The sequence below is a fragment of the Halichoerus grypus genome, chromosome X (genome assembly GCF_964656455.1).
Source record: "Halichoerus grypus chromosome X, mHalGry1.hap1.1, whole genome shotgun sequence".
Classification (NCBI taxonomy): domain Eukaryota; kingdom Metazoa; phylum Chordata; class Mammalia; order Carnivora; family Phocidae; genus Halichoerus; species Halichoerus grypus.
In genome coordinates this window covers 70,279,720-70,423,898 of record NC_135727.1, presented here as the reverse complement: position 1 = coordinate 70,423,898, position 144,179 = coordinate 70,279,720, and the positions used below count along the sequence as shown (strand labels likewise).

The following is a 144,179-nucleotide window of genomic DNA, read 5'->3' as shown; positions in this document are numbered from 1 at the left end:
AGGTCATGATCCCAGGGTCCTGGGATTGAGCTCCACATCGGTCTCCTTGCTCAGCAGGGAGCCTGCTTCTCCCTCTCCCACTCCCCCTGCTTGTGTTCCTGCTCTCGCTATCTCTCTCTGTCAAATAAATAAAATCTTTAAAAAAAAACAAAACAGTGCCTAGATCATAAGGTCATTAGTAGTATTAAATGAGTTAACATAGCTAAAGAGCTTAGTACAGTGTCTGGTATAGGGTAAGCATTATAAAAATGTTAACACTATTAATGCATAATCAGTTTTTTATTTGTACATTATTTCTTTCACTAGAATATAAGTCTGTATTTATGCACTGTTCCCAGAACCTAAAACTGCCTAGCACATATATAATAAATATTTGTTGAATGACGGGCCTGGATTAGAGTGGCAAAGAATAGACAAGAAAGAGACACATAAGATATTATTTAAAAAGAAGAAACAAACCTTGGACTTGGTGATTTTTTTTTTTCTGATATGGGATGGAATGGTATAAGATGACTACTCCAAGGCTTCAAGTTTAAGTAATAGGTAGAAGGCTAGTGCTTTTAACAAAAATAGAAGTGGGAACTAGAGCTAATATTTGAATATTCTGATAATTTTATTTTAGATATGAGTTTGAAATTATGGCAAAATATGAGTAGAAATGCTAGCAGGAAGTTAACTGTAAATACAAAATTAGAATTCATGAGAAAATCCAGCACTGAAAATAGATTTGAGTATCATCTTCATCAATGTGAGACTTAAATATTCAACTTTCATCTTTAAAAAAACAAAAACTGCAAAAGTGAATAAAATGGAAAATAAAATATTTGAACCCTTAAATTTATCCTTCAGAGGAAGTCACTGTTAGTTTGGTGTGTATCCTTTCAAACATTTTCTATGCATTTGCAAACATATTGGCATATAACATGTAGGGACATAGTAAAAGTCCAAGTGGCTATCTATATACATATGGAGAAATTTGTTTTTTCTTTTTGGCCAATTTGAAATCATTCTATAATATTTTTCCATTGCTTGCTTAGTCATTAAATATGTCACTCTATAGTCCTTGAAGATATTTCCATGTCAATATGTATAGATCTCTGACATTCTTTTTTGTGCTGCATAGTACTTGATTGTACATATATGCTATAATTTATCTATCTGTTCCCCTACTGATGGACACTTAGGTTGTTTCCAGTTTTTTGTTATTACAAATTATGCAGCAATGAAAATCATTTTACATGTATCTTTACTATTTGTGCTAATATTTCTTAAAGATAGATTCTTAGAAGTGGAATTGCTGAAAAGAAGACATATTACATTTTTATATATCTTATATATCTAAAGAAGACATATACATTTTTATATATCTAAAATGTTAATAGAGGGGAGCCTGGCTGGCTCAGTCAGAAGAGCACATGACTCTTGATCTCAGGTCATGAGTTCGAGCCCCACATTGGTGTAGAGATTACTTAAAAAATAAATTTAAGGGATGCCTGGGTGGCTAAGTCGGTTAAACGTCTGCCTTCAGCTCAGGTCATGATCCCAGGGTCCTGGGAATGAGTCCCACATTGGGCTCCTTCCCACATCGGGCTCCTTGCTCAGCGGGGAGCCTGCTTCTCCCTCTGCCTGCTGCCCCCCCCCCCCCCCCGCTTGTGTGTGCTCTCTGTCTCTCTCCCTCTCTCTGGCAAATAAATAAAACCTTAAAAATAAATAAATAAATAAATAAATAAATAAATAAATAAATAAATAAATTTTTTAAAATGTTAATAGGGGAGCACCTGGGTGGCTCAGTGGGTTAAGCTTCTGCCTTCAGCTCAGGTCATGATCCCGGGGTCCTGGGATCGAGCCCCACATCAGACTCCTTGCTCAGTGGGGAGCCTGCTTCTCCTGCTCCCTCTCCTGCTCCCTCTGCTGCTCGCCCTGCTTGTGTTCTCTCTCTCTCAAATAAATAAATAAAATCTTTTAAAAAAGTAAAATATGTTAATAGGTACTATTCAATTTCCCTCCACAAAAACTATTCCAATTTACATGGCCATCCAGCAATGTATGAGGTACCAGTTTCCCCAATAACCTCATCAATACTTTGTTATCAATTAAAAAATATTTATCAACCAGATGTGCAAATGATGGTATCTCATTTTTATTTTGCATTTCCTCTGATTACAAGAAAGGGTGAGGGGCAGCTGGGTGGCTCAGTTGGTTAAGCATCCAACTCTTGATTTCGGCTCAGGTCACGATCTCAGGGTCCTGGGATCAAGCCCCAAGTGGAGCTCCGTGCTCAGCAGGGAGTCTACTTGAGATTCTCTCTCCCTCTTCCCATCCCCCACTTGCAATCTCTCTCGAATAAATAAAATCTTTTTTTTTTTTAAAGATTTTATTTATTTATCTGAGAGAGAGAATGGGAGACAGAGAGCATGAGAGGGGGAGGATCAGAGGGAGAAGCAGACTCCCCGCCGAGCAGGGAGCCCGATGTGGGACTCGATCCCGGGACTCCAGGATCATGACCGGAGCTGAAGGCAGTTGCTTAACCAACTGAGCCACCCAGGCGCCCCAGTAAAATCTTTTAAAAAAACAAAGGGTGAGGGGCGCCTAGGTGGCTTAGTCATTAAGCGTCTGCCTTCGGCTCAGGTCATGATCCCAGGGTCCTGGGATTGAGCCCCGCCTGGGGCTCCCTGCTCAGCGGGAAGCCTGCTTCTCCCTCTCCCACTCCCTGCTTGTGTTCCCTCTCTCGCTGTCTCTCTCTGTCAAATAAAATCTTTTAAGAAAATAAAAATAAAAAACAAAGGGTGAGCATTTTTCTTTTTTACTAAATATTCATATACAGACTTTCAATTAAACTTAGTTTTCAGGGGCACCTGGGTGGCTCAGTTGGTTGAGTGTCTGCCTTTGGCTCAGGTCATGATCATGGGGTCCTGGGTTTGAGTCCCGCATTGGGCTCCCTGTTTGGCAGGGAGCCTGCTTCTCTAAAAAATATTAAATAAATAAACAAACAAACTAAACGAATTAACTAACTTAGTTTTCAGCCCCATGTGTCATGCTCATTTTCTTTTCTTGGATCCTGGAGCCTTTCCATAGTTTTAGTGGTAAAATTGCCCCTTCTCATCTGTATCCTTTTTTTTTTCCTCAGTTTTTTTAAGTAAGCTCCATGCCCAGTGTGGAGCCCAACGCAGGGCTTGAACTCACAACCCTGAGATCAAGACCTGAGCTGAGATTGAGAATTGGACACTTAACTTACTGAGCCATCCAGGCACCCCCTGGGTGGCTCTGTATCCTTGGCCTAGAATTTCTTCCTAGCTACTATTTCAGGTACCATTTCTCAAATGGCTTTCCTGCTTCTAGAGAACACCTGGAACTTTTTGTCCTTTGTGTTTGTACATATTTTATATATTAGTATACTTTTAGTGGTGTCTCAGAAGGGTTCTGAAATGCTATATTTGTCATACTAAATTCCCACATAAGGGGCGCCTGGCTGGTTCAGTCAGTGGAGCATGTAACTTGGTCTTGGGGTTGTAAGTTCGAGCCCCAACTTGGGTATAGAGATTACTTTAAAAAATAAATTCCCACATGTAACTGCCTCTCTATTCAGTTCCACTTGTTTGTCTATCCTTTCTTATTTTTTATTTTTTAAAGTACTCTGTACACCCAACATGGGGCTCCAATTCATAACCCCAAGGTCAAGAGTCTCATGCTCTACCAAGTAAGCCAGCCAGGCACCCCTGTTTGTCTATTCTTGAAGCATATCACACCTTTATATAGTAATTTTATATCTGGTAGGCAAGTCTTCCCTTATTTCTTTTTTCTATCTTTTAAAAGTTTCTTGGCTTTTTCTGTATATTCTTTCAGATAAACTTCAGAACCAACTTGTCTGGTATTCACACCCTATCCCCCCCCAATCCCAATGAGATTGTTATGGAAATTTATAGTTATTTGAAATTTTTTTCAATTGTAAAACCTCTTATTGAGGAATATTACATATAGCCTTCAGCAATATTTTATAGTTTTATTCATATAAATGTTTTATACATATCTTTTCTGTGTGATTTCATTTTTAAGTAATCTCTACATCCAACATGGGGCTTGAACTTACAACCCTAAGATAAGAGTCAGATGCTCTACTGACTGAGCCAGACAGGCACTCCTTTTTGTACATTCCTTGTTGGATTTACTTCTGTCATTTTTTTCCATTACTATGAATGGGATCTTTTTCCCCATTATATTTTCTAATTGGATATTTTAATATAAAGAAATTTTTTATAGAGAAGTTATTGATTTCAAACAAACTCTTCCTATTTAATTATTTCTCAGTTGATTTTCTTAGATTATATATCCTATGTAAACAAGGACATTTTATGACTCTTCCTTTACAATATTTATAACTTTTATCTTCTTTTAATGTTTTCACTAGAACCTGTAGAAGAATGTTGAGTAGTGGTATTTGTAAAAACAGGTGAGTATTCTTGATTTGTTCTGACTTCAAGGTGAATGCCACTAATATTTCGCTATGGAGTATGATGGTTGTCATTGTTATCTATACTCTATCAAGTTATAAATTCTCTTGTTCCTAGCCTACTGAGAAAATATTTTTAAGGTACTACAAACACAAGCTAAAAAATTCAAATAGTATAAAAGAGTAGGTGAAGAGATGCCCATCTCTATTCCCCAGTTTCCCAATTCCCTTACTGAGAAGCTATTCCTATTAACAATTTTTATGTGAACTACCAGAAATAAATCAATGCAGATATAAGAATATATGTGAAAAAATATGTATGTGAATATGTTATTTTGTACACAAAGAGTGTTGTACTATAAACACCTTCTAAACCCTGTGGGTTTGTTGTTGTTGTTGTTGTTGATAAATCAGCTGTCAGTCATTTCTTTGTAGGTAATCTATCTTTTCTTTTTAGCTCTTTTTTTTCCTACTTTCATTATGGAAAATTTCAAACATACAAGAGTAAAGAAAACAGTATACTGAATCCCCATGTACCTGTCACCCAGCTTCAGTGATTATTAACTCATGGCCAATCTTGTTTCATCTATATTCCCCTAAGACCTGCTCCCCAACCTGCACACCAAGGTTATTCTGAAGCAAATATCAGACATCGTATTACTTCATTTTATCCATAAACATTTTGGTATGTATCTCTAAAATATAAGGACTTTTATTAAACATTGCAATAAAACCATCACAATTCTTTAACTATCATCAGATGTTATAGTTACTGTTCACATTTTCCTGATTGTCTCAGAAACATTTATGTGTTTATTTTGAGTTTGTTGTCAAGGATTGTCAGGCTCCAAATGAGGACTATACATTGCAATTGGTTGATGTTTCTTAAATCTCTTAATCTATAGGTGCCCCCTCCTTCTCCCCCTCCTTTTATTCTCCCATGGGATTTATTTGTTGAAGAAACTGGGTGGTTCATCCTGTAGTGCTTCCTATAGAATGGATTTTAGTGATTGCATCCCTGTGGTGTTGTTCCCCTGTTCTTTTTATTTCCTGAATATTGATTAGATCTAAGGCTTGATTAGATTTAGATTCTGGTTCTATTTTTTCCTCTTTTGGGGGGCAAGAATATGTCATAGGTAGTGTTGTATACTTTTATAAGTAGGTAACAAGTCTCTTGCTCCTTTTAAGATATTCTCTTTGTTGTTTTTGAAGTTTCACTACAATGTGTCTAGGTGGGGATTTCTTTCTTTGTTTCTTTTTCATGTTTGGGATTCCTAAATCTTGGAGATTGGCATCTTTCACCAATTCTCAGCTATTTTTTTCTTCAAATACTGCTGTTCCACTGTTTTCTCTATTCTTCACCTGAACTCCAGTTGGACATCACCTGTAAGCATGGGGCCTTTTAAACTTAGGCTGTAGGGGGGTGCTTGGGTGGCTCAGTTGGTTAAGCATCTGGCTCTTGGTTTGGGCTCAGGTCATGATCTCGCAGTGGTAGGATCAGGCTGCATCGTGCTCTGTGCTCAGTGCCGGGTGGGGCTGGGGTCGTTCTGCTTCAGATTCTCTCCCTCTCCCTCCCGCTCACTCTCTCTCAAATAAACAAACAAACTTAAGCTGTAGGCCACCAGAGATCAGATGACTTCAGAGCAAAAGTCTGCTCCAGAACTTACCCAGCAGAGTTGTGGTTATTCATTGTTTCCTGTACTTTACTCTCAGTGTACCATATATATGTATATGGATGGAGATATATATATCTGTACACACTTAAAAATATATCTTGAAATTCATTCCATATCACTGTATAATCTACCTCATTCCTTTCTCTTTTTTCCTTTTTTTTAAAGATTTTATTTATTTGACAGAGAGAGACACACTGAGAGAGGGAACACAAGCAGGGGGGTGGTAGAGGGAGAAGCAGGCTTCCCACCGAGCAGGGAGCCCGATGTGGGGCTCGATCCCAGGACCCTGGGATCATGACCCGAGCCCAAGGCAGCTGCTTAACCGACTGAGCCACCCAGGTGCCCCAGTTCATTCCTTTTTTTCATGTATTGAGGTATAACTTACATTTTAGTAAGATGCATGTATCTTAAGTATATATTTTTATATGCGTATACATCTTTGTAACCTCCCCCCAGGTCTAAATATAGAACATTTCCAGCACCACAGAAGGCTGGCTCCTTGTGCTCCCTCTTTTTACCCACTCCCAAGATTAACTACATTCTGACTTCTTTGGTCATAGATTAGTTTTGCCTATATTTGAATTTCATATAAAGGGTATGTACTCTTTTTGCCTCTAACTTCTTTCATTCAGCATTTTCTGTGAGCTTCATCTATGTTGTTGAATATATCAGTAGTTCTTTTTCATTGTTGTGTAGAATTCTACCTTCTTTAAATTAACTTCCATTTTATGGATATATCATAATTTAGTTAACCAATCCTCTACTGATGGACATTTAAGTGTTTTTTTTCAGTCTTTTGTTACTACAAACACTGCATATTTATTCATGTATCTTTGCCAATATGTGTAAGTATATCGGTGGGATAAAATCTTAGATATGTTGGAGTGCTAGGTGAAAGATTATGTGCATTATTAATTTTTTTAAGATTTTATTTATTTATTTATTTATTTGAGAGAGGGGAGAGGAGCAGAGGGAGAGGGGCAAGCAGACTCTGCACTGAACGTGGAGCCTGATGTGGGGCTTGATCCCACAACCCTGAGATCATGACCTGAGCTGAAATCAAGAGTTGGGCCCTTAACTGACTGAGGCACTCAGGTGCCCTGTGCATTATTAGTTTTAATAAATAATGCCAAATTGCCTTCAAAGAGGATGTATTATATTAAATAACAATATATGTGAGGGCCTGTTTCCCAGCATCTTTGCCAACTATTAACAAATATTTTTATCTTTGCTGATCTGACAGGTAACACATAGAAACATGTAGTTAATACATATTTTTTAACTAAAAATACATGCACATGGTAAGAAAATTCAAGCAATATGAAAGGATATACAATGAAAGTTATATATTACCCCTACTCCTAGTCCCTAGTTCCCCTGGTTCCCTTTCCAGACTACCACTATTGTCAGTTTCTCATGAATCTTCCAGATACATTCTGTGCATATCATGCATATGCAAGTATAAATGGGTGCATGTGTGTGCACATGTGTTTGGATATCTCTATCTGGCAGATACTTTGATGAAAACAAGTTTACTTTCCCCCTTCCCCTTAAATATCTATATCTATATATCTATATCCATTTCTTCTCTCTTTTTTTTTCACAAATGGCAGCAGGCTATTCACTCTGCTTTTTTCATTTAACATATCTTTGAGATTGTGTCATAATACATTTACAGCTGCCTTTTCTTTTTTATGGTTATATCATTTATTTAACCAGTTCCAGGCATTTTCATTGTTTTCAATATCCTGTTATTACAATCTCCTTGAACACACTTACTTGTATACATCTGACAGTATATTTATAGGATAAATTCCTAGAAGTATGGTTTGTGGATCAAAGTGGTTAGTGGCTGATGTGATTCCCTGCCCAAAATCCATTCTGCATCTTCCCCATTGTTTAATGGTCATAAAGTTTGAAGGGGTGGAATTGATCTCAGCCCCAGCTTCTGGCTGGGGTGCACCACCCTCCTAACCCAATCAGGGTAAGCCCATCCCCCATGCCTTAGTGATTGGTTCTGACTACCCAGGCCATAGCCAATGAATGCAAACCATTGTCCTGTCAAGGGGATTGCTCAGGAATGAGCCATTGACCCAATTCAAGTTAATGAAATGTTAGAGGATGTTTGTTGAAATATTTGGGAGAAGGTTTTTGGTTTTGGTTTTGTTCTTTGCTCGTCTGAGACAGATAACAGAAGCCAACTTTGTCTCTTCTTTTGGACAGTGTGGTATGGCTGATTTGAAGCCTTCAAATGCTACAGCCCTTTTGCTACCAAGAAGGAAGTCAAATCTATGATGAAGTTCACACTTTGGAAGACAGATCTGACAGAAAGAAATTAGGTCCTTGGTGATATTGTTGATCCATGGAATCAAATCAACTGCAGAGTTCTCTCATCCCCTGGAATTTGCATTTGTATGAACCCATAAATCCTCTTTATTGTTTAAGCCTATTGGAGTTGGGTTTTCTGTTACCAATAAAAAGGCATATGTACTTTAAAAGTTTTTGATAAGTCGCCTTCCCAAAGTTATACCAATTTACAATGCCAACAACAAAATACAAGAGTGTCTATTTCACCCCACCCTTGCCAAAACAATGTATTGTCAAACTTTCTGATATTGCCATTTCTACTGGAAAAGAGTGTTATCTCATTGTATTTTTAACATGATCTTTTTATCATGAGTAAGGTTAAGCTTCTTTCTAATATGTTTCAAAGTCACATGTATTTCCTTTGTGTGTATGTGAATATATGTGTATATTGCTCATGTCCTCTGCCTAGTTTTCTATTTCTCTTTTTCTTATTGCTTCGTAGAAGCTTTTTGTATACTAAGAAAATCAGGCCTTTGTCAAATGGGTTGTAATATTTTTTCTGAGTTTCTCCTTTGGCTTTCGACTTTACTTTTATTTCGTATTTTTTTTTTAAATTTTATTTGCATTTATTCTATGCAGAATTTTACTCCCAGGCTGTAAGTTTTTGTTTCTTCAGTTTCTTCTGTGATACCTGTTTCTTCTGCGTAACTTCCTCTTCTGGTTTAGGAACAGTCTGCTCTTTTTCGGTAAGGATCATCTCAATGTGGCAGCGAGAGCTCCTGTATGGGTTAATCCACCCATGAGCCCTGTACGTTCTACGCCGCAGTTTTTGGGGCTTTGTTCACCTGGATGTGCTCAATGACCAGAGGATCTACATCTGAACCTCTAAGTTCAGCATTACTCTCTCATTTTTAAGCATGTGCAGTAAAAACTCAGCACTCTTCTTGGGCCACCAACCCTATGTCCAGCCCACCATTTGGCCCCAGGTACACCTCCCAACTCCACCATTGTAGTGAGGTTTGGCACACCCTGCTTCTGCAAAGTGATGTCTTTCAGATACTTGGTGGCTTTTCAGATATGCATACCCTTGATGGCCTGGGCAGTTTCACGTGTGTTATTAAAGTGAACACAAAGATTTGAACCTCTTGATTTGGATGATTTCATAGGGTTTTCTGGGTCAAGTGAATAGTGAACCATTTTCAAAGGTCACCTCAGGCCACTATAGGGGAAGAAGAAGAGCGGTGGCTCCTGGGAGAATTCATGAGAACTCAATCTCCTATTTTTGTATTTTTTAATGGCCAAATATGTATAACATGAAATTTACCATTTTATTTTTTTATTTTTTTAAAGGTTTTATTTGTTCATTTGAGAGAGAGAAAGAGAGCACGAGCGGGGATGGGGAATAGAGTGGGGGAGAGGCAGAGGGTAAGGGAGAAGCAGACTCCCTGCTGAACAGGGAACCCCATGGAGGGCTCAATCCCAGGACTCTGGGATCATGACCTGAACCGAAGGCAGACGCTTAACCGACTGAGCCACTCAGGCACCCCATGATTGTGTGATTTTTATTTTTTATTATGTTAATGTGGTGTATCACATTGATTGATTTGCATATGTTGAACCATCCTTGCATCCCAGGGATAAATCCCACTTGGACATGGTATATGATCCTTTTAATGTGCTGTCAAAATAAGTTTGCTAGTATTTTGTTGAGGATTTTTACATCCATGTTCATCAGGGATATTGGCCTGTAGTTTTCTTTTCTTGTGGTGTCTTTGTCTGGATTTGGTATCAGAGTGATGCTGGCCTCATAGAGTGAATTAGGAAGTGTTTCCTCCTCTTCAATTTTTTGGAAGAGTCAGAGAAGGACTGGTGTTAATTCTTCTTTAAATATTTGGTTGAATTCACCAGTGAAGCCATCTGGTTCTGAGCCTTTCTTTGTCAGGAAGTCTTACTGTTTCAAGTTCTTACTACTCATAGGTCTTTGCAGATTTTCTATTTTTTCATGGGTTGGTTTTGGTAGAGTGTGTGTGAAAGGGACATATTTGTTTCCTCTACCAATTGAGTACTTCTTTTTTTTTTTTAAGATTTTATTTATTTATTTGACAGAGATAGAGAGCACAAGCAGGCAGAGAGGCAGGCAGAGGGAGAGGGAGAAGCAGGCTCTCTGCTGAGCAGGGAGCCCAACGCGGGGCTTGATCCCAGGACCCCGGGATCATGACCTGAGCTGAAGGCAGCCACTTAACCAACTGAGCCACCCAGGCGCCCCCCAATTGAATACTTCTGTATTCCAAATGTGTGGGTGTTTTTCCCACACCAAGCACTTATCTAGGTCTCTGCAGACACCAAATGGGTGTTCTATAATTTAACTCAATTCTGACACTGTCTCCTGGAGATAGCATCATATCCCACAAGTTAAAGGCTCAGTCCCACAAGTCTGCAGCAAAAGAAAGAACCAATTGCAAGTCCAGATTGTCATTTGTGCTCCTGACTGACTAGCTACATATTAGGCGTCCCCATAACCCCCTCCTTATATTTGATAATTTGCTGGAACAGCTCACAAAACTCAGGAAAACAGTTCACTTTCTAGATTACCAGTTTATTATAAAAGGATGAAACTCAGGAACAGCCAGATGGAAAAGATACAGAAATGTATAAAGGAAGGAGTGTGGAGCTTACATGCTTTCTTTGGGTATGCCCCACATACCCAAAGCACCTCCACATGTTCACCAGCCTGGGAGCTCTCTGAACCTCTTCAGTTTGGATTTTTATGGAGGCTTCATTACATAGATATGATTGATTACATCACTGGCCATTGGTAAGTCTCCAGCCTCTCTCCCTTCCCTATTCTCTATACACACGGTTGTTCTCCTAGCTACCATCCCCCATCCTGAGGCTATCCAGAAGCCCCCAGCTACTGGTCTTCTGGTTTATGGTCTCATTCAAGTTTTCTGTTTCTGCAATGATCAGTCTAGTTGTACTATCCATTATTGAAAATGGAGTATTAAAGTCTCCAACTTATTATAGAACTGTCTATTTCTCCTTCAGCTTTGTTAATAGTTGCTTTATATATTTTAGGCCTCTGTTCTTATGTTTACAATTATTATATATTCTTGCTGAATCAAACATATTGTCAATATATAATGTCATTTTTTATCTCTTGTAACCTTTTTATATTTAAAACCTAGCCCCTGTGCTATTTTCGTTACTATTTTCATGGAACATATTTTTCAATTCTTTTAGTTTCAACCTCTGTGTTCTTATATTTAAAGTGAGTTTCTTATAGACAGCATATAGAATCTGATCCTCTTTTTTAAATCCAATCTGCCAAGCTCTGCTTTTTGCCAGGAGAGTTTAAACCATCTACATTTAATGTGAGTACTGATAATGAGAAATTTACTTCTGCCATTTATCTATTTGTTTTCTTTTATTTCCCACCCCCCACCTCCCCTGTGGTAACTGTAAGTTTGTTCTCTATAGTTAAGAGTTTGTTTCTTGATTTGTCTCTCTCCTTTTTTTTTTCCTTTGCTAGTTTGGTTTGTTTCTTAAATTCCACGTATGAGTGAGATCATATGGTATTTGTCTTTCTCTGACTTATTTCGCTTAGCATTATATTCTCTAGCTCCATCCATGTTGTTGCAAATGTCAAGATTTCATTCTTTTTTTATGGCTGAGTAATATTCCACTGTATATAAAAGGAGGGAAGCTGGCAGAAGAATAGGGGATCTGCGTTTCATCTGGTCCCTTGAATTCAGTTAGTTATCTATCAAATCATTCTGAACACCTGTGAATTCAACCTGAGATCTAAAAAAAAAAGAATTGCTGCCTTTCTATAAATAGAAAAGTGACCACTTTTTGCAAGAGCAGTGAGAGGAGCCTTCAGGGAGCCAAGGCCACATAGAGCAACCCGAAACAGCTTACACTGAACCTGGCCCCTGGTAAGGAGTGGTGCAACTCCACCCAGGCAAAGACAGCTGAGAATCAGTGCAACAGGCCCCTCCCTCAGAAGACCAGCAGGATCCTCAGGCGAATACCAAGTTTATGGATCACTCAGAACTGAAAAACTCCTGTGCTAGGGGAAAATAGTATATAGAATTTGAGGTTTTTTTCTCATGAGTCCTTAGTCTTTCAGTTTAAAATTTTCTTTTCTTTTTCCTTCCTTTTCAACTAGTTTCTCGTTTTATCAACTCTTTGTTTTTAAGTCTTTTTTAATTTTCATTTTTACATTTACATTTTATAGATATATGCTTCATTTTTTACTTCCTTTAAATATATACATATCGTTTTTCTTTACAATTTTGGGATTTAGTGTCTTCTAACAAACAGACCAAAATACACCCAGGACCCAGTGGATCACCCTGTTTTGTCCACCTGTGAGATTATATTCTCTCCTTTCCCCTTTTTTTTCTTTTCTTTTTTGGTTTCTTACCTCTTCAAATTTGTCTACTGTGTATTTCAGTGAGGTTGTGGGTTGATATTTTTGATTTTGTTCTTTCATCCATCTATTCTTCTCTGGACAAAGTGACTAGAAGGAGAAATTCACAGCAAAAGAAAGAACCAGAGGTAATATTCTCTGCCATAGATCTAATCGATATGGAAATAAGTGAAATGTCAGAAATTGAATTCAGAATAACGATTATAAAGTTGCTAGCTGGGCTTGAAAAAAAGCATAAAAGACTAGAGAATCTCTTAGTGAAGAAATAAAATCTAATCAGGCCAAAATTAAAAATGCCTTAACTGAGATGCAGTCTAAAATGGATGTTCTAACAGCTAGGGTAAGTGAGGCAGAAGAGAGTCAGTGACATAGAAGACAAAATGATGGAAAGGAAGGAAGCTGAGAAAGAAAAACAACTAATGGACCATGAGGGGAGGGTTTGAGAAATCATCGATACCATAAAGCAAAACAATATTAGAATTATTGGGGTCCCAGGGGCGCCTGGGTGGTTCAGTCGGTTGGGCGTCTGCCTTCGGCTCAGGTTGTGGTCCTGGGATCCTGGGATTGGGCCCCGTGTCCAGCTCCCTGCTCAGTGGGGAGTCTGCTTCTCCCTCTCTCTCTCCCCACTCATGCTCTCTCTCTCACTTTCTCTCTCAAATAAATAAATAAAATCCTTTAAAAATTTAAAGAAAAGAAAGAATTGTTGGGGTCCCAGAGGAAGAAGAAAGAGAGAGAGGGACAGAAGGTATATTTGAGGAAATCATAGCTGAGAACTTCCCTAATCTGGGGAAGAAAACAGGCATTCAGGTCCAGGAGGTACAGAGAACCCCCCTCAAAATCAATAAAATAGGTCAGCATGCCAACATATAATAGTGAAGCTTGCAAATTTCAGAGATAAAGAGAAAATCCTGAAAGGAGTTCGAGACAAGAAGTCCTTAACATATAAGGGTAGGAACATTAGACTGGCAGCAGACCTATCCACAGAGACCTGGCAGGCCAGAAATGGCTGGCATGATACATTCAGGGTACTAAATGAGAAAAGCATTGCAGCTAAGAATACTTTATCCAGCAAGGCTCTCATTCAGAATGGAAGGAGAGATAAAGAGCTTCCAGGACAAACAGAAACTAAAAGAATTTGTGATCACTAAACCAGCCCTACAAGAAATATTAAAGGGGATCCTATAAATAAAGAGAGATCCCAAAAGTAACATAGACCAGAAAGAAGCAGAGACAATCTACAGAAACAGGGACTTTACAGGTAATACAATGGCACTAAATTCATATCTTTCAATAGTTACTCTGAATGTAAATAGGTGAAATGCTCCAATCAAAAGACACAGGGTATCAGATTGGATAAAAAAGCAAGACCCATCCATATGCTGTCTACAAGAGACTCATTTTAGACCTAAAGACACCTCCAGATTGAAAGTGAGGGGGTGGAGGACAATTTATCATGCTAATGGGCATCAAAAGAAAGCTGGGGTGGCAATCCTTATATCGGATAAATTATATTTTAAACAAAAGACTGTAGTAAGGGATGAAGAGGGACACTATACCATACTTAAAGGGACCATCCAACAAGAAGATCTAACAATTATAAATATTTATGCTCCTAACTTGGGAGCAGCCAATCATATAAACAAATTAATAACAAAATTAAAGAAACACATTGATAATAATATAATAATAGCAGGGGACTTCAACACCCCACTCACAACAATGGACAGATCATCTAAGCAGAAGATCAACAAGGAAACAAGGGCTTTGAATGACACACTGGACTAGATAGACTTCACAGATATATACAGAGCATTCCATCCTAAAGCAACAGAATACACATTGTTCTCGAGTGCACATGGAACATTCTCCAGAATACGTCACATACTGGATCACAAATCACGTCTCAACTATTACCAAAAGATTGGGATCATTCCCTGCATATTTTCAGACCATAGTGCTTTGAAACTTGAACTCAATCACAAGAGGAAATTTGGAAGGAAATCAAATACTTGGAGGTTAAAGAGCATCCTACTAAAGAATGAATGGGTCAACCAGGAAATTAAAGAAGAATTTTAAAATATCATAGAAACAAATGAAAATGAAAACACAACAGTTCAAAACCTCAGGGATGAAGCAAAGGTGGCCCTAAGAGGGAAGTACATAGCAGCACAAGCCTTTCTCAAAAAATTAGAAAAGTCTTGGGCGCCTGGGTGGCTCAGTCGTTTAGCATCTGCCTTCGGCTCAGGTCATGATCCCAGGGTCCTGGGATCGAGCCCCGCATCGGGCTCCCTGCTTGGCGGGAAGCCTGCTTCTCCCTCTCCCACTCCCCCTGCTTGTGTTCCCTCTCTCACTGTGTCTCTCTCTGTCAAATAAATAAATAAAATTAAAAAAAAATTAGAAAAGTCTCAAATACACAACCTAACCTTACACCTAAAGGAGCTGGAGATAGAAGAGCAAATAAAGCCTAAAGCAAGCAGGAGAAGAGAAATAATAAAGATCAGAGCAGAAATCAATGAAATAGAAACCAAAAGAACAGTAGAACAGATCAAGGAAACTAGAATCTGGTTCTTTGAAAGAATTAATAAGATCAATAACCCCCTAGCCAGACTTACCAAAAAGAAAAGAGGAAGGACCCAAATTAATAAAATCATGAATGAAAAAGGAGAGATCACGACCAACACCAAGGAAATACAATTTTAAGAACATATTATAAGCAACTATATGCCAACATTAGGCAATCTGGAAGAAATGGATGCATTCCTAGAAACTTAAAAACTACCAAAACTGAAACAAGAAGAGATAGAAAATGTGAACATTGAGGTTTTGATTTGGATTTCCCTGATGCCGAGTGATGTTGAGCACTTTTTCATGTGTCTGTTGGCCGTTTGGATGTCTTCTTTGGAAAAATGTCTGTTCATGTCTTCTGCCCATTTCTTGATTGGATCATTTGTTCTTTGGGTGTTGAGTTTAAGAAGTTCTGTATAGATTTTGGATACTAGCCCTTTATCTGATATGTCATTTGCAAATATCTTCTCCCATTCTGTCGGTTGTCTTTTGGTTTTGTTGACTGTTTCTTTTGCTGTGCAAAAGCTTTTTATCTTGATGAGGTCCCAATAGTTCATTTTTGCCCTTGCTTCCCTTGCCTTTGGTGATGTTTCTAGGAAGAAGTTGCTGCGGCTGAGGTCGAAGAGGTTGCTGCCTGTATTCTCCTTTAGGATGTTGATGGACTCCTGTCTCACATTAAGGTCTTTCACCTCACACCAGTCAGAATGGCTAAAACTAACAAGTCAGGAAATGACAGATGTTGGCGGGGATGCGGAGAAAGGGGAACCCTCCTACACTGTTGGTGGGAATGCAAGCTGGTGCAGCCACTCTGGAAAACAGTATGGAGGTTCTTCAAAAAGTTGAAAATAGAGCTACCATACGATCCAGCAATTGCACTACTGGGTATTTACCCAAAAGATACAAATGTAGGGATCTGAAGGGGTATGTGTGCCCCGATATTTATAGCAGCAATGTCCACAATAGCCAAACTGTGGAAAGAGCCAAGATGTCCATCGACAGATGAATGGATAAAGAAGGTGTGTATATATACAATGGAATATTATGCAGCCATCAAAAGAAATGAAATCTTGCCATTTGCAATGACGTGGATGGAACTGGCATTATGCTGAGCGAAATAAGTCAATCAGAGAAAGACATGTATCATATGACCTCACTGATATGAGGAATTCTTAATCTCAGGAAACAAACTGAGGGTTGCTGGAGTGGTGGGGGGTGGGAGGGATGGGGTGGCTGGGTGATAGACATTGGGGAGGGTATGTGCTATGGTGAGTGCTGCGAAGTGTGCAAGACTGTTGAATCACAGATCTGTACCTCTGAAGCAAATAATACATTATATGTTAAAAAAAAAAAGAAGAAGATAGGAGGGGAAGAATGAAGGGGGGGAAATCGGAGGGGGAGACAAACCATGAGAGACTATGGACTCTGAGAAACAAACTGAGGGTTCTAGAGGGGAGGGGGCGTGGGAGGATTGGTTAGCCTGGTGATGGGTATTAAAGAGGGCACGTTCTGCATGGAGCACTGGGTGTTATATGCAAACAATGAACCATGGAACACTACATCAAAAACTAATTATGTAATGTATGGTGATTAACATAACATTAAAAAAGAAATAAATAAATAAAATAAATAAATAAATAAAAGAAAACGTGAACAGACCCATAAGCAGCAAGGAAATTGAAGCAGTAATCAAAAATTTCCCAACAAACAGCATCTAGGGCCAGATGGCTTCCCAGGGGAATTCTACCAAACAATTAAAGAAGAACGAATACCTATTCTTCTGAAGCTGTTTCAAAAAATACAAATGGAAGGGAAATTTCCAAACTGGTTCTATGAAGCCAGCATTATCTTGATACCAAAACCAGACAAAGATCCCACCAAAAAGTAGAATTACAGACCAATATCCCTGATAAACATGGATGCAAAAATTCTCACCAAGATATTGGCCAATAGGATCCAACAGTACGTTAAAAAGATTATTCACCACAACAAAGTGGGATTTATTCCTGGGCTGCAAGTGTGGTTCAACAGTCACAAATCAATCAATGTGATATATCACATTAATAAAAGAAAGGACAAGAACCATATGATCCTTTCAGTTGATGCAGAAAGAAAATTTGACAAAATACGTCACCATTTCTTGATTAAAACTCTCTACAGTGTAGGGATAGAGGGAACATACCTCATTATCATAAAACCCATCTACAAAAAGCCCACAGCGAATATCATTCTCAATGGGGAAAACTGAGAGCTTTTCCCCTAAGGTCAGGAATACAACAGGGATGCCCACTCTCACCATTGTTGTTCAACATAGTACTAGAAGTCCTAGCCTCAGCAATCAGATAACAAAAAGAAATAAAAGGCATTCAAATTGGCAAAGAAGTCAAACTCTCACTCTTCACAGAGGACATGATACTTTGTGTGGAAAAGCCAAAAGACTCCACCCCCAAAATTGCTAGAACTCATACAGGAATTGAGCAACGTGACAGGTAATAAAATCAATGCACAGACATCAGTTGCGTTTCTATACACCAACAATGAGACAGAAGAAAGAGATATTGAGGAATCAGTCCCATTTACAATAGCACAAAAAACCCTAAGTTACCTAGGAATAAACCTAACCAAAGAGGTAAAGGATCTGTACCTAGAAACTACAGAACATTTATGAAAGTAATTGAGGAAGACACACAGAGATGGAAAAACATTCCATGCTCATGGATTGGAAGAATAAATATTGTTAAAATGTCTATGCTGCCCAGAGCAATCTACACATTCAATGCAATCCCTAGCAAAATGCCACCAATATTTTTCACAGAGCTGGAACAAATAATCCTCAAATTTGTATGGAACCAGAAAAGACCCCAAATAGCCAGAGGAATGTTGAAAACGAAAACCAAAGCTGGTGGCATCACAATTCCGGACTTCAAGCTCTATTACAAAGCTGTAATCATCAAGACAGTATGGTCCTGGTACAGAAACAGACACATAGATCAATGGAACAGAAAAGAGAACCCAGAAATGGACACTCACCTCTATGGTCAACTAATCTTCAACAAAGCAGGAAAGAATGTCCAATGGAAAAAGGACAGTCTCTTCAACAAATGGTGTTGGGAAAATTGGACAGCTACATGTGGAAGAATAAAAATGGACCATTTCTTACACCATACACAAAGATAAACTCAAAATGGATGAAAGACCTAAATGTGAGACAGGAATCCATCAAAATCCTAGAGGAGAACACAGGCAGCAGTCTCTGTGACCTCAGCCACAGCAACTTATTGCTAGACACGTCTCCAAAGGCAAGGGAAACAAGAGCAAAAATGAACTATTGGGACTTCATCAAGATAAAAAGCTTCTGCACAGCAAAGGAAACAGTCAACAAAACTAAAAGGCAACATACAGAATGGGAGAAGATATTTGCAAATGACATATAAGATAAAGGGCTAGTATCCAAGATCTATAAAGAACTTGCCAGACTCAACACCCCAAAAAACCAATAATCCAGTCAAGAAATGGGCAGAAGACATGAACAGACATTTCTCCAAAGAAGACATATAAATGGCCAACAAACACATGAAAAAATGCTTAATCAACATCACTTGCATCAGGGAAATACAAATCAAAACCACAATGAGATACCACCTTATACCAGTCAGAATGGTTAAAATTAACAAGTCAGGAAACAAAAAATGTTGGCGAGGATGCAGAGAAAGGGGAACCCTCTTACATTGTTGGTGGGAACGCAAGATGATACAGCCACTCTGGAAATCAGTATGGAGGTTCCTCAAGAAGCTAAAAATAGAGCTACCGTTTGACCCAGCAATTGCACTACTAGGTATTTACCCAAAAGATACAAACATTGTGATTCAAAGGGGTACCACCCTTTGCATCCTGGGAGCAAATCCCACTTGATAGTGGTGAATAACTTAAAAAAAAATTTGTTTTAGTAGTGTCTACACCCAACATGGGGCTCAAACTCATGACCCCAAGATTAAAAGTCTCATACTCTTCTGACTGAGCCAGCAGGTGCCCCGTGAATGAGCTTTTAATGTATTGTTGGATTCAGTTGGCTAATACTATGTGAGGATTTTTGCATCTATGTTCATCAGAGATATTGGCCTGTAGTTCTTTTTTTTTTTTTTTTTTTTTGTAGTGTTTTTATTTGGTTTTGGTGTCTGAGTTATGTATGCCTTGTAGAATGAATTTGGAAGTTTTCCTTTGTCTTCTGTTTTTTGGAGTCTATTTTCTTTATGCCTTATCTGCCCTATGTTGCCTTTGTTGGTAGTGTGCCATTGTGATTTCCTTCTTTCCTTTTTGGAGTATTTTAAAGTTATTTTCTTACTAGTTACCTTGGGGATTACAGTCAACATCTTAAATTTATAACAACCTAGTTTGAATAATAGCAGCTTAGCATCTTTTTTTAAAGTTTATTTATTTAAGTAATCTCTACACCCAAATGTGGGGCTCAAACTTACAACCCCAAGATCAAGAGTCGCATGCTCCACTGACTGAGCCAGCCAGGCGCCCCAATACCAGTTTAGTTTCAATAGTACACAAATACTCCGTTGCCATCCCCATCTCTCCCCCTTCATTATTGTTACTTTCACAAATTACATCTTTATACACTGTAGACCCATTAACATAGATTTCCAATTATGTTTTAGGCGTTTGCCTATGAGAACATATGGGAAAAATAAGTGATAAACCATACCAAAAGTACAATAGTACTGTCTTTTGTATTTACTTATATAATTGCCTTTTGTCTTGATATTGAACTTTGAATTTGTCCTGTGTGGCATTCATTGAGCTGCTTAGACATATATATTCATGCATTTACTCAATTTGGGACAAATTTGGCTATTGTTTTTTTTAATATTTTTTTTTTTTATGCTTTCTGTCTCTATTTTCCTTCTGGGACTCCTATGTGTACTGTGGTACATTTGATGATGTCCCACAGGTCCCTCAGGCTCTGTTCATTTTTCATCATTCTTTTTTCCTTTTCCTTAGGATGGATGATTTCAGTGGTCTCATCTAATTTTTTAAAATTTTATTTATTTATTTGACAGAGAGAGAGAGCACAAGCACAGGGAGTGGCAGGCAGAGGGAGAGGGAGAAGCAGGCTCCCGGCTGAGCAGGGAGCCCAACGTGGGACTCGATCCCAGGATCCTGGGATCATGACCTGAGCCGAAGGCAGCTGCTTAACTGACTGAGCCACCCAGGCACCCCAGTGGTCTCATATTAAAATTTGTTGATCTCTTCTGCCTTTTCACAACTGCTGTTGACCCCTGGTGAGATTTTTCATGTCAGTTATTGCACTTTTCAATTCCAGAATTTCAGTTTGGTTCCTTTTTGTAATTTCTATCTTTTATTGATACCCTCTTTTTTTTTCATATATTGTTTACCTGATTTCATTTAATTCTTTTTTTTTTAAGATTTTATTTATTTATTTGACAGAGAGACAGACAGCGAGATAGGGAACACAAGCAGGGGGAGTGGGAGAGGGAGACTCAGGCTTCCCGCCAAGCAGGGAGCCCGATGCGGGGCTCGATCCCAGGACGCTGGGATCATGACCTGAGCCGAAGGCAGACGCTTAACGACTGAGCCACCCAGGTGCCCCTGATTTCATTTAATTCTTATCCATGGTTTCTTTGAGCTTTTGGACATATTTAAGACAGTTTATTTAATATATTTGACTAGTAATTCCAATGTCTGGGCTTCCTCTTTCAAATCTTCTTTTCCCTGTGACTGGGCCATACTTCCATGTTTATTTGTATATTTTGTAAATTTTTTGAGAACTGGACATTTTGAGTATTCCTATTGCGGTAACTCTGGACATCTAATTCTCCCACTCCCCTGGGATTGATGAATCTTGCTTGCTGAGGGTTAGAGCCATCTGTTTGTGACTTTTGCGAATTATTTTTGTAAAGCGTGTATTATTTGTTGTACATGGGCACTGATGTTTCTTTTCTGTTATCTCTGTGGTCAGCCAGTAACCTGACAAAGATTTCTTTAAATGTCTCCATCCCTAAAGGGGTAAAGAAGCAAAAACCCCCCAAAAACCCAAGTACCATTTCTTTAAATCCCCTGTAAGCTGTTTCAGCCCATGGGGATCGAAACAATGGTCAGCCTCTGTGCCAACCTCTCAGCCCTCAAAAACAGCAATCAGCAATCAAACCACATAATCCTGATATTTGGAGGACAATGTCTTTGTTGCCCACTCAAGCTTCAGGAAGCTGCGCCAGGAACTGTCCCCTTATGTACCTGCCTCAGTGCTGGGGGATGGCAAATACTGGGTAAAAGACCAACATTTCAAGAAATTTACCAAAACTTATAAGCCTCTTTATCAAGCTCTCCCCTGGACTCTGCAAGTATTTACCTAGAGTCCATAGTTCCAAAATTGTTACTTCAGATGGTTCCTGCCAATTCAATAATTGTTTAGGAGGATGGATGGATTCCTAGAGCTTACTGCTCTACCATCTCCCATGACATCTGGCTTGTATTATTTTACTCCTTGGAATTTGTTACTATTTTTCTTGTAGCCTAGTACATGATCAATTTTGTAAGAGTTTTACAGCCTTTGAAAGAATGTGTAGTCTATTTTGGGGTGCAAATTTTAACACAAATCTTTTAAATCGAACAAGTTATTTGTAGTATTCAGATCTTCTATATCCTTACCTAGTTTGGCTCTTTGTATCTGTCAGTCTGAGTAATGTCTGCCTCCGGCCGTGATCTTGTCTTTATCATTGTCTTGTATTTCTAAATAGTTTTTGCTTTATGTTTCACTACTATCTTGTCCTGTATGAAAAGTTCAATGACAGCTATATCTTCCTTGTTGGTCAATTGTGCCCTTTTGCCAGTTTAAACAAATGGTACCTTTCTTGTACCGCTTAACCCCCTTTGTCTTGAATTCTACTTTATCCGATATTAATATTGCCATATCTGCTTTTTTTTAAGTTTATTTATTTTATTTATTAATCTCTACACCCAACATGGGGTTTGAACTCAGGACCCTGAGATTAAGAGTCGACTGAGTCAAGCACCCCTCCATCTCTGCTTTTTTAAAAATCATATTTGCCTGATGAGTTTTTATCCCTTTCTTTTCTTTTTTTTTTTAAGATTTTATTTATTTATTTGACAGAGAGAGAGACAGCTAGAAGGGAACACGAGCAGGGGAGTGGGAGAGGGAGAAGCAGGCTCCTGGCTGAGCAGGGAGCCCGATGCGGGGCTCGATCCCAGGACCCTGGGATCATGACCTAAGCTGAAGGCAGATGTTTAAATGACTGAGTCACCCAGGCACCCCTTATCCCTTTATTTTCAACATTTCTGTGTCATTTTGTTTTAGGTCTGCCTCCTATAAATAATATATAATTGGATTTTTTATTTTTCTTTTTTTTTTTTAAAGATTCTATTATTTGAGAGGAAGAGAGCGTGAGCATGAGCCAGGGGGAGGGGGGGAAGGGCAGAGGGAGAGGGAGAGGGAGAAGCAGGCTCCCTGCCAAGCAGGGAGCCTGACACAGGGCTGGATCCCAGGACCCTGGGATCACAACCCGTGCTGAAGGCAGATGCCCAACTAACTGAGCCACCCAAGTGCCCCTGGATTTTTTTTAAGTAGGCTTCATGCCCAGTGTGGGCTTGAACTCACAAACCGGAGATCAAGAGTTGCATGCTCTACTTACTGAGCCAGCCAGGCGCCCCATAATTGGATTTCTTTTTTTAAACTCAGTTTTCAGGGGCCCCTTGGTGGCTCAGTTGGTTAAGCAGCTGACTCTTTTTTTTATAATTTAAATTCACTTAATTAACATATAGTGTATTACTGGTTTCAGGAGTGGAGTTCAGTGATTCATCAATCTTATATAATACCCAGTGCTCATTACATCACATACACTCCTTAATGTCCATCACCCAGATACCCCATCCCCCCACCCCCCTCCCCTCCTGCAACCCTCAGTTTGTTTCCTATAGTTAAGTCTTTTATGGTTTGTCTCCCTCTCTGATTTCATCTTGCTTTATTTTTCCCTCCCTTCCCTGTGATCCTGTTTTGTTTCTTAAATTCCACATATGAGTGAGATCATATGATAATTGTCTTTCTCTGATTGACTTATTTCGCTTAGCATAATACCCTCTAGTTCCATCCACGTCATTGCAAATGGCAAGATTTCATTTGATTTTGATAAATGAGTGGTATTCCTTTGTGTATATATATGTATATATATATATGTATACATATATATACCACATCTTCTTTACCCATTCATCTGTCGATGGACATCTGGGCTCTTTCCATAGTTTGGCTATTGTAGACGTTGCTGCTATAAACATTGGGGTGCAGGTGCCCTTTCGGATCCCTACATTTGTATCTATGGGGTAAATACCTAGTAGTGCAATTGCTGGGTCATAGGGTAGCTCTATTTTTAACTTCTTGAGGAACCTCCACACTGTTTTCCAGAGTGGCTGCACCAGTTTGCATTCCCACCAACCGTGTAGGAGGGTTCCCCTTTCTCCACATCCTCCCCAACGTCTGTTGTTTCCTGTCTTGTTAATTTTAGCCATTCTGACAGGTGTGTGGTGGTATCTCATTGTGGTTTTGATTTGTATTTCCCTGATGCCGAGTGATGTTGAGCATTTTTTCATGTGTCCGTTGGCCATTTATATGTCTTCTCTGGAGAAATGTCTGTTCATGTCCTCTGCCCATTTCTTGATTGGATTCTTTGTTCTTTGGGTGTTGCAAAGTTTCAAAAGGTTTAAGAGGATATACAAATTAAATATTTTCCTCTCACTCTTACTACCAAGCCATACAGTTTCTTTTTCTAGGAAACAATTAAGTTATCAGTTTCTTGCATATCTTATCAAAGATATTCTTTGCATACACAAACAAGTATTCCTAGACTTTCTTTTTATTTTTTTTTCTTATTCAAATGATAGCATATCATCCACATGTTCTGAATCTTACTTTTGTCTTAATGTATCCTGGAGGTCATTCCAAACTATGCATTTTTAAGCCTTTTACTGTGGAAATTTTCAAACATATAGAAAGGAAAAAGAATAGTATAATGAATCCCCATGTACCCATCACCCAGTTCAATAATAATTAACACCCTGTTATTATTGTTCTATATAGCCCTCTCTCTTATTAATATTTTGCTGGAGTATTTTATTTTATTTTAATTAATTATTTTTTTGCTGGAGTATTTTAAAGCATATTCTAGGCATCATATCATTTCACTTTTAAGTATTTGGGTTCATTTTGGGCTCAAAAGATAAAGACTTAAAAAAATACAATCATAATACCATTGTCACACTCAGTAAAATATATAATTTCTCAACATCATCAAATACTTAGTCTGTGTTTAGTTTTCTGTTAGTATCCAGAAAATGTTTAATTTCATGGTTGCCAGTCTAAAGATATTTTTATTGAAATTTCAGAAGACCCGCCACATCCACTCCTTGTTTCCCTTAAGTTCTTTTTCCTATTTGACACTATTCCTTATAACTTTTAAAGCTATTATAGATATTGTTCTGTTCTAAATCCTTCTTTTCTGTTTTTTCTTGGCTCCTCTACTTCCTCCTACCTTCATCCTTGAGGCCCAGTGTTGAACTCTTTTCTCTTTTTCTTTAAATTCTTTTCTTTATTTTATTTTATTTTATTTTAAGATTTTATTTATTTATTTGACAGAGAGAGACATAGCGAGAGTAGGAACACAAGCAGGGGGAGTGGGAGAGGGAGAAGCAGGCTTCCCGCAGAGCAGGGAGCCCCATGTGGGACTCTATCCCAGGACCCTGGGATCATGACCTGAGCCGAAGGCAGATGCTTAATCAAACTGAGCCACCCAGGTGCCCCTAACTTCTCTTCTTTCAAGTAATAATCCACATTATTATTTCAGTTATCACCTTTGCTGATGACTCTAAAGCCTTTATCTCCAGCCCAAGCCTCTCATCCTAACGCCAGTTCTCTAACTGCCTAGAGGACCTCTGAATAAAAGCTCCATTGTAAACTCAAAATGAAAATATCTAAAATGAAGCTTATCTTTTTCCCCAGATAACTTTCTTTATTGGTTCATTTCTTTTTTTAAATTTTATTTATTTATTTATTTATTTATTTCTGACAGAGAGAGAGACAGCAAGAGAGGGAACACAAGCAGGCGGAGTGGGAGAGGGAGAAGCAGGCTTCCCGCAGAGCAGGGAGCCCGACGCGGGACTCAATCCCAGGACCCTGGGATCATGACCTGAGCTGAAGGCAGACGCTTAACGACTGAGCCACCCAGGTGCCCCCCATTGGTTCATTTCTGATAATGGCAACTTCATTCTCCCTGTTCCTAATCTTAACATCCAAGTTACATCTAAACTGTAATTCTCTTTCATCCCCCTTATTCAGTTAGTTACCAAGTTCTATTGATTCTTCCTTTGTAGTGTTTCTAGCTTCTCTCCAGTCTCACTGTTATTCCCTAAAACCTAATCACAGACTTTCATAGGTAAAGTAGCTACCATTCAGCATTATGTTAGAAGTCCTGATCAATGCAGTGAAATGAGAAATCAAAATAAGAGATATAAATATTGGCAACAAGAGCTATAGAATACATAAAAGTATAAGCAATGATCTCTTACACAGGAGAAGACCAAAAAAAGCACTAAGCATAAAAGAAAAACTTGAACATATCAAAATTAACAACTTCTGCTATTTCAGAAAATTATACACAAGCCACAGAGAGGAAGAAAATATCACAAGTCATATGTCTGACAAAGGATTTTTTTAAAGATCTATTTATTTATCTTAGAGAAAGAGAGAGAGCATGAGCAGGGGGTAGAGGTAGAAGGAGAGGGAGAAGCAGACTCTCCACTGAGCAGGGATCCTGATGTGGGACTTGATCCCAGAACCCTGGGATCATGACCTGAGCCAAAGGCAGATGCTTAACCAACTGAGCCACCCAGGTGCCCCAAAATTGTCAATATACTAAAAATCATTTAGTTGTGCATTTAAAATGGGTGAATTTATGATGTGTAAATTTTTACCCCAATAAAGCTGTTTTAAAAAGATAATTACCCATTTGGGCCAGCAATCACATTCATATTTCCCCAAATGAACTGAAAACTCACGACCACACAAAAACCTGCACTTAGACGTTTATAGTGCTTTATTCATAATTGCCGAATCTTGGAAGCAACCAAGATGTCCTTCAGAAGGTGAATGTATAAATAAACTGTGGTACATCCAGACAATAGAATATTATTCACTAAAAAGAAATGAGCCATCAAGCCATAAAAAGACATGGGAGAACCTCAAATGCACATTACTAAAGTGAAAGAGCCAATCTGAAAATTCTACATATTGTACGATTCCAACTATATGACATTCTGGAAAAGGCAAAACTATGGAGACAGTAAAAAGATCGTGGTTGCCAGGGATTGTGGGGAGAGGGGAATGAATAGGCAGACCACAGACGGTTTTTAGACAGTGAAACTATTCTGTATGCTATAGTAATAGTGGATATATGTCATTGTATATTTGTCAAAACTCATAGGATATAAAACACCAAGAGTGAACTCTAACGTAAACAACAGACTTTGGATTGTAACAATGTGTCAATGTAGGTTCATCTGTTGTAACAAATGTGCTACTCTGGTGGTGTGGGTTGTTGAGATAGTGGGGTAGGCTCTGCCTGTGTGGGGGCAGGAGATATGTGGAAATTCTCTGTAATTCCTGCTCAATTTTGCTGTACCTAAAACTGCTCTAAAAAATAAAGTCTATTGGGGTGCCTGGCTGGCTCAGTTGGTACAGCATGTGACTCTTGATCTTGGAGCTGTGAGTACGAGTCCCATGCTGGGGGTAGAGCTTACTTAAAAGAAATTAAAATAAAATAAAGTCTATTAAAAATTAACTGTTGTGGCACTTGGGTGGCTCATTCAGTTAAGCATCCGCCTTCGGCTCAAGTCATGATCCCAGGGGCCTGGGATCAAGTCCCGCGTCAGGCTCCCTGTTCAGTGGGGAGCCTGCTTCTCCCTCTCCCTCTCCTGCTCCCCCTGCTTATGTCCCCCCCCCCCGTCAAATAAATACATAAAACCTTTAAAAAAAATTCACTGTTTATGGGGCCCTTGGGTGGCTCAGTCGGTTGAGCATCTGACTCTTGGTTTCGGCTCAGGTCATGATTTCCTGGATCACGGGATTGAGCCCCGCACCAGGCTCCATGCTCAGTGGGGAGTCTACTTGAAGATTCTCTCCCTCTGCCCCTACCCCCACTCGTGCACGTGCTCTCTCTCTCTCTTTCTCTAAAGTAAATAAATCTTTAAAAAAATGTAAATGTTTAAACAAAAATAATAACAATGTATTGTGGGGTAAAAGTAAAATGCATAACAACAGTGTAAAGTCCAGGAAGAGAGAAATGGAAGTACATTAATGTAAGTACATAACAACATATAACTCTTTGTGAAGTGGTATAATAACACTTGAAGGTAGACTGATAAGTTATGGCTGTACATAATAAACCTATAAGCAACCACTCGAATAACAAAACAGAGATGTAAAGCTAATAAGCCAATAAGGAGATAAAAATGGAATTAAAATAATATTGATTAATCCAAAAGAATGTAGAAAAAGAGGAAAAAGAGAGCAAAGAAGAGATGGGGCAAATGGAAAACAAATAGCAAAATGACAGACTCAAACTTAAACCATATTAACAATTACATTAAATGTAGATGGTCCAAACACTCCAATTACAGGGTCAAGATGATCAGGTTGGGTAAAAAAAAAAAAAAAAAAAAAAAAAAAGCAAGACCTAACCATTTGCTGCCAAAAAGAAATGCTCTTTAAATACAAAGACACAAATAGGTTAGAAGTAAAAGTCTGTAAACAAAGAGGTGCCATATGATAACACTGGTTAAAAGAAAGGTGGAGGGGCTATATAAATATGGGACAAAGTAGATTTCAGAACAAAGATACCAGGAATAAAGAAGGTAATTTCATAATGATAAAGGGGTCAATAAATGAAGAAGACATAACAATTCTAAATATGTGTATGCCTAATATAAGAGCTTCAAAATACATGAATCAAAAACTGACAAACTGCAAGGAAAACTAGACAAATCCACAGTCCTAGTCAGAGATTTCAATACCCTTCTCTCAGTAATTAATAGAACGAGTAAGCATAAAGTTAGTGAGGATACAGAAGAAGTGAACAACACTATTAACCAAATTGACCCAGTTGACATTTTTAGAACACTCCACCCAATAACAACAAAATACATATTCTTTTCAAGTGCACGTGGAGTATTTACCAGGATAGACCATATTTTAGGCCACAAAAAAAATCTCAATGAATTCAAAAGGGTCAAGTCATACAAAATATATTCTTTAAAAACAATGGAATTAAATTACACACCAACAACCAAAAGATCTCTGGAAAATCCTCAAATATTTGAAAATGGAACAATCCACTTCTAGATATCCCATGGGTCAAAGAAGAAATCAAAAGAGAAATTAGAAAATATTTTGAACTGAATAAGGATGAAACCACATGGCATTCTGCTAATGCAGTATTTAGGGGGTAATTTTTAAAGATTTTATTTATTTATCTGTCAGAGAGAGAGAGACAGAGCACAAGTAGGGGGAGCGGCAGGCAGAGGGAGAAGCAGACTCCCCGCTGAGCAGGGAGCCTGATGTGGGGCTCGATCCCAGGACCCTGGGGTCATGACCTGAGCCGAAGACAGACGCTCAACCGACTGAGCCACCCAGGTGGCCCTAAGGGGGTAATTTTTTAAAAAAATATATTTTATTTATTTATTTTGAGAGAGAAAGAGAAAGAGAGAGAGAGGGAGAGAGAGAGTGCATGCAAGAGCTGGAGGGAGGGGCAGAAGGAGAGGGAGAGAGAGAATCTTAAGCAGGCTCCTCCACACTCAGCGCAGAGCCTGATGCAGGGCTTGATCTCACGACCCTGAGATCATGACCTGAGCCAAAATCAAGAGTCGGTTGCTTAGCGCAGTGAGCCACCCAGGTGCCCCTTAGCGAGTAGTTTTTATGCACTAAAAACCTATCTTAGAACAGAAGAAATGTCTCAAAACAATGACTTCAGCTTTCACTTCAGTCAAAAGAAGAGCAAATAAAACTCAAAGTAAAGGAACAAAAATAATGAAGATCAAAGTGGAAATCAGCGAAATAGAAAACAATAGAGAAAGTCAACAAAACCAGATTCTTCTATTCCAGTGTTCATAGCACCATTATTCACAATAGTCAAACGTTGGAAAAAAACAAAACGTCCATCAGTAAATGAATGGTAGCTAGAAAAGTCAAATTCATGGAGACAGAAAGTTGGTTTCCAGGGGCTGGAGGCAGGGGGGAATGAGGAGTTATTGCTTAATGGTTACAGAGTTTCTGCTTGGGATGACAAAAAAGTTTTGGAAATATCAATGGTGATGGTTTTGCACAACATTGTGAATGTACTTAATGCCATGGAATCGTACACTTGAAAATGCTTAAAAGGGCAAATTTTGTGATGCGTAGTTGCCACGATTTAAAACATTAATAATGTAACATACAAAAAACACACTGAATCGTACAAAAATTTTTAAAGATTATTATTTTTATTTTTAAGCAATCTCTACACCCAAGGTAGGGCTGGAACTTACAACCCCGAGATCAGGAGTCACAGGCTCTACTGACTGAGCCAGCCAGGCACCCCTGAATTGTACAATTTAAATGAGTGAATTTATATCTCAGTAAAGCCGCTAAAAAAGGAGTGCATACTGTATGATTCCACTTACGGAAAAGTCTGGAAAATGCAAATTACTATGGTGATCGAAAGTAACTCTAATTCGCTCACTTTCTCATCTTCTTTTACCGCCTCCATTTTTCCTAGTACTTCAGTTTCCTGCCTGCCTCCTTATGTCAACGTCGGTCTTGAGGAGGAAATCGGGGTCTGGGGAGGAGGGGGCGGCCTCACTGTGCCAAGGGAAAGAGGAGCCTTGGGGAACCTCTGAACCGAGTAGTTTGTCTTGGGGTCCGCACCTGGGGGCCGGGTCGAAGTAATCCTCGATTACCCCAAGGGGCAGTCAGTCTAGAAGCCCGTGACTCGCAGACCGTGGGGCTGGCGTTGGACTCCACTTCCCAGGAGGTGTCGGGGCACCCAGCCGAGACTGCGTCTGACGACGGGGGTGGGACTCGGGAGCTGCCCGGATGTGGCGCCGAGCCCGCCGAGCCCGCCCACCTCGGCGAGAGTCGCGCCGGACGCTGTGCCCGCCGCGGTCAACGGCGCGGGAGGACGACCGCTTTGCCAGGTAATCCTTAGGGAGACTCCCCGCACCCAGCGCTGCCCCCCGCCCGCACCCCAATCCCCCGCGCTTTTCTTGAGTCTCCCCAGCCCGGGACGGCCGCGTTAGTCTGTGAGCCGTTCCTGAGATGGAAGGCGTTGGAGGGTGGGATGAGGTGGATGCATACGGGGGAGACTGAGCCAGCTCCTGCTGCTTGCGACTCGCATGTGGGGCACCTCTCTGTCCCAGGCTCGCGAGTCCCTAGGAAGTCCCGGAACCCAGCAGCCTTGGTGGAGAAGGATGCGAGCGAAGTGCCGAGCGGGCTTGTGGGGCTCTTGCTGGGTCACTACCCCTGCCTCCCTGGTTTAAGTTTCCAGCCGCAGGATAGTCTTCGCCTGGCTCCGGTTTGAGGAGCGTTCACGGGGTTTCCTTCGGCCTCGAGAGTCCCAAAGCCTTCTGCGACTGGACTTGAACCAAAGAAGTCGGTCTTCAGTGTGAAAAAGCTGCCGGGGTTTAGTAGAGGAGCTAAGTTGTGGAGAGTAGTGAATACAGATGGGGGGTCTTCTGCTGAATTGTTTTGGTTTCAGAGAGTTACAGGGTGATTTCAAGTGGATTAGACCCAGACTTAGGGAAAGGGTGAGACTTGGAGGAGAATGTGCTAGAAACGGTAATCCTTTGAGCTGCGTTCTTGTCTTGACTCTTACTGGGTCTTCTACATTGTATCCAACCTAGGAGAAAATTGACTCCTATGCAGACTGTACATGTGAAGGAAGGATACTTTGTCAGACGAGGTTGGAAGATTTGGAAGAAACTGTAATTCCAGTTCACCGTGCATGACTGATTGGGAAGGGCACTTTCTGGGGGTGCTGGTTTCTGCAGCACCAGCCCTCTCCCAATTTCCAATCCTAGAGGCATACCTAAAGATCTCTGAGCTGCCCTGGTATCTACTTCACGGTGCTACTGGGAGGCTTAAATAAGATATGTAAAAGTATTTGGCACAATGCCTATAACAAGCTCTCATTTTTTAGTTTCCCTTTGCTTCCCCATAGCAACTTTCCCCCCCCCTTTGAGCCATGCATTACTTTGTATTCTTGTTTGCCTTTTCATATGAGTCCTGCCTTTACCACAAGATTGTAAGCTTCTAGCAGTCTTTCTTTTTACTCTTTTTTGAGTCCCTTCCAGCAGTGTGGTGCCCATGGGAATACCCGGGAGAATGTAGATAGTGGTGGTGATGAGGAGGGGAAAGCTGTAGGTGATCCATAACAGGACAGCATCGTGCTAGATCCCGAGGCTGAGGTAAACAAGCTTTTCTCATTTGCCTTTCTCTTATAACTCCTAGCCTTCTCTCAGAGCTCCAGACCCTTTAAAAAATATTTTTATTTTTAGTATTTTAAACCATTTTTAAATATACAGTACAGTAGTGTTAACTATATGCATATTGCTGTGCGGTAGATCTCTAGAATTTCTCATCTTGCAAAACTGAAACTTTCTTTTTTAAAGATTTTATTTATTTGAGAGAGAGAGCATGCAAGCGTGCCAGCACGAGTGGGGGGAGGGACAAGCAGACTCCCCACTGAGCGTGGACCCCCCCCCCCAATACGAGGCTCGATCCCAGGATCCTAAGATCATGACCTGAGCAGAAATCAAGAGTCAGACGCTTAACCGACTGAATCACCCAGGCACCCCACAAAATGGTTGAATAATATTCAACCTTAAAAAATACATATATCTCACATTTTCTTTATGTTTTCATCTATGATGGTCTTTAGGTTGCTTCCACCTCTTGGCTCTTTTTTTTAAATATTTTATTCATTTGAGAGAGAGAGATACAGAGAGAGAGAACATGAGCAGGGGAAGAGGGAGTGGGAGAAGCAGGCTCCCCACTGAGCCAAGAGCCCGATGTGGGGCTCAATCCCAGGACCTGGGATCATGACCTGAGCTGAAGGCAGACGCTTAACCATCTGAGCCACCCAGGCGCCCCCACCTCTTGGCTCTTGTGTGTAATGTTGGAATGAACACTGGTGTACAAGTATCTCTTAGAGATCCTGTTTTTAATTGGTTTAGATATATTTTTTAGTATTTTTAAACTTTTTAACTATGGATAATTCCAAACATACACATAAGTAAATAAAACAGTATGATGAACATGTGGGCTGAATAAATGAGTCAATTAATTGTACAAAGTAGCCCCCCAAAATACCTGGGAGTTTTCCTGAACCTCCCTTTCATAGAGAGTTTGCTATGGGTGAGGATGTCCTGGGTTTTGTTTCAGACCTGGGATGTTCTAGCTGCCCTTCATCATCTAGGCCCTCAGCCATCAGTGTGGCTTGAATGCCCATCTGCAGACCATATATACCAGGAGGGTTAGTAGATAGAAACAAGAAGAAATGAGCGTAGATGCCTTTTCCTAGTTACAGAGAGGAGGAGCTGAGCTTGCGGTGCGAAGTGGTCTTTGGGCCTAAGAGTTTGCTCTGGATCAGCAACTCCCTCAGATGCACAGTTGTCCTGAAAGCAGTCACTTGGAACAGAGACGTTGGATACCGGATGATACGGAATAGCAGACTGGGAAGATGAGTTGTTCATGCAGGAATTGCTATAGGAATTCAGAGGAGAAAGAAATGAATCCAGACTGGGAAAATCAAGGAAGGCTATTCTCAAAGAATGTGGTGGTGACTTTACCCTTTTTCCATTGACCTTGTATGTTTGATCCTTATGCCTGTTCCTAGATGGAAAAAGATAGGGCTGATGGTCAGTGAATACTGGAGCTGAATTACACTCCGGACTTTTAGCTGTGGGACCCATGCTAATGAAGGCTTCTAGGTGGAATGCCTTGCTAGTCAGAATTGGCTGTGTGGGATGAGAGCTACCTCTAGTGGGCCTGTGTGAAGCATACTCAGAAGGCCAACTTTTCTTTCTTTTTTTTTTTAAGATTTAATTTATTTATTTGAGAGAGATAGCGCAAAAGCAGGGGGGAGGGGCAGAGGGAGAGGGAGAAGCAGACTCCCCACTGAGCAGGGAGCCTGATGTGGGACTTGATCTCAGGACCCCAGGATCATGACCTGAGCCAAAGGCAGATGCTTAACCCACTGAGCCACCCAGGCACCCTGAAGGCCAACTTTTCTTTACTTTGACTGAAAATAAGGTGTTTTGTTTTGTCTATGATATGGGCCTAATGTAGACCTTAGCTAGTAAGACAACAGGGTGAAGGATGTATCTAGTCCCCCAAATTCTCAAGGTGAGAAACTAATTGATTCTCAATTTTTTAAAAGATTTTATTTATTTATTTGAGAGTGAGAGAGAGCACGAGAGGGGGGAGGGTCAGAGGGAGAAGCAGACTCCCCACTGAGCAGGGACCCTGATGTGGGACTTGATGCTAGGACTCCAGGATCATGACCTGAGCCGAAGGCATTCGCTTAACCAACTGAGCCACCCAGGCACCCTCAATTTTTTTTCTATAATCAAATACATATGACAGTTTATCCCCTTTCCTCCATGTTCTGACACTTGAAGAAGTTAATGCTATCATAGGATCAGGTCTGAAATTAGTGCAGTAGCTAAGAAGCTAAAGGAAATGGAGTGCTTTGTGGGCACTGACAGGGTAGGGCATTGATAGGGTTTTAATATGGGGGTATAAATGTGGGAGCTCATAGTAAACATACTTCTTGGAGGTCATTTGTGCCTTACCATTAACTCTCAAATACTTGGTTCATGAAGAAATGGATGAGAAAGTATGGTGGTGGTATGACCAATGGTTTTGCTCAGATAAGGTGGGAGGGGATGAGGTCCCTGGTTTGTCTAGCATTGTAATGACATTACAGAACTTTTGCCTTCCCCAGAACAGAAGAATTATGAAGTCGTAGTAGTTTCTAATACTTAATGAGTACTTTCTATCTGGCAGGCACTAATAAGTACCACACAAACATTCTTTCATGTAAGCCACGGGTGAAAAGCCTGCCCAAGCTGACAAAGCTTAGAAAAAGAAAGGACTGGTTTTGGACTCCAGGTGGTCTGACGTCAGAGCCTGGACTCTTAACTCCTCCTCTGGATGGCTAAGTCTGACTGGCCTACCTTTCTCCAAGTTTATGACGTCACTGTCAGGAACAGAGGTTTCTTTGCTGAGTCTATAGCCATAGACCCAAAGTAAGAGCTATATTTCTTTTGTTTCAACCTTTAGAACCTCCTTCTACATCAATGTATTTTTTTAAAGATTTATTTATTTGAGAGAGAGAGAGAGAACATGTGCATGTGGGAGGGGCAGAGGGAGAGGGAGAGAGAATCTCAAGCAGACTCGGTGCTGAGCACAGAGCGCAATGCAGGGCTCGATCCCATGACCCTGAGATCACGACCTGAGCCAAAACCGAGAGTCGGACGCCTAACTGACTGTGCCAGCCAGGTGCCCCAACATCAATGGCATTTTAAAAATTAGTTTCCATTTATTGAGCACCCGCTATGTTTTAGCACCTCTGATAGAGTATGCCAGACCTCCTGGCAAAAATGTAACAAATACCTATGTATATGAATGTTTTTTAATCTTTTTGGGCTCACAGCCCTTTTTGACAACCTGTTGACAGTTTTGGATCTTCTTTCCAGAAAAATTCACTTATGTACATGCACATAATATTGCATACTTCAGAGGCGGCTTCTAGGACCTACTGAAGTTTATCCTCTAGCAGTCCATGGACTCCACGGTAAGATCTCTTGCCCTATATAGTCTTTTCCAGCTGACTCTTCTATGGTGTTAAGGGGATGGGCAGTGGTGGTGGTGGTGGGGGTCTCACCTCCTCTCTTTCTCCTCAGAGAGAAATGTCTATAAAGCTTAGGCTACCCCAATGAACCAAGCATCTGCGAACATTCTTCCTTTCTCTCTTGCACTTAGGACTCCAACGGAAGAATGCAGACGATCAAATGCGTGGTTGTAGGAGATGGGGCTGTAGGTAAGACCTGCCTCCTCATCAGTTACACAACGAATGCCTTTCCTGAGGAGTATATCCCCACTGTCTTTGACAACTATAGTGCCCAGACATCTGTGGATGGCCAAATCGTCAGCCTGAACCTGTGGGACACAGCTGGCCAAGAGGAGTATGACCGACTGCGAACGCTGTCCTACCCCCAGACCAATATCTTTGTCATTTGTTTTTCCATTGGCAACCCATCCTCGTATGCCAATGTGAGGCATAAGTGGCACCCCGAGGTCTCCCATCATTGTCCCAATGTGCCCGTCCTGCTGGTAGGTACCAAGAGGGACCTGCGGAATGACACTGAGACAGTGAAGAAGCTCAAGGAACAGAGCCTAGTGCCCACAACTCCTCAGCAAGGCACTTCCCTGGCTAAGCAGGTCGGGGCTGTCAAGTATCTAGAATGTTCAGCCCTGATGCAGGATGGGGTGCACGAGGTATTTTCAGAAGCTGTTCGGGCTGTGCTTTACCCTGCCACAAAGAAGAACACCAAGAAGTGTGTCCTTTTATAGCTTTTGGGGTGCTACTTGGAGACTGCACCTAAGGGGGAATGAGAGGGATTCCTTTGATAGCATTGAACAGACAATGCCAGCATGAGCCATTTGTCTCTTTTCCTAGAAACCCTAGACTCCAGGTTATTGGGCTTTTGGAGGAACAAAGACAGCCTTGTTTGTACATGGCTGCTTTGAAGTTTGGTCTGAACCTTTTGGAGGAAGTTTGGGGAGAGAGAGAGAGTGAGAGAGAGAGAGACTGACTGACTTTTACCTCTAAATTAGCTTTCCTAGCTGTATTTACCATTGAGCAAGTGCCTCACAGAAAGACAAGTTTCTACAGTTTTCAAATCATTGCCTTAAACTTTCCGATATACTAATTTTAGAAAATCATTTTATATGTGATTCCTGGGTGTTCCCAGTGTCAACATGTTCTTCCCATTCTGGAGATGAGACATGCTTGCAAAAATGGTTAAGCAGCATTTTTCAAAGTTCTGGGAGATACTAATAGACGTTCCTTGACAAGGTTCTGTGGTCAAGTAAGTCAGGAACCAGTGGGTTTTTTTTTAAGTGTTTATTTAAATTCCAGTTAGTTAACATACAGTGTAATGTTAGTTTCAGGTGTACAATATAGCGATTCAACACTTCCGTACATCACCTGGTGCTCATCACAAGTGCCCTCCTCCATCCCATCACCTATTTCCCCCAGCCCCCCCCCACCTCCCTCTGGTAACCAGTGATTTAAATAAAGCAGGACTGGTTCCTCTACTGGGGGGATTTATAACTTTTAATAAGTGGGCAACATTTCCCAAATTTATTTCACTGAATCTTTTCTTTTTTCTTTTTTTTTTTGGTTCCACGCAACACCTGTTAACATCTCTGGAAGCACAGTTTGAGAGATGCTGGGTTAAGAGGAACTAGAAAATCCCAAAGAGGCTGTGGTGAAAAAAAAAAGCATAATGTGGTCCTGTTCTTTTTGATGTTTCCCTCTTTATGCCTTTGAGGGGAATGTTTATCAGCCACGGACTTGTTACTGGTTCCTCTTCTGCCCTCAGGAGATGAGTTTGGCACTTCGTCACGGTAGCACGTTGGATGTGGGGTCCGATGGTCAGATCTGCTATCAGATTATGATAGCACTATGGGCCTGGTGTTGTGGAATTAATCCCCCATAAAGCTATGTCCCTGAGGCCTCTGTGAGGCCCTTTTTTTCTGTCAGCTTCTGCTTCAGGGAAAGACCACTGAAGGTTAACCCCACAAACCAACCAACCAACCACCCAACCACCCAACCAAAATGTTCTGCCAGTCATTATCAGGGAGTTGTGTGATTCTTCTCAGTGTCCTACCTTGCTCTCTTCCTATTCCTCCCTCCTCTGTACATTGTGTGTGTGTGTGTGTGTGTGTGTGTGTGTGTGTGTGTGTGTGTGTTTTCAGTCCTGGTTGCCTTTTGAGGTCTTTTAGTTGCTCGAAGAAAGTTGGAGTATGTTGGATCTCCAGACCCTGGGGCTGTCACATTTGTGGGGATTTTGCTGGGGGATTTCAGCCTGCCCTGTGGCAGTAGGAGTCAGATTCCTTACCCCAGTAAGCCTGCTTCTCCTTATTCTCCCTAGTTGTATTTTTGACCTTCTTCATTTGATATGGAAGGAAAACTTACTTCTCCACCTGGCAGATAGTAGTTGACAACTCCACTGTGCACATATTCTCTTACCCTGCCAAAATAAGCATTGGATCTTTGAGAGTTTGGGAAATGGAGTTAAAAGAATCACGTAGCTCCTTCTGTGGTGAATGAAGGGTCTGTGCTTTGCTCTGGGATGGTCTTGCTGTTGCTCTTTGACATTATATGATCAGATTAGTCCTCAGGTTAACTGAGCCTCCTGGATAGGGTTGCCAGATAAAAGAGAGTAGTTTTGTTTTTGGTTTTTTTACAAATAATTTTTTAGTGTAAGTATGTACCATGCAATATTTGGGACATAGAGTCAAAAAATTATTTGCTGTTTATCTGAAATTCGAATTTAATGCGGCATCCTATATTTTTGTTTGCTAAATCTGGCACCCCTATTCTTGGAGAAGCGGAAGCTGGAGGTTGAGCAGATACCAAGTGTTGTTAGAAAGTGAAAGGTTACATAAGCTCACTATTCTTCCTCCTTTCCTTCTGGTTTTCCTTTCCCTCACCATGGACTAAAGTGTTCTGTTTTGCTTTTCCTTTATCCCTGCACTCTCCTCTTCATACAGTAATTCATTGGTGTATATTTCTACACCATTGTCTAAAGCTGTGGAGGATCCAGGATGGATAATATTGTCTAGTAGATGTCTTCTATCTCAGTTTCAATGTGCTGTATCTATTTCTGGCATGTGACCCAGGGCCTCCTGTTTGGAGGGGGGGTTGTAGGGGCTCTGTGTGAACAGGGTGTTAACTGGAAGAGGGTGAGGGTGGCCCTCCTTAACTAAGGCCCAGTAGCACTTTGGAAAGTGGGGGTCTATTATCGTAGTGTGGGGACTGTAGGAGTCAACTGGCCTGTGGGCACATGTGCCAACTGCTCTATGTAGTCACTGAGTTTTTCCCACGGGTGGCCAAATGAAGCACCTGTTGCTCGAGTGTATTCCGGTCTCAGGATGCTTGGATTGATGCTGCCTGAGGTGCTTACAGGACTTCATGGTTGAAAGGGGCTAGAAACACGGCTGTCACCTGTGTCTCTGGGAACTTTCCATTTAGCTACTGAAATCTTTTAAATTGGCTTTTAATTTAATAGCACCTCCTGCTCCTGCTTTGCCTGGGAAAATCTCAGATGTAAGCCTGGGCTTGGTCTGGTCAGACTCGCGTCCTCTAACGAGTGGAGGTGCGATCCCCAAGTCTGAGAGTATGGTTTTGTATTGGACTCATTTGATGGTCCTGAACAGACACTGACATCTTGATTTTTATACTTAAAAGGAATTTGTATGATGACTAACATGCTAATACCACTTTTAAATTGTTCATAATGAATGGCAATAAACTTTTCTGATTTTACTGGGTCTGTTGCTTTCTAAAAATCAAAGCAATTCCTCAACCCTCCTCCTTTGTCTTGAGTGGTTTCTAAATGCCTTTCAACTTGCAAAGGATGAAATAACTATAACTGTATTCCACATCGCACCTATGTGTAACTGTACTTATTTTTCTACCTCAGACGATCAGGGTGGGGAACTGTCTTCCCTGCTAACATTGATTCTCTCGTTCCTGCTGGTTTTCACTAATGACAGACCAGTTAGCTCCCTGTGGGTGATTTTTTAGTACACTACATTCAATAAACAATTATCACGCTCCTATTGTGTTACAGGTATTACAGTACTAGGGACTAGGGTTGTAAATATAGGACATAACATTTAATGTCCTTTGCCTCTTCCAGTTATTTCAGGAAAATATCCTTTCTCTGTGCGTTATAAAAATGAACTGATACTGTTAATTGTATATAGCGCTGGTGCACTATTAAGTGACTGCTAAAGGGGGCGCCTGGGTGGCTCAGTCAGTCAAGCAGCTGCCTTTGGCTCAGGTCGTGATCCCAGGGTCCTGGGATCGAGTCCCACATCGGGCTCCCTGCTCGGCGGGAAGCCTGCTTCTCCCTCTCCCACTCCCCCTGCTTGCGTTCCCTCTCTCACTGTCTCTCTCTGTCAAATAAATAAATAAAATCTTAAAAAAAAAAAGTGACTACTAAGGAAGAGCAAAACCATGTTGTGTTTTGTTTTGCTTTGCAAACAGCTTTATTGAAATATAATTACATACCAAAAAATTCACCCATTTCAGGTATACAGTTTAATGACTTTTAGTAAATTTACTGACTTATACAGCTGTCACCAAAATCCAGTTTTTTTTTAAGATTTTATTTTATTATTTTTTAAAGATTTTATTTATTTATTTGAGAGTGAGCGAGCAAGCATGAGAGAGAGCACAAGGGTGGGGGGGAGAGGGAGAAGCAGGCTCCCCGTCAAGCAGGGAGCCCGATGTGGGACTTGATCCCAGGACCCTGAGATCATGACCTGAGCCGAAGGCAGATGCTTAATTGACTGAGCCACCCAGGTGCCCCAAGATTTTATTTTTAAGTAATCTCTACACCAAAGGTGGGGCTCAAACTACAATCCTGAGATCAAGAGTCGCATGCTCAACTGACTGAGCCAGTCGGGCACCCCAACTAAAATCCAGTTTTAGAACATTTCTCTCACCCCAAAGATATCCCTCATGCAGTTAATCCCTGTTCCTGCCCCCAGCCCTAGGCAACTAGTAATCTACTTTTGTCTTTTCTGAACATTTCATGTACTTGGAATCAAATAATATGTGGTCTTTTTTTTTTTTAATCAAGTAAGATCTACACCCAGTGTGGGGCTTGAACTCATGACCCTGAGATCAAGAGTTGCATGCTCTACCGACTGAGCCAGCCAGGCACACCTAGTATGTGGTCATTTGGAACTCACTTCCTCTATTTATCATAATGTTTTCAAGGTTTATCTATTTTGCAGCACCTATGGGTACTTTATTTCTTTTTGAGGGGGGGATTTTTTTTTTTTTTTTTTTTTTACCAAACTTACTTTTATCTTGCAGAGAAGATCAAGAAAGGCTTTCTCCTCCACCCCACCTCCCTAATTATATTTATTTTTTTAAAGATTTTATTTATTTATTTGACAGAGACAGCGAGAGAGGGAACATAAGCAGGGGGAGTGGGAGAGGGAGAAGCAGGCTTCCCGCCAAGCAGGGAGCCCAATGCGGGGCTTGATCCCAGGACCCTGGGATCATGACCTGAGCCGAAGGCAGATGCTTAATGACTGAGCCACCCAGGCACCCCCCTAATTATATTTATTGCCTCTCCCATTTTTCCCCTCAGTGCATCCTAGTTTGACTATATCTTTAAGTAAGAGAATTGCTCTATTCCCTCAAAGAACTTTGGTCATTTGAAAGTAATCTAAAGTGTTCTTTAAATTCCCATAGTTCTATGTATCTTTTATCTTCTATAGTACATAGTGTCAAAAAGAAAAACCACAGGCCCACTAAGGCGAGGAGCCCCAGATCAGTAAAACCAAGACTTAATACCTAACTTAACTAGAGTTTCAGTTCCACCAGGAATATAACCTTTAACTAGTCAACATGCATTTTCCTGGTCAGCACTAGGAAATTTACTCATAGGCCCCTCTGTTCCCCTTTAGAGGGCGACCTTGCCTAAAACAGTGCTTTACTATTTTGGGGGGGGGGGGATTTTTAAAGTTTATTTATAATCTCTACACCCAACGTGGGGCTTGACTCTTATGACACCTAGATCAAGAGTCACATGCTCCACCAACTGAGCCAGGCAGGTGCCCCTACTTCATTTCTTTTTATTGCTGAATAATATTCCACTGTATGGATATACCATATTTTATCTACTTACAATTGAGGGAAATTTGGATTGTTTCTACCTTTTAGCTATTATGAATAGTGCTGTTGTGAACCTTTGTGTACAACATTTTTTTTTTTTAAGATTTCATTTATTTATCTGACAGAAAAAGAGCACAAGCAGGGGGAGCGGCAGGCAGAGGGAGAGGGAGGAGCAGACTCCCCACTGAGCAGGGAGCCCGATGAAGGACTCGATCCCAGAACCCTGGGATCATGACCTGAGATGAACGCAGTTGCTTAACCAACAGCCACCCAGGTACCCCTGTGTACAAGGTTTTGTGTGGACATGTTTTCCGTTCTCTTGGGTATATACTGGAGTGCTGGAAATTGCTGGGTCATATGGTAAATTTATACAAAACCATGTTTTGAGTCAAGAATAGCATCTTTATTATTTATAGTATGTGAAGTCCCCTTCCCCATTCTTTTTTTTTTAGAATTATTTTTTTTAATATTTTATTTATTTGACAGAGAGCACAAGCAGGGGGAGTGGCAGAGGGAGAAGCAGACTCCCCGGTGAGCCAGGAGCCCAACGAGGGGCTCAATCCCAGGACCCTGGGCAGATGCTTAACCGACTAAGCCACCCAGGCGCTCCCCCCTTCCCCATTCTATAAGCCTCCATCTACCTCCTGCTGAATCTGCTTTTCCTTAAGCACAAGCATCTAAGAAGCACTGTAAAGTACATTTAGGGTGCCTGGATGGCTCAGTCAGTTCAGCATCTGCCTTCGGCTCAGGTCATGATCCCAGGGTCCTGCGATCGAGCCCCGCATTGGGCTCCCTGCTCAGCGGGGAGCCTGCTTCTCCCTCTCCCTCTCCTGTTCCCCCCACTTGTGCTTTCTGGCTCTCTGTCAAATAAGTAAAGTTTTTAAAAAAATAAAGTACATTTAGAAATATATTCCATTTTGCTTTTTTGTTTTAAATATTAGTATAGCAGTTATATTCTCCTATAACTTTTCATTACCGAAGTGCAGCTTCTCAGCTGTGCAGATTTTGGCAGATGTTTGTCATCTGGCCTAGAAATGTAACTACTGTTAACATTCCAAGGAACATCCATACAATGAAGTATTAAGGAGAAATAAAAATGAATGAGGAAGAGTGCACTGTGGTACACTGTGATTTGAGGCTAAATTATTAAGTGAAAAAGAGCAAGGTGAAAGAGTATATATAGTATGCTACCTTTTGTGTAATGAAAAAGAAGTAATATGTATACTCATTTGCTTATTTTTGCAAAAAGAAACATAGGAAGTACAAATATCAAGTCATTATATTGTACACCTGAAACTAATAGAATGTTATATGTCAATTACACCTCAATAAAAAAATAAACACAGGAAAGATAAACCAGAAATTAAGGAATGGTTACTTATAGGGAGTAGCTGGGTACTGGGGTAGAGGGCATAGGCATGGGAGCAAGACTTCTCTGGAAATAGCTTTTTACATACTTTTGACTTTTAACCATGTCAAAACTGACATATTTTAAAAATTAAATTATATAAAAAAGGATATTAAAAGCAAATCGTAAAGTTGAATAAAAACAGAAACAACTCCACAGAGGGAAAAAAAATGGTTCAAGTAATTTTTACACACAGTACACTATATATCCTTAATAGGACATATTCTAAGGACAAAAAACTGCAAAGAACTTCTGAACTTTACTTAGGTTTATTGTTGGTAGTGGTATCCACCTTGTAATTCTGAAAAGAGTCAATATATGGATGTTGGGAACCAGAATTTTAATTGTAAGAGAAGCAAGACAGAAATATGAAATGGGGAAAAGTGAGGGAGAACCCTGTGGTGTTGGACTTGAATTGGAGGTATTAGTATAAACTCATTTATTTATTTCTATTTTTTTAAAATGTAAGCTCTATACCCTATGTGGGGCTTGAACTCACAGGCCCAAGACGAAGAATCGCATGCTCTACTGACTGAGCCAGCCAGGTGCCCTTTAACTCATTTTTTTAGCTCTCTCCACTGAAAGGGCCTATAAGCAATGATGCCCCAGTTTCTAAATACCATTCCTCACTAAAAGGTATCAGGGCTCCTTGGAGAAATGGCTTATATTGGGTCTGGGACAGGAAATGTACAGATAAGCCTAGAACATCTTGTGCCAAAAAGCAAGGAAGTACTCCAAGACTAATAACAGAAGCCAGAGTGAAGTGGGTCCCACTGGACAAATTTGGAACAGTTTGAGCATCAAAAAGGATAATGATGGTGCTAGATTATGACACATTAAAATAAAAACGGGAGAAGGGAGGTAAGACCCAAGTTCTTTACTGAATAAATCCACTTAATAAGGGCTCCTGGGTGGCTCAGTTGGTTAAGCGACTGCCTTCGGCTCAGGTCATGATCCTGGAGTCCCTGGATCGAGTCCCACATCAGGCTCCCTGCTCGGCAGGGAGTCTGCTTCTCCCTCTGACCCTCCCCCCTCTCATGTGCTCTCTCTCATTCTCTCTCTCTCAAATAAATAAATAAAATCTTAAAAATCCACTTAATAAGCGTAGAAGGAATTTAAGAATTAGAAAAATCACCATTCTGCACTCTCCTAACATAATTGATTCAGGCAAGGATCATTAAAGGATGCTAAAACCATTGGGTGAATATTCACAGAATCTCAACCCCATTTACTTAATTACAAAAGGAAAAATGCGCCTTTGCAATGGAGAGATCTGGCGCTCAAATACAGCATCACCAATAGTGTGACAACCTGACGTTTGTGCCTTCTGATGGCCGGTAAAATATTTAACGTAAATCAGTTCGAAGAAACAATCAGACGAATTCAGAATATGGAATACTTTGAAGACAATTTGCCTGGATTCTTCCAAAAAAACTGTAGTTCATGCAACACAAAGAAAAGGCTGGTGTTTCTGGATTAAGACTGAAGGGAGATTACCAAGTGCAGTGCAAGAACCTTCAGCGGATCCTGGATTGAGGTGCAAAATGCTCCAACTAGGACAACTGGGGAAATCTAAATACGAAACACGAACTGTATGTTAAATGATAACGATTTAATGTTAATTTTTAAAGATGCAATAATGATTTTGTGATTATGTAGAAAAATGTCCATTTTTAGGGCTGGAGAATCACATATTTGTAACCTACTTTCAAATGGTTCAGAAATTAAAAAAAAATAAAACCTGTAAAAATGTTAACAATTGTGAACCTAGGTGAAGGATCGGCTGTTCCTTTTACTCATCTTTTTCACACTTCCCGAAAGAAACCGAGGGGGAGGGGACTCCATTTCCATGGGGAAATGTCAATTCAAAACAACTTGGATAGGTACCTCTGGCACAGTGCAATTTACGGCCAGTTTCTCCTTAAGAAGCAACGACGCCGCAGACAGAACGGAGGACTGCTTCTAACCTTTACTTCCGCGTACCGCGGCGTGGTGACCCGCGATTAGTAGAACGTAGGCTACGTGACCCAGGCAGTTCCTTCTGATTGGAGGAACAGCCGTGACTCTAATCCAGTGCACCGGCGATGCTCATGCGCAGATTAGTGGAAGGGGCGGGGCCCAACATTTTCTTTGACCAACCGCTTTCCACATAACCAACCTCCTGATCGCGCACGGTCGAATCAAAAGCCGTTAGTAAAGTAGTGCAACCAATTCTCCTTTTTCGTAGGCCGGCCGGTCTTTCCGGTTATTCCCCCCCCCCCCCCCTTATTCCGCTTCCGGTAGGGCCTGGTGGGGGTCAAGGAGCCCTGTAAGTCACTTCTGGGCGACTAATGTTTTTATTTCCGGTCCATGGGACCAGGCTGGGATCTGCTGCTGTCCGCAGCCTCTGGTGACACCACAACCGCCATCATGTCAGACACGGACAGCGATGAAGATTCCGCTGGAGGCGGCCCATTTTCTTTAGCCGGTTTCCTTTTCGGCAACATCAATGGAGCCGGACAGCTGGAGGGGGAAAGCGTCTTGGATGATGTGAGGGGGCGGGCGTGTGTATAGGGTCGGGGGTGGTGCGGCTGAGTGAGGAGAGTAGAGGGTGCTTAGAATAGAGCCCCTATGAGAGGGCGCGGTTAACGTAAAGAGGAGAGGAAATGAGAAGCGGACACTATTCTAGTAGAGCGTGCATAACGTAGAGTGTGGAGGCTCCGTTCGGGGTGAGGGTGGGAAGAAGAGAGAACTGTAGGCAAGCCCTCGTAGGTCAGGGGCGCTGATGTGGGTGGCGTTGGGGATCATATCCTAACAAGGCAGACGGAAAAATAGCGTAACCTAGGGACATTGCTTTTAAGCCGTTGCTCTGAGGACTTTGGAGATTCTCGAAACTGCCTGTCTGACATCGTTGACTTGAGGTGGCTCTAGAGCAAGAGGACTGGACAGAACCTGTGACAAATCGTGTGGTTCAGGTCTCAGTTCTTAGAACAGTGAATGTTCAGACTATTTGAGGCAGACCCCTTCTGGTCCAGTGCACTTCTTGGGTAGTTTTCCCAGTTTTCACTGACATTCATGAAATTGTTTCCTGTGTCCAAATGGACCTTACCTACTTTCATTTAGGTTCATTTTCTCAAGGAAAAAATACTGATCAGTATTCCTCTTCTGCATCACACACAAACACACAAAAGGTAGCAAAAAAAGTTCTTGTCATCCCTTCCCTAATCCCAGGGACCTCATTTGCCTTAGCCTTTATTCAGAGAACTACTGTTCCATTTGTTTAGTCTTGGTGACGGTTCTTTGACTAATCTTTTCTTAGTAAAGTATGGTGATGAAATTGGACTTAATATGTTGATAAAGATCTGATCAACGCGGAGTTTAGTGGAAGATTTACTTTACAGTTCTGGAATGTGATGCTCCTTTTAGCACATGCAGAGTTATATTTAATATGGATTTACAGCTTTGTGCTGGACCAGGGAAATAAGCCTTGTGGTGTGGGAAGCTTAGGTTTAGTTGTTATTTTCGACTCTGGTGCTGTCCCTTTTTCAGGAGTGTAAGAAGCACTTGGCAGGCTTGGGGGCTTTGGGTCTGGGCAGCCTGATCACTGAACTCACCGCAAATGAAGAATTGACTGGGACCGATGGTGCCCTGGTAAATGATGAAGGTGAAGTGTGGGTCATGGGGAGTAAGGAGGGAGGAGGCTAGCCATTTACTATGTATACACTTTTCAATGGGAATTATTTAAGGGAGTGAGAGTTACTTTTTGTTGAGATATACCTGCCCCCCCCTTTTATTTATAGGATGGATCAGGAGCACAGAAGATGCTGTGGACTATTCAGACATCAATGAGGTAGCAGAAGATGAAAGCCGAAGATATCAGCAGACAATGGGGAGCTTGCAGCCCCTTTGCCACTCAGGTGATTCTTTAGTGTCATCAGTAGAGCATTCCAGTTCATTTTCTTGCTGTGTAGTCCATTTTGTTTCTATGTATGCTTTCTGCCATTGTTCCTGCTCTCCATCCTTTGCTTCTCTCTTTTTGTCAGCTCAGTTCCATGTAGCTGCTGTCCTTTTTTTTGTGTTCTGGGGCAGTGTTATACTCAGATGTTTATTCCTCATACTGGTTATCCCCAAATTCTTGGTGAATGCCAAGTAAGGATGATAGTGCTTTCCTTATCATCTAGTATTTGAGTACCTACAGGGTTCATGGCACTGTTTTAGATATTTCTTGAACTCAGTCTTTGCTCTTAGGGACTTGGTGGTTCAAGGAGGATTAAGTATATACAATGTTGTATATAAATGAGCACGCATATTTATTGGCTCAACTTCTATTAATCACTCACCACCTATATGCTGACAGAATGCATTTTTTTTTTTTAAAGATTTTATTTATTTATTTGACAGAGAGAGATACAGTGAGAGAGGGAACACAGGCAGGGGGAGTGGGAGAGGGAGAAGCAGGCTTCCCGCCGAGCAGGGAGCCCGATGCGGGGCTCGATCCCAGGACCCTGGGATCATGACCCGAGCCGAAGGCAGATGCTTAACGACTGAGCCACCCAGGCGCCCCTGTTGACAGAATGCATTTAATGCTTGCTCACAATATAGGTTTCTCTCCCTGGTATAAGGTGCTACATATAGAATCAGAATCAGAGCTAGAAGGGCTCTTAGTGATTATTTATTATTAACCTCATCACAGATAAAGAAAACTTGGCCTTTAATAAGATGTGGGACTTTATTAAAAGTTCTATAGGTTAGGTAGTGGCAGACCTTGACTAATTCAATAATTCAGGTTATTAGACATTTATTGAGCTATTATGGGCTATAAACTATGATAGTATGGTACAAAGATAATAAAATCCATTTTCTGATCTTGAGCTTAGTTCTGTGGTCTGGAACCTAGAGCTACTGATCATAGTTCCTTTTTTTTGACTTGTAATTTTTTACAACTTTTAATTGAGGTATAGTTGACACATATATAATTGTTTCCACTGCCTTACACTACCTCTCACTTCTTGACACTTTTGTATGAGGTTGCTCATTGTTCATTGTCCACCTCTTTGAATTAGATTTCGGGACCAGTTGATGGATTTGAGTGCTTGTTATAGAGCGAGACTTAACCGTACCACATACACAGGAGGTAACGCAGAAAAAGAGAAGATACAGGTCTCACTCTCAGGGATATTATTATCATTTGGGGAAGATGGGATAAACAAACACGAAGCATAATTACTCATAATAAAAAGACATAAGGCAGCTACAAGCTCATATTTCTTTTTTTTTTTTTTAAAGATTTTATTTATTTATTCATGAGAGACAGAGAGAGAGAGAGAACAGAGGCAGAGGGAGAAGCAGGCTCCCCGCGGAGCAGGGAGCCCGATGCGGGACTCGATCCCAGGACCCTGGGATCACGACCTGAGCCGAAGGCAGACGCTTAACCGACTGAGCCACCCAGGCGTCCCTACAAGCTCATATTTCTGTATAGAGTAGTGTATTTCATTTCAAGAGGTTGACAGAATATCTGAGACAAATATTGTCACTTATTTTTGAGTACCGAACTGTTATTTTTGAGTACCGTGGCTTAGGCTAAGGGGGAGGTGGTAGCAGCTCTGATTTTCAGGGAATATTGGAATTTTCAGGTTTGGGTTTGTTGTCTTGGCTAGGGATGTTAAGGAAGAGGACGAGTGGGGGTGTCCTAGTTGGTTTTTATGAGCTGACCTCCTAGAAAAGGAGGATGCTGCATTTGGTAGTCTTAGTACTCTGGGATGCTCATTTCTAAGTTCTCTTATTCAATGAAGGTGCCTTCACCTGTGTCCTAACTTCTTCCTTTTCTGTCATTGGCCCCTTCACATGGCTTGATTTACAAGGATTCTTCTTTGGAATAATTGGAAGTGGGTGGAGGTCATTAGAAAAGATGTCATGGAGGTGAATTTTGAGCAAAAGTTTGAAAGGGTTTCATGGAGAGGAAGCAGCAGGGCATTTTGGTTTGAAAACATGGCTTGTCTAAAGGTTTGGAGATAGAAATAAGGAATAGTGCAGGGGAACTTGGCCAGCAGGTTTTCTTGAAAGGACTGGAAAACATACCGCTAGATAGCAAGGACCAAGGATAGAGTAATTTGACAGCACTTGTATGTATGCCTTACTTGGGATTTGATGTCAAAGGATTGTATATCAACATTGATTGTTGAGTAAGGGGCAGGGTGGTATAATGAAAAGAAAATGGACTTTGGAGTCAGAATGATAGGTTCAAGTCCCAGCTCCATATTTAGTTTGAACCTGGGAAAGTTGCTCAGTCTTTGAGGCTTGGATTTGTAACAAAACCTCAGTTTTCTAGTCTGGAATAAAGGTGATAATACCTCATTAATGGGTCTTATGTGGGAATTTAAGTTCATTATCACGGGGACTGAAAGCACCTACATAGTACGGTGTCATGGTAGATGCTCTGTAAATATTAGTTGCCTTTCCTTCCTAAATGAAAATGAGAAGTGATACTTGTTGCTTTGGGGTTTTGATTAGAAAAGGGGTAAAGGGGCAGACTAACTTGGAGACTGTTCTTGCAGGCTAGATGTAAAGTCATCAAGGTCTCGAGTAGGGTGACAATTGTGGAAAATGCTAAGCAGAATTAAACTTGAGAGTTGCTGAGAAAACATCAGTAGGACTTGGTAAGTGAGGAAGTACATTGGAAAGAGTATAGGCTTTGTTGTTCAACCAGCCTTACTTTGTCATTTAAAACTTTGTGACCCTGAGTAAGTCATTTCACTATCTCAGAATAATTCCTACTTTGCCAACATTCTTGGGAGGATTATAGATAAAATAACTACAGGTACCTGGCATATAATGGGAGCTAAGTAAATGGAAGTTGCTGTAATGACTACTATTAATGATTGATTGGAAAAGCTGTGTTGGGGGGTAAGAGATTGATGGAGGAGACAGGAGACTTAAAGTCGTAAGCTGGGAAAATGAGGCTGGAGGTGGTATTGATAGTAAGGAAAGGGAATTTTAAAGAGGTGAAGGATATTTCAGTGTGATGAGAGATGCAGTTGTGGAATATCTGAGTGGAAAGGTTCTTTTTAAAAAAATATATATTTTTAGTTTATTTATTTGAGAGAGAGAGAGACAGGGACAGAGCATGAGCAGGGGAAGGAGGCAGAGGGAGAGGGGGAAGCAGACTCCCTGCTGAGTAGGGAGCCTGATGCGGGGCTTGATCCCAGGACCCTGGGTTCATGACCTGAGCTGAAGGCAGACACTTAACCGACTGAGCCACCCAGGCGCCCTTGAGTGGAAAGGTTCTTTAGGCGGCAGAACATGCGGTGTGACTGTAGAGGGGTAAGTCAGGGCAAGACCTACAGATCTGGGCTTAATCTGGATAAGGGTGATTCTTGAGTAAGGGAATGGAGCTTGTGTAGAGGAATAAAAGAGTGTTCACCGTCAGGTGTTGAGTGATGCCAGAGATTAAAGGCCAGTGAAAAGACTAACAAACGGCAGAAGATAGACAAAAAAAGTGTGTCAAAGATTTGGGGAGTGGGAAGAGAGAAAGTTCAGTCTTAAAGGAAACTGACAGAGAAGGAAGAATGTTAAATTCAGTTATGAAATTGAGCAGGATGAAAATAAAAAATCAAATAGGATTTGATCGGGAGAAGGAACAAAGGTTTTAAACGGTTCTTGGGACCTCCCTCAGTTTCTATATGAGGTATACATAGTGTTCTAGTATTTGGTGATACTGTGTCATCTCTTTCTGAAGGCAGAAGCTGCACCTCCTGTGTGTTCTTAAGGATCTGTGTAGTGTTTCATGTGGTGCTTTCAATTCTTGCATAACAAACTCGGGGCTGTTGTGTGACCTTCTGGATGTTGAGGAGATCATCTTGCTGGTTTCATTAGATTATGATGAAGATGACTATGATGCTGATTGTGAAGACATTGACTGCAAGTTGATGCCTCCTCCACCTCCACCTCCAGGACCAATGAAGAAGGATAAGGACCAGGATGCTCTTGCCGGTGGTAAGTAGAGACTGTCTTCTTTTGTCCAAGGAAAAGTTCCATTCATAGATCTAGGCTTTTGACATACCCATAGGGAGCTATTAAGATTAAGCTGTTAGGAGAGGATACAACTTCTGGAAGTGATTCATACAATTTTCAAATGTTAATGTCAAAGGGAAGTTTTACTTTTAAAACATCTGGCAACAGTATTTTAACAGGTACTCAAGAAAAAGTAGTTTACGTCAGTGGTTCTCAAATCTGGCTGCCCATCACAATCATCCCAAGCCTTTAAAAAAAAAAAAACAGATTTCTGACTCACCCAGAGAGTCTGATTCTGAAGATCTGGGATAGAGCCCAGGAATTTCCAAGTGTTCTCCCAGTAATTGCTGATGCAACTGATCTGCATGCTAGTATTTGGAAACTACCTGTCTAGATGACTTCCTTTAAAAGAAAGGATTAAATGGAGAAGGCATCCTAGAATGTGCATAAATCATGTAGAGCCAACTACCAGATTCAGAGATTTCCAAGGCAAGGGCTTTAGTGATCTTCTCCACCTTTCCTGTGTCGGCCACTAGTAACTCTGTCCTAGGCTAGGAGATTGCGGAAAGCAGTGTTTTTCATCTCCTGTATTTTGAGAATTATGTTAGCCTAAATTCCTCCTGTTAGAGTTTTCACCATTTCTGCATTAGTCTGCAGGCTAAATAACATCTGATAACTTTATGTCTTGGATCTTATTTTATGTTAAACAATTTCATTATCATCCTGTGGGCGTAAAAAAAAGTTCTTCAGTTTATGGGTCCCCGAACTAGAAATGCTAAGGCCCGATTGGTATAAAAGTGTCATATAGTTTTGCTATTGATCACATTCCTTTAATATATGTATAGAAAGTAGTAAATGTAGTAATAGTGTTTGTTTTCTCTCATCACAACCCTAGGGTACCGGGTACAAGGTGAGTTGGGGATGGTGGGAGATAATGAGTTGGAATGAGTTTTCTGGGTTGCATACTAGTGATCTGGGTGCTTGGAACTATATCCCCTGCCACTGAGCCATGCATATAGCCTGGAGTGGGTACTGGCTGAATTGGAGGAAATATGCTCACAGTTACATGCCAAAGGGGTTTCTCTTCCTTGTTGCAGTGTCTGAGGATGGAGAAGGCATCATCTTGCCCTCCATCATTGCCCCTTCCTCTTTGGCCTCAGAGAAAGTGGACTTCAGTAGTTCCTCTGACTCAGAATCTGAGATGGGACCTCAAGAAGCAACACAGGCAGAATCTGAAGATGGAAAGCTGACCCTACCATTGGCTGGGATTATGCAGCATGATGCCACCAAGCTGTTGCCGAGCGTCACAGAACTTTTCCCGGAATTTCGGCCTGGGAAGGTACTTTCCATGGAGAATGCCCACATTGCAAACCACTGACCTCTCCTAAATGCTGAGTTCTGTTGCTAAGATATTGAATATAGAATGGATAAGATCTAAAAGTTTTCTTATTCAATGACATTGTATTGGGTCTTTTTTAAAAAGTCGTATGCATTGATGATAATACTTGTGATTTACGTAGCTCTCGTTAGAAATTGTCCTTGTTGCTTTAAAGAACTAGTCCAAATTGTTAAGGGATGCTTCTTTACTTCCTTGGTAGATGTTGTAACTCTGAGTTCAGCACTCCTCAGTCCCTCCTCCACAGCCGAGTAGACCCCTCAAGGGAGTTTGCAGACCCGGATGCAGCTGTTTTCCTATCTGATAATTGAGTCTTTGAGTCTCTGTGTTCTAGGTATTACGCTTCCTACGTCTTTTCGGACCAGGGAAGAACGTCCCATCTGTTTGGCGGAGTGCTCGGAGAAAGAGGAAAAAGAAGCACCGGGAGCTGATACAGGAAGAGCAGATCCAGGAGGTGGAGTGCTCAGTAGAGTCAGAAGTCAGCCAGAAGTCTTTGTGGAACTATGACTACGCTCCACCACCGCCTCCAGAGCAGTGTCTCTCTGATGATGAAGTAGGCAAAATAGAGACCTGGGATTGAGACCTACAAGAGGAACAAATGAGTTCTCCCTAGCTTATGTCTAAATTGGAAATACCACCTTAGCAGGCAGAGTCCTGTGCTGATTATGAACAAGTAATCGTGAGTTCGGTCTTAGTGGCTGTTCCTTCCCTATTAGAGTAGAAAAGTATTGCGGGCCTGCAGTTGGTGGTACCCGCACTGGTGAATAGGAGTTTGAATGATAGGCAGAGTGTGCCCTGATCTAGCTCCATTGTTCCCATTCTAATTCCAGTCCTGTTGAAGAATCATCCTTATAGTTCCTCTGACTTCCCTTCCTGACTGCGGACTCCCTCTAGCCCTGGGACATCTGGGATCAGGAAAGCCTCCTCCCCTCCTGCTTTGTTCTGTTACAGATTACAATGATGGCTCCTGTTGAGTCCAAGTTTTCCCAGTCCACTGGAGATACAGATAAAGTGACCGATACCAAACCAAGAGTGGCTGAGTGGCGTTACGGGCCTGCTCGACTGTGGTATGATATGCTGGGTGTCCCTGAAGATGGCAGTGGGTTTGATTATGGCTTCAAACTGAGAAAAATGGACCACGAACCTGTGATGAAATGTAGAGTGATGGAGGTAAGCGACGCTGACATGTAAGAAAGGCATCTGTGCCCAGGGCCCTCTCCGTTTTACTTAACTTTGCTTTCTAGTTGGGGAGATACCGGGCAGGGTGTCTTCGGTGGGAGATGGAGGTTCTAAGCCTTGTGCTTGTTGAGGTATGTCGCCCTGGCAACTAAGCCCGATTGCAAGGGTTCTGTTTGGACAGTGAGTGCTGCGCTGGACCAGGAGTGGGAAGAGGCAGACATTGCTCCATCATCAGGTTCTTTCAAGTCAGGGACCACATTCGATGTGTCTGATGGGGGATCTGGAGTGGGAACTTTGACCAGTGACCATTCAGGGATTTGTTGTTCCTTCTCCGTTTCTGTAGGACTTCAGGAAACTTGAGGAAAACAGCACTGACCTTCTGGCTGATGAAAACTTCCTGATGGTGACACAGCTGCATTGGGAAGATGATATCATCTGGGATGGGGAAGATGTCAAACACAAAGGAACAAAACCTCAGCGTGCAAGCCTGGCAGGCTGGCTGCCTTCCAGCATGACCAGGAATGCCATGGCCTACAATGTTCAGCAAGGTGCGCTTCTGTGCCAGCCATGTCTAGCACACTGCCCTTCATCTCCGTCATCCTGAGGGGGTTCAGCTGTGCTCTCTGCTGCTGCTGAGGGGCAGCAGAATCGTTTCAACCTGAGCCCTGATTCTAGTCCGTAATCAGTTGTACACTATTTTTTTTTAAGATTTATTTATTTATTTGACAGAGACACAGCGAGAGAAGGAACACAAGCAGGGGGAGTGGGAGAGGGAGAAGCAGGCTTCCCGCTGAGCAGGGAGCCCAACACGGGGCTCGATCCCAGGACCCTGGGATCATGACCTGAGCCTAAGGCAGATGCTTAACGACTGAGCCACCTAGGCGCCCTGAAGTTGTACACTATTTACAAGCTAGGGTGGACTCTGATTTCTCATTAGAAAAATGTGAAAACCACTTTGAAGTTAATGGTCTTTCCGAACTAGAACAAGGCTTTATCTTTATGGTCTGCTTCTGTTTTTAAAGCCAGCCCCTTTGTCTTTATCATGCTAGAATTTGCTTTTTCTCTCCTTAAGTATGCAAAAAGAAAAAAAAAAAAGGTACGTCATGCTTAATGTAGAGAACTTTGAAAATAGAAGACAGTGTCAAAAATCACTGATAATCCAGCTATCCAGAGATGATCGACTATTAACTTTTCGGTGTACTTTGGTTTTCTGTCTTCTGTGTGTGTATGTAGTTGAGCTCATTTCTGTAGACAGTTTTGTATACTGTGCTTTTCACTTGATAACAGTATTATTCTATGTCATTCAAAGTTTTTCATAAAAATGTTTAATGACATGGGAAACTCAAGTAAAAAAAACATAAAGTGGCATATATGATACCCTGTTTTGTAAGTGGGAAAAAAAAAAGCACACTATATAATCATAGAAAGCTGACTGAAAGGAAATGCACTATGGGATTCACAGTGGTTATTTCTGGTTTGTGAGATCACAGACAGCTTCAGTTTCCTTTATATTTTTCTGTATTTCCCTTCAGTTACCCTGGATTACTTTATAATCTGGAGGAAGACAAAAATGTCTTGATTCTGAAATCTAAGGAAGAGGTTTTTTTCCTTCTCTCGTTCTATCTAAAAGCTTTGCTGGTTGCATTGTATTCTTAAATGGATGTTTTCATAATTCACCAATAGTTACTGTATTTTTTTATATATATCTTACTAGCATTTATTGTTAGTATATTTTACCATATCATTTATTACCACGATTTCTTTAGGCAGTCCCTTATTAAACACACTTGGCTGTTTAAATTTTGAGTCTTATGAAAAATATTGCAGTGAACATTTTGTCTGCAACTATTTTTAAAGGGAGAAATACACTGTGTGCACTAGGCTCCTTTTCAGTAGCCGCATGAATAACTTTACTAACATTTGCTCCTTTTCCCTTTGCTGGAATCATGATTGAAAGGGGCATAGTTGGGGCGCCTGGGTGGCTCAGTCATTAAGCGTCTGCCTTCGGCTCAGGTCATGATCCCAGGGTCCTGGGATCGAGCCCCGCATCAGGCTCTCTGCTCCGTGGGAAGCCTACTTCTCCCTCTCCCACTCCCCCTGCTTGTGTTCCCTCTCTCGCTGTCTCTCTCTCTCTGTCAAATAAATAAATAAAAAATCTTTAAAAAAAAAGGGGGGGGGGCATAGTTGTTTTGTCTCATTGAGTGTTTCCTCCTCTTCTGAGTAGGTTTTGCAGCCACCCTGGATGATGACAAGCCTTGGTACTCTATCTTTCCCATTGACAATGAGGAGCTGGTGTATGGACGCTGGGAGGACAATATCATTTGGGATGCTCAGGCCATGCCCCGGCTGTTGGAACCTCCTGTTTTGACACTTGATCCCAATGATGAGAACCTCATTTTGGGTATGCTATTGGCAGGGACCAGTGTTCCTTCTCCATAATTGACAGCTTGCTGCTAATGTCAAGGGACAGGGGGAGATCAGAAAGGTTGGGAAGGTCAAGACTAGAAGCTTCTCGGGGGCGCCTGGCTGGCTCATTCAGTGGAGAGGTGACTCTTGATCTCAGGGTCGTGAGTTTCAGCCTCCTATTGGGTGTGGAGCCTACTTTTAAAAATAAATTAAAAAGACTAGAACTTTTAGGTAGCAGTTGAGAGAGCAAAGTTGTGGCTGTTTCTAGTATTTCTGTTTTGCTTAGGGAAAACTCATAATGTAGGAATATTGAAAAGTAGTACCTTTGAGATTCCAGGAGTGTAGTTTGTTTGAATCACCTACTAGAAGTGGTCTGGGGTGGGATGAGAGATCTGGTTAGGAAGTGCAAAGATATCTGTTGGGAAGGTGAATTTTCAGGGATAGTATCTCCAGAGTGATGTTTGTTTCATCCTTAGAAATTCCTGACGAAAAGGAAGAGGCCACCTCCAACTCCCCTTCCAAGGAAAGTAAGAAGGAATCATCTCTGAAGAAGAGTCGAATTCTGTTAGGGAAAACGGGGGTCATCAAAGAGGAACCACAGCAGGTCTGCGGAGGGAGAGGGGACCCCAGGGTGTTTAGAAGAACAGAGAAAGGTAATGGGAGACGGGTAGTCTGACTAAGGTTTATTTGATATCACTTTAATGTCCCATCATTAGAACATGTCTCAGCCAGAAGTGAAAGATCCATGGAATCTCTCCAATGATGAATATTACTACCCTAAGCAGCAGGGTCTTCGAGGCACCTTTGGAGGAAATATTATCCAGGTACAGGTAGCATTTTTTTCTGTGATGGATGGGAAACACTGCCTTGTTTTGATGGAGGATATGGGTAAATCTTGCCTAGGCTGGAGTTAGTATTTAATTTGAACCCTGTATTTCCTGTTTTAGCACTCGATTCCTGCTGTGGAATTAAGACAGCCCTTCTTTCCTACCCATATGGGGCCCATAAAACTTCGGCAGTTCCATCGCCCACCTCTGAAGAAGTACTCCTTCGGGGCACTCTCTCAGCCAGGTCCCCACTCAGTCCAGCCCTTGCTAAAACACATCAAAAAGAAGGCTAAGGTATGACTGAACTCTGTTTAGGGAAAAAATAAAAAACCAGCTGTAAAAGACGGTAGAGTACAAATTGGGGAAACGGACATGATATTAATATCGATGATATTAGGGAATTACTTTTTTCTCAGATGGAATGTTATTATAGTTATTTAGGAGAATATCCTTATTCTTAGGGGATGCATGTGAAAATACTTAAGGGTGAAGTGTCATGATGACTGCAGCTTTCAAAAATGATTCAGGGGGCGCCTGGGTGGCTCAGTCAGTTAAGCGTCTGCCTTCAGCTCAGGTCATGATCCCAGGGTTCTAGGATCGAGCCCTGCATCGGGCTCCCTGCTCAGCAGAGAGCCTGCTTCTCTCCCTCTGCCTGCCGCTCCCCCTGCTTGTGCACGCGCCTTCTTTCTCTGTCAAATAAATAAAATCTTTAAAAAATGATTCAGCAAAATCTGTAGAGATAATTTTAGATAAAACAATGTAAGATATAAAGGTATATCTAGGTGGTGGGATAGTAAGTGGTCATAGTGTCAACTTCATGGTTGAAAATTTTTACAATGAAGTTTAAAAAAAAGGCAAGGCAAAACCATTTTTGGTGTCATAGTCCCAGAATGAACATCAGTTTGCAGTTCTCGTCCTGTCAGGAGCTGAACTGTATTCTCTTTGTTCTGGGCAGATGAGAGAACAAGAGAGACAAGCTTCTGGTGGTGGAGAGATGTTTTTTATGCGCACACCTCAGGACCTCACAGGCAAAGATGGAGATCTTATTCTTGCAGAATACAGTGAGGAAAATGGACCATTAATGATGCAGGTTGGCATGGCAACCAAGATAAAAAACTACTATAAGCGGGTGAGTGTCTGAGAAAACATTTGTTACTAATATAGTTGTCATTACATATCCAGCAATAGTCTGCGAACATATATTTTGTCTTTTTTATGCTGTAAATTTTTTGGGAGAAAGAAATGGTATCTTTTTTGTAGTGGGTAATATTGCTGAAATGCTATGCTCAAGGAATATTTTGTGTAGGTTTATTGATTCTAGTCTGTGATAGTAACTGGGTCTTCTGTGTTCCTTCTAGAAACCTGGAAAAGATCCTGGAGCCCCAGATTGTAAATACGGAGAAACTGTTTACTGTCATACATCTCCCTTCCTGGGCTCTCTCCATCCTGGCCAATTACTGCAGGTGAGGGATTCTTTCCTGTTAACAACTCTTTCCTAAGGAACTTGACAGGTGAGGAGCTCGTGAGCCCAGAAAGAGCCAATTCTAGTTGATTGAGGTACTATTTATATATCAAGTATGGGGAGGATCAGTATAATCCCCAAATGATTATAGTCCCCAAATTTTCTTTTGATCTTTTTATTAAAACTGGCTCCTAATAATGTTATTTGTAAACTAAATTTGAAATAGTTTTTGGAAAACACACACTGATAAGAAGTCCAGAAACATGTGAGTGGCATACGGAAATCAACCTGGGATTAATAATTTACTGTAGTTAACTAATGAGTATTTAATGTGTATCTGCAGAATTGGTGTATTTTCATTGTATTAGTCATGATCATTTTGAGGTATTAAAGCACACCTGAACCATGCCATTTACAGTCCTTGGCCATAGTAAAGTGTTTCCCGCCCCCCCCACCTTTTGTTCTGATGGGTGTAGAGAGGCCCTCTGATAACAGAGCTTTTACATGTTTTGTTAAAGGGAAGTACAGAGGTGCACGAATGATGTGAGGACATCTCTAGCACTGTCCTACCTTGTTTTTTTGTCCTCCATTTCTCTTGGTAGTCTTAACCACTTTTCCTCCTCTTACAGCTAGTGTATTCTATTACTACTATTGCTTATTCTCCCAAAGCATCTTTAGACTGTTCCTGGCCTTCCTCTCCCTATAACTTTCTGTTGTGGCTACTTTTATAGTCTCTTAAAGATCCTCTTTTATCAGGGTGCCTGGGTGGCTCAATTGGTTAAGTGTCTGCCTTCGGCTCAGGTCATGATCCCGGGGTCCTGGGATTGAGGCCCGCATTGCATCAGGCTCCCTGCTCGGTGGAGAGTCTGCTTCTCCCTCTCCCTCTGCTGCTCCGCCTGCTTGTGCTTTCTCTCACTCTCTCTCCCGCTCTCTGTCAAATAAATAAATAAAATCTTTAAAGAAAACCCTCTTTTATCTTCTGTAATTCTGTTTTTCTCCCCATTTCACGCTTAAAATTTTCTTTTTTTCCCCCCACACTTAGAATTTTCTATCCACATACATATATTGAAGGTTTTCTTTCTTTCTGTCCTCCTTTCTGATTTTCCGGGAAGTCTTTCTTTCGAATCACAGGCTTGATTGGTCCCTATCTGGCTGCTACTTAAGCTCAAATGTTTCTGTCCTGTGTGTTTAGTCTGTCTTTTCTAGCACACTTTCTACTCCCATTAGTTTTGGTTTTGTCATTTTATTAATTTATTTAACAAATGTTTTGGTGTTACCTATATTCTGTCAGGAGCTATGCTGGGCCTAGGGTAGTAATATAGTACTTGTTAGTTTACAGAGTCATTGTCGTATATAATCATAGTAGTTCTGCAAGGTATAGGCATTTTAAAGTATCTCTATTTTGTAGATGAGGACAGTTAAGCTCAGAGATATTAAATAAATAATCTGACATCATACAATGAGTAGCAGAGTCAGTGTCATCTGAATCCAAATCCTGTAGTTTCCCTACTACTGACTCTTAAAGGTAGCCAGTGGGTAAAAATTTACTTTCTAATCCTGTTTGACATTCCATATTCCAGTTTATATTACTGGATAGGTTTTAGACGGCATTATGGGGATGGAGAGCAAACAAGCTTGATTTTCCTTTCTCCTTAGTTGACTAAATTTCCTAGGGCTTCTTTGTATATAACTTTTGTGTTTTTACTTTTGGTAGGCATTTGAGAACAATCTTTTTCGTGCCCCAATTTACCTTCATAAGATGCCAGAAACTGACTTCCTTATCATTCGGACAAGACAAGGTTACTATATTCGGGAATTAGTGGATATTTTTGTGGTCGGCCAGCAGTGCCCCTTGTTTGAAGTTCCTGGGCCCAACTCCAAAAGGGCTAATACACATATTCGAGACTTTCTCCAGGTAAGAATGTCAGAATAGGGAGGTGGGTCAGGATGCACATAACAGGGTATTGTGGATTTGGGGGCACATCAGGAAAGATCAAAATACATAGGGGCTTAGCAGGGGAAGGAGCCCTGGCGAGCACTTTTGTCCTCTGTTTTGCCAAATGAAAAACATTTGGTTTGTTGGGCAGGTTTTTATTTACCGCCTCTTCTGGAAGAGTAAAGATCGGCCACGGCGGATCCGAATGGAAGATATAAAAAAAGCCTTTCCTTCTCACTCAGAAAGTAGCATCCGGAAGAGGCTAAAGCTCTGCGCTGACTTCAAACGCACAGGTCATCACTTGTGACTAATTATTTGTTTTCTCTGTCTCTTTCTAAGAAAGGAATTAATGGCTTTCAATGAAAGGATAAGCATACAGCTCACAGATTGAGAAATTGATAGTCATCAAAAGAGGGAAGTAGTAAATCTAATTATGGAGGCTCTGATTGTGTTTTGATTTGTGCCTGCCAGGAAATTCATTGTATGTTCGATGTCACGAGGTGCAGGAAACCTAGCAGCAGGGGTTTTCTTCGGCAGTCGGGCTAACTGTGGCTAGACCTTCTGGGACATTGCGTGGTTCGGTCTCGGTTTGTTATCCTTGTTGCTGTCAGTGGAAGGGCCTTTGGAATGCAGAATGGTCTCATTCTCTCTTTTTCTAGGGATGGACTCAAACTGGTGGGTGTTGAAGTCTGATTTTCGTTTACCAACTGAAGAGGAGATCAGAGCTATGGTGTCTCCAGAGCAGTGCTGTGCTTACTATAGCATGATAGCTGCAGAGCAGCGACTGAAGGTGAACACCTTCCTTTTAGGCGCTGCCTGTGCCCCTGGGCTTGTTTCAGAGGGATGAGCATGAACACTGTCCTCACTGGCTTAGAAACAATGCTTACTAGATTCTTAACCGGTGACTTAAAAACTCAGGCTCTGAGGTGCTCTGTGTATGTTGGTTCTGAGGCAAACTACAGCATAGCTAAGTATCATTGGGAAGGCTTAATGAGGGACTTAGGGCATATTGTTTCATCCATTTGGGTGGTGACTTTAAACTTTGTTCTTTACAGGACAGGTATGTAAACAGGGCAAATACTTCAAGGTTGTTTTCCATAGCCTTCCAGGTGGGCAGAGGTGATGGTGCTGGACATGAGCTATAGAGAAGCACAATATCCTTCTCAGGCCCAAACAGGAAAGATCTAGCCGGGGTGAGAGAGCGCAGCTATACCACTGAGTTAGTGAGTCTGCAGTAATGAGCATCTCTACTTAGCTTCCTTTATGGGCCTTAACTATCCATATATCAGCTGGCAGGTTCCCTGAAGTGTAATATATCTTCTGATAGCCTAAGGATGTAGAGTGGTGACAGAGACAGTGACGACTTTACAGAATCCATTCTGTATGCAAAAATGTACTTTGATATTCTGTACTTGGTACTTAATGAAACTTGTACTTTGTGTTTTCCAATTTATTGATTGGTTTATGCTTAGATTTGTGCTCTTCCAGGATGCTGGCTATGGTGAGAAGTCCTTTTTTGCTCCAGAAGAAGAAAATGAGGAAGATTTCCAGATGAAGATTGATGATGAGGTAAGGCTTTACACTAATTTTTTTTGAAGATTTTATTTATTTGACAGAGACATAGCGAGAGAGGGAACACAAGCAGGGGGAGTGGGAGAGGGAGAAGAAGGCTTCCCGCCGAGCAGGGAGCCCGATGCGGGGCTCGATCCCAGGACCCTGGGACCATGGCCTGAGCCGAAGGCAGACGCTTAACGACTGAGCCACCCAGGTGCCCCTTTACACTAATTTTTTAAAATTAATTACTTATTTTAGAGAGTGAGAGTGTGTGTGAGCAGGGGTGGGGGGGGCGGGTGGAGGGAGAGAATCTCAAATAGACTCCACCTTGAGCATGGAGCCCAATGTGGGGCTCGATCTCATAACCCTGAGATCATGACCTGAGCTGAAATCAAGAGTTGGATGCTCAGCTGACTGAGCCACCCAGGCACCCTGGCTTTATGCTAATTTTTATTAGTACATCCCATTTACCCATTTTTATTTTTTCTATTTATCCTTTTTTTTTTTAGAAAAACAGCTTTATTGAGATAAGATTGACATACTATAAGCAGCACGTATTTAAAGTGTATTATTTGATATGTTGTGATGTATGTTTATACCTGTGAATCCTCATAATAAGATAGTGAATGTATCTGTCACCCCCAAAAGTTTCTTTGTACCCCCTTTGGAATTCCTTTTTCCTGTCTCCTCCCTTCACTCTACCCTCCTTGTGTCCTGACAACCACTGATACTTTCTGTCACTATAGATTAGCTCACATTTTCTACATTTTAGATAAATGGACTCATTCAGTATGTACTCTTTCTTTTTTTAATTGTGGTAAAATATACATAACAAAATTTGCTACCTTAACCTTTAAGTGTACAGTTCGATAATGTTAGGTATGTTCACACTGTTACATAACCAATTTCCAGAACTCTTTTCATCTTTTTTTTTTTTTTTTAATTTTATTTATTTATTTGACGGAGAGAGAGACACAGTGAGAGAGGGAACACAAGCAGGGGGAGTGGAAGAGGGAGGAGCAGGCTTCCCGCAGAGCAGGGAGCCCGATGTGGGGCTCGATCCCAGAGTCCTGGGATCATGACCTGAGCTGAAGGCAGACGCTTATGGACTGAGCCACCCAGACGCCCCGTGAGAACTCTTTTCATCTTGCAAAACTGAAACTCTATTACCCATTAAATGACAAGTCCCCATTTCTTCCTCCCCCAGCCTCTGCAACCACCATTCTACTTTCTGTCTCTATGAATTTTACTACTCTAGGTACTTCCCCTAAGTGGAATCATACAGTATTGTTTTTATGTGACTGGTTTATTTTACCCAGCATGATATCCTCAAAGTTCATGCATGTTGTAGCATATATCAGAATTTCCGTCCTTTTTAAGGCTGAATAACATTCCACTGTGTGTATATACCGTATTTCGTTTATCCATTGATCCACCGATGGACATTTGGGTTGCTTCCACCTCTTGCTATTGTGAATAGTGCTGCTGTGAACATGGGTATGCAAATCTCTCTTCAAGATTCTGTTTTCTGTTCTTTTGCATATATACCCAGAAGTGGATTACTGGATCACGCAGTAGTTCTATTTTTAGTTTTTTGAGCAAACTCCGTACTTACTTTCTTCAAAGCAGCTGCAGCATTTTACGTTCCTATCAGTGGTATATAAGAATTTCAATTTCTCCACACTCTTGCCAACACTTACTTATTATTTTTTTGATAGTAGCTATTCTAATGGTTGTGAGGTGGTATCTCATTGTGATTTTGATTTACATTTCCCTAATGATTAGTGATGTTGAGCCATCTTCTCGTGTACTTACTGGACATTTGTATATCTTCTGAGAAAGGTCTATTCAAGTCCTTTGCTCATTTTTGAATTGGGTTATTTGGTTTTCGTTGTTGAGTTCTAGGAGTTCTTTATAAATTCTGGATATTAATCTCTCATCAGATACATGCTGTGCCCATATTTTCTCCCATAGGTTGCCTTTTCATTCTGTTGTGTCCTTTGATGCAGAGAAGTTTTTAATTGAGATATAGTCCAGTGTATCTAATTTTACTTTTGTTGATTGTGCTTTTCGTTCCATATCCAAGAAATCATTGTCAAATCCAGTGTCATGGTTTTTCCTCTACGTTTTCTTCTAAGAGTTTTATATTTTTAATTCTTATACTTAGGTCTTTGATCCATTGTGAGTTATATAGGAAAATATTTCCAATGGATGAAGTATAAAATGACACCTGATGGCACCAGATTAGGTTGTCGCCACCAGTCACACTAGCAGTGGATAACACCTGAGCAGCCACACCCATTCAAACTAGCCTTCCACAATACTGCCCTCATTCCCAGTTAGGGAAGACGCCAAAAGCTAAGGGCGGAGGTATGCTTTCTTCCTTTGCCTTGTTAGCTATGATCACGCCACATTATATTTACTTTTAGGTCAGGACGCTCCTTCATTTTTTTGGGCTTCTTCTCAGGAGGACCCTTAAGCTTCTCCTTTTCCTGGTTCCACTTAAGCCGCCTAAGTTGCTCTTGAATCCTCCGCCGTTCCTTCCGCATCTCTTCTCGATGCTGTTCATCAAAAAGGGCAAACTTCCGACTGAATAGCAAGGGGGAAAAATATCACAGGACCGTAAGCAAAGCTAAACCAAGACGACTGTCCTGATAGCTAAACACCTCAGAACTAAAGTAATGCATCCGGACAGAAATAAAAGGGGCTACCCGCATCCCCATCTCCCCCACTCATCAGCCTTCCATGTGCAGAGCGGCACCTCTCTCAGGATAAGATGTCCTGAGAGTCATCCCTAAGATTTTTGCCAACCAACCACAAGGCAAAGGACCCAGGTGGAACTGAAAACATGCCTTTATTTTGGAGCAAATTTGGAACTCGCCCTGTGATTTGAAGGAACTACCAGACTATTTTCCACAGTGACTGTATTATTTTTACATCCCTATTAGCAATGTATGAGGGTTCTCGTTTTTCCACATCCTTGTCAACATTTGTTCTTTTTATTATTATTATGGCCCTCCTGTCAGATGTGAAATGGTCTCTCACTGCTGTTTTGATTTGCATTTCCCTAGTGGCTAAGGGTGTTGAGCATCTTTTCATGTGCTTATTTATCATCCAGACATCTTCTTTGGTCAAGTGTCTGTTCGTCTTTTTAGTCCATTTTTGTTTTTAATTGGTTTCTTGTTTTTCTTCTCATTGAGTTTTGAAGTTCTCTGTGTATTCTAGGTCCAACTGCTCTATCAGGTATGTGATTTGCAAAAATTTTCTCCCAGTCTGTGGCTTGTCTTTTAATTGTTTTAACAGTGTTTTATGAAGAGCAGAAATCCAAATTGTCAGTTTGCTCTGTTTCTTGTGGTTTTGGTATTGTAGCTAAGAAATTTTTATCTAACTCAAGGATGCAAAGATTTTCTTTTATGTTTTCTTCTAAAAGTTTTGTTGTTTTAGGTCTTACGTTTTAGATCCCTTTTAATTTTTGTATAGGGTTCAAGGTATAGATTAAGCCTCTTTTTCTTGCATATGAATGTCCAATTATTCCAGCTACCATTTTTTATGACCTTTTTAAAATAAAAATTTAAAACCAAAATCTGATCATATGACTTTCTTGCCCAAAGACTTCCTTTGGGTCCTCACTTCTTTTAGAAAGAAGCTCTTCGCATGATTTACAAGGTACCACATGTTTTGGGTCTTTTATGTAACTCTAACCTCCTCTCATCTCCTGTCACTGTCCATCTTGTACTGTAAGCTCCAAACATACTAAAGTTCATTCAGTCCCCTCAATTTCTTTCTTTTGCCTTCCAGGATTTTGCAACTGCTTTTCCCTCTGCCTAGAATATTTTCTTGCCACTCCTCTACCATCTTACCTTCACCTATTTCCTTGGAAACTTACCCTGACTCCTGCCCTCACTCCCACTGTATTGGCTCATCATTCTTACCTTCTTTATGTACGTGTAACACTTTTTATTTTCCTATCAATGCACTGATCATGCACTATTGAATTTGGTTATTTGTCTCTTCCTCACTAACATGAGGTCCATGGGAAAGTAGTGCCTGGCATGTGGTAGGTGTTCAATAAATACCTGTTAAATCAGTGAATGATTGTAAATGAGGTTCAACAGAGTGAGTGAAGAAGCATTGTGGTGTTCTTTTGAGGTTGGAGTGAAAAATGAGTAGATGTCTAAGAATTTCAGAAAGTAAGGATTTTGTCAAATAGCCTTCGAGATTGAATCTTGATTAGCGAATTGGCCACTTTGTAGCTAATCGTGTATACTCTTAACTGGTCTGTGTGGACAAGCGCATTCCTCTTGTCTTAATTCCCTGATTATTTTGCAGGGTCAGTAAATACTATTCAGGGTCCCAGGAGAGGACAGACATTATTGACCAAACCAGTGGCAGAGGTAGAATGGACCTGGGGTTAAAGCCAGTACTTTGTAAAACATGCTTATCATTTAATTATAGAATGTATTGGCTATTCTAAAGAAGCCATTTGAGCAGTTGAGCAGTCAAATGCATCATCAACCTCTTTGAGCATCATGAGGGTGGGGCAACACTGTCTTTGAGAACTCTCAGTATATCGCAGGGGATACGGGGCTGAAGGGTACCACTGTTCCGCATATTCCTCCTTATACTGGCTGAGATCTTGATTTCTGTTTAATATCATAACATAAAGTACCATAGAGAAGAGGAAGAGTAAGCTGAATACTGGGCAGCTTTATATGCAACTGTTGATCTTTGTGGATAATTGAAGAAAGCATCAAATTGTCCATTATTGTAATTATTCCAACCTTCTAAGTATGGCTAGATGTAGAGCAAATGTTTCCCATAGCCCTCAGAATCTTTTTCTATACCTCAGGTTCGCACTGCTCCTTGGAACACCACAAGGGCTTTCATTGCTGCCATGAAGGGCAAGTGTCTCCTGGAGGTGACTGGGGTGGCAGATCCTACAGGGTGTGGTGAAGGATTCTCCTATGTCAAGATTCCAAACAAACCAACACAGCAGAAGGTGAGACTGTCTGAAATCCTAGAAACTAAAAATCAAGGGAGGAAGAAATGGAGGTTAAGGAGTGAAAGTGAAGGGGCTGGAGGATCTGGCACTTAAGTTGACAGGATGGCTTAGGTGCCTCCTATAAGGAGTTCAGCTTATTACAATTCTTGCCTGTTTTATGTTGGAGGTAGGATGATAAGGAGCCTCAGCCAGTGAAGAAGACAGTGACAGGAACAGATGCAGATCTCCGTCGCCTTTCACTGAAAAATGCCAAGCAGCTCCTACGTAAATTTGGCGTGCCCGAAGAAGAGGTGAGCATGGAAGAGGAAAACTTCAGAGTCTCCTAGGGGGGCTTCGTACAGAGAGGGAAAAGCTAGGAGGCAGAGGCAAAGAACTATTTGGATAATTTTGTGGTGTAGGTTGTAGTACACTGGATCTTAGGCACTTTTTCAGGAGTTAGCTTTCCCCGAGCTTTCTGTTTAACCTGCTTTGGGTGATTGTTTTTTGGTTTTTTTTTGGTCTGGCTCTCTGTGTGCCTTGGTTTATTCTTTGAAATCTCCGATGCTTTAGGTTGAAATCTCTGATGATTTAACACAGAACTATACAGAAAATCTGTATGTGTTTGTGTCTGTCTCTCTTGTAGATTAAAAAGTTGTCCCGCTGGGAGGTGATCGACGTAGTCCGCACGATGTCCACAGAGCAGGCCCGCTCTGGAGAGGGGCCCATGAGTAAATTTGCCCGTGGGTCAAGGTTTTCTGTGGCTGAGCATCAAGAGCGTTACAAAGAGGAATGTCAGCGCATCTTTGACCTACAGAACAAGTGTGTTGCTTTAGTGCTGCAGAAAATCCAAGCTGTAAAGGGGAGGGGTCCCAGACACTATATTATAATGAAGAGGAGGTCACCTGATAATGTGACTAGGTGGTCAGGTATCTGAGATTTCAGGGTGGTATCTGTTCACAATACTGCTAGAACACCTACTCCTTTCAGAGTAACTTGGCAAAGGTTTTGCATTGGCAAGAGGTACTCTAGGTTCCATGGCAACTTTTGTGGCCTACTTGGGCCTGGCAGTTATTACAGTGGTGATAGGGGACAGTAAGTGGTTTTTTTTTTGTTTTTTGTTTTTTGTTTTTTCCAGAAGGCTTACTTGTGGGAGGATGGTAACGCTCTGTTAAAAATTACCAGTGTGCCGTTTTATTTCTCAGGCTTTCTCTAGGATTTCTGAAAGAGTTGCTGTGCTATTTCGTATTTTAGATTTGCCTTGTTGACAAAAGTCAGGGAAAACTTCGTAAAGCTTTTCTGTTAAGGCCCCCATGTCTTAGTGGATTTTGGGTATTCCTTTTTAAGGTTAATTTCCCAACTTCCCACTGTTGCCTAAAAGCACATTTCTTCAGCTCTTCATACACTTTCATGTTTCCCCTCATCCTAATTTGTAACATCGTTTTTTTCTCTGTTCAGAGTTTTGTCATCAACCGAAGTATTATCAACTGACACAGACAGCAGCTCAGCTGAAGACAGTGACTTTGAAGAAATGGGAAAGAACATTGAGAACATGTTGCAGAATAAGAAAACCAGCTCTCAGCTGTCACGCGAGCGGGAGGAGCAGGAGCGGAAGGAACTACAGCGGATGCTACTGGGTGAGGGTAGTGGCTTCACAGACAAGAAAGAGAAGGATCGGAAAAGTGTAAATAACCGCAGACTAAGAACTGAGCCAAAGCTGGAGGCAGAAGAAGTAGGGAATGAGTATAGAAAAGCCTGTAGATGAGGTAGAGAGGTGACCACAAACTGGACTGGAGGTTTGTCTGGGGGGCCCAGATTGAAGAGATGCCGCCAACCCACTGCTGCCTCTGTCTGTATTGGGCCTGTCCAAGCCAGGGCTAGCAGTGCTGTACATCAAGTGAGCTTTCTGGGCATTTGTCCTAGAGGCTAAGAGTTTTTAAAAACGATTTCGTGGATAAATTTGAGGGGTTGCTCTTGAACCCTCTGAAATCATATGTAAAGTTCTGTGCAAATGTGCCTTTTCTGAGAAGATCCGTGACTTGCAGAAGATTCTCAAAGGAGTCCTAGACCCTAAATAGAGTTAAAAATCACCAACCAAAAATTGCAAAAGTTGAGAGTGGGGATGATAAAGGCCTGAACTGGTTTGGGGTATGGATATTGGGAATGAAAAGAGGTGAAAAATCAAGGTGACCTTAAGATTTCACTCCGGGCTTGCCAGAAAGATGGTGGTACCATTGATTAAAGTAGTAAACTCCAGAGAAAGAAGCAGGTGTGAGAAGGGAAGGTGTAGTGTGTGGAGTTTGAGGTCCCCCACGACACTTCCCGGTATAGACGTCAAGCAGGAAACGAAAACTTGGATATAGATACTATGAGAGGGAGGGTAAAGGCCGAAGATGGAGATTTAAATGACTGTTCTCACTCCTTGTAGTCTTTTCCTTTGTTTCATCCTCTCTATAAAAGCCTTGTATAATTTTGTGTTCTGACTACTTTGTAAAGATGTGATAAAGCCTTTCCGCTGGGGCGGTCCTAGACCAGCAGTAGCCACATCACACGGGAGCTTGTTAGAAATGCAGATTCTCAGGCCTCACCACAAACCCTACTGAATTGGAATCTAGCGTCAGGTGATTCCTCTTCATTCATGTTCAGGTTTGGGATGCATACTCTAGGCCCTAAGACTCTGGGCTTGTTTCTGTGGTGCCCTTTTCCCCTTTGGTGCTTGGGTGCTTTTCTTTAATGTGATCATCAGCTACTTGCTACTTAGACTTTCTTCTTCTGCTATTCAGAGGAATCAGGTTACATCTGCTATTTTTCTGTCCCCTCTAACAAACATGTAGTTCTTTGAGTTCCTTTCAGAACTTCTCATACTGAGAAAAATGGGAACAGTGGCAGTGGTAAAATGGAAGTCAGGAAAGGACAAATCAGTGCATTTGCGGGCTGGTGGTGATGCTGATGCTTTCTATAGAACCATACGATGCCTTCAGTAGAACTGTACTTTTGTGGCACGTTGAGCTTTGAGGTCTCCAGTCTACCTCGGGAAAACGACCGTTTGGGTGGTAGGGGGAATGTGTGGAAATCTTTTTCTGCCTTGCAGCAGCAGGTTCAGCAGCATCAGGAAACAATCACAGAGATGATGACACAGCTTCTGTGACTAGCCTTAACTCTTCTGCCACTGGCCGTTGTCTCAAGATTTATCGCACATTTCGAGATGAAGAGGGGAAAGAGTACGTTCGCTGTGAGACCGTCCGAAAGCCAGCTGTCATTGATGCCTATGTGCGCATACGGACCACAAAAGATGAGGAATTCATGTGAGTTTGACTCACCGCTTTCCAGTACGATGAGGAGGATGATAAAAGTGGTGGGGGGTGGGGATGAGGTAGGTGCTGGAGTTTGAGTGACAGGATTCTGTACGGTTGGAAGTTGGAAGTCTTTGTTGGTTGGGTGCCTTTAGGTCTTTGGGTTTGGGCAGAGTCAAATCACAGGGCGAGTTCCAAATTTGCTCCAAAATAAAGGCATGTTTTCAGTTCCACCTGGGTCCTTTGCCTTGTGGTTGGTTGGCAAAAATCTTAGGGATGACTCTCAGGACGTCTCATCCTGAGAGAGGTGCCGCTCTGCACATGGAAGGCTGATGAGTGGGGGAGATGGGGATGCGGGTAGCCCCTTTTATTTCTGTCCGGATGCATTACTTTAGTTCTGAGGTGTTTAGCTATCAGGACAGTCGTCTTGGTTTAGCTTTGCTTACGGTCCTGTGATATTTTTCCCCCTTGCTATTCAGTCGGAAGTTTGCCCTTTTTGATGAACAGCATCGAGAAGAGATGCGGAAGGAACGGCGGAGGATTCAAGAGCAACTTAGGCGGCTTAAGCGGAACCAGGAAAAGGAGAAGCTTAAGGGTCCTCCTGAGAAGAAGCCCAAAAAAATGAAGGAGCGTCCTGACCTAAAAGTAAATATAATGTGGCGTGATCATAGCTAACAAGGCAAAGGAAGAAAGCATACCTCCGCCCTTAGCTTTTGGCGTCTTCCCTAACTGGGAATGAGGGCAGTATTGTGGAAGGCTAGTTTGAATGGGTGTGGCTGCTCAGGTGTTATCCACTGCTAGTGTGACTGGTGGCGACAACCTAATCTGGTGCCATCGGGTGTCATTTTATATTTCATCCGTTGGAAATATTTCCTAGGGGTTGAGATAGGCTTGGTTGAGAGAGATGTTTTTTATGTGTACATTTGTGTGTGTGTGTGTTTGCATGTACCCATACACACATCCTTTAAAAATTGTACACATTAAAAGAAGCAATAGGAAAGAAACTTACCAGTACAGGTTGCTTTCCATGACTTAGGTAGGATTCTAGATATTACTATACTCTGTAACTATCATGTACACCATAGAATGAGGCCACTGCTGTGTAAAACGATAGCTGTCTCATAGTGGTTTTGCAGTAAGTGATACAATGCCTGGGAAGCACTTTATAAACTGTATAAAGTTCTCAGCAAATGTAAACCGCTGGTGACATGTACTGAGATCATTAATATTTTCACTTGATCTTAGCCAAAAGGCCGAGAAGCGATGAGATCATTAATATTTTCAAGGTTCTTTTTTATATATGATATTCTATAAATACGATACGGTGTTGAGGCCATTTTATAACTGACCTCACTTTCAGAGGTCAGTAGCAAAACTGAGACGGAGACTCGGTATTACTGAGCCCTTTCCCTGGGACTGGAAGTTTATACCCCTGCTGGCTGCCTGTGCTGCTGAACGGAGCCCTGGGCTTCTGACAGACTTTGTCCTGCATATTTAACATCTTCATACTCTACCGAGGGTGGAAATCCTCTCCCTTTTCTTCCTCGTTTGATTTTTTAAAAATGTCCAGTCTCTGGATTGCATTTTATTTTTGGTGTGTCATTTCCATTCAGGCTCTTTTGTCCAGTGGCTTCAGGTTGACAGGTGTAGAACAGTTCTGTTACGATAGCAGTTGTGCACCTGCCTTGTATGTGTTTTGTAAAGCGAACATTAGGCCGCCTGTTTACCTCTGACATGTTGCTACTTTTCCTTTTGCAGCTGAAATGTGGGGCTTGTGGTGCCATTGGGCACATGAGGACAAACAAATTCTGTCCCCTCTACTATCAAACAAATGCTCCACCTTCCAACCCCGTTGCCATGACAGAGGAGCAGGAGGAGGAGTTAGAAAAGACGGTCATTCATAATGATAATGAAGAACTTATCAAGGTCGAAGGGACCAAGATTGTCCTGGGGAAACAGCTAATTGAGAGGTAAGGGATAGCAGGCGGGAAGTGCTGTGGAGAGATCCGCTGGAGGTCGATGATACAAAGGGTGGCACAGGTGGATGTGATGTGGTCTCTGAAGTGGAGCTCTGAGCTCAGGAACGTTGACGGCTTTTCCTCAGTTGTTGTCAGCAAGGACAGTTACGGTCTTTTGTCATAAAGCACTCCTCAGGCTCTCCCACTTGCCTCGGGCCATGCGACCTAACTTTTAACCAAATAAAACCACCCTTCCCAGGGTGGTTATGAAGATAAAATGACAGACTATATAAACATGTAGTACAGTGCCTGGCATATGGTAGGTGCTCTTCCTGTTCTACTTCCGGGCACTCCTCACATTTGTTGAGTCCCTAATCTCAGAGTGTTCTGGTAACGGACCATCCCAGAAAGACCAAGGAGATGTCAACTATGCTTATCCCTGTCTCTTGCTTTCAGGGAATTTAATAGATAATCAAGTGGAGAAGTTTTTAAATTAAAAAAACATTTTCCCCCTAACTTGTGAGTTTGAAAATTGCAAACCTACAGAAAAGTTGAAAGGTTAATACAATATATCATTCCTCTAAAGTCACTAACTTAACATTCGTCACATTTGTTTCATCTTTATATGTCTAAAACTTTTTTTTTTGCTGAACTCTTTGGAAATAAGTTGGACGCATCTTGTTTCACTCAGAAGTTCTTTAGCACACATCGTCTAAGAATAAGGATAGAACAACATGATACTACCGTTACACCTAAGAAAATTAGCATTATTTCAGTAGTATCTAATATTTGGTTCCTACGTAAATTTCTCTGGTTATCTCAATGTCCTTTATGGCCTGCCCTACCCCCAATTCAGGATCCAGTCCCCATTCAGACATTAAGTATTTTGAGTGTCTCTTATTCTAGAACTGTTGTCTTCTCCTATGTTGGTTTTCATGGCATTGACTTATTTGAAGAGTCCAGGCCAATTGTCTCCATATTCTGGATTTGTCTGATTGTTTTCTCATTGATTATGTTTAGATTAAATGTCTTTGGCAAGATTACTACATAGGTGATATTATGTACTTACTACACCACATCAAGAAGCACATAATGTCAGGTTTTCTCACTATTTTGATCATCTTGTTTAAGTGGTGATCCCCAGAACCCTTTATAATAAAGGTATGTTTTTCCCTTTGTAATTAGCATGTGGGTGAATATGCTGTTCCCTAACAGTCTTTCTCTCAGTAGTTGTAGCATCCATTGATGATCATTGCCTAACTCCGTTGTTACATCGGGGGTTGCAAAATAGTGGTTTTTCTAATAATAGCATTCTTTCTACATTAACTGGCATTCTGTAAAGAAGAGCTTTCCTTTCCTTTCTGTTTGAGTATGTCTATGGATTCTGAAATTCTTCCTTTTGTAAACTTAATGTAATATAATTTATTAACACTATTTGTAATTGTGATGCCCATATTGTCTTACATTTGACCTCTTAAAGCCAGATCCTATGTCCTTTTGAAACAATCCTGTAAATCTTTGAGAACATCTTTGCTTTCTGACACAAGATGTTCTAGGCTGTCTTTGAAATTTCCTTGTCCGAGATCTAGAATCAGCCATTTCTTCAAGGAGCCCTGGTTCCTTTTATCAGGGAATGGCATTTAGAACCAAGATCTAGGTGTTAGGTATGCTCATTGCCACTGAGATGTCATTGCTTCTAGGCTTTTACTGGACAGAACTAGGAAGTATACATTGTAAACCACACATCAAAACCTTCGTATCGAAACCTCCATTCAAATCATATCTATGGATTCTTCTTCCTCTTCCCCCAGTCGTATCTGTATCCTTTCTCTGTTTCCCCGCATTGATGTGTTTATTCATTTGCTCTGTCTGTACATTTGCTATGTACAGAATGGTTTGAGAATCATAATACCAATACCACTAACAACAAACCTATAAAGTAGATTCGAGGTGTTTTCTATAGTTTGCTGTCCTTAGACTATATGCCGCTACAGTTGTACAGTCAGAGTATTATATGCAAAATATATTTAAATTCTCTTTTGTCTGTAATTTTTAATCAATTTGATTTGTTTTGATCAATTTGATTTGTTTCTTACTGAGGTAAAATTCGTAGATACCATTATGTAAGCTTCAGAGGTACAGTATTATAGATCGGTATTTATATACATTACAAAGTGATCACCACCATAAGTCTAGTTACCACCCATCACCATACAGTTTGTTTTTGCTTCTCTTAGGTTTGGGGCTCTTTTTTCCATTCTTGATTTAATTTATCAATATCCGTAATAGTCATTATGTTTTGAGGCACATTAGAAAAGGAAAATTTAGTGTCTTGATCCCATACAAAGGAAAGGAAGAAGGTGAATGGGCTTTTAATGATTGAGGGAAACTCAAACTAGTTTTTTTTTTCAAACCGGTTTTTCATTTCTTCCTTGTTTCTTCCATTGTAAGTTTAGCCTCGTAGCCCTTGAACCCTAAGGTAGAATGTTGGAGCTGGAAGGGTTCTTGAAATTCCGTTAGCCTAGTTCCCTTATCTTCCAAATAGGAAACTGAGGTGAAGTTGTGGCTTGCCTAGTTCTTTATTAATTTGGAGATCCTATGAGGCCTTGCCTGATCTGAGCCTTAGAATGTGGATGTCTGGCCTTTGGTTTGGCTTTTTCCTCCCCAGGCTCATGCTCAGGTACTTTGGACTTCTTCATTGTAATTGCTTTTTTTTCTGGGGACTAGAGATAGGGACTGCATGCTATGAAAGTGTTATTGATTACAGTGCAGATGAGGTTCGCAGAAAATCTCTGGTTCTCAAGTTCCCTAAACAGCAGCTTCCTCCCAAGAAGAAACGGCGAGTTGGAACCACTGTTCACTGTGACTACTTAAATGTGAGTATCTACGTTGCCTCTTTCTGACCAGATGGGGTTCTCATTGATTCCTCCAGCCCTCTAACCCATGGCTCTGGCACAGCCTTAGATTGTCCCTTTGGCCTTGCCCTGAAAATTATGTGTACTGTTCATGACAAGATTTCTAAGCTATAGCTAGAAAGTATTGTGTGTTTGTTTTTCTTATCTAAAGAAGCACTCTGATTTCTTGGTTCTCCCTAGAGACCTCATAAGTCCATCCACCGGCGCCGGACAGACCCAATGGTGACATTGTCCTCCATTTTGGAGTCTATCATCAATGACATGAGAGATCTTCCAAATGTGAGTTCATCGCATTCATATCTACAGTAGCAATGGCAAAGTCCTTTGTTCTGTCTGTGATTTCAGGTAGAGGGCAATAGAGTATACTTATAGGTGTGTGGAACTCCTCTGATTCTTTGGGATGTAGTTTTTTGGGTTTGTTTTATTTATTATTTATTTTTTAAAAAAGATTTTGTTTATTTGTCAGATAGAGAGCACAAGCAGGGGGAGCGGCAGGCAGAGGGAGAGGGAGAAGCAGGCTTCCCACTGAGCAGGGAGCCCGATGCGGGGCTCGATCCTAGGACCCCGGGATCATGACCTGAGCCGAAGGCAGACGCTTAACCATCTGAGCCACCCAGGCGTCCCTATTTTATTTTTTTTAAATAGTTTAGTAGACAAAACCAGACCTACCTGCTTCATCTAGAAAGATGCCTTTGAGAGTTGATGGCCAGGTAGACAGAGGTAAGATGTGAGAGTCTTCAGGAATTGGCTCTGACAAGTGTTCTTTGCTCATGGATAGTGCTGTCTCTTGTTTGCACAGACCTACCCTTTCCATACTCCAGTCAATGCAAAGGTTGTAAAGGACTACTACAAAATCATCACTCGACCAATGGACTTACAAACACTCCGTGAAAATGTGCGCAAACGCCTCTACCCATCTCGGGAAGAGTTCAGAGAGCATTTGGAGCTAATCGTGAAAAATAGTGCAACCTATAATGGTAAGAATCACCTGTCCCTTGACTGCAAAGGTCACCTTTCAGATCCTTATTGGTCTCTTATTAGTCCCAAATTCAGATGAGATTGGACTGACTGAAAGGATCTACAGTGTATGAGTGCATTTTGGGCTTAGGAAAATCAGATAGTGCACATTTTTGTCATTTAATGTTACTTCTTTTTAGTCCCACTTTTTAACGTATCCTCTGGAGAATTTGGAGTCTATCTGGTGAAATGAAACAGTTGCAGGGAGGTTAGTGGGAGGAAGAAGTGGGCCTGATTAAATAGAAGGGAGAGACAGTGTGGATGGAACCTATGCAGAGTGTGTGCATGTGACCATATTTGCTGTGTGTGAATCTTTGATGTGATCTACAGATTTGTTATAGGGGCTCTTACATGTTCACTTTGCTCCACATCTGGCAGGGGACGGAGAAAGAAATCTGCGTTCTGTGTCTTAAAAGGGTAGGGGGACACAGTACAGCTTCTGCATGTCAGGGATCAAGGTTTCTGATCTCCACTTGTATCCTTGAGTGCAGATTCGTGTATAAGTGTGGGGATTAAGGGTACAGGGAGAGAATGAATCCCGGCCTTGCCACTTACTGATTAAGTTACCTTAGACAACTTATCTTAGACAACCTCTCACAGCCTTCTCAGTTTTGTCATCTGTAAACGTGGCAGTACCTAGATTCCGAGACCTTTTATAGCAAGCCTGACCCACTTATCTAGTCTCCTGTCTGATACCTGGCTCCCATACCTACTAGAGACTCCTCCTGCCAGATTCAGCGTTGTATTTCGCAAAATAGCCTATGCCATTTCTTCATGCCCTTTGCAGTCTCTGCCCTGTCTGGAATGCCTTTTGCTCCCTTCCAGTGGGAACATGCCCTGTGAATTTCCTTTCATATTTCCAGACCAACTCATATCATCTCTTCATGAAGACTTATCCACACTGCCCAAAAGACCCATTTTTTAAATTTTCTGTTCTTCCTAGCAGAATTAAATCAATTTTTATGAGTCTTACTATGTTCTATGTAATGACTTATGTATCTGAATCTGGCATCACTTTGTGACCTCCTGGAGAGACTGTCTTACTCCTCTTTGTATTTTCAGGGCCTAGCAGAGTGCTAGACACACACAAGGGAAGAACACATTTGTTAGGCCCAACTGTCATTCAAGTTACAAGGATAAATACTTAAAAGTCAGATTGGAAGAGGAATGAGGTGTTAAGAGTCGACTTTGAAAGTACAGAGCCGAGGTACCTGTGGGTCGTTTAGGTGGAGATGTTAGAACAAAATGGAAAAGCTGAGTTACGACCTTGTCCCAGCCTTAAGCGCCCCCCGGCTCAGTCCTCCTCCTTCCTCCTACCCCCGGCTGATACCAGTAGCAGCGGCACTGCCGGTGGCTGCAAGGGTTTTAACTTGCACTGTCTTTCTGATCTCACCGTAAGAGGTCTCTGAAGTGGGCACTACTGTAATCCTCATTTTACAAATGAACAGATAAGCCTGTAGTGTTCAAATAACCTGACTGAGGTGGTCACACTGCTAAAAAGCGGCAGAGGTGTGAATCCATTCTCACCTCACAACCCTGAAGCGGTCTTCTGCAGAAGTGCTGGCAACCTCCTAATTGATGGATCAAGTGGCCACATTCCAGAAATCCCTGTTTATTTAAACAACTTCATCGAGATCTAATTCACATACTGTACAATGCACACATTTAAAGTGGTGAGCCTTAATGTGTATTACCCATGTGGGAGCATGTATCGGTACTTCATTTCCTTTTTATCGTCACATAATACTCCCCTGTATAGATACACCGCATTTTTAAAACGTGTTCATTGGTTTGTAGACATCTGCGTTATTTGTACTTTTTGGTTAGTACAGATAATGCTGCTGTGAATTGTGGATAAGCTTTTGTGTGGACATTTGTTTTCATTTCTCTTGGATGTATACCTAGGGGTGGAATTGCTGGTAACACATGGTATACGTTTAACTTTTTTGAGAAACTATCAAATTGTTTTCCAGAGCAACTGCAGCGTTTTTAATCCCATCAGCAGTGTGTAAGGGTTCTAATTTCTCCACATCCTTGTCAACACTTGTGTTATTGTCCATCTTTTTTATTCTAGCCATCTTGGTGGAGGTGAAGTGGTATTGTGGTTTTGATCTGCATTTCCCTGGTGTTCCAGGGAGTGGTGTTGAGCATCTTTTTTCCCAGTTTTACTGAGATAGAATTGATACACAGCACCGTAGAAGTTTAAGGGGTACAGCATAAGGGTTTGGCTTACTGTGGTGTGAAATGATTACCGCAGTCATTTTAATAAGCATCTATCATCTCATATAGACACAATAAGAAGAAAAAGAAAAAAAATTTCTTCCTTGTGATGAAAACTCTTAGGATTAACTCTCAGTAGCTTTACTGTCTGTCATCCAGCAGTGTTAACTGTAGTCCTCCTGCTGTACAAGTACTCACTTCTCTCATAATTTCAAGTTTCTACCTTGTGACCACCTTCCTCTGATTTCCCCCTACCTCTGGTAAGCATAAGTTTGATCTTTTTTTTCTACGAGTTTTGTTTTGTTTTGTTTGTTTGTTTTTAAAGATTCTCCGCATAAGTGAGATCATACAGTTTTTGTCTTTGATGTTGAACATCTTTGCATGTTCTTAGAAGTCTCTTGAACTCCAGTGTGTTTGACACTATGGACCACTTGTAGCTCCTCGATACTCTCTTCTCTCTTTTCTAGGAGTACTTTCTCTAATGATTTCCTATCTTTTTCATTCTCATGACTTCAGCTACCATGTATCCACTGATATCACTGTCTCCAGCCCCTACCTCTCTTCGGGACTCCATACTCGTGTTTCCGGTTGCCTGCCAGACATGTCCATTTTTCAGTGCCCTACTGGCAACTCTTTATCTGGTTGCCTTATTTAGACTGATGATATTACCATCTGGAAATGATGGCTGTCATTGGTTCCACCCTCTCTTCCCCACATTCATAGATCACTAAATCCCATAAATTGTAACCTCTACAATTTGCTGGAACACATCTCCTTCCTTTCAGTCTCTGTTGCTGCTTTCTTAGTTGAAGCCCTGTCCTTTCTTGTTGGACCCCTTGCAACAGCTTCCAAACTTTCCCTTTGCTGCTTGCCTTAATTCTTCACACTGTGTGATAGGGTAATTTTTTCCAAAACAAATTTGAAAAATTTTTCCAGCATAAAATCCTTAGTGGCTTTCTGTCACCTATGAGACCTTTATAATGTGGCCCTGCTGCCTTTCCAAGTTCCATTTCCTGTTTCTCCTCCACACATACCTGTATTGCAGTTGTACCAAACTGCTTGTGGTTCTTGTGAAATGTGGTGCCTCACGTTTCTGTTTATTTCCTTACTTTTGTATCTTTGTATACTTTTTCTTCCCTCTGGAATGTCTTTCTACCCTATTGTCTACCTGATGGACCTCTACTCTTCATTAATGACACTACTCAAATGTCACAGCAAGCCTTCCCTACCTCCCAGTATGCAGATTTAATTGTTGTAAAAACAGCTTACAACATGTTTTATATGCAGCCCTACCATATTTCCTAGCAACCAGTGTATCCCTCTATTTGCACTATACTCAGTTTTTTAAAACTTCATTATGGAACTTGTTAGGTATGTACAGAAGTAGAGAGAATAAACCTCAGCACACCTATTCATCTAGTTCAACAATTACCCTCATGGCCGATTCTTTGCTTATTGTTTAGTTGGTATTTCCAGACATCATATCATTTTATCCACTAAATACTTCAAGCACTCATATTCTGTCTTGGGAATGATTTATTTTCATGTCATTTTCTTTGACCCAAGAGCTAAGGTAGGAATTATGTCTTATTTTCTCCTTATTCATCATTGAACACATCGCAGACCATCATTAATCATCCGTTGAATGAATAAACAATGCTGAATTAATTGATTAGTTGAGAATAGAGTTGAGGTTTGGGGCCTGGGGAACAGTTATATGAATGGATAGACAGAGGAAGATAGTCAAGCAAAGGATACTGAAAGGAAATAGAATACTGTCTAGATGAAAATGTTTTAACTATCCCTATAATGAGCTAAAATCAGGGCAGCCGTAAGTGGGGACTGTAGGAAATAGTTCGAGGATTTTCTGAAGCTCCCATTATGGATTTCAAGGAAACTAAATAGTCTGAGATGGGATGGAGAGTCTTTTATGACAAAGGCTTTGGATTAGCCATATGTTGGGAGGACATCACAAACCATGAGTTGTGTAAAGAAAAATTGCAATCACAAATTTTATATGCTAGGTATGGCGAGATTATAAATCATGCCTTCATCTCCTCAGCCATCCTTAAACAAATTGTCATTCCCCATCCATGGTATTATTATTTTCAAGGTATTAAAGGCAGGAGTATCAATAGTAGTACTGTGGGATATATATAAATAAGGAAGAGACTTAAAATTAGTTTTTTCATCCATCCTGTATATCTGCCATGTTGTTTGTTAGCACTGAAAAATGGAGATAAGACTGGTATATCTGTCTAATCTAGCAGCTAGGCTGGTGTCTGGCACATATTAGGTGTTTAAGTAAATGTATTAAAAGTCTAGAAGAGGTATTGGCAGCTCTCGTCTCCCATTTTTAATGGTCTCATCTCTTATTGTTCCTCTATAAATTTAGGTCCAAAGCACTCATTGACCCAGATCTCTCAATCCATGCTGGATCTCTGTGATGAAAAACTCAAAGAGGTAAGATATTTAAAATGAGAGAAAGGCAGGGGCAACTGGCTGGCTCAGTCAGAAGAGTAGGCAACTCTTGATCCCGGGGTCATGAGTTTGAGCCCCATGTTCGGTGTAGAGATTACTTAAATAAATAAACATTTAAAAATGAATAAATAAAATGAGAAAAAGGCATGGAATTTGAGGGGAGCTGGTAGCAGGGTTGAGGAAGGAGGGACCGTAACAGAAAGAAGAGTAGAGAAATGTAGGAGTAGCAGATCTTTAGTGTGTTAGAGACTGGAAGGGACCTTTGAAATCTCATAATCCAATTCCTTCTTTTATAGGTGGAAAAACTGAGATCCGTAGAAGAAAATTACTTGCCCTGGGAATCATGGTTATTAAGGAGTGTGGCTAGGATTGAAATCTAGAACCCACATAACTTTAGAAAGGGCCAAGGAAAGTGAATTTCCAAGAAGTCAGCTAGAGCTAAGAGACTGTGTTTTGGCAGAGAGGAATTTTAATTTTTAAAAGATTGACTTTGGAGAGGGAGTGGGGAGAGGGGCAGAGGGAGAGGGAGAGAGAGAATCTTAAGCCCAGCACGGAGCCTGACATGGGGCTGGATCTCACAACCCTGAGATCATGACCTGAGCTGAAATCAAGAGTTGGACGCTTAACCGACCAACTGAGCCACCCAGGCGCCCCTGAAAGATTTTCTATATTTCATTTTCTTTTTTTTTAAGATTTTATTTATTCATTTATTTCGGGGGGGGGAGGAGCAGAGGGAAAGGGACAAGCAGACTCTGTGCCAAGCATGGAGCCTGACATTGGGCTCGATCTCAGGACCCTGAGATCGTGACCTGAGCCAAAATCAAGAGTCAGATGCTTAACAGACTGAGCCACCCAGGCACCCCTATATTCCATTTTCTTACCAAAAAAATGGCACCTTACAAACTTACAAAAAATGGAAGTATGATGATGATGTTAATATTAAAGTAGACATTTCATAAAAGAGGATAATCAGATGGCTGATAAACATGGAAAGATTCCTCAACTTGATCATTGGGGAAATGCAAATTTAAACCATGTTGAGGTACTACTACATGCCCACCAGAAAGGCTAAAATCTAAAAAGACTAAAAAATAATTTAAAAAACTGGTAGTACTAAGTATTTGTGAGGATGTGGAGCAATTGGAACACAAACTTATTCCTAGTATAGTCTGAAACGAATTTTTTTTAAAGATTTATTTATTTGACAGAGAGAGTACAAGTAGGGGGAGTGGCAGGGAGAGGGAGAAGCAGACTCCCCGCTGAGCAGGGAGCCCGATGCAGGGCTCGATCCCAGGACCCTGGGATCATGACCTGAGCTGAAGGCAGGTGCTTAACCAACTGAGCTACCCAGGCGCCCCGAAACAAATTTATTGGGTTAGATTCGCTTATGTAAAAGTCACTAATCAACAATATGTTGTGTTTTCAGCAATAGTTTACAGCAAAAACCGTGTAATATTAAAACTAACTTGGTAGAGATGTTTTTGTTGTAGGAGCTAGGTTATCAATTCCCAGGATGTGTATTTTTGGTGATCTACAAGAATAGAAGATAGAATACCTAAAGGAGTGGTTGGTACATCCCTTTCGATTCTTTAACGAGAATATCATTTCTCTTATTTAGACTTTTGCCTAGAACTGAAGTTGAGAATTCAAAGTTAGGCTTTTTTGGGCAAGGGCAGTAGACAACTGAACCGTAAATTATCCATAAGTTTCTGCAGTGTTACACCTCAGGGAAACCTCTGTTTTTCCATTGCTTTGTTTCGTATCAGAAAGAAGATAAATTGGCTCGTTTAGAAAAAGCTATCAACCCCTTGCTGGATGATGATGACCAAGTAGCATTTTCTTTCATTCTGGACAACATTGTCACCCAAAAAATGATGGCAGTTCCAGATGTAAGTAGTCTCTGTGCTAAATATTGTGAAGATAGTATAGGGGAAGGGAAAGGACAGTAAGATGTGCGTGTGTATGTATGCTGGGGAGTCTGGAGGGTAGTGTTTGTAAATTCAAACTGGTATATAATTTAAAAAACTGATCTTTTTGCCATAAGAGTGTTTGATCATTAAAATCAGAGGCCAGGAACCTGTGGATATAGAGCGATTTCTTTGTTCCTGTTGTTGAAAGCTCCTGAATAGCCCTAGAAAGAAATTAGGATGCCACCTAATGGGAGGCTTTGGATTGAGAGGTGCTTCTTGATAGGTGGCAGTTTATTTAATTATCCGGTGTTTGTTGTCTTTTTGATTTTTTTTTTTTTTTTTTTTTGTCTTTTATGTTATGGCAGGGCTACCAAGTTGACTGTATGTATCATGTTTTGGTAGTGATTCTCCCTTAGGAATGCTGAACTGAATTTCCTTTTGTGTTGTAGGCATATGTTATATATGTGTTAATGCTATAAAACTTCTGGATGGGACTGGGGAATAAGAAGTTTTAATTGTGAGTATAGAGCAGGGTTTTTTCCTTAAAGGAATCCATGAACCTCTTAAGTTATAGACAAAATCTTGTGTGATTATGTGTCTCTGGGAAAGGGGGTTCATAGCTTTTGTTGGAACCTTAGGAATATTTGTGACCCAATGAAGGTTGAGAATCTCCAGTATAAAGAATGGTTTCCATTTAATTTCTCATGTTTTCTGTTTTCTAGTCTTGGCCATTTCATCACCCAGTTAATAAGAAGTTTGTTCCAGATTATTACAAAGTGATTGTCAGTCCAATGGATTTAGAGACTATACGTAAGGTGAGTGATTTGATCTAAAATGTCTTTTTGGAAGCCAGTAAATTTGTACATGTATCTGAGTCCCCTGGTTCTTTTAATCACAGAATATCTCCAAGCACAAGTACCAGAGTCGGGAGAGCTTTCTAGATGATGTCAACCTTATTCTGGCCAACAGTGTTAAGTATAATGGTGGGTATTTCTCCTTTTTTTTTTCCTTTCCATCATTCTATTCATCCAGTTTTAGTTAGCATTATTAAAATTTAATTGCATGAAGTAGCTTTGAACAGTACTCTGCCTTTTTTTTTTTTAAGCGGGCACATATTTTAGTGTGTTTTGTAAAGTTTGCTAATAACTTTTAATGATGAAAAAGCAATGTACATTAATTTTTTTATACTTTAGAAAGCACAGAAAAATGAGAAGAGAATAAAAATCAAATGGATATTACTTTGGGCTTTGAGCCATCACTGCTTTCCGTGAGATGTGAAAATTCACCTGTGCTCCAGGCCCTTAGATGGAGCTTAAGGAAATGTGTGACTATAGACCATAGTGAGCTTCCTCAGAGCATGGAGTTTTGGCCGGTACATGAACCAATAATATACGCCAAGCTAGTTACTTAACTTCTGTGCTAACTACTTAATGTGTTGGTCGGAAAGACATAGTCACTCTGCCCACGTAATTCACAATCCAATTGATGGGGAGAGGCTGTTAGAATACAGCTTGACAAGGGCGTATTAGAAGGATGTACAAAGTGCACTAGAGGAGAAAAAGGAGCACCTTCACCTAAAGGTTAGGGAAGGCTTCACAAATAAGCTAATAAAGATCAGTTTTGAATGACTCACTTGTTAACTAAACATTGATTGAGCACCTAATATATGCTGGCTCTGATAGATGCTACAAATATAAAATCAACTTAGATATGATTCCTGCCCCCAGATTGGTTGTAGTTTATTTAGGAAAACAGAAAAGAAAATTTACAGAAATTGAATACTATGCTAGATGTATGCACAGAGTGCCAGAGGGACACAGAGACAGGCTATTTAAATCAGAGTGAAATTAGAGGAAACTTTCTGGAAGAGAGTTATCTTAAGCTGAGTTCTAAAGGATCAGGGGAGTTTGCTAGGCAAAGAACGTGGAGGAGAAAACGTTCTAGGCGGAGAAGAGCGAGTGGTATGTAAAGATACAGAGGCCTGAAATGACATTAAAGGCTTGAGAAACAAGTTGTTGGGGTTGCAGTTACGTGTACATCTTGGTGAATGACTGGTTATATGTAAAAGTCTCTAGGAGTCAAATCCTAGAGACCCTTGTGTGTGCCCTGGGTCATATTTAAGAGATTCTACTTTCTCCTAAGTGGAAAGACATTGAGGAATTAAGCAGTGAAATGGTGATCTCATATAATTCCTTAAGCAGAACAGAAGAGGGAGCTAAGGGCATTTGAGAGAATTGCCTAACATACTGAGGTCTCAACTAAAAAATCCACATGGTTGTATGACTTTTCTGCAGCAGTATTCAGCAGCCCGACTAGTGTGGCTGTACATTTGCTAGATAGAAGGGACAGAGAATTTGGAGGGAGGAGGTGAAGGAAGGGACAGCCAGAAAGACAGATGAGGAAATGGACAATCGAGAAGAGAATGTTTAATGCCACGGAGGAATGAAAGAACAGGGCAAGTTCAGAGAACGATACTTGACTAGAACTTTGTATATATCATTAAGGGAAGGTGGTAGGAGATGAGCCTTCCATTTTTCTTTCATCTGAGTTGGTTTAAAAGAATCTGCTTTCTCCCTTGTGCTCTTCTTATTGCTCATCGGAAATTAGAGAGTGGAGATGCCCTTTGTCAGGTCAGTTATCTCTCCATTATTGTCTCCTGAAAACACTTAAAGCTGATTAGCCAGAATTCTGGTAAAGGAAATGTTGAGAGGCTCACAGATGTCTAAAAATGATTTTAACAAGTTAATAAAGCAAGAGTGTTACAGAAAGCCCGCTTGGCCTTGGTGATGGCTGGCTTAAGATATAAGGCAGGTTTAAAAGGAGCTAATATAAGGCAATAAGAAAAACCCAGAAGATGCTAAGTGAAAAATGAGCAAAGGGCAGACAGGCAAATCACAGAAGGCCAAAATTAAATAGCTAATGAACATGAATAAATATTCAGTTGCACCCAGTAATGAAAGACATGCAAATTGAAACAAAGAGGTACCTTATTTCCCACCCATTAGACGAACTCAATTTTTTAATTTTTTTAAATTTTTTTATTTTTTTAAGATTTTATTTATTTATTTGACAGACACAGCGAGAGAGGGAACACAAGCAGGGGGAGTGGGAGAAGGAGAAGCAGGCTTCCTGCCGAGCAGGGAGCCTGATGTGGGACTCGATCCCAGGACCCTGGGATCATGACCTGAGCTGAAGGCAGATGCTTAATGACTGAGCCACCCAGGCGCCCCTCAATTTTTTTTTTAATGGAAGTATTCAATGCTCATGCTCTCACATTGCTGTGGGCAGTATAAACTTCTAAGACATTTCTGGAAACCTCTTTGGCACCCTTGGGAGACTTAAAATAGTTAAGTGAACAGACTTTATTTTTTTTTTAAAGATTTTATGTATTTATTTGATAGAGCGAGAGAGCACAAGCAGGGGGAACAGTAGAGGGAGAGGGAGAAGCAGGCTCCCCACTGAGCAGGGAGCCCGATGCGGGGCTCGATCCCAGGACCCTGGGATCATGACCTGAGCCGAAGGCAGACGCTTAACCATCTGAGCCACCCAGGCACCCCTAAGTGAACAGACTTTATAATCAAGTAGGCTTGAATTTGAATATTGGCCCCACCACTTAATAGCAGTGTGACTTTGGGCAGGTAACTTAGCCTTTGCTTTCCCGTCTGTAAAATGGGAATAATAATAGGACCCTCCTCATAGGGCTGTTGTGAGGATTAAGTAAAATAGTGCACACTAAGTGTTTAATATATGTGCATGGTATATACAACATGGTAGAATAATCTGCCCTAATCAGAGATGTAGACAAAGATATTCATGATAATGTAATTTATATTAATGAGAAATAACCTGAATGGTTAATGTAGAGGGAATGGTTATTGTGCCATCTGTATGATGGATTATTATATAAAGATCGAGCACTTTCTTAAAAAAAATTAATGACAAAAGTATTCACAATGTTAAGTGAGAAAAGCAGAACACAAAACTTAATTCATCTCAGTTAACACATTTTAAAAAAAGACGTGTATGCATAGAAAAAACTGGAAAGAAACACATCAATGTGATAACAAAATAGTGGTTATTTCTGAGATGTAGGGTTAGGGTTTTCTTTGTTTTCATCTTTTGTGTGTTTTCCAAGTTTCCTGCTAGTATGAGAGGCAGGAAGCTCTTCCTAGAGGTTTTTGAATTTTCAAGGATGGTGATTATAGTAGCTAATTCTATATTCAGTACCTTCATTGCCAAGCCGAGTAGTAAAGTAGAGAAGGGTGGGGAAGAAGTTCCAGGCAGAGAGCACAAACAGAAAAGTAGGTGAGAGTGCCTTGGATTGGGAAGTGCAAATAGTTGGTTTGGCTAGGGTGAAGAGTGGGGGCTACTTTTGGTGGTAAGAGATGAGTTTTTCAAGGTACCTAGGGTAGATCTCAAAAGGCCTACTATGTCACACTAAGCCTTTAAAAGGAAAGAGGATCATATCAGGTATTTTGGTAAGGTCATTCTGGAAGCTATGGATAGATCGGAGGGGAATTAGATATAGAGACCAATAGAGAAACTGTTGACAGTAGTCTAAGTTAAAAATACTGAGGGCTTGGGGCGCCTGGGTGGCTCAGTTGGTTAAGCGTCTGCCTTCGGCTCAGGATCCTGTGATCTAGCCCCGCGTCGGGCTCCCTGCTCACTGGGGAGTCTGCATCTCCCTCTCCCTCTGCCCCTCCTCTCCGCTTGTGCCCTTCTCTCTCAAATGAATAAGTAAAATCTTTAAAAAAAATACTGAGGGCTTGAGCCACGGTTAAGTAGCAGTAAGAATGGAAAGATGGGGACAGATTGTAGAGATACTGTGGAGGTAGAATTGATATTTTCATAAGTGGTTGGAAGTTGGTGTTGGGTCGAGGGTGGGGACAATTCAAGATGATGCAAAGCACTCATGCTCTTGGGTGAAAACGTAAATGGGTATAAACTTTCTAAAGGACTGTAAATGTTCATTACTTTTGATCAGTTTCACCTCTGCGGAATACTCCACATACGTGTGTAAAGGCATGTGTACAAATATACATGTTTATAATTGCAACGTCATACAGTTGACCCTTGAACAACATGGGTTTGAACTGTGCAGGTCCATTTATACACAGATTTTTTACAGTAGAGTACGGTAAATGTATTTTTTCTTCCTTAACTTTAATAGCATTTTCTTTCCTCTACAGTATATAATACATATAATATCCAAAATATGTGTTAATTGACTATTAATGTTATCAGCAAGGCTTCTGGTCAACAGAGTAGGATCTTTATTGGTAGTTAAATCTTTGGGGAATCAGAAGTTATACGTGGATTTTTGATTGCACAGGGTGTTGGTGCCCCTAACCCCTGTGTTCAAGAGTCAACTGTAATTGCAAAAACATGGGAGCACTTTGAATATCCAACAATAGGAAACTAAATAAATTATGGTACCTATATATGATGGAGTACTACTTAGCTGTCGAAATGATAATTAGGTAACAAATAAGGTATATTTGTATATGCTGATATGAAAATATTCAAGATGTATTGTTGAAAAATAGATTACTCGACAGTATGTACAGAAGGGGTTGCAAACTCAGATCTTATAAAGACCAGATAGGTATGAGTGAAATGGGCACAATAGGGACTGATGAACTGGAGAGCACATACCCATCTAAAGGAATCAGTCACTATTTAGCTCATTTGTTGCCATAGAATAGAATTACTAAAAGGAGAGATGGAGGATAATTTTCACTTTGTACTTGTTTGTGCTTGTTTGAATTTTTTTAATTGAGCACACAATACTTTCATAATTTAAAAAAATTCCACTTTCGGAAGGATGGATAAATCAGATGACCTCCAGAATTTTGACTTGGGTAACTGGTGGCGCCATTGACTAATACAGGAAATAGAGGAGGAGTGGTTTTGGAGAAAAAGTGGTCAGGTTCAGTTTGGGCTGTGTTGTATTGAGCCAAGTGAAGACTTAGTAGATAGTTGGCTATATACATGTTCTAAGCTCAGAAGAGAAGTCATTACTGTAAATATGGATATTTTTTCAGATCATCAGCATATAAAAGTAGAAGTAGATGAGCTCAAATAGGGACTAGGGGTATATTCCTTGAACCCCCGATGCTGTATGTAAAATATGGTTGTATATTTTTCCAGGTAGAAAGACCATAGTTTTATCAGATTACTAAAGTTGTATGTAACCCAAAAAAGTTAAGACCCATTGTTTAGTTGAGAGAGAATGTAGGAGGAGAATAGACTTGACAAATTCCAACATTTAAGGGATCAGGTGGAGAATACTGAGGAGTGGCCAGAATGAAAGACGGAAAAACTGAAGAGAATTAAGACCTGGAAACCAAGAGAAGAGGAAGGTAGCCAACAGGTCAAGTGCTACATAGAAAACGAGAGAGAATGGTTGTTAGAAGAGCTGTTGCAGTGAGGTGGTTAGAATCGAAAGCTGGATTGCAGGGGCGCCTGGGTGGCTCAGTCAGTGAAGTGTCCGACTCTTGATTTTGGTTCAGGTCATGATCTCAGGGTCATGGGATCAAGTCCCACATCGGGCTCCGCACTCAGTGCGGAGTCTGCTTGTCCCTCTCCCTCTGCTCCTCCCCCTGCTCACACTCTCTTCTCTCTCTCTCTCTCTCTCTCTCTCTCACATAAATAAATAAATAAATAAATAAATAAATAAAATCTTCAAAAACCAGACTGCAGAGGATATGAATGAATGGAAAGTGAAGAAGTAGAAACTGAAATTTGTCTGTGAAGGGAAGGAGGAAAACTGTAATCAACATATGGAAAGGGATGAAGGCATTTGGACAGGGGACCTTTTTATAGGTGAAAGAAGAGAAAATTAAGGTTATGAGGTGAGGTCCTTATGGAAGGTGGGAAGATAGGCGCTGAGAAAGTTTCTGCCCGGTAGCCTCTTATTTTCTCTCCAAAGTAGGAAATAGGGTCTTCTGCTGACAGTGGGTAGGGTGGTGGGAGAAGGAATTTGAAGAGAAATGCTGATAAGGGTTTGAATTATCTGTTGTAAGAAGTTTGAAAAGTAGCTGACCAGGGACATTTCAGAACTGTTGAGAAGCCTTTGAGGGTCCAGCTGATGTTGGAGACCATTCATTTTTTTAGCACCATCAATTGGCACAGTTGTTTAATTGTGAGGGAACTAAGAAAGCAGATGATAGAATTGATTCAGGATTGGGATCTTGTTTTCTGGGTGTGTTGGAAAGATTGGAAATTGAAGGTGTCAGCAAGGGAAAAAAAAAAGGTTGAAGTTTGAGCTTCTTAAATTTGTCACCAAAGAACCCTTTATAGCAGAGGATTGTAACTACATAGTCTCTGGTTTGGGGGATATCCCAAAGCAGCTCTACAAAGGCTTGAAATTTCTTGGCAATTTGTGTGTGTGTTTTTTTTAAGATTTATTTGTCAGAGAGAGGAAGAGCGCACATAAGCAGGGGGAGCAGCAGGCAGAGGGAGAAGCAGGCTCCCCACTGAGCAAGGAGCCCGATGTGGGACTTGATCCCAGGATGCTGGGATCATGACCTGAGACAAAGGCAGATGCTTAACCAACTGAGCCACCCAGGCATCCCTGGCAATTCGTGGTTTTTTTTTTGTTTTTTTTTTTTAAGATTTTATTTATGTAAGAGAGAGAGAGCATGAGAGGTGGGAGGGTCAGAGGGAGAAGCAGACTCCCTGCTGAGCAGGGAGCCTGATGTGGAACTCGATCCTGGGACCCCAGGATCATGACCTGAGCAGAAGGCAGTCGCTTAACCAACTGAGCCACCCAGGCGCCTGTAATTCATGTTTTATCTTTAAAAGTTAATCAGAGTTTGCATTTGACTTATCTTTGCTTTCACACACTTCACATTTCTTACCAAGTTATTTTCATTTTTAAAAAAGATTTTATTTATTGAGAGAGGGAGACAGAGCATGAGCTGGGGGAGAGGCGGAGGGAGAGGCACAAGCAGACTCCCCGCTCAGTGGGGAGCCCGACATGGGGCTTGATCCCAGGACCCTGAGATCATGACCTGAGCCAAAATCAAGAGTCGGATGCTTAATTGACTGAGCCACCCAGGTGCCCCCAAATTATTTTATATCATCCCCCAACCTCCATCTTCAAATACAATTGCTAATTGAAGGGAGATGTACCACACTATATATACATTACCTTACTTTTTAAAGCATGGGAGCTGATGAGGGACGAAACAAAAGCCAAGGGAGGCTTGATAGATTGGGAAATAGGAATTAATGGGCTTATAGGCTTGTAAATTTTCTTGAGGTCAGAGGGAATGAAAAAACTGGACAGGATACAAGGCTGTGATTAGGAAGTAGGATATATGGGGTGCCTGGGTGGCTCAGTTGTTAAGCATCTGCCTTCGGCTCAGGTCATGATCCCAGGATCCTGGGATCGAGCCCCGCATCGGGCTCCCTGCTCCACGGGAAGCCTGCTTCTCCCTCTCCCACTCCCCCTGCTTGTGTTCCCTCTCTTGCTGTCTCTCTCTTTCTCTCTGTCAAAATTAAATAAAATCTTGAAAAAAAAAAAGTAGGATATTGGAATTGAAACTTTCAGAAGTGAATTTGTTTTCAGTTAAGGACAGCATTCTGGATACAGCCTTGGATATGTTTGGCTAGAGTGGAGCTGCAAACCGTGGGCATGAAATTAGCAAGGATTTTGGATGGGTAGTACAGGTGAACATTAGAGTAACCCACCATGATGGGGAGGGATTTGGAGCAAGAGGGGAGACTCTGCCACGTGGATAGGTCCTTGGTGAATGTGAGTAGGTGTGTGATGGTGAGTAAGAGATGAAGAGCAGCGATCTCAAACTCAGGCGGCTTGCAGGGGCCAGGCAAGTAATGTAAATGAGTGAGGTGGGCCAGGTGTGGATTGTAGTAAATTAGAAGAGTATATACTCCATCTAAAGAGTCCTATACTTCATTTGATTGTTGTCCGGAGGAAATGAGTATAGTGTTGCTGGGTAGTCTTAATTTCTCAAGAGAAGCGGATAATGTGGATTTTTGTGTGTGACATTTCCCAATTTTTACATATTTGCAAATAACTTGAAATTTCTAAAAAATTCTGTGGGCCAATCAAAAACCTCTATCTGCAGGCTAAGTCTGGCTCCAAGGCAGCTGGTTTTCAACCTCTGGCACAGTAGAGAACAAGTCTCAAAATAGGGGAGATTTTTTTTCCCCAAGGGAGAGTAAATAATGATTTGGTAGCAGCAGTGGACAGCCTAGAAGGCTGACTTTTTCTCCTCTTAAACAAGTTGATGAGAGTATAAGAAACTTCTGACTAGGGCCGTAAGGGTTCGTAGTGTCCTATGATACAAAATGTGACATCTTTTGTACTAAAAAGGCATCAATCATGGAGTTGAAGGCCACATATGAGATGTTTCCTACTATGAGGTACCCATATACATAATAATACTTTTAAAATTTTGTTGATTTGGTCAGATTTGAACATGCCTCTGTTTTTAAATCATAGTAGTAGGGTCCAGAACAGTGTATCTAGTTAATATCGACTCTTGCCATTCTGATCCTTCACACATAGTATCACACTACATATAAGCATATTTCTGTATTATTTTATATAACTCCATCAAGTTACCCTGTATTATCACGTGTGTGTATGTGTATAGTATGTAGCCAGAATGCTAGCACTGAGGCTAGGCTCATTAGGCAGCAAGTGGAAGATAAGGAACACTCCATATACAAGTGCGCCTGGAAGGGTGCAGGACATGTCAGAGGACTGTCTTGTACTTAAGTGGTGGTGATGGGCTGCACACTCAAGAGTTGAACCCCTTATGCCTTCTAGCTACCGCATAGGTACCGAATCAATCTCAGAGCCTCTCTTTATGTTCACGTAGCATTTGAAAAGAGCATTAATAATCAGGGAAACCCAAAGCTTGGGATTGGAGCTATTTGCAGTAGTCTCAGAAGGCACATAACCTCTCATGTCTATAAAACAAGAGAGGCGTATAGATCAAGAAATCCCTTCTGAAAAACACAACCCAAACTTTTTGTCAGTCTTTACAAAACCATAAGGTCATAAGTTGTTGATAGAGGTAAGTTAGTACTTAATGTTTGGTTAAATTTGAAGTGAACTGTATCGTCTGTACCAGTAGGTGATGCCAAACTATTCATAATATTTCTTTTCCCAGAGAATTTCCTAGCAAGTTCCTCCTCTAGGCTCTACAAACCAAAAATTAACTCTGATGAGAAGCCATCTTCAGGGTAGGCCTAGGAGAGGTAGATCATGTGTCATTAAACCTGAGAGCCTGAACTTAAAGAATGCACAGTGGGACCCGACGATCGAGAGCAGATATAAAATAACTTTACAAAAAGAACAAAACAAAACACCCCAAAAAACTCCTGGGAGGGTTTTTTTTTTTTTTTTCCCCACTTTCGTTTGAGTAACTCTCAACCCTGTGTGAGCTCTGATAGTTGTTCTGCTTCTAGGACCCCTTGTGGAATCTCATTCTAAACATGTGCAGTTTAGTATTCAGCCAGAGACTCAAGGGAGCCTCTGCAGATCTTCAGTTATCTTTCTGTGGAGCTCCCTCCCCTCCAGTTCTCCCCTGCAGTTTCCAGCTCTCTTCGCCTCCGATTCCAGGATTTGTCTCTGTGGCTTTGTGGGACTGTGGTGCCTTGCTTGGGTTCAGTAGAAAGCTAAGGCCAATTGTAGAGCCCTCCTCCTTCATTTCCCTTCTCTCGGGGATCATAGTCCCACACTTCCTGTTGGTCAGTGTTTGAAAACAGCTGTTTCATAGCAGGCCGGTGGCAGTTACTCCATCCAGAAGGTCTCTTAATTTTATTTGTGGTGTTTTCTGACACAGAGAAACTTACTTTGTGAAGTGAAGTATAGTTACCATACAGTGTTATATGAGTTTCAGGTGTAAAATAGGATTCAAACAGTGCTCTCATCAGGACAAGTGCACTCCTTAATCCCCATCACCTACTCCACCCATGCCCAAACCCACCTCTCCTCTGGCAACCACCAGTTTGCTCTCTGTATTTAAGAGTCTGGGTTTTTTGTTTGTCTCTCTTTTTCTTTGTTCTTTTGTTTCTTAAGTTCTACATCTGAGTGAAATCATATGGTGTTTGTCTTTCTCTGACTGGCTTGTTTCACTTAGCATTATACTCTCTAGCTCCATCCATGCCATTGCAAATGGCAAGTTTTCATTCTTTTTTTATGGCTAAATAATATTCATCTGTGTGTGTGTGTGTGTGTGTGTGTCACATCTTTTTTATCCATTCATCTATGGATGGATACTTGGGCTGCTTCCATATCTTGGCTATTCTAAACAATGCTGCAATAAACATAGGGCTGCATATATCTTTTCAAATTCATGTTTTCATTTTCTTTGGGTCAGCAGACACATGAAAAGACATTACTGACCATCAGGGAAATGCAAATCAAAGCCACAATGAAGCATCGCCTTACACCTGTCAGAATATCTAAAATCAAAAACATAAACAACAAGTGTTGGTGAGGATGTGGAGGAAAAGGAACCTTTGTGCACTCTTGGTTGGTGGGAATGCAAATTGGTGTAGGCATTGTGGAAACAGTATGGAGCTTCCTCAACAAATAAAAATAGGAATACCATATGATCCAGTAATGCTGCTACTGGGTATGTACCCAGAGAAAATGAGAAACCTCATTTTTATGTAGTTATATTTATCAATCTTTTCCTTTATGATTTGTCTTTGGTATAATTGTTTAAAAGATCTCCCCTACCTCTAAGATATCCAGCTATGTTCTCTTCTAATACCTTTCATATTTTAAATATTTGAATGTTTATCGATTTTAAAAATAGATTTCTATGGTATAAGGTAAATATCTAACCTTTTTCCTCTTCCAAATGAGTAGCCAAAGTGTTCCAAGTTCTATTTATGGAATAATCTATCCTTTCCTACTAAATGAAATTATACCTTTATCATGTATTAAATTCTTATATATTCCTGAACCTATTTGGGGGTTTTCTATTCTCTTTTATTTATCTGTTTGTCTAATCTGCACTATTATCACCAGATAGTATCACTGCGATCATCACTCAGACTTTTTAATTTTAAATTCTTTGGCTTGCTTTGCTCAATTATTAAATAAACTCTGAGATCATTTTTGTTAGATTCTAACTTGTCCCCAAATAAATAGTATTGAAATCTTATTTAATGTATGGATTAATTTGGAGAGAGTGTATTTCTTTATAATATTACATTTCTCCATCTAGGAACTTAACGTTTTTTCATTTATTCACGTTTTCATTTACTCCCTCAATAAAGGCTACTAGTTTTCTTTGGATAACTTCTAGGTATCTTTAGTTTATTCCTACACATAGATTTTATAGTTTTTGTTGCTTTCGAGCATCTTTTTGTTGTTAAAGTTTATTCCTAGGCAGTTTAAAAGTTTGCTGCTATTATACGTGTGCTCTTTTTTTTCCCTAACTGGCTTATTAAATCTCAAGTTCTCAATCCATTTGCATATGAGTAGGTGATTCAGTATTATTCATAGGTAAATATAAAGCTTAAACTATTTCCATATATTGGTTTCTAAGTCTGTCTTATGAGACTACTCTGTTAAGTTGGGTCAGTATTCTACAATAAGGTTCTTTTTTTTAAATCTGTCAGTGACCTTCCTTAGATTGGGGCCAAGATACACATATTCTTATGTGAAGTTTCAGTCTCCATCTTGAAGAGAATAAAATCTCTCTCAGTCCGGCTTCAGCCTCTTGCTGCCATTCTTGTTCTTCCTCTTCTTCACAGCCAGACTTTTTTTTTTTTTTTAAATTCTGGTAAAATGTACACAACATAGAAATTTGCCTTTTTAACCATTTTTAAGTGTATAATTCAGTGGCATTAAGTACATTCAAAATGTTGTGCACCCATCACCGCCATCCATTTCCAGAACTTTTTCATCATCCCATAACAGAAACTCTATATCCATTAAACAATAATCCCATTTTCCCATTCCCCCCAGCCCTTGGCAATTTCTGTTCTACTCCCTGTCTGTAAATTTGCCTCTTCTAGGTACCTCATGTAAGTGGAATCAGAGTATACGGAATATTTGTCCTTTTGTGTCAGGCTTATTTCATTTAGCATAATGTTTTCAAGGTTCATCCATGTGGTAGCATGATCCGAATTTCTTTTTTTTTTAAGATGAGTACATAACATCTCTCTCTTGTTCTTTACCTGCCATTCATGCCTCATTTAGCCTTAATTTGGCTTCTACCTTGTCCAACACACCAAGCGAATAGGATCACGTAATTGCCAGATACGGTTGGCACTTTTCAGTCCTTATCTTGGCCTCACTCCGGTATTTGACATCACTGACCATTCCTTCCTTGAAACTGTATTATGATTGGCTTCATAACTTTTAGCTCTTATATTCCTCCTACCTGATAGATCATGGCTTTTCAGTCTCCTTTGCTGAATGTTCTTTTGCCTATTCCTCTAACTTAAGCAGCCACCTCTTTCCTGATAACTCTCAATTTGATTCTGAGCAAAGATCTATATCCCCATCCACCTGCTGAACATTTCCTGTTGGATGTCCCAGTGGAACTTCAAACATACCTCTCAAACTGAACGTTCTTCCGTCCTTCTCTATTCCAACTTTCCCCCTCCATCCTTTACTATTTCCCGTCTGGGTTTAATGGGGCACTGGTGTTACCCAGTAGCTATACCCAGAAACCTCAGAGTTATTTCTACTTCTTTCCCTTAAATAAATCTCCAACTTCCAGTATATCACTAAAGCCCTCGTTATATTTTGCCTGGATTATTACAGTAAATAGTCACCTGGCTAATGTTCCAGCCTCTGGACTAGTAACCTGTCATTCACATTCCTGTCAGGTAGAACCTCTTTTTTAAAAAATAAAGAAATTCATATTTCTTATAAAAAGGTCTAACAATATGGAAATATGTAAAATTAAAAATTAAACTTTCTGCCTCTCCTCCTACCCCCACCTCGCATAGTTTCATTCCCCAGAGGTAATGTAATATGTAATGTATCTTTTCCATGCTTTTTTCTGTACTTATATAAAACGGTTAATAATGACATGTGGTTTTTTAAAATTTATTTTTGCAAGAATTGCCATTTTTATAGATAATTATTCTGTAAGTTGCTCTTTGCTCGTGAGTATATCATGATTGTTTTTGAAATAATTTTAGACTCAAGAAATTACTAAAATAGTACAGAGAGTCCTTTTTACCCTTCACCCAGCTTTCTCCAGTGGTGACATCTTAACATAGCTATAGTTCAGTATCAAAACCAGGATAATTGATTTGGTACATTACCATTAACTAGATTACAGACCTTATTCAGTTTGCACTTTTTTAGAAAATCTGTATTCATTTGTGTGTGTGTGTACAATTTCATGCAGTTTACGCCATCATGTAGCCACCACTGCAATCAAGATTTAGAACTGTTCTGTCACCACAAAAGAACTCCCTGAGGCTAGCTCTCTGGATCCACATCCCCCCATGTGCACCTACCACTGTCTTGTCCCCTGGCAACCACTTACCTGTTCTTCATCTTTATAGTTTTGACATTTGAGTGTGGGGTTTTTTTGTTTTTTGTTTTTGTTTATTTTTAATTTTATTTACATTCAGTTAACATATAGTGTATTAATTGGTTTCAGGGGTAGAGTTCAGTGATTCATCAGTCTTGTATAACACCCAGTGCTCATTACATCATGTGCCCTCCTTAATGCCCATATCACCCAGTTACCCCATCCCCATCCCCCCACTCCTCTCCCCTCCAGCAACCCTCAGTTTGTTTTCCTAGAGTTAAGAGTCTCTTTTGGTTTGTCTCCTCTGATTTCATCTTATTTTTCTCTCCTTCCTCTGTGCTCCTCTGTTTTGTTTCTTAAATTCCACATATGAATGAAATCATATGGTATTTGTCTTTCTCTGACTTCTGTCACTTAGCATAATACCCTCTAGTTCATCCACGTTGTTGCAAATCACACACACACATATACACACACCACATCTTCCTTATCCATTCATCTGTCGATGGATATCTGGGCTCTTTCCATAGTTTGGCTATTGTGGACGTTGCTGCTATAAACATTCGGGTGCGGGTGCCCCTTCGGATCACTACATTTGTATCTTTGGGGTAAATACCTAGTAGTGTAATGGCTAGGTCGTAGGGTAACTCTCATTTTTAACTTTTTGAGGAATCTCCATACTGTTTTCCAGAGTGGCTGCACCAGCTTGCATTCCCACCAGCAGTGTAAAAGGGTTCCCCTCTCTCTCCACATCCTTGCCAACATTTGTCGTTTCCTGACTTAATTTTAGCCATTCTGACTGATGTGAGGTGGTTTTGATTTGTATTTCCCTGATGCCGATATATTAACATGCTCAGATGCTCAACATCACTCGGCATCTGAGCATGTTAATATAAATAATACTATTTTTGACATTCACTTTTTCACTAAGCATAATTGCTGTGAGATCTATTCAAATTGTTGTATCAATAGTTCATTTTTTCAGATGTTGAGTAGCGTTCCATTGTGCCAGAGTTTGTTCAGCCATTCACTCAGTGAAGGACTGTCAGGTTTCCAGTACTTGGTATTGTAAATAAAGCTGCTGTGAACATTTGTGTACAGGGTTTTGTATGAATATAAATTTTCATTTCCTAGGGATAAATGCCCAAGAGGATGATGGTAAACATATGCTTTGTAAGAAACTGCCAAACTCTTTTCCCGTGTGTCTACCATTTTACATTCCTACAAGCAGTATATGAATGATCCAGTTTGTCTTTAGTATTCAGTACTATCATTGTTTTTTTTTTTATTTTAATCATTCTTTAATCTCACTGTGGCTTTACTTTGCATTTCCTTAATGGCTGTTGATGTTAAACATCTTTTCTTACGCTTATGTGCCATCCATGTATTTCTTTGTTGAGGTGTCTGTTCATTTCTTTGCCCCAGTTTTAATTGTGCTGCTTTCTTTTTGTGTGTGTGCTGTTTTCTTACTAATGAGTTTTGAGGGTTCTTTATTTTAGGTACTTGTTCTTTATTATAGGTATGATTTTTAAAAATTTGCATTTTTAAAAATAAAGCCAAAACTTACTGAAATATAGTTGACATAGTGTTATATTAGTTTCAGGTTTAGAACATAGTGAACCGACAATTCTATACATTATGCTGTGCTCACCATGTAAGTGTAGTTACCACCTATCGTCATAGAACATTATTAAAATATTACTGACTATAATCCCAGTGCTATACTTTTTATCCCCATGACATTTATTTTATAACTGAGTGTTGGCAAGGATGTGGAGATAAAAGAACCCTCATGCACTATTAGTGGGAATGTAAATTGGTGCAGCCACTGTGGAAAACAGTAAGGAGGGTCCTCAAAAAGTTAAAAATAGAAATACCATACAATCCAGTAATTCCACTGCTAGTTATTTACCCAAAGAAAATGAAAACACTAATTTGAAAAGATAGATGGACCCCTATGTTTATTGCAGCATTATTTACTCTAGCCAAGAGATGGAAGAGATGGACTAGGTCAGGTAGGTGTATGATTTACAAAGGTTTTCTCCCAGTCTGTGTCTTCTCAGTCTCTTTGACAGTATCTTTGGAAGAACAGAAATGTTTAATTTTGATAAAAGTCCAATTTGTCAATTTTTTTTCTTTTATGGAGTGCACTTCTAGTATATCTCTAGGAAGTCTACTTAACCCCAGGTCACAAAGGTTTTTTTTTCTCTTACATATTTTTTTAAAAGTTTATAGTTTTAGGGGCGCCTGGGTGGCTCAGTCGTTAAGCATCTGCCTTCGGCTCGGGTCGTGATCCCGGGGTCCTGGGATCGAGCCCCGCATCGGGCTCCCTGCTTGGCGGGAAGCCTGCTTCTCCCTCTCCCACTCCCCCTGCTTGCGTTCCCTCTCTTGCTTGTCTCTCTGTTAAATAAATAAATCTTTTTTTTTTTTTAAAGATTTTATTTATTTATTTGACAGATAGCAAGAGCAGGAACACAAGCAGGGGGAGTGGGAGAGGGAGAAGCAGGCTTCCCGCCAAGCAGGGAGCCCGATGCGGGGCTCGATCCCAGGACCCCGGGATCACGACCCGAGCCGAAGGCAGATGCTTAACGACTGAGCCACCCAGGCGCCCCAATAAATAAATCTTTAAAAAAAAAAAAGTTTATAGTTTTAGTGTTTCACATTTAAATCCATAATCCATTGTGAATTAATTTTTGTATATGGTATGAGGTTTCGGTTGAGGTTCATTTTGTTTTGCCTGTGGATGTCCAGTTGTTCCATTTCATTTGTTGGGAAGGCTGTCCTTTCTCCATTGAACTGCTTTGAGCACCTTTGTCAAGAATCAGTTGAGTGTGTGCCTCTATTTCTGGGTTTATTTTGTTACACTGATCTATGTATCTATTCCTCTGCACAGTTCCACGATTATTGTAGCTATATAGTAAGTCTTGTCATCGGGTAGAGTGATTCCTCTCATTTTATTCTTTTTATAAATTGTTTTCTTATTCTTTTGCCTTTCCACTTAAATTTTAGAAGAGTATTTATATCTATAGAAAAGTCTTGCCGGGATTTTAGTAAGAATTGAGGTAAATGTGTAGATCAGTTTTGGGGAAAATTGACATAGTGATTGATTCTGTCTTATTAGTACATATTGCTCTCCTATTCTTTTTAATGTATTCCACAGCATAGATATATGTATCTTAATTTATTTAATTATCCCCCTGTTGGGTATTTAAAGTTTTTCTATAATGCTGGCTTGTGAACAGCTTTTCACGGTTTTTATATTTCATTGATATCATTGTGCACTTATAGGAGTATTTTTGTAGGAAATTTTGATCTGTGTTCTAAAATTGTGCTCTAAAAATCTGTACACCTATTTATAGTGAAAAACAACAGTGAGGAGAATGCCTGTGTCCCTACAACCTCTACAACATCGGGAATTATCAGTGTTTAAAAATCTTTGCCGATGAGATTATTTCTGTAAAATTCAAGTATATAACTTAAACTAAATTTTTCCATCTGAAAAAATTACATGCTCGTTTCAAAAAGAAACCACACATAATTGTATTAAGTGAAAAGGAAAATCTTCCTTTCTCCTTTTCCCATCCCATTCTCCAGGATGGCCACTGTTGGGTTTAGAGTGAAGCATTATGGACCTTTCTCTATACATACCATATATTTTTTCTTTTTTTGACAAAAGAGATCATATATTTACATTCCGTTCTACGGGTTTTTTTTTTTTCACTTGATAATGTGTTATGGACAATTTTTCATTCATGTATGTGATCTTGTTTAAAATCTGTTCATAGGTGACTCAAAAAAAGAGTTTAAAGGAATGTCATTATGAATGCTTCTGCAAAAAACATCTAGATTGGCTTTCCCCTTTAAAAAAAAAATACTGTGGGGGTGCCTGGGTGGCTCAGTCGGTTAAGTGGCTGCCTTCGGCTCAGGTCATGGTCCCAGGGTCCTGGGATCGAGCCCCGCATCGGGCTCCTTGCTCAGTGGGGCATCTGCTTCTCCCTCTCCCTCTGCCCACCGCTCTGCCTACTTGTGCTCTCTCTCTCTGTGTCAAATACATAAAATCTTTTTAAAAAATAAAAATAAAAAAATACTGTGGCTGAAGTAGAGGGAGATTGCTCAGTGGTAACTTGTTTGATTTTTCATTTTTATGAGAATACTGCTTTGTTCAAGAATTCAGTTTCTACTTATATTTGATAGGGAATAGACATATGATGTCCATAACTTGCTAGCGCTCTTCTCTTATGTGCTGTATTGAGTTAGTAGATAGTGATATAGCAACCTGGTATGAGGCAGCATCTCACTAAAAGTCTCGTACTTGTGACGAGTGAGATAGTATATCATGCCAATAATCAAATGTGCACCAGAATGTATTAAGGCTACAACAAAGTCCACGTTTAAAAGATACCATTGGGTAAAATAAAGGTTATTATTTGTTAAAAGAAAAAGGAGGGACGCCTGGGTGGCTCAGTTGCTTCAGCGACTGCCTCCAGCTCGGGTCATGATCCCAGGGTCCTGGGATCAGGCCCCACATCGGGCTCCCTGCTCAGCAGGGAGTCTCCTTCTCCCTCTCCAGAGCTCTGTGATCTCTCTCGCTTTCACTCTCTCTCAAATAAATGAATAAAATCTTGGGAAAAAAAAGAAAAGAAAAAGGAGACACAAGGAAAAAACAGGTCTTCTTTCAGCCCTGGAGTTTCTGTAATGTATTTTCAAGGCACCTCTGTGGTACCAGGGGAAACCAAACAAAACCTTACCATGAGGGATACAAATCAGTGTTAACCTTCTCCATATTTATTCTTTATAAGCCATTGTAGTTGGTATCATGTAGAGTTGGACCAATAGTATAGGAAGAAAAACGGCCACATGGAGACTTAGTGGCCTAAATCTAATAAGTGATTGCTGTAACCTTCATGAAGGCAGGAATAATGTCTGTCTTACAGCCTTAGTGCTTAGGGTAATGTTTGGCACATAGGAGACACTCAGTAAATATCTGTTGAATGAACTAATGGCCAAAGGTGGAGGTACAGTACCAGGAAGGAGTGGAGAGTGGTGCTCCAGAAGCCATGGGATTAGAGTTTTAAGGAACGACACAGGGCTTCTAACTAAGGTCAAGTACGAAAAATGTTCACCAGATTTGGCAGTTAGCATGTTGTTGACTGTTGACTTGATGAGAAAAGTTTTAATGAAGTGTTCTTTAACATGGATCTGTTCTCTGACACATTGCTACTTTCTCTATACCCCTTAGGACTTCGTATAGTATTGAAATTATGTTTGTATGATCTTCATGAGCCCATGAAAGGCATCAAGGACAAGGACCTGTTTGTTCTGTTCTGTTTTTTAATTTTTACCTTTGTATCACCAGAGCCTGGCAGTTTACTTGGCTCATAGTAAGTGCTTAAAAATGAAGAGTCAAGGCCTATTATGAATTTTACTCTATAGGAAAAGGTGTTTTGAAGTCGCTGTGTTGTTATTTTTCCAATGGTTGTAGAGATATGAGGTGACTCTGTTTAGCCAAGGCTGTGTATGTATTTTTTTAAGTTGCTGAATGGAATGGTGGGTCATTTGGGAAAGAAAAGCATTTTCGGGTTTTTTTTTTTTTAATTAACATATAGTGTATTACTAATTTGAGGTAGAATTTAGTGATTCCTCAGTTGCATATAACAGCCAGTGCTCATTCCATCAAGTGCCCTCCTTAATGCCCATCATCCAATTATCCCATCCCCCCACTCACCTCCCCTCCAGCAACCCTCAGTTTGTTTCCTGAGTTGAGAGTCTCTCATGGTTTGTCTCCCTCTCTCTCTGTTTTGGTCTTAGTTTTTCCTTCCCTTCCCCTACGTTCATCTGTTTTGTTTCTTAAATTCCATGTATGAGTGAAATCATATGGTATTTGTCTTTCTCTGACTTCTTTCACTTAGCATAATACCCTCTAGTTCCATCCTTGTTGTTGGAAATGGCAAGATTTCATTCTTTTTGATGGCTGAGTAATATTCCTGTGTGCACGTGTGCACACAAACACATACCACCTCTTTTTTTTTTTTTTTTTTAAAGATTTTATTTATTTATTTGAGAGAGAGAGAATGAGAGACAGAGAGCATGAGAGGGAGGAGGGTCAGAGGGAGAAGCAGACTCCCTGCCGAGCAGGGAGCCCGATGCGGGACTCGATCCCGGGACTCCAGGATCATGACCTGAGCCGAAGGCAGTCGCTTAACCAACTGAGCCACCCAGGCGCCCCACATACCACCTCTTTTATCCATTTATCTGTTGACGAACATCTGGGCTCTTTCCACTCTTTGGCTATTGAGGACATTGCTGCTATAAACATCAGGGTGCCTGTGCCCCTTAGATTTCACTATGTTTATATCCTTTGGATATATACCTAGTGCAATTCCTGGGTTGTAGGGTAGCTCTATTTTTAACTTTTTGAGGAGTCTCCATACTGTTTTCCAGAGTGGCTGCATTTTCAGATTCTTCAGGGCTTTTTGTCTGATAGGTCCTAAATGTAAATCCTACCCTTGTCCAGTGACATTTATTACCCCAGTTCCCTTCAGGATAGTTTCTAGCTTCTTGAGTTTCTAATCCAGATTCTGAGTGAGGTTCTGTTACTCTGGTTTGAGAGATCAGACCTCTTATCTTGGAAACCAAACATCTTAATTTGCATTTGATCCCATTCTACATAATGTAAAGAGCCTAGCTACAGTCTTAAAGATTAGATTTACTTCTCTTTTTACCTTTTCTAGACCTAGTTTGAGATAAATATCTAGGAATTGAGAGAGTTCAAGCTTAATGTCTTTGGGATCTGTGGACTATGTGTAGTTTCTTTAGGAATTAGCTGTGTGGATTTTTTTCCTCTTTTTCTCTTTTTAAATCTGGCACTGATTTTTTTTTTTTTTTAAAGAAGCTTTCTACTGCTGCTGGGGTTTGATTTGATTTTTTTTTTTTTTTAATTTTAATGATTCACATTGGAACACTCCCCCTGCACCATTCACTGTCAAGGTAATAACTTTATGCTTGTTTTGGCAGAGGACTCATTTTCTTTTCTTTTTTTTTTTCCACCAAAAACTTCAGTATTTATAACATTACCTGGAATTCAGCATTGTTTAGATTTTTTCTTTTGATGAAAAATTTTGCACAGTGAAAGGCACAGATCTTAAGTGCACATTTGCTAAGTTTTGGCAAACACATCAGAGGACTCATTTTCTTAGGAGGAAGGTTATTTTTAGTATTGGTGGAAAGATTCTCAAAGGAAATGTGAACTTAAGAGTGATCACAAACATCCTTCTCTCCTTGGTTGTGCAGGGCTGCTCACCAACTTGACTGTTATTTTTCACTGAAACCTTTCAGATAGCAGTAATACTTTCCCTCTCTCTAACTAGAACCATGAAGCCTGTAACTTTTTCTCACATCACTATAGAGGTAAATTAACTTAGAAACGACAAAAAGGATTTTCTTGATTTGGGTGGGAAATCAGCTTTCCAAAGGTACCTGGGAGGTTCAGTTGGTTAAGTGTCTGCCTTCAGCTCAGGTCATGATCCTGGGGTCTGGATCGAGTCCTGCATTGGGCTCCCTGCTCAGTGGGGAGCCTGCTTCTCCCTCTCCCTCTGCTGCTCCCTCTGCTTGTGCTCTCTTTCTCTCTGTCAAATAAAATCTTAAAAAAAAAAGGAATTACCACTATTTAAGGACATTTGGATTTGAATTCTATGTGATTCTATAGGTTACTACCAGTCCTTATTTGGAATGAGATGAAGTATAAATCTGTTGCCTTGACAAGACATTTACAGTTGCATTGCTATGATTTAATAAGAGAAAAAGCAAAGTATATTTGAAGAAATATTTCTTTTTGTAAATGGGTAGCTTATTCTCCTGTAGGGTACAGTAATACTTCATAGATGGTCTGATCTTTCATATTCATTTTTGTGTTGTTTTGGAAATTACTCTTTCAAAAGTTAATTTTGGTTTTCTGTGTGGAAGTGGTGTGGTTATAGACTCCTTTGAGAGTCTGAGGAAAACACCGTGGGTCTTCCACCCTGAAAACTAATACTACATACAAAATTTTGCTTACAGTTTCGGGACATTCGTGGATCTCTTTCTCTCATTACCACCCCATTCAAGAATTCCTGGGATAAGAGAACATCTGGGTATCTTATCCCTTTTGGGGGGGGGTGTACATTTGTTTATGTATTTATTGAAGTGTTTTGACATACAATGTTATATTACTTTCAGGTGTACATAGGGGTTCGACAATTCTATACATTGTACTATGCTCACCGCAATAGGTGTAGTCACCATCTGTCAGTATACGGTATTACAATATTATTGACTGTATTCCCTGTGCCGTACTTTTCATCTCTGTGACTTACTTATTTTATAACTGGAAGTTTGTACCTCTTCATCCCCTTCACGTATTTCACCCATGCTCCCACCCACCTCCCCTCTGGCAACCACCAGTTCATTCTCTGAATTTTAAGAGTCTGTTTGTTTTTTGTTTGCTTGTTCATTTGTTTTGTTTTTTAGGTTCCACATATAAGTGGCATTTGTCTTTCTCTGACTTATTTCATTTAGCGTTATTCCTTCCAGGTCTGTGTTGTCAAAGATGGCAAGATTTCATTCTTTTTAATGGCTGGGTAATTGCGCGCGTGTGTGGGTGCGCTGATACACCACATCTTTATCCATTCATCTCTTTTTTTTTTTTTTTAAGATTTTATTTATTTATTTGAGAGAAAGAGAGCATGCACAGGGGCAGAGGGAGAGAGAAGGGGAGAAGTGGACTCCCGGATGAGCAGGGAGCCCGATGCGGGGCTCCATCCCAGGACCCCGGGATCGTGACCTGAGCCGAAGGCAGAGGCTCAACCGACTGAGCCCCCTAGGCGCCCCTATCCACTCATCTCTTGATGACACTTGGGTTGCTTCCATATCTTGGTTACTATAAATAATGCTGCAGGAATCATAGGGGTGCATGTATCTTTTCAAATTAGTGTTTTCATTTTGGGGGGCAAATCTGGCATTTTACCCTTTTTTGGTCATGTTAACAGTGGTTTGCCAACTCCACCACCGTCTTCTTTCAAAAGTACTTCGAAACTACTTTGCCTGTAGTAGAGTAACAGAGTTAAATAGCCGAACCCTCTGTAATGCTTGAGAGCACACACTGTTAAAAACTGAGGACACAAACAACTAGTAATCCAAACACATGAACAGGTGTAGCAGCTTATGTAAATGAGTGTGTTTTTTAAAATATATTCTGGGGTTATTATTAGCGGGTGTTTCTCTAGAGTTGTGTGTTGCAAAGAAAATGGGGAAGGAAGAGGTCCCATCTTCAAAATGGTTAAGAGAGAAAATTGTGCAAATGTAGAAACCGAACCTTTCCCTGTGTTTTAGATGAGAGCAGTGAGATGTTAAGGGTTAGTTTAGGTTTAGGTTTCGAAACTGAAGTCGAGTAAGGTCTGAATTCTTCATTTATAGGCTGGAATTGTAGCCACAAGGCAAGTCCCCATAGGTAGAAGAATCACTGTACCGGAAGAAGCTGCTGTTGTATTGGCTCGATGATGAAGAAGGCCTGTAGACTATGTACAGAGCCCGTTTGCCCTAGCATCGCGCATTACTGTCAACATAACTTCTGCAGTCTGTCTCCATCTGTATTTTGAGGACCAGCCTACTGGTGGCTCTAGGAGATTAGAACTCTGGAAACTTAAGCTGCAGTCTTCCTATCACACAAACTGTTCTTGATGGTGAGCCAACTCTGGCTGTCTTTATATGTGTCCTAAATATGTTGACGGTCGACTTTGTTTTCCTTCTGGTTTATTTGTGTTTGGCACCGTCACCTTATGTGAGGATACCATTTTTATTACATCTTTGAAAAAACAGATGTCCTATCTGAGGTTTTAACTGAAAGAGACTTCTTTTGTTCATATAATAGCTTGTAATAATCAGAGTGGGTCTGGCATGAAAGTGGCGCATATACACGTTGTATATTTTTTATCCTTTGCCTCCTAATAAATAGTAGGTCTAATTCAGGGATCACCTCCTCTGTGAAACCTTTCCTAATTCCTTTTTCCCTCTTGCTTCCCAGAATTGGCCACTTCTTCCTCTGTGCCTCTACTAAACCCTGTATGAATTTTTCCATTTCATTATATTGCCCTATTTGTTTATAGTCTGTCTCACCAGACAAGACCATAAGCTTTGTGAGGATATGGTCTGTATCCTACTCCTTTCTGCCTGGCACATAGAAGGTACTCAAAAATGTTTTAAGAATGAATGAGTGGGTGAATGACCAGTATATTAAAGAATATTAAAGTCCGGGATTAAAAACTCACATGCCTTCAGGGTCCAGGCAAAAATGAGTTAAGCAGACCTGGTAGGGAGGGCGGTAGCCTGCAGAACACAGGCCTTATCTGAAAGGGGCGGCTGCCCCTCAGTCAGCTCCAGCCGTTCGGTGCTCTGTGGGGGTGACGACTCTGTTGTTACCACATCTTTTTTAAGAGAAGCCAGACATTGGGGTTTTTATATGAAATTTCTCAGTTATTAAATGTTGTCAACTAAGATTTCCCTAAAAAGTTTTTATTGAGGTAATTTACATACAAAAAAGTATATATGTTATGGGTGTACAGCTCAGTCTGTCTTCACAGACTGAAGTGATTTTTTTATGTGGGCCAAACAAAACCGGGTTGACTTGCAAGCCACCGGTCTGCAGCTTGTGACAAAGACCGTGTGGGGAACTGTATAGTCTAGTTAAGAATCACCTAGTAGGTAAAAGTGTCTCAAAGCGGTGTGTAGAATCTGTCTGGATTATCATTCAAAGAAATCAAATGTAAAAGAACCTTTATGAAACAATTGGCGAATTTAAATGTTGACTGGCTATTTAATAATATGAAAGAATTATTGTTAATTATTTCAGATGTAATATAGCTGGTTTGGTTTTATATATAGATAGATATAGATTTGATTTTTTAGAGCAGTTGAGTTGAGTGGAAGGTACAGAGTCCCCATATACCCCCCACCTCCACACATGCATAGGCTCTCCCATTATCAGTATCCCCTCCCATGGTGGTACATTTGTTACATTTGATGAATCTGCATTGACACATCGTAATCACCCAAAGCCCATAGTTTACATTAGGGCTCATTCTTGGTGTACATTCTGTGGGTTTTGACAAATGTATAATGATCCGTATCTACCATTATAATATGATATGTAGTTATTTTTTAGAAGGGTCCTCAGAGACACATATGTTTTAAAACAATTTATGGGTGAAATAAATGAATTGATGCTGGAACTTGCTTCAAAATAATTTGGGAGGAGTGTAAAAGTTGAGGTGTAAGTGAAACAGGATTGACCATGTATTGACAATCATTGAAGCTAGGTAATGGGTACATGGAAGTTCATCATATTAGTGTCTCTGTTTTTGTATGCGCTTGAACTTCTCCACCTCCAAAAGTAGAGCAAGAGTCCAAGATAAAGCTGGGGCATGGTTTTTCGGGTCTAGGATAACATGGGACACTACTGCTGGTGACAGAAGTAAATTTCTGGAACTGAAATCTGCAAAAGTCATGGCATTTTTCTTTTTTCTTTTGTAGGGCCTGAAAGTCAGTATACTAAGACTGCTCAGGAGATCGTAAATGTCTGTTACCAGACACTGACTGAGGTAGGTGGTAAAGAGGAGGTCTCCTTGGGATGTAGCATTCTGGAATACCTTTGTTCTCTTGGGTAGGGAGGTCTTCCCCGCCTATCTGATTTTCATATGTAACCTCCTACGCCACATCCCTCATTTCCTTTCCTGCTTTATTTTCCTACCTGGTCCTAAGTGTTTTTTTTAACAAACTATGTGATTATTTACTTCAGTTATCATGTGACCTGTCAGTAGAAGAAGCTCCATGAAGACAAGGATTTTTGTCTGCTTTGTTTACTTTTATTTTATTTTATTTATTAAGTAGGCTCCACACCCAACGTGGGGCTCAGACTCACAACCCTGAGATCAAGAGTCAGATGCTCGACCGACTGAGCCAGCCAGGCATCTTCAGTGCCTAAAACATATGTTCAATGAATTCACTAATTTTCTTTATTTCTCAGTATGATGAGCATTTGACTCAACTTGAGAAGGATATTTGTACAGCTAAAGAAGCAGCTTTGGAGGAAGCAGAATTAGAAAGCTTGGACCCAATGACCCCAGGGCCTTACACACCCCAGGTGAGTCTGAAGACTAGGAACTGCCTCTAAGAGTTTTCTTATTGGTTTGGGAAATTGGGAGCATGTTAACAGATATATTTACTGAGATACCCTTCTTCTCTGTCCTTCCTCTTCATATGCCTTTCGTGTGCTTTCTTGTCTTCTCAAAGGCTAAGGTGAGTGAGGGCCATGGGTCTTGGTGGCCTTGTTGAATCCAGAAGCAGCAGGTGTGGGATGAATGAGTGGGGTGGGGTCTTAGTTGTTTAGGCAGTATTTAGGAATACCAGATGCCTGACTGCTGTGGCCACAGGTATCATCTTGGGTCTCTGGAGTTCCTTTGCCCATGAATTGGGGTTCTAGGATATCCCTAGAGGATCGAATTCTCAATTATAGACATTGGCCACGTTGTTCCTGTGCCTCATAGATGCCCGATTACTCATTCCCTCGGAGGTATCTCAGTTAGCTCAGATGTCACCCATTTTCCTGGATTGACTCCCTCTCCCTGTAAATGAGGACAGGTAACATTTATAATGTTCTTAAAGTTACATGTCACAAGAGTAGGGAGCAAGATTAATAAGAAATTTTTAGTCTTTCTGTTTCTGTCCCTTGACTATATGTGAACATAAGCATATGTTTCCATATTTGAAGAGTAGGACTTATCAGAATATAGCTGGCGCTTGGTTTCGGTATTGAAGGCACTATGGTAAAGTGGGAAGTACGTGAATTTTGGCAATAAAACAGGCCTGGGTTTGAATCTTAGCTCTGCTCTTATCTAGCTTTGTGAACTTGGGAAGTTAGCTTAAGTCCTCTCAGTCTCCTTTTCTCTAAAATGTACTTTTTGAGATTATTAAAAACATTAAATGAGTTAATTTGGCTGGCACACAGGAGACATTCAGTAAATGTTTCCTTGTCTATATGAAAATTGTCTACAAAGTTCTCAGACTTCCTTTCAAATTTAACCAAATATTTTAATGCAAAATTCTCCTGATTCCCACTGGAAAACTTTTTTTCATTCTACTCTGAACTGATAACTGCGACCTGTATGATCTCTGTTGGATTATCGCTGTTTGTATTTCATGCACTCTCCCTATCTATCTTTTACTCTCTCTCACCCCAAAACCTAGGTTACTGAGGGGCCAAATATAAAGAGCCCTAAGATACTACTTCCAGGCCCAGAACAAGGAAAGGCTCTTGGAGTGTGTGGGCAGATTGGGTCCGGGGGGCTTGGGTGAGTGATGTTACCCAGGAAGGCCCTTTTTGCTTATAGGCCCACAGCTCCCACAAGGCCCTTTCTGGTAAGTTAAAGCCTGGGTTTTAGCCATCATTCCTCAGAAGAGTCTAGCCACTGAGCAGCACATGCTGAGCTCTCATCTCTGATAGCATAAACCTAGTCATTTGGTGAGTCAAAGCCTTAGACCCAAGGGTTATCTTCCTATCTTTCCTGCCCCTCCCACACTGTCTCAGGTGGCTGAGGAAAGCCTGGCAACCGTTCTCCCTTCTGAGCAGTAGCTGTTGTTCGGTACAGTGAGAGGGTCCCCTATGAAGAGTAGGGTGTAGATAGCACCTCTTCATTATTCCAGTTCACCCTCTCATCATTGCCTTCACTCATATGTACACATTGTAAAATAGTAAGCCCCATGTATTTTCTCTTAACCTGAGGAGGATGCACCTGAGCGATTGTCCTTACTCATTGCTACTTTCAAACCCAATGTTATTAAAGAGGGTTTGTGTAGGTTTAAGCTATCATAATTCTGGTTGTATGGAACCATAACAGCAATCATACTTTACTTCCAGCCCTAAATGGTGGCAGTCAACAATGTATTTTCACTCAGCAGTTTCCACCTAGCTTGAATTACATCATACACATTCAGCTTCACACTTTATCTAAAGTTGCTCACTTGCAGGTTCCCACTAGCCCCTCATTCCCTGATTTTCTCTTCTGTACAACCACTAGTTTACCTACTCTGTAATGCTTTAAATTCTGTGTTGCCTCTTTCTCCAAAACCCTCTTCAATCATCCTTCCTTGTTTGCTTAAAAAAAAAAAAAAACCCCACAAAGTAACACATATGTGGGGTTTTTTGTTGATAAAAGCAACATGTTCATTGGGAAATATAAAGGAGAAATAAGTTACCTAGAGTTAAGTCTACCATTCCGAAAGAACCAGCCACTGTGAACATTTTGGTGTGTTTCTTTCAAATCTGTGGTGTGCAGTGTGGTGTGGTGTGGTGTGTGTTTGTGTGTGTGTGTGCGCGCTCGTGCACACATGTGCACACCAGGGTATGTAGACCCTTTTAAAGTGAAATTGGTCAATACGGTTTTGTGTCTTACTGTTTGCACTTCACATTTTGTTATGAACATTTTATCTCATTAGTCTTTGAAAACATGATTTTCAAATAGCTACATAATATTTCTATCCTCCGAGTTTTAGAAAACGCTTTCCTACTTCTCCAGCCTGTTCTTTATCAGTTCTTCCTGCCCTCCTGTCACTGAAAAGTCCATTTGCTAAATCCCTCATCTCTTCAGGAGAGGGAAGGGATCTATAATTTATTGAATTATAAATTACCTTCATTCTCCCAATAACCTTGGGAGGCAGACATTGTTATCCGTGTTTTATAATTGAGGAAACCAAGGCTTAGAGTGATTAAATAATTTGTTAAAGTTACTCATCTAGCAAGTGGTGGAGCCAGGACTCAAACCCAAGGCATTTTGTTCCAAAACCCATGTTTGTTTGTTTTTTTTTGCCACACCATTTTGCCTCATAGCATCCTCTGATGAGCTCATAGACTGTTAACTCACTACACGCTCTTGTTGGAATGGGAATTCCTTTATGCGATTTCCTATTAGACGTCTCTAAACCAGTCAGTCAGAATTGTGCAGGTATGAAGCCTTAGGCCTGCCAACAATAAGACAAGGCTTAAGAAGACACTAGGTTATTGACCAGAAAGACTGTCAGGACGTAGAATTGTCCACAGCTTTGATGCTTTTCTGTTTCAGGCTTCTGATCGTGTACGTCAGATGCCTTTCTGCTAGAATGAGCAAGCATTTGTAGGATTCCCAAAAACCTGTCCATAAAGCTGTGTCAAACTGTTTCTCTTTAAATGGATTGCTCTGCATGACCTTTTTCTGCAGTGAATGCTCTAAAGGGGAGTTCTGGATTTCTTACTCCCTTTCCTAAATAGAAGCTAAGTTGTACATTTGTGCCACAGCCTCCTGATTTGTATGACACCAACACATCCCTCAGTATGTCTCGAGATGCCTCTGTATTTCAAGATGAGAGCAATATGTCTGTCCTGGATATTCCCACTGCCACTCCAGAAAAGCAGGTGACACAGGTAGGATGTTCTTTTTCTCTTTGTGGCATTGGTAATATGCTTTGGTGTGGGGAGTGGGGGAGTGATAGTGGTGATATGTGACATGTATCATGGATGATTGGGCCCCTTTGGCCTTGGGCATGGAGGCTTAGAAGTGGGATTTCAAGGTGGGCTGGTGGCAGGTCACATGACTGGCATTGTCTTCTGTCTGTCCCCATGGGCAGAGTCAGGCACAGCAGCACCTCAGGGAAGGCACAAGTATGAAAAGTATATGAGGCATCAGAGCAACCTCACAGGTGACTAGAAAGACCAACTGCATTCAGAGACAGAGTTCAAAATAATTGGCCCTGCTACTGTACTGTATGTATGCTGTAATCTAAATTAAAATTATTTATGAAATTAAATTAAATTTTAAAAATTGGCCTGTTCTAGAGGTATCTGAAGATGCTCCTGATCTGAAGCCAAAAATCCTATCAGCTGCTCTCAGTCAGGCTTCCACTGGAGAGTACAAAACCCAGGAGAGTTTTTCTATCCCGAAGAGTCCTAACAGAAGCTAAGGAAAGCTTGGGTTAGGAAGGAAGAGTCTCCTTGTGATGATACAGCAAGAGCAGACCCAAGGACCTTCCTATTCTTCGGGTTTTTGGTTTTTTGGTTGGTTGTTTTTTTTTTTTTTAACTCTACCAGTGATTTCCAAAGAATGAATGGGAAAAAGCACACATGCCTTGAGCTGTGTAAACAGCCCCCACTAGCTGTGGGGTTGGCTGGGATATCAGGGAGGAGCATCTGCCCTGGGTAAGAGCCCGTGGTTAACTCCTCCTACAGGCACGTCCCTCAATGATGTGCTATTTGTCTTCCTTACTCAGATGCACCAGGGCCGAGGTAGGCTGGGCGAGGAAGACTCTGATGTAGATATTGAAGGGTATGATGATGAGGAGGAGGATGGGAAACCTAAGACTCCAGCCCCAGTGAGTATGCTTACAGAAAGCTTATGGTTACGTTATACCCTTATATGATAGGAGCCCCGCTAGTACAGGGCAGGCCAAATCCCAAGGTGATATCAGAGAGTCCATAGTGAGGCCCAATCAGACTTTAATCCTTGGAAAATTAGCTAAACGAATTCATCCACCACAGTTACTTAACTTCTTGTGAGGCAGCAAGGGGGGTGCTGGTGGTGGCTTCTGGTCTCTTACTTGGTCAACTGATGGGACTTTGACCCCCACCGGTCTCATTCAGGAAGGCGAAGATGCAGATGGTGATCTTGCAGATGAAGAGGAAGGAACTGTGCAACAGCCTCAAGCCAGCGTCCTGTATGAGGATTTGCTCATGTCTGAAGGAGAAGATGATGAGGAAGATGCCGCGAGTGATGAAGAAGGAGACAATCCTTTCTCTGGTAAGTCTCGTTCCTTGGCTTCTATTCTAGGTGGCTCACCATAGCACCCTGAGGACTGGATAGGAAACTCTTGGCCACATATGCTACTACCAGAAGCTGCTCTTTTCTTTTTTTTTTTTTTTTTTTAAGATTTTATTTATTCATTTGACAGAGACACAGCGAGAGAGGGAACACAAGCAGGGGGAGTGGGAGAGGGAGAAGCAGGCTTCCCGCAGAGCAGGGAGCCCGGTGCGGGGCTCGATCCCAGGACCCCGGGATCATGACCTGAGCCGAAGGCAGACGCTTAACGACTGAGCCTCCCAGGCGTCCCAAAGCTGCTCTTTTCTTGAAGTCTCATTAATAGACTCAGAGTACTGAGCAGTCACGGGATGATGACATTCAGTAGCCTTTGAGGAGGTGAAGACACATAACATGGAAGTGCAGAAGATGACCGTGGGGCCGTGGGAGAGGCAGTGCCTAAGTAGCATCTTTGATTTGAATATTCGATCAAGATGAGAAAGAGGTGTTGTATTTGTAATAGGGAAGGGGGAGAAATAAGGAAATAAGTTCCTGCTTTACTCAGCCATAAGAAAGAATGAGATCTTGCCATTTGTGACAACATGGATGGACCTAGCGGGTATAACACTAAGTAAAACAAGTCAGAGAAAGACAAAATACCATAAGATTTCACTCATATGCGGGATCTAAACCAACCAACCAACCAACCAAAGCAGAAACAGACCCCTAAGTACAGAGAACAAACTGATGGTTGCCAGAGTGCATTGGGGTGGGGGGATGGGCAAATGGGTGTGAAGGGGGGAGGGAGATCCAGGCTTCCGGTTACGGAACGAATAAGTCACGGGAATAAAAAGCACAGCATATGGAATAGAGTCAATGATATTGTAATACTATTGCACGTGGACAGATGGCCGCTACACTTAGAGTGAGCATAGCATACCGTATGTATTGCCAAATCACTGTGTTGTAATCCTGAAACTAATAGAACATTGTATGTCAACTATACTTCAATTTAAAAAAAAAGATCCTACTTAGTTTATTTTGTCAATTAATGGCAATGGCAGGGAAAAGTACAGGAGATGATAGAGGGGAAAAAAAACAAGACTGGACTGAGACGAGAAAAGGAAGTGGTAATTTGGGTTCTGTTTCCAAACTGTGGTCTTGCCGACATTGGCCCGAGGCCCCCCTCCGAGGTGAGGAGTCCCGGCAGGGTGCCTGTGTCGATGGAGGGCAGGAACTGGTTTGGGAAGACCAAGCCAAAGGTGGTAATTCTGTCCAGCTTATTTCGGGACCGTCTTCTTTTCACAGCTATCCAGCTGAGTGAAAGTGGGAGCGACTCTGATGTGGGATCTGGTGGGCTAAGACCCAAACAGCCCCGCATGCTTCAGGAGAACACGAGGATGGGCATGGAAAATGAAGAAAGCATGATGTCCTATGAGGGAGACGGTGGGGAGGCTTCTCATGGTTTGGAGGACAGCAACATCAGGTAATTGGCAGCGCCATGCTACAGGGCTATGGCGTCAGTGCCCAGCTGCGGTGGCAGAGGGTCCGGCGTCAGATTACTTTCAACCATCAAACATTTCCAGAGCACCCTCTAGGGCCAGGTACTGTGCTCGGCCCTTGGGGAGACCCAGAGAAGCAAGCCATATCCTGCCCTCGAGGAGCTCACAGTCTAGCGGAAGAGACTGATAACAGACAAGATCCTTACAAATACAGCGTGATAAGTACAAAGTGCCAAGTCACCACTGAGGAGGCAGTGTCTCACTCTACTTGGAGTGATCAGGGAAGGCTTTGCAGACGAGGGGACATTCGAACTGGGCCTGGCAGTAAGGCTGACTAGGAGTCGGCTAAGTAGGAAAGTGGCAGGAGGTGAGGAGACCCTTAGAGACGGACCAGTAGGTTCAAAGGCACAGAAATACACCAAAGGATGTTCCAGAGTGAAGAGAGGGTTGTGGGGAGGTGTGGCTGCAGAAGCAGCAAGGGATTATTATTGTAGAGGACCTTACATGGCATGTTAAGACACTTGGGAATCATCACTCCAAGGAAAAGGAAGTAACATCGGATTTTTGTGTTAAATAACTCCAGGGCAATGATAAGGATTTCAGCTGGGATCTGTTAGAAGTAGGGGGAAGGAAGGGACATATTTAAGAGCTGTTTAGAGGATAGATCAGTTGGACTTAGGACGTAGGGAGATCAGATACATAATAAATGGGAATGTCACTGAGATAGGTAAGTGGAAAGCGCAGGTTTTCGATGAGGTGGGAAAGGAAAAAAATGCATTTGTCTTTGGACGCATTAGATTTAAGGTACATCGGATACATCTAGCCAGAGGTGTCCAGCAAGCAGTTAGAGTCTTTATTTACTCATTAGGCAAATATTTATCACAAGTGCAAAAGCAACTAGGATGTGGTCCCTTCCATCAAGGAGTTCAGTCTAGTGGGAAACCTAGAACAGGTTAAGAGACGATCGTGGTGTGACATGGAAAGTGCTGTGATAGGCACCCGCAGGGTTTTTCTGGGACTTGGGCAGGAGTGGGGTAGGGGAGCCGCTTAGAGAAGGAAACTGAGCTCACTCAGACGAGGAATTAGCTAGACGAAGAAGAAAGCAAAGGGCACTTCAGAGAGCAAGAACAGCGTATGAGGAAACAGTTCCAGAGCATGCAAGCAGCTTGGTGTGGCCGGAGTTTTTGATCCATGATCCGTGTGATAGAGACGATTTACACAGGTAGGTAAGGACCAAATCATGAGGGCCTGAAAGTTCGGGGTAAACATTGAATGAGAGGTATGAGCAGATCTACATTTTGTAAAGAGTGCCCTGTACCCCAAAAGAAATGCACATGGCCAATAAATATATGAAAAATAATTTCCCTAAGAATCAAAGGAAGGCAATAAAACAACGACATGCGGTATTTTACGTTTAAGATGGCCAAAGACTAAAATGAATGCTAATGCCCGGAGGTGGGGAGGTGTGAGGAAAAAGACCTTCTCCAATGACTGCTGGTAATGTGAAATGATAAAAATGGGGTGGGTGGGAGAGAGGTACAGCAATTTATCATTATAAACCAAAAACTTAAAAAATGGGAATCACCCTTGACCCCCAAAATTCCATGTGTAGGCAGTTATTCTGGCAGTAATAAAACACCCTCATCAAGACATTTGAATGGGAGTTTAATCGCGATACTGTTTTTCATAGCGGGAATGTTGGAGACAGCTTCAGTGTGCCAGTGAGAGACGATTATAGCAATCGTGTGGCAGCCATGTAGTGGAGTACCAGACAGCAATCAAAAGGATGCTATAGATGTATGTTTATTGACATAGAAAGACATTCATTATAATCATAGTGAAAACAGCAGATTCCTGAAGAGTATGTAGAGTATTCCAACTTCGTAAAAAGAAAAAATGTTTAAGCATCTAAGTTAAGTGCATAGAAGAAAAATTGGGAAGGTTCTATACCAAGAGATTATTTCTGGGTGGTGGAGTTATTGGTGATTTCTTTCCTTTTTTTTTTTTTTTTCTGGCATATACTTTATTTTTTTAAAAACCAATGAACACGCATGGCTTGTGTGGTGTTTTTTAAGTAAAATTAAGAATAAACAACAAAGAGCATGGTGGCAGAAGCGTGAAGAATGAATTGGAGGAGAGCAAGATGGAGGCACGAAGACTGATTTCAGCAGTGCAGGCCAGAGCGAGCAGAGGACTAAGCTAAGGCAGGCAGAGTAGAGATGGGAAGGAGGGGACAGAGACAAGATCTCCTGAGGAAGTAGAATCTTCAGGACCATTGACTGATGGGTTCTGTGGAGGAGTGAAGCTGTAAGCAGGAGATGAGACCCGAGGCTGCCCGAGCGCTTACGGTCGTGGCCGCTGTTAACCGTGTGATGGCAGGCGTAGGGGAGTGTCTTCCATTCGGGTTCTTGTCACTATGAAGCTGGCAGGTTGATGTTTTGAACAGGATCATTTTTCTCTTGGGGACCTATATAGAACAGTCCAGAATGAGTCATTCTAGCGCCCAGGGGCGGTGAGATGGGCTGATCCCTCGGCGGCACTGAGAACGGGACTGGTCGGCTAGAGGATGGTGCCCGAGCTTGAGAGATGACCTGTTTCTCTTCTCAGTTATGGGAGCTATGAGGAGCCTGATCCCAAGTCAAACACCCAAGACACGAGCTTCAGCAGCATCGGTGGGTATGAGGTATCGGAGGAGGAAGAAGATGAGGAGGAAGAGCAGCGCTCTGGGCCGAGCGTACTAAGCCAGGTCCACCTGTCAGAGGATGAGGAGGACAGTGAGGATTTCCACTCCATTGCTGGGGACAGTGACTTGGACTCTGATGAATGAGGCTTCCTTTGGGCCTCCCTGGTTAGCCTTCCCTGTTCTCCAGCCTGGGTGGCTCACCTTCCCTAATTTGTTCATAATTGTATAGTGTCTGATCCCGAAATCACTAGATTGACTAACACCTCAGCCTTTAAGAAGTAGTATATAAATGGTAATAAGTCACCTCTTCTGATCTTCCTGGGACGGTGTCACACTTTGATTTAAAAACAAGCAACCCCTTTTCCCCTTCCACTAACAAAAGTGCCCTCCTTTAGCTCCACTTAACTGCCCTTGGTATCACTTTTCCCTCAGGAAGGAGGAGAAATGAAAGGACTAACGATTTTCCGTCCTCTTGGTGTATTAGACATTTTCCAAGCATGGTGGTATCTCAGTTTTCTGATTTGCAGGCTGGAACAGGTGACAGCCCCTTGCTGGGACAGAGAACTGGGTTCTGGTCGACTCCGTGCCCCAGTAAACACATAAACCTATTGGACGAACTGCCCATTACCTTACTATTTTTTTGATTATACAATGCCTTGTCCCTAAATGGATTTTTGAGGCAAATGACTGTCAATCTTTGAAACAGCCTATACGTCAGAAATGATAATGTTGCCATGTGAATGTGTTCTGTGCCCCTCATTCCCAGGCGACAGGGTAGGAAAATAATAAGGTCTTTGGGCAAAGACTGTATGTCTTCTTGTGTTTCTTTTCATGCCTAGGATACGGTTCTGTGCATAGTAGGTACTCAGTAAATGTTGCTACAATCATAACATCCTCGAAAGACTTGTTTTTGACCATCTGCTCCGCGATAAGCACTCTGTCAGATCCTTGGGATGCAAAGGCAAATAAATAAGACACATTGCTTTTAGCTAAAGAGCTCGCCCTCAAGTTGGGGGAAGGGGAGTGGAATTCAAAACTCGTTTCTTAAATACATTACGATGGTGCTTGAGCTAAGTGCAGTGAAGAAGCTAGATGTAAAGCAGAGGGGAAAACAGAGGCATGACCATGTATGAAAAAGTCAGGGAAGTCTTCCTAGAAGTAATTTATAAGCTGACTGCTGAAAAACGAGTAGGAGCTTCCAAGATGGAAAACTCCAGGCAGTGTGTAACCTGCCATCTCTACTAGAGATAGCAGAGTGTGTTCCTGATTTGTTCATTTGTTTGTGCCTGCCTGCCTGCCTTGTTCCAGAAAGGATTGAAGGTGGTTTGTGCTCTAGTCCTTTAATGCTGGAGTGGCTAGAGATGAGACTGAAAGACTGGCAGGAAGTATATCCTTGATGCTAACAGGTGTGAACTGTATATTATAGGAAATGAGCGCTAGTAGAATGATTGCATCAGATTTGTGTTTTAGAAGTTTTCTGTATGATGAATGAAAGAAATTGAAGAATTCTATGTAATGGACAAGTTTGACCCCACTTTTGTAAAAGACAAAACCACGTGTGTATATTTATGTGTGTATATACTTATATACGCAGAGGAAAAGGTCTGAAAGGATATACGCTGAACTGTTCACAGCAATAACCTCTGGGGAATGGGATCGGAGGGGAGGGCGCTATATGGTTGTGTGTATACTGGGAGTGTATTGTGCTTTTATTCCTGTATCGTTTGAGTTTTTTTTTACAAGTATGTACTATTTTTGTAATAAAATTTTTTTAAAAAATACGCAGCAGTAGTGTGGAAAATGGCTTGGAGGGGAGCAAATCTAGTTCAAGTAAGGGGTAATGGAGCCCAATCCAGGGCTGTGGCATTAAGATGGGGAGGGGCACGAATTTGAGAGATCTTCAGGGGGTAGAATCAACAGGCCTTGATGACCCATTGGCGTTCGGAGGTGGAAAAGGAGGAATGGAATGGAAGGTGGCTTTCAGAATTTTGGTTTGGGAGATTGGGCGGGTACATGGTATTCATTCATTTGTTCATTCAACATTTATCAAGCAGTCTGCTGGATGCTGATATAAAAGTAAGATCTAGTTTCTGATCGCAGGGAACTTTAAGGGCTAGAAAGAGAGAGACGTGTAAATAAATTGAATAAAACATGATCATTGCAATAAATACTTAACGGGGATCTGTGGCGAGAGGGAGTTACCAACTCTGCTTATGGAGTAAGGACGGGAAGGTTTCACAGGGGTGGCCTTTGAGATGGATCATGAAAAGTAGGTAGGAGTTTGCCAGACGGGGGAGGGGAGGGAGGGGGGCATTCTTGGCAGAGGGCATGAAATTACATGGCCCGTTCGTGGAACGAGCAGTTCTGGATGGGTGGAAATAGAGGGAACATAACATAGGATGGTGATGACCATGTTCAGGAACAAATGCTCGTTTTAGAGAGATCGCGCCTGCTGTGCTTCAAGAACGGACGGACTGGAGGGAGAGGGTGATGCCAGAAGAGAGGATGGAGACTCAAGCTGGCCGAGGTGTGGGCAGTAGGGACGTGATGAGCGGTACGCTTTGGTGACTGACTGGATGATGGAAGGTGGAAGAGTGGACCCTAGGTTTCTGACTTAGGTGACTGGGTCAGTGGTGATGCTGTTCACAGGCTGTGGGTGGAAGGTAGGAGAAAGAGCTACGTTTGCTTGGAAGCACGGAAATCGAAAGGATGATAGGTGGAAAGCCTAGGATTCGTGCAACCTCGGGAGCAGGTGAGATCACCCGGGAAATGTGTAGTCAGAAGAGCAAGGAGGACAGAATCCTGGTGAAGACCGATATTTGAGGGTGGCTAGAAATAGAAACAAAACCGGAAGAGTGGTATTTTCTCAAACCAAAGAAGGAGTTTTAAGACCAACAACAACAACAACAACAAAAAATACCACGTGAATGCCACGGAGAGGTAAAGTAAAAGGAAGCGTGAGCGAGAGAGCACCTAGGAGGTCCCTGGTGACCTTAGCCAGCAGAAGCAGTTGTAGAGTAGTGAGATTGGAAGCCAGCCCGCAGCAGGGTCCAAGGAGCAGATGGAAGAGGAGGAAAGCGACCACAGAGATCACCGACTATTCTCGAGAAGCGAGGCTGTGAGGCATAAAAGGGGGAGAGTCGTAAAAGGGAAGATAAGTAACCATGCTTACGTGAGCTTAGGGGAGAAAGCAAGACAGAAAGAAGAATTGGATAAAACAAAAGCCCCCAAAAAGGGTAACTGTGGGGAAGCCCTGTGTGGGAACAGGTGGGAATGTCAGCATAGCTAGCGTGCACGCCGGCAGGAGATGTCCTTTCCCCCCGAGACCCCAAACGGATGGGTGTAGTCCCAGATCAGTGTGTAGACAAGGGCGGTGGGGAGCTGCAAGAGTTCCCGCGTCACAGCTTCAGTTCCGTCTGGGAAAGAGGGAAGAAGGTCCTTGCGAGAAAAGTGAAAATGGGATGGGAGCTTGAATAAATGTGGAGCTCCCGAGGGAGGTCATGAAAAACGACACTAGCGAGGTGTCCCGTCAGTGGAGAGGTCGAATTATGGCACATCCATTCAGTGGAAAAGCATGCAGCTGTTAAGAATGAGGAAGATGAGTGTGTACTAATATGGAAAGGTGTTCTTGAAAAGAATGAGAGAATAGGCAGTGATGTGTGATTTCATTTGTTTGGGGGACAAGGGCGACATGAATCCCTATTTGCATACTCACAGAAAGGAGGGCAGTGATGTGTGATTTCATTTGTTTGGGGGACAAGGGGGACATAAATCCATGTTTGCATACTCACAGAAAGGAGGTGGCAAGGTGCACTTCGAGCTGTTAACACCTCTAGGAGTGAAGTAGAGCGGGTAGGGGAGGGGAGGAGGGCCCATCCTTTTCACCCCAACCCCTCTATTCACGTTTAAGTGTTTCTCTTTGGTTTGGTCTTGGGTTTTGGTTTTTTAATGGTCCCTGAAGAAAATGGGAGCTGGAGCTGACAGGATCCAAAAAAAGGATTGCTGGGTGTTGAACACACAAATGAGGTTACAGACGTTAATTTAATATGGTACCAATCGGGGCGCCTGGGTGGCTCAGTCGGTTGAGTGCCTGACTCTTGGATCTCAGCTCAGGTCTTGATCTCAGGGTCATGAGTTCAAGCCCTGCGTTGGGCTCCATGCACACCCACCTACTTATAAATAAATACATACAAATATATATACATACATACATTAAATCAATTTACTTTATTGTGTGATTTTTCTCCAAAGGTACTTAGCAATACTGCTGTCGGGGTGTAGAACCAAAGGTAAGCAGCTTGGGGTGAAGACCCAAATGTAAGAGAGAAATTGGTGGGATTCCTTTCGATCACTATTTCTTGACTACTCTGGACTAAGACCTTGCTGGGTTGTTGTCATTGGCAGATAGACATGCGTGTGTTACTTTGATAACGTTAAGGTATTTTTTAAAAAATCTGGAAAGGTCAGCAACGAAAGAACCACAAAAGATGCTTGGAAAGACTGGCCAGAGAAGTATGCAGAAAACAGGATATACCGTTTTTAGGGAAGCCAAAGGAGAATTTGAGGTCAGCGATATCTAGTACTTGCAGAAAGGTCAATCAGATAAGGACTGAAATTTGTCCTTTGGACTTGGCAATCGGTGAATTTCCTTGGAATGGTGGGTGCAGAAACCAGATGGCAAGTGGGTTGAAGAATTGAATGTGAGGAAGTAGACACAGAGCTTGATTTAAGTAATAGCCATCATTCACTGTGCCAGCCTCCATGCAGAGAGCCCGTCTTACCCGACCTCATTCAATCCAGAACCATCTATGAGATAGGTATTATTCTCATTTTACAAATGAGGGAACGCATTCAGAGGTACAAAGGGTAGAGGGATTAGTCTTGGACTGGAGACGGACCCCCCCCCTTTTTTTTTAAACATTTATTTATTTTAGAGAGAGAGCATGAGTGGGGGAAGTGGGGCAGATGCAGAGGGAGAGAATCTCAAGCAGACTCCCCACCGAGCGTGGAGCCGGACACGGGGCTCAATCTCACAATCTGGAGATCATGGCCCAACGCTCAACTGCCTGAGCCACCCAGGTGCCCCAGAAGGACTCCCTTTAAATGAAGACCAGAAGAACGAGTGTTGGATATTACCTAAGCCGTAGGAAGGGGGCAAACCATGCCTCTGGGCACGGCAGACCCTAATAAGGAGTTTTGTCTTTATCCGAACAGTAGTGAGACGCTTCTCGCTGGGAGAGGAGTGGAGCTGGAGAAGGTAGTCTCAGCTTTGTGTTTCCAAAACTCCAAACCCTTAGCAGTGTAAAAATAGCCAATTTCTTTCTTATTGGTAGTTTAAGTTTCTCTCCCAATTCCAGGGTCTTAGGTATCACAGTACAGTGTTTGCCTAAATACAGTAATCTAACTTGTTTCCCCCTGACTTTGGGTGTGCTTGTTAAAAACCTTGGTTCCTGGGCCCCAGTGCAGCCCTCTTGAGTCCGAATGTCTAGGGAAGAGGACTGGTGTTCTGTGTATTTTACAGATGGCCCAGGTAATTCTTACCTGAGAGGTTTGGGAAACTGATCCAGCAACATTCCCAAATTAATGCTAGCCTCTGTATCAGCTATTCTTTTTATTTGTTTATTATCTTTTAAAGATTTTATTTATTTGAGAGAGAACAAGCGCACGAGCGGGGGGAAGAGCAGAGGGAGAGGGACAAGTAGACTCCGCGCTGAGCATGGGGCCCAACGCTGGACCCAGAGATTGTGACCTGAGCCGAAATCAAGAGTTGGACACTCAACCGACTGAGCCACCCAGGCGCCCCCAGCTATTCTTAAACTGCTATACATCCAAGTGGCAGTAGGGGTCACTTGTAAATTCAAATTCCTGGGCTGGGAATGTGCATTTTTAATATGCATACCTTAATGTAAGAATAGCAACAATAGTAATAATAGTCTTTTGGTAACTGTAAGTGCTTTAGAAGAAATACACAATCACAGTTTTTTTAATTATTGGGTAAATAATGCAAATTTATCTTTTGCCTTTTGGTTCATAAAAAATAGTCAAAGATTTTAAAAATAAGAAGTTACCTTTATTTTTTTAAGATTTTATTTGAGAGAGAGAGAACACTGGTGGGGGGAAGAGGGGCAGAGGGAAAGGGAGAAGCAGGCTCCCCGCTGAGCAGGGAGCCCGATGTGGGGCTCAATCCCACGACCCCGGGATCATGACCTGAGCTGAAGGCAGATGCTTAACCAACTGAGCCATCCGGTGCCCCTAAGTTACCTTTAATATTATGCATCACACCTATTATTTATATATATATTTTAAAGATTTTATTTATTTATTTGGCAGAGACACAGGGAGAGAGGGAACACAAGCAGGGGGAGTGGGAGAGGGAGAAGCAGGCTTCCCACTGAGCAGGGAGCCCGATGCGGGGCTCGATCCCAGGGCCCTGGGATCATGACCTGAGCCGAAGGCAGATGCTTAATGACTGAGCACCCAGGTGCCCCTCACCTATTATTTATAAATAATGCGGAAACTGTGACAGTTTAAATTACATATAAATTATAAATTCTGCAAGTTGGTTTAAATAGGTGTAAGAGTTTCAAAATCATTTCTCTTGAATTTTACTTATATAGGTTTGGATTTCCTGCATTTTGGGGACTTGGAATCCAGTGTTTTCAGTCAACTCCATATTACAGCTTTTCAAATTTTTAAAATACCCATTTATCCTGAATTTACAACAAAATAAAAATGTATGCTTATATCCTGTATTTGTGACTCTCTCACTTCTATAGTACAAATAAGACCTTCTATCGACCAAAAATTTGACTGTGTTATCTATAATATGTGTAAGAAATGCTCACGTAACAGAGGAAGCAGAATTAAATTACATTTTAGTAGGCGGAAAGTAAGTAATACCAGTGATCACAAAACTGTTCACTCTTCCCTTTGTTTTCTTCTTATTTATGAAATCAGGAATATTTTCAGAGGAGGAAATGGCTATATTGGAAAACTGGGAGCAAATGTTCTAAAGTAGAGAAATAGTTAAATAATTAGGAAGGAGAAAGAATTTGCAAATGAGAAATGGAGACTGCTAGGATGCCAGGTACATTTTGCTTCAGTTTCCCCAACTGTGTATCAGAAGAAAGTATATCGGTAGTAAGTGTATTAGATGCTGTTATTTTAAGATTTCTTTATTTATTGGAGAGAGAGCGCGTGCCCACACTAGTAGGAGGGGGAGGGGCAGAGGGAGAGAGAGAATCTTTTTTTTTTTTTTTAAAGATTTTATTTATTTGAGAGAGAAAGAATGAGACAGAGAGAGAGCATGAGATGGGGGAGGGTCAGAGGGAGAAGCAGACTCCCTGCCGAGCAGGGAGCCTGATGCGGGACTCGATCCCGGGACTCCAGGATCATGACCTGAGCTGAAGGCAGTCGCTTAAGCAACTGAGCCACCCAGGCACCGAGAGAGAGAATCTTAAGCAGGCTCCACTCCCAGCGCAGAGCCGGACACAGGGCTGGATCTCAACAACCCTGAGGTCATGACCTGAGCTGAAATCAAGAGTCGGATGCTTAACCGACTGAGCCACCCAGGTACCCTTGGGAGGAGGATGATTATTTTTTATTATTATTAACACATAATATATTATTTGTTTCAGGGGTCTGTGATTCATCAGTCTTACACAATACACAGCGCTCACCACAACACATACCCTCCCCAGTGTCCATCACCCAGCACCCCATCCCTCCCACCCCCCTCCACTCCAGCAACCTTCCGTTTGTTTCCTGAGATTAAGAGTCTCTTATGGTTTGTCTCCCTCTCTGGTTTCTTCTTGTTTCATTTCTGGGGAGGAGGATTATTTTTAAAGCCTCCCAAGTAGTAGGGAGGTCTGTCCGCCTCTTTCCCAATCCCTGATTTAGACAATTTGACGAAGTTTCTCCAATATTGCGAAAATTCTTAGGCCTCGGTACTTAAATTCAGAACCAACTGATTCCTTATCAATAAGGAATTTTCAGCTTTTACCTTTGTTCTACTTTATCAAGCAGCTTTCAGTCTGTCAAACAGTGGTTAAAATAATGAATCTTTTTTTTTAAAGATTTTTATTTATTTATTTGACAGAGAACAAGCATGGGGGAGGGGCGGCAGCAGAGGGAGAGGGAGAAGCAGACTCCCTGGCGAGCAGGGAGCCCGACGTGGGGCTTGATCCCAAGACGTGGGATCATGACCTGACCCGAAGGCAGACGCTTAACTGACTGAGCCACCCAGGCACCCCTAAAATAATGAATCTTAACCTGTTTGGGGGGTATGGGCAATTTTGAAAATACGGTAAAAGGGCACCTGGGTGGCTCAGTCGGTTAAGCATCCGACTGGTGATTTCAGCTCAGGTCATGATCTCAGGGTCATGGCACGGAGCCCCATGTCGGGCTCCATGCTGGGTGTGGAGCCTGCTTGGGATTCTCACCCTCTCCCACTGCCTTTCACCCCCTCTCCCTCTCAAGGGGGAAAAAAAAAGAAAATGTGGTGGAAGCTGTGAACTCTTCCTCCAGAAAAAAATGTAAATGTGTACATAAGGTTCTGTATACAGTATCAGATGTTTCCTGGAATCCTGGTTAAGAAGCTAATTTAAAGGGAGTGTGGCCTGAGGTCTAAAGAAATTTGCTTTCCAAAGGTGTCTAAATCTCAAACAATAGAGCATAATTTAAATACTCCTAAACCCTAAGCAAGTTACAGGCTGGATTTCCATCTTACAAGAGAAAGAAGAGTTGGGACAACATATTTTCATTCTCTTGAGGTAAGTTTACAAATCATTCCATTTTCTCCAGCCTTCTACATGCTAGCTGTAACTGCAGATTCCGATAGAATCTCTCTGATAAGGAGCAAACAGCATTCCAACAAAAGCCCTCATTTCAGATCCAAAGGTCTTGGAAACAATGTAGTCTGGTGGTTTGAAATACAGGCTTAAATGTCACACTTGTGGCTTCCAGCATTTACTAGCTGTGTGACCTGGAGCAGTTAGCTAAAGGTCAGTTTCCTCTGCTGTCTGACAGGGCTGTAGAGAACATTACAGGAGCTAAGGCAAGTGCTCAGCACGGTGCGGGCCACCTAGTACGCACTCAGCAAACAGTAGCTGTGGTTTATCACATATTCTAAGTAAACAAGTGTTCAAACATTTAGACCAATGTAAGTAATCCTAACTCCTTAAAGTGAAATCTTAAAATTCCAAACACCACGTAGTCTTAGGGTATTCCAGACTACGTAGGAATCCTCAAGAAAGGATGGTTTGTCAGAAATACCCGAGAGGAGTTTTCAAACTCCCATTCTCCCATGAATCTTCCCCACATTCAGATTTGCTTCCATCACCACCCTGAGTTGTATTATGCCCTTGGCTGAAAATCAGTGCCTGGGTGAGCCACTGTTAGCGAGGAAAATATGTAAAGGTAGGGGGAAGCTGAAAAGCTTCAGAACCGCATACTGACTTCATCTCCCATTCTGGCAGGGTCAGAAAATTGACCTGTTCTGGGGCGCCTGGGTGGCTCAGTTGGTTAAGCGACTGCCTTCGGCTCAGGTCATGATCCTGGAGTCCCTGGATCGAGTCCCGCATCGGGCTCCCTGCTCGGCGGGGAGTCTGCTTCTCCCTCTGACCCTCCCCCCTCTCATGTGCTCTCTCTCTCTCATTCTCTCTCTCTCAAATAAAAAAAAAAAAAAGAAAATTGACCTGTTCAATTTACTTGACTCCCCTTTATTGCAAATTAACTCTTGGGGCACCTGGGTGGCTCAGTCAGTTAAGCATCTGCCTTTAGCTCAGGTCATGATCCCAGGGTCCTGGGATCGAGCCCCGCATTGGGCTCCTTGCTCATCAGGGGAGTCTGCTTCTCCTTCTTCCTCTGCCCCTCCCCTGGCTCATTCTCTCTCTCTCTCTCTCAAATGAATAAAATCTTTAAAAAAAAGGAAAATGAACTCTTTATGACACAAAATGAAAACACAAATACTTGAAGGCTCTAGATATTTCCAAGTACTATAATACAGCCAAACTGTTGTAGATGTGAAAAAGGCACAAGATTTTCTTCACCACTAAGTTTTGTTTATTCATTTCTTGTAAAATTTTTCTTTTAAGTAGGCTCCGTGCCCAACGTAGGGCTTGAGCTCACAACCCTGAGATCAAGAGTGGCACGCTCCACTGACTGAGCCAGACAGGTGCCTCTTTATTTATCTACTTACTTAATTTTTACTTTCAGTAGGTTCACCACTAACTTTTGTAATTTAAATTTCATTTTAGCTTTTTTCCAAGTTTCTTGATGTGTTTCCAGAATCCAAGTTTAGGATAAAAATTGGGGGGTTTATTTATTTATTTATTTTTAAAGATTCTATTTATTTGACAGAGAGAGACACAGCGAGAGAGGGAACACAAGCAGGAGTGGGAGAGGGAGAAGCAGGCTTCCTGCGGAGCGGGGAGCCTGATGTGGGGCTTGATCCCAGGATCCTGAGATCGTGACCTGAGCTGAAGGCAGACGCTTAACGACTGAGCCACCCAGGCGCCCCCCAAAATTGGGGGTTTTAAAAGGTTTGCTTCTTGTTTCCTCTTCTTATGATTCCATTTTTTTTAACTTTAGAATCAAATTATAAGTTATCAGATTTAACTCTCAGCTCACCAAATAAGTATGGCTTCCCCTAACTTTGAGCAATAAATATCAGACTGGACAGAATGTATTTACCAGAAAATGTAATATAATTCTTAAAAAGGTAAGATGAGGAGATTTTCTTATAATTAAACCAGAAGTTGTTCCCTTTAACTGCATCCTAGCACAATGTCTTTTTTTTAAAAGATTTATTTATTTGAGAAAGAGAGAGCGCATCTATGCAAGCGGGGGGATGGGCAGAGGGAGACAGAGAGTGAGAGAGAGAATCCTCAAGTAGACTCCCTGCTGAGTGCAGAGCCTGACACAGGGCTCGATCTCAGGGCCCTGAGATCATGACCTGAGCCGAAATCAAGAGTCGGATGCTTAACTGATTGAGCCACCCAGGTGCCCCACATGATGACTTTTTAAATCGTTATTTAGAAGTGATTACATAGTCATACATCCGCTTGATTAATACACATTTTATATCCCAGTTTAGTCTATTGACTTCTAGTTTCAAGAGCTCTTCATCTTATATAAAGTCTAGGTTTTTCCACGAAAACCTCTAATTATTAACAATAAAGCACGTAAACTGCTTTGGATGTTGGTTGGGGCCGGGTGACAAGGACTGCCTGGAGCTTTCTCTAGGTGTCAAGTCTTAGAGCCCCAAGACTGAGAAGATAGTCTCTAAATATATAGGCTGCCCTGTCCCCTCCCCCCAGTACTCATTACAAAAGAATAACTGACTTTCCATGAACTGTACTGTCCTCCAATGCATGCTATGCTTACGCATTTTGTCAGGAACGGATTTACCTGCCCAGTCTGTGATATCCTGCTTCAGAGCCTCGAGGCAGCTCAGAGATGCTCATGTGCATGATTTACAAAATAACTAGACGAGAGGACTTCTGACATCGTTTTCAAATTAAGATAATACATTACGCACCTAAGAACATGGCTTTGAAGTCAAACTCTTGCGCTCAAACTCTGGCTCTCAAGGCAAGTCTCCCGGGCCTTAGTTTCCTCTTCTGTAAACGTTGGATTATCATAAAGATGAAATGAAATAACATAGAGTGAATTGCTTAGAATGATGTCTGGCACATAGTAAGGCCTCAGTATGTGTTAACTGGTATTTTACTACTTCCTATTTGACTATTTCAATAACAATAATGAGATGGGGCGCCCAGGTGGCTCCGTCGTTAAGCGTCTGCCTCCGGCTCAGGTCATGATCCCAGGGTCCTGGGATCGAGCCCCGCATCGGGCTCCCTGCTCAGCGGGAAGCCTGCTTCTCCCTCTCCCACTCCCCCTGCTTGTGTTCCCTCTCTCGCCATGTCTCTCTCTGTCAAATAAATAAATAAAGTCTTTAAAAAAAAATAACAATAATGGTGAGGGGAAGGGAGATGGACCTTCCTTTGTTCTGACTCAGTAGCTGATCGATTCCTAAATCACAACCTACCAGTGTTTAAGTTCAAGTAGAAAAGCAAGGCATGCTGGTAAAGCAGTGAATGCCAAACTACTGAGAGGTAGTCGGTTTACTCAGTGACAACCAGTTCGCCATCCAGTTAGTTGACCATTGGTAGCATACATCCCAGCCCATGACCTTAGTCTCACCAATCGGATGCTATGTCCAAACCTGAAAGCAATGTACGAACACCCAAATTATTAATCAGCAGCGAGAAATGTAACAGAGAGGCAAGGATTCGTATTTGCTCATCAAGTACATTCTCTACTAAATGACAAATCTAGATGAGAAGACATTGCAATCATATGCATTGATTGCTGTATAAAGGCAGTAAGAAAATTTAAAGGTTTTTGTCTGTTATATATGATCCCTGATGTGTTTTCTTTGATACTTACTTCAGTTTCCCATTGTCTACAGTTTAGGAATACTGAAAAGAGGTCACCCTTAATAAAACAGTGTTACAAAAAAAAAAAAAAAAAGACTGTTGCTCAGTGAGGAGAAAATCAGAACCAGGACAGTAAGTTGGATTTTACTTCTAACTTTTCACTATGGAAAATTTTAAACATATTTAAAAATAGAAGAATATAATGAACCCTCATGAAGCCTGCATCTGACTTTAATGATTATCAACAGTTTTTGAGTCTCTGTTCATCTACCCTCCCCCCCCCCACCCTTTGGGAGGACTGCTGTAGTATTTTTTTTTAAAGATTTTATTTATTTGGCAGAGAGAGAACACGAGCAGGGGGAGGAGGGGCAGAGGGAGAGGGAGAAGCAGGCTCCCCACTGAGCCAAGAGCCCAACGCGGGGCTCAATCCCAGGACCCCAGGATCATGATCTGAGCAGAAGGCAGACGCTTAACCGACTGAGCCACCCAGGCGTCCCTGCTGTAGTATTTTTTTTTAAATCCCAGACAACATATTCGCCAATAAAGTATTCAGTATGTACCTCTTAAGGATAAAAACTTTAAAAAATTAATAGCTATCTTCATCACATACCATAAATAACATAATCTCTAATACTATTATCAATCTATGTTCAAATTTCTCACATTGTCTCAAAAAATGTTTACATTTGGCTTGTTGAAATCAGGAATAAAACTGCAGTTGGTTCATTATTTTTTTTTAAGATTTTATTTATTTGACAGAGAGAGAGAGACAGCGAGAACAGGAACACAAGCAGGCGGAGAGAGAGGGAGAAGCAGGCTTCCCGCCGAGCAGGGAGCCCGATGCAGGGCTGGATCCCAGGACCCTGGGATCATGATCTGAGCCGAAGGCAGATGCTTAACTGACTGAGCCTCCCAGGCGCCCCTGGTTCATCTTTTTTTTTTTTAAGTTTTTATTTTAATCACCTGGAGCTCATCATGACAAACGTACTCCCTATGCCCCTCACATTTTCATCCATTCCCCTCCCCCACCTCCCCTCTGGTAACCATCAGTTTGTTCTCTATAGTTAAGAGTCTTTTTCTTGGGTTTTCTCTCTCTCTCCCTCTCTCTCTTTCTTTTTCCCCTTTGCTCATTTGTTTCTTAAATTCCACATATGAGTGAAATCATATGGTATTTGTCTTTCTCTGACTGGCTTATTTCACTTAGCATTATACTCTAGCTCCATCCATGTTGTTGCAAATGGCAAGATTTCGTTCTTCTTTATGGCTGAATAACATTCCATTTTATATATATATATATATATATATATCTCCCATCTTTATCCATTCATCAATCTATGGACACTTGGGCTGCTTCCATATTTGGCTACTGTAAATAATGCTGCTATAAACACAGGGGTGCACGTGTCCCTTTGAATTAGTGTTTTTGTATTCTTTGGGTAAATACCTAGTAGTGCGATTGCTAGAGCATAAGGTAATTTTATTTTTTAACTTTTTGAGGAACCTCCATATTGTTTTCCAGAGTAGCTGCACTAGTTTGCATTCCCAGCAACAGTGCAAGAAGGTTCCTTTTTCTCCGCATCCTTGCCAACACCTGTTGTTTCTTGTGTTGTTGATTTTAGCCTTTCTGACAGGTGTGAGGTAGTTTTGGTTTGCATTGCCCTGATGGTAAGTGATGATGAGCATCTTTCCATGTGTCTCTTGGCCATCTGGATGTCTTCTTGGGAGAAATGTTCCATGTCTTCTGCCCAGTTTTTAATTGGATTATTCATTTTTGGGGTGGTCAGTTTTATAAGTTCTTTATATATTTTGGATACTAACCCTTTATCAGATATGTCATTTGCAAATATCTTCTCCCATTCCGTAGGTTGCCTTTTAGTTTTGTTGATTGTTTCCTTTGCTGTGCAGAAGCTTTTTGTTTTGATGTAGTCCCAATAGTTTATTTTTGCTTTTTTCCCCCTTGCCTCAAAGGACCTATCTAGCAAAAAGTTGCTACAGCCAATGTCAGAGAAGTTACTGCCTGTGCTCTATTCTAGGATTTTTATGATTTCAGGTTTCACAAGGAGATCTTTCATCCATTTTGAATTTAATTGTGTATATGGTGTAAGAAAGTGGTCCAGTTTCGTTCTTTTGCATGTAGCTATCCAGTTTTCCCAACACCATTTGTTGAAGAGACTGTCTTTTTCTTAAAGATTTATTTATTCATTTTAGAGAGGGACAGGGAGAGAGTCCCCGCACACATGAGCAGTGGGGAGGGGCTGAGGAAGAGGGAGAGGGAGAGGATCCCAAGCACACTCAATGCCGAGCGCAGAGCCCAACACAGGGGCCCGATCTCACGACCCCAAAATCACAACCCGAGCCGAAATCAAGAGTCAGATGCCCAACCATCTGAGCCACCAAGATGCCCTGAAGAGACTTTTTCTGATTGGATATTCTTTCCTGCTTTGTTGAAGATTAATTGACCATATACTTGTGGATTTATTTCTGGGTTTTCTATTTTGTTCCATTGATCTATGTGTCTATTTTTGTGCCTGTACCATACTGTTTTGATTAATACAGCTTTGTGATATAGCTTGAAGTCCAGAATTGTGATGCCTTCAGCTTTGCTTTTCTTTTTCAAGGTTGCTTTGACTATTCAGGGTCTTTTGTGGTTCCATAAAAATTTTAGGATTTTTGGTCTAGTTCTGTGCAAAATGCCATTGGTATTTTGATAGGGATTCCATTAAATCTGTACATTGCTTCAGGTAGCATAGACATGTTAACAATATTTGTTCTTCCAATCCATGAGCATGGAATGTCTTTCCATTTTTTGTGTCTTTTTCACTTTCTTTCATCAACGTTTTGTAGTTTCCCAGTCCAGGTCTTTCACCTCTTTGGTTAGGTTTTTTCCTAGGTATCTTATTATTTTTGGTGCAGTTGTAAATGGAATCAATTCCTTAATTTCTCTTTCTGCTGCTTCATTATTGGTTAGAGAAATACAGCAGATTTCTGTATGTTGATTTTGTATCTTGTGAATTTACTGAATTCGTGTATCAGTTCTAGCAGTTTTTTGGTGGTATCTTTTGGGATTTCTATATAGAGTATCATGTCCTCTGCAGATAGTGAAAGTTTTACTTCTTCCTTACAGATTTGGATGCCTTTTGTTGTTGTTGTTGTTGTTATTGTTGTCTGAATGCTGTGGCTAGGACTTCCAGTACTATGTTGAACAAAAGTGGTGAGAGTGGATATCATTGTTCCTGACCTTAGGGGAAGAGTTCTCAGTTTTTCCAAACTGAGGATGATGTTAGCTGTGGGTTTTTCATATATGGCCTTTATTATGTTGAAGTATGTTCCCTCTAAACCTACTTTTTGAGGGTTTTTATCAAGAAGGGATGTGGTACTGTGTTCAGTGCTTTTTCTGCATCTATTGAAATGATCACGTGGTTCTTATCATTTGTGTTATTGATCTGATGTATCATGTTGATTAATTTGCAGATATTGAACCACGCTTGCAAGCCAAGAATAAATCCCACTTGATCATGGTGAGTGTTTTTTTTTTTAATGTATTGTTGGATCCAGTTTGCAAGTATTTTGTTCAGAATTTTTGCATCCACGTTCATCAGAGATATTGACCTGTTCTATTTTTTCATGGTGTCTTTATCTGGTTTTGATTTCAGGGTAGTGCTGGCCTCATAGAGTGAATTTGGAAGTTTTATTTCCTCTTCTATCTTTTGGAATAGTTTGAGAAGAATAGGTATTAACTCTTCTTTAAATGTTTGGTAGGGTTTGCCTGTGAAGCCTTCTGCTCCTGAACTTTTGTTCACTGGGAATTTTTTGATCACTGATTCAGTATATTTGCTAGTAATTGATCTGTTCAAATTTTCTATTTCTTCCTGTTTCAATTTTGGTAGTTTATGTGTTTCTAAGGAATTTATTCATTTCATCTAGGTTGTCAAATTTGTTGGCATATTGTTTTTCATAGTATTATAATTGTTTATATTTCTGTGGTAGTTATTCTTCTCTCATTTGTGATTTTATTTGGGTCATTTCTCTTTTTTTCTTGATAAATCTGGCTGGAGGTTTATCAATTTTTTGATCTTTTCAAAAAACCAGCCCCTGGCTCACTGTTGTGTTCTATTGTTTGTTTGTTTTTTTTAATTTCTCTGTAATTTATTTCTGCTCTAGTCTTTGTTATTTCCTTCCTTCTGTTGGTTTGGGGTTTTGTTTGTTGTTCTTTTTCTAACTCCTTTCGGTTTAAGGTTAGGTTGTTTATTTGAGATCTTTCTTGCTTCTTGAGATAGGCCCCTTTGCTATAAACTTCTCTCTTTGAACCACTTTTGCTGCATCCCAGAAGTTTTGGACCATTGTGTTTTCATTTCATTTCCATTCATTTCCATGTACTTCTTTTTTTTTTTAGATTTTATTTATTTGAGAGAGGCAGAGAGCTGGAGAGAGAGCACAAGCAGGGTGAAGGGCAGAGGGAGAAGCAGGCTCCCCACTGAGCAGAGAGCTTGATGCGGGGCTCGATCCCGGGACTCTGGGATAATGACCTGAGCCGAAGGCAGACGTTTAACTGACTGAGCCACCCAGGCACCCTTCCATGTACTTTTTTATTTCTTCTTTTTATCTCCTGGTTGACCCATTCATTGTTTAGTAACATGTTGTTTAACCTCCATGTATTTGTGGTCTTTCTAGATTTTTTCTTGTGGTTTGAGACTTCAGGTTTCATAGCGTTGTGGTCAGAAAACATATATAGTATGACTTCGAACTTTCTGTTATTTGTTGAGGCTTGTTTTGTGGCCTACTAATGTGATCTATTCTGGAGAACATTTCATGTGCACTTGAGAAGAATGTGTACTCTGCTGTTTTAGGGTGGAATGTTCTGAATATATCTGTTAAATCCATCTTTTCCAGTGTGTCATTCAGACATTGTTTCTGGGACACCTGGGTGGCTCAGTCGTTAAGTGTCTGCCTTCTGCTCAGGTCATGATCCCGGGTCCTGGGATTGAGCCCCGCATCGGGCTCCCTGCTCAGCGGGAAGTCTGATTCTCTTTCTGTTTCCCTCTCTCACTCTCCCTTTCTCTCTCGAATAAATAAATAAAATCTTTAAAAAGAAAAGAAAGACATTGTTTCCTTGTTGATTTTCTGTTTGGATGATCTGTCTATTGATGTAAGTGGGGTTTTAAAGTCCCCTACTATTATCGTATTATTATTTATTAGTTCCTTTATGTTTGTTATTTACTGTTTTATGTATTTGGGTACTCCTATGTTGGGTGCATAAATATTTACAATTGCTATGTCTTCTTGCTGGATTGTCCCCTTTATTATTACATAGTGTCCTTCTTTGTCTCTTGTTACAGTCTTTGTTTCAATGTCTATATTGTCCCATATAAGTATTGCTACTCTGGCTTTCTTTTGATATCATTTGCATGATAGATGTTTCTCCATCTCCTCACTTTCAATCTGCAGGTGTCTTTAGGTCTGAAATGAGTCTCTTGTAGGCAGCATACAGGTGGGACTTGTTTTCTTATCCATTCTGACACCCTATGTCTTTTGATTGGAGCATTTAGTCCATTTACATTCAAAGTAATTATTGATGGATCTGTATTTATTGCCATTTTGTTACTTGTTTTGTGGTTCTTTCTGAAGATTTTCTCTGATCCTTTCTTGTCTTTCTCTCTCTCATGGTTTTCTGATTTTCTTTAGTGATATATTTGGATTTCTTTCTCTTTATTCTCTGCATATCTATTAGTGGTTTTTGATTTCTGGTTACCATTAGGTTTGTATATAACATCTTCTGCATATAGCAGTCTATATTAAGTTGATGATCATTTAAGTTTGAACTTATTCTTTACTCCTCTCCTCTCCATGTTTTAGGTATATTGTGCCATAGTTTATATCCTTTAATTTTGTGAGTTCCTTGACAGACTTTTTACAGAAATATTCATTTTTACCTCTTTTGTGTTTCCTACCTTCATAGTGTCACTTTTGTTCTCTCCTTTCCACTCAAAGAGTTCCCTTCAATATCTCTTGCAGGGCTGGTTTAGTGCTCATGAGCTCCTTTAGCTTATGGAATGATAGCCTCACTGGATAGACTCTTCTTGGCTGCAGGTTTTTCCCATTCAGCACTTTGAATATATTATGCCACTCCTTTCTGTCTTGGAAATTTTCTGCTGAACAATCCACTGATAACCTTATGGAGTTCCCTTGTATATAGCTGTCTTCTTTTGTCTTGCTGCTTTTAATATTTTTTCTTTATCACTATATTTTGCCATTTTAAAAAAGATTTTATTTATTCATTTGTCAGAGAGAGAGAGAGAGCACAAGCAGGGGGGAGCGGCAGGCAGAGGGAGAATCAGGCTCCCCGCTGAGCAGGGAGCCCAACGCTGGGCTCGATCCCAGGACCCTGGGATCATGATCTGAGCCGAATGCAGATGCTTAACTGACTGAGCCACCAGGCATCCCTATTTTGCCATTTTAATCATAATATGTCTTGGTGTGGATCTGCTTTTGTTGATTTTGATAGGAGTTCTCTGTGCCTCTGTTTCCTTCCCCAGATTAGGGAAGGTTTCAGCTTATTTCTTCAAACAAATACTCTGCCCCCTTTTCTCTCTCTTCTTCTTCTTCTGGGACTCCTAGAATCCGAATGTTATTACTTTTGTTGGAGTCACTGAGTTCCCTAAGTCTATTCTTGTTTTGCATAATTCTGTTTTCTCTCTTTTGTTCAGCTTGATTACTTTCCATTACTCTGTCTTCTGGGTCATGAATTCTTCTTCTGTTTCTTCCAGCCCGCTGTTCATTCCATCAGGCGTGTTTCTCATTTCATTTATTGAACTCTTTATCTCTGCTATGTTATTCTTTATCTCTATGTTAAGGGTCTCGCTGATGTCTCTCTTTTCTCAAGTCCAGGGAGTATCCTTATGATCATTGCTTTAAATTTAAAATCTGTGTCAACCATGTTACTTATATCTGTTTTGCTTAGATCTCTGTCTATAGCTTTGTCCTGTTCTTTCGTCTGGGACAAATTCCTCTGCTTTCTCACTTTGTGTAAGTCTCCGTGCCTGTTTCTCTGTGTTAGGAAAGTCAGCCACATCTCCTGTTCTTGAATGTAATGGCTTTATAAAGAAGAGGTCTTGTGGTGCCTGCAGTGTGGGTTTCCCTGTTTCCCAGGGCCTGGCATTTCCAGGAGTGTCTCCAGTTTGTGTGGCATACACTCTGCTATTTTGTGATGGCTGTTTTATCCCTTAAGCCAGTCATCTGCCAAGGCTCTCTTTGTTTGTTGTGGGCAGTGTTTGGTCCCTGGCCTGAATGTGGTGAGTTTCAACTAGGTGTGCTGTGGTCTGCTTGTGAAATGAGACCTGTTGCTACTTCCGCCAGAACCAAAGCCCTGCAAAGCTCCTGGGGTGGAAGACAGACTGTGGGCATGGTTTGGGCCAGGCTTCTGAGGTAGGGGGCCAGCCACACTGGGACTGAGTCAAGCGTGACTAGCAAGGGCAGTTCTTCTGAAGTGTGGGGGGTGGGGTGGGGTGGGGTGGGACTAAGCAAGTTAGGTAGCAAGTGTGGGCACTGCACCGGTTCCCTTAGGTGGCCCTGTGCTTATGCTAAGGGGCAGGAGAGGGAAATGGTGCCTGTCAGTTCCTTTGTTTCCAGAAGGGTCTCTCCATGAATGCTGTCTCTCTGGGAGGCCCTCCAAGATAAACAAATAACCTCCCCACTTTGTGCCCCAGGGGCTGTTCGGATCACTGTTTCCACACTGTATATTCCTGGGCTGTCTGCCTGCCTTTTCTCCAAGAGCAGCCCACTGTCCTCCAAGCTCTCCCAGAGCCAAACATGCTGACCTTTCAAACTCCAGGCTTTAAGCCTCACTGGTTGCAAGAACTTACAAAATTCAGGCCCTCTCGCTTTTCAAGCCCATTGCTATAGGGATTCATTTTCTCCCGCACTCGCTTGTGTGCTAGTCTATTTCTTGCGCTTCTCCATGACTGCGACTCCCTCCCCACTGCAGGAGCCATGATCTGTTTCTCTCCCAAGCCATGTCTCTGCACGTCTGACCTTCTTCAATGGTCTCTTCTCTGCCTTTAGTCGTGGAGTTTGTTCTTCCTGTCTTCGGATTGATTTCTGGGGTATTTAGGATGATATGATAGTTATTTAGTTGTATTCATGGGATGAGGTGAACCTAGGGTCTTCCTACTCCACCACCATCCTAAAGTCTCTGGTTCACCTGTCTTTTAAGTCCTTTGTAATCTTTAACAGTTCCATCTCTCTCTCTCTTTATAGGATTTTCTTGGGGAAACCAGATCGCTTTGACTTTCTCACAGTATAGCTGATTGCATCCCCAATATTCTGTCCCCTGTATATCCTACAAATTGGCAGTTAGACCAGGATGCTTGATTGGGTTCAGTTTAAAAAGTTTTTTGTTAGGGAGAGAAGGGAACAAGATGCTTCCTGAGTGATGGGTGTGTGTCCTTTGCATCACATCAAGAGGCGCGTGGCATCTGTTTGTTACACTGGCCGATTTCAATGGCTGGTGTCATCAAACTGTGATAACCTCATGTACCCATCTTCTCTATAGGGATGGATCTGATACTACAACTCCTCACCACTAGACAGTGCTGGTGAATACTGATGAATTTGGCTTCTACTGTTGACTGTCTGATGTCTTACAGACTACCCTTATTCTGTTAATATATCATTTTTATCAGATGAAGCTCATTATAATTGCTGAAACCAAAGCTTCTTTTGTACTGGAACAATCCATCCTGGGCTTATCTTATCTCAAATCAACTTAATTGAATTTGGAGTATTAAAAATTTCATAGATCCCTTCCACCGATGGCTTAGTTTACATCCCTTACATTTTTTCCTTTATTGTCTTTTAATTATGAAATAGTTCATGTGTATAAATGAATATAATGGATATACTAGATGTAAAGGAGAATAAAACCATGAGGGCGCCTGGGTGGCTCAGTGGGTTAAGCGTCTGCCTTCGGCTCAGGTCATGATCCCAGGGTCCTGGGATCGAGTCCCACATCGGGCTCTCTGCTCGGCGGGAAGCCTGCTTCTCCCTCTCCCACTCCCCCTGCTTGTGTTCCCTCTCTCACTGTCTCTCTCTCTCTGTCAAATAAATAAATAAAATCTTTTAAAAAAATAAAAAATAAAAAATAAATAAAATAAAACAAAACAAAACAAAAAAAACCATGAAATGTGCCTACCACCTAATTTAAGAAATTACATTTTTTTCTTCAGTAATTGTATTTTGAAGTGATTTTGGATTTACAGAAGAGTTTCAAATATAGTGCAGAGAGTTCCTGTATACCCTTACCTGGCTTCCCCTGATGTTAACATCTTATCATGGTATATTTATCAAAACTAAAAAATTCGCACTATACAATTCTATTAACCAAACTACAGACACATTTTCCCAATTGGACTAGTTTTTTTCACTTATGTCTGTTTTCTGCTCCAAGATTCAATCAAGGATACCATGTTGCATTTAGTCCTTATGTTTCTTTAGGCTCCTCCAGTCTGTGGAAGTTTCTTGGTCTTTCCTTGTCTTTCATGACCTTCATGCTTATTGAAGAGTACTGGACAGTATTTTATAGAATGTCCCTCAATTTGGGTTTGTCTGATATTTTTCTCATTAGACTGGTATTATGCATTTTGGGGAAGAATACCACAGAAGTGAAGTGTCTTTCTCATGGCATCACATCAGGTGGTACACACAATGTCAACGTGACTTATTACTGATGATGTTAACCTTGATCCTTTGGTTAAAGTTGCTGGCTGCCAGGCTTCTCCACTACAAAATTACTATTCTCCCTTTTGCATATACTGTTCCTTAGAAGCAAGTCATTAAGTCTAGTCCACACTCAAGGTGAGAGGAAATTAAGTTCCATCTCCTACAGGGAGAAGTAGCAAAGAGGGTGTGGACATTAATAATTAATGTGTAATTAATAATTAATCAATGTGTAATTAATACACTTTTATTTTTGCTTCTTTTTATAATTTTTATTATGTTATGTTATTAATAAACTTTTAATATATCCCTTACATTTTTTAAAAAAGATTTTTATTTATTTATTTGACAGAAAGAGCGAGAGAACACAAGCAGGGGGGCAGGAGAAGGAGAGAGAGAAACAGGCTCCCTACTGAGCAGGGATGCGGGGCTCGATCCCAGGACTCTGGGATCATGACCTGAGCCGAAGGCAGATGCTTAACCATCTGAGCCACCCAGGCGCCCAGATCCCTTACATTTTGACTCTTCCTAATTTTATGATCATTACCAATATTGCCGCACTACCCATCAACCACTTCATATTTCTTTATCCATCAGTTTATTATGAATTTGTCATTGCCCCCTTGAAAGCTATGGTTGTTTGTACAGCAATTTCCCAGACTTGTCTGATTATCATCATCACCTGGGGCACTTGTTTAACTATAGGCTTCTAAGCTCATCCTCTACAAAATAATTCAGCTTGTCTGGGGTGTGGGCTTGGAAAAGAACTTTACAGCATTGCAGATGATTCTTATTAGGGGAACAAATTTGAGAAACACTGGCTTATAGCATTTCTTTCTTCTCCCTCTTTTCTAGTTAAACATGGACACAGAACTTATTTTTCTATGGGGCACCTACGTGGCTCAGCCAGTTAAGCATCCGACTCTTGATTTCGGCTCAGGTCATGATCTCAGGGTCCTGGGATCGAGCCCGCATCAGGCCCCACGCTCAGTGGGGAGTCTGCCTGAGGATTCTCTCTCCCTCTGCCCCCACCCCCGTTCGCACGCTCTCTCTCTTTGTTAAATAAATAAATAAATCTTTTTTAAAAAACTTACTCTATAGTTTATGTTTATAGTTTCCTTATTTATATAGCTTGTAGTTTCCTTCTTTCCCTTTTTGAAATTCATGAAATTTGTACTTTGCCATTCTTCCACAAAATAAGGGCATTTGAATGTAAACTACAAGAGATATTTCCAATTGGGGAAGGGCTGGTGGTCTCCCAACTCTTTTCCCTGTAGTTTTGGTCTTTTCCCTTTAGAGCTTTGGTCTTTCTCCTTTTATACTTGAAGCCTCTACTGCTTTTCTAAAAATGCCAGAGGGTTTTCTTTAAGAGTTTCTCTCTGCTTATTTTCTTCTAAGTTTTGGGGGTTTCTGTAGGGATGCCATTAATTTCTTTTATCCTGCTTCCATAATAATTTCAATAGCTACCATTTATTTGACCATGTAATATGCCAGATATCATGCTTTATGTATTAGGTTGAACCATATGGAAAACATTTTTGTAGATCAAAGTGATTGAATGGTGACAATTTCATATGGTTCAACCCCATACATTATCTTCTTTAATCCCCACAATAACCCTGGGGGTAGGTGGTAGTATGTCCATTTTTACAGACAAGAAAACTGAAGATCAGAATAATTAAATAACTTTCCTAAAGTCACACATTTATAAATGGTAGAGCCAGGATTTGGATATAGGGCTGTTTCTGAAGCCCATGTTTTTAAACACAATACTGCTTTAAAGAACCTGTTAGGATGACAATGTAAGAAACAGGCACTGATACCCTATGTGTGGGAGTGGAAGTTGGTACAACTGTGCTGAAAGCCATTTGACACTTGCCTCAAGAGCCTTAAGAACTTTCATACCTTTGCATCTAGTAACTCCATTTCTAAAAAATTATCCTAAGGGAATATTCAGAGATGAACATGAAGATTTATGTAAAATATGCTTATCAAAGTATTATATTTTTAATATTAAAAATTGGAAACAATGATTTTCAACAATAAGGGATTAAATTAAGCTACAGCCACAAGATGGACATGGGACATGGGCAAATGTTCATGACGCAATGTCCAGTAGACAAGCAATATACAAGATTAAGTATGACCACATATTTTGTTAAAAAAATAAGTATAGAAAAAGTCTGGGGGCACCTGGGTGGCTCAGTCGGTTAAGCATCCAACTCTTGATTTCACCTCAGGTCATGATCTCAGGGTGGTGAGATCAAGCCCTGCATCGGCCTCCTCACACTGGGTGTGGAGCCTGCTTAAGATTCTCTCTCTCCCTCTGCCCCTCCCTGCTCATGCTCTCTCGCTCTTAAAAAAAATAGGGGAATATTTCTATAACATTGGTATAGGAAAGGATTTCTTGGACAAAATATAAAGCGCATTAACTAACTGGAATTTAAATTAAAACTTGGGGAAAAAATAATAAGAGAAAAAATATATATAAAGAACAAACCATAAAAGTTTTATATATTTGACTACATTTTAAAAACCAACTTCTGTTTATCAAAAGACATTATTTAAAAAGGCTACAGTGTCTGGCAAAAGATATTTGCAATTTACATAACTAATAAAGAATAACTATCATATATATGTATGTGTGTGTATATATATATTTAAAATATATATCAATAAGGAAAAGACAAGCCACCCAATAGAAAATTGACCAAAAGACATGAATAGGTATTTCACAGAAAACAGGAATGACCAATAAACAATGAAAAGATGAGCTACCTCACTGGTAATCAGGGAAATGCAAAGTATCACCATAATGAGATTAATTTTATATTAATCAGACTGACAAATATTAATAAGTCTAATAATACCAGTGTTGTCAAGGAGGTTGTGCTATGGAAATCCTGCTAGCAGAAATGTAATTTGGTACAATCACTTTGTTCTGTTTTTTTTTTTTCTTAGAGAGAGAGAGGAGAGGGAGAGAGAGTGGGGGGGATGGGCAGAGGGAGAGAGAGAATCTTAAGCAGGCTCAATGCTCGGTGTGGAGCCCAACGCAAGGCTCAGTCCCATAACCCTAAGATCATGACCTGAGCTGAAATCAAGAGTTGGACGCTTAACTGACTGAGCCACCCAGGCGCCCCATAATCACTTTGAATACATTTTGACATTTAATAAATCTAAACATGGTTATACTGTATGATTCAGCAGTTCTACCCCTAGAATATATACTACAAAAAATATTGCATAAATGTACAAGAAAATATGTACAAGAATTCAAGTGTGGGGGCGCCTGGGTGGCTCAGTCTGTTGAGCGCCCGACTCTTGATTTCGGCTAAGGTTGTGAGATCAAGCCCCTTCTTGGGCTCTGCACTGAGCGTGGAACCTGTTTACGATTCTCTTTCCCTCTCTTTCTGCCCCACACCCCCACTCTCTCTCTCTAAAAAAAAGGGGGGGGCGCCTGGGTGGCTCAGTCGTTAAGCGTCTGCCTTCAGCTCAGGTCATGATCCCAGGGTCCTGGGATGGAGCCCCGCATTGGGCTCCCTGCTCCACAGGGAGCCTGCTTCTCCCTCTCCCACTCCCCTTGCTTGTGTTCCTGTTCTCGCTGTGTCTCTCTCTCTCAAATAAATAAATAAAATCTTTAAAGAAAAAAAAAGAATTCAAGTGTGTTCATAGCAGCATTGATCTTAATAGCAAAAAGCCAGAAATAGCCCAAATGTCCTTCAGTAGGACATTTGACATAATAAATTGTGGTGTAATCATCAAATGGAAAGCTACACATTGGTGAAAATAGATACCTACAGTTACAAATATCAATGTGATGAATCCCACAAATGTAATGGAGAGAGAGAGCAAATTCAGGGGGAAAAAATCATATGTTATGATTCTATGATGTAAAGCTCAAAAACACAAGCAAGAAAGCAATAAAGAAAAGCAGAATTCCTGATAGCAGTTATATCTTGTGGAAAAGGAGAGGAATGCAATTCAGAAGGGCATATAGATGGTTTCAGAGGCTCTGGTAATGTTCTGTTTCTCAAGCTGAGTGGTGGCTATGCAGGTGTTCACTTTATTATTCTTTAATTCACATATACATTTAT

General features: G+C 41.1%; 3 protein-coding genes across 8 annotated transcripts in view; all 3 read left to right on the top strand.

Annotated features, from left to right (window-relative positions):
• The window catches only part of ITGB1BP2 (integrin subunit beta 1 binding protein 2), a 19,493-nt gene extending 11,072 nt beyond the window's left edge, over window positions 1-8,421 (top strand). Inside the window, exons 12-14 of the mRNA XM_078063978.1 lie at window positions 4,406-4,447; window positions 5,049-5,132; window positions 8,347-8,421. Of these exons, the coding sequence (XP_077920104.1) occupies window positions 4,406-4,414 (9 nt within the window). The 3' untranslated portion in view covers window positions 4,415-4,447; window positions 5,049-5,132; window positions 8,347-8,421. The remainder of the gene's footprint in view (window positions 1-4,405; window positions 4,448-5,048; window positions 5,133-8,346) is intronic.
• Window positions 8,422-30,599: 22,178 nt separating this feature from the next.
• On the top strand, window positions 30,600-39,108 carry LOC118554771 (rho-related GTP-binding protein RhoG-like). Its single transcript, XM_036122580.2, has 3 exons — window positions 30,600-30,685; window positions 35,249-35,346; window positions 35,535-39,108. The coding sequence occupies exons 2-3, from the start codon at window positions 35,335-35,337 to the stop codon at window positions 36,123-36,125; spliced, it is 603 nt and encodes a 200-aa protein (XP_035978473.1). The 5' UTR covers window positions 30,600-30,685; window positions 35,249-35,334; the 3' UTR covers window positions 36,126-39,108.
• A 6,051-nt stretch (window positions 39,109-45,159) lies between these two features.
• TAF1 (TATA-box binding protein associated factor 1) lies at window positions 45,160-119,715 on the top strand. Of its 6 annotated transcripts, none has more exons than XM_078064228.1 (39): window positions 45,160-45,415; window positions 46,415-46,529; window positions 46,666-46,782; window positions 50,738-50,857; window positions 52,036-52,214; window positions 52,606-52,824; window positions 53,223-53,441; window positions 53,794-53,998; window positions 55,675-55,851; window positions 56,333-56,460; window positions 56,573-56,680; window positions 56,804-56,977; window positions 57,639-57,812; window positions 58,042-58,146; window positions 59,860-60,060; window positions 60,233-60,374; window positions 60,741-60,871; window positions 61,570-61,650; window positions 66,485-66,634; window positions 66,808-66,927; window positions 67,260-67,435; window positions 68,072-68,250; window positions 69,705-69,918; window positions 70,386-70,551; window positions 71,665-71,876; window positions 74,632-74,740; window positions 74,960-75,058; window positions 75,579-75,756; window positions 80,412-80,479; window positions 82,264-82,386; window positions 83,130-83,222; window positions 83,306-83,390; window positions 108,462-108,529; window positions 108,955-109,071; window positions 112,258-112,383; window positions 113,226-113,327; window positions 113,596-113,752; window positions 115,058-115,235; window positions 117,859-119,715. In XM_078064228.1, exons 1-39 carry the CDS (start codon window positions 45,236-45,238, stop codon window positions 118,076-118,078), a joined length of 5,715 nt encoding a protein of 1,904 aa, XP_077920354.1. In that variant the 5' UTR covers window positions 45,160-45,235; the 3' UTR covers window positions 118,079-119,715. The 6 variants fall into 6 exon arrangements, with proteins under 6 accessions (XP_077920354.1, XP_077920353.1, XP_077920352.1 ...); XM_078064227.1 differs by having other exon boundaries at window positions 51,973-52,214; window positions 69,708-69,918; XM_078064226.1 differs by having other exon boundaries at window positions 51,973-52,214.
• Window positions 119,716-144,179: the final 24,464 nt, after the last annotated feature.

Bases quoted from the DNA above. Each gene is read 5' to 3' on its own strand.
- TAF1 (XM_078064226.1), top strand. From the start codon at position 45,236: ATGGGACCAGGCTGGGATCTGCTGCTGTCCGCAGCCTCTGGTGACACC. The intron at 46,530-46,665 runs GTGAAGTGTGGG...TTTTATTTATAG, and splicing joins TGCCCTGGTAAATGATGAAG to GATGGATCAGGAGCACAGAA. The intron at 82,387-83,129 runs GTAAGTAGTCTC...TCTGTTTTCTAG, and splicing joins AAATGATGGCAGTTCCAGAT to TCTTGGCCATTTCATCACCC.